General features: G+C 50.5%; 6 protein-coding genes across 11 annotated transcripts; 3 read left to right on the top strand and 3 right to left on the bottom strand.

Moving 5' to 3' along the window:
- The first annotated feature begins 1,335 nt into the window (after positions 1 to 1,335).
- Positions 1,336 to 7,125, top strand: PIGT (phosphatidylinositol glycan anchor biosynthesis class T). The gene is made up of 12 exons (XM_054081150.1): positions 1,336 to 1,555; positions 2,377 to 2,554; positions 3,360 to 3,487; positions 3,978 to 4,078; positions 4,229 to 4,315; positions 4,577 to 4,664; positions 4,741 to 4,838; positions 5,118 to 5,283; positions 5,381 to 5,581; positions 6,098 to 6,263; positions 6,399 to 6,482; positions 6,603 to 7,125. Exons 1-12 carry the CDS (start codon positions 1,381 to 1,383, stop codon positions 6,853 to 6,855), a joined length of 1,725 nt encoding a protein of 574 aa, XP_053937125.1. The 5' UTR covers positions 1,336 to 1,380; the 3' UTR covers positions 6,856 to 7,125.
- A 758-nt stretch (positions 7,126 to 7,883) lies between these two features.
- BLCAP (BLCAP apoptosis inducing factor) lies at positions 7,884 to 16,491 on the top strand. 2 transcript variants are annotated; one of them, XM_054081812.1, is made up of 2 exons: positions 7,884 to 8,044; positions 14,814 to 16,491. In XM_054081812.1, exons 1-2 carry the CDS (start codon positions 7,905 to 7,907, stop codon positions 15,172 to 15,174), a joined length of 501 nt encoding a protein of 166 aa, XP_053937787.1. In that variant the 5' UTR covers positions 7,884 to 7,904; the 3' UTR covers positions 15,175 to 16,491. The 2 variants fall into 2 exon arrangements, with proteins under 2 accessions (XP_053937787.1, XP_053937788.1); XM_054081813.1 differs by having other exon boundaries at positions 7,902 to 8,040.
- Positions 16,492 to 21,342: 4,851 nt separating this feature from the next.
- On the bottom strand, positions 21,343 to 53,312 carry SRC (SRC proto-oncogene, non-receptor tyrosine kinase). 3 transcript variants are annotated; one of them, XM_054081423.1, is made up of 15 exons: positions 53,134 to 53,312; positions 43,921 to 44,273; positions 37,782 to 37,856; positions 33,809 to 34,058; positions 33,455 to 33,554; positions 32,962 to 32,979; positions 29,396 to 29,494; positions 28,553 to 28,656; positions 26,777 to 26,926; positions 26,351 to 26,506; positions 26,015 to 26,194; positions 25,858 to 25,934; positions 25,329 to 25,482; positions 25,004 to 25,135; positions 21,343 to 24,579 (listed from the first exon to the last, which is right to left on the bottom strand). In XM_054081423.1, exons 4-15 carry the CDS (start codon positions 34,047 to 34,049, stop codon positions 24,371 to 24,373), a joined length of 1,620 nt encoding a protein of 539 aa, XP_053937398.1. In that variant the 5' UTR covers positions 34,050 to 34,058; positions 37,782 to 37,856; positions 43,921 to 44,273; positions 53,134 to 53,312; the 3' UTR covers positions 21,343 to 24,370. The 3 variants fall into 3 exon arrangements, with proteins under 3 accessions (XP_053937398.1, XP_053937397.1, XP_053937400.1); XM_054081422.1 differs by lacking the exon at positions 43,921 to 44,273; XM_054081425.1 differs by lacking the exons at positions 32,962 to 32,979; positions 43,921 to 44,273.
- Positions 53,313 to 61,504: 8,192 nt separating this feature from the next.
- MANBAL (mannosidase beta like) lies at positions 61,505 to 70,852 on the bottom strand. The gene is made up of 4 exons (XM_009558372.2): positions 70,779 to 70,852; positions 67,261 to 67,344; positions 66,718 to 66,915; positions 61,505 to 63,971 (listed from the first exon to the last, which is right to left on the bottom strand). Exons 3-4 carry the CDS (start codon positions 66,865 to 66,867, stop codon positions 63,864 to 63,866), a joined length of 258 nt encoding a protein of 85 aa, XP_009556667.2. The 5' UTR covers positions 66,868 to 66,915; positions 67,261 to 67,344; positions 70,779 to 70,852; the 3' UTR covers positions 61,505 to 63,863.
- A 7,394-nt stretch (positions 70,853 to 78,246) lies between these two features.
- Positions 78,247 to 85,656, top strand: GHRH (growth hormone releasing hormone). The gene is made up of 7 exons (XM_009558387.2): positions 78,247 to 78,381; positions 81,560 to 81,659; positions 82,480 to 82,563; positions 83,443 to 83,547; positions 84,130 to 84,267; positions 84,600 to 84,693; positions 85,569 to 85,656. The coding sequence occupies exons 2-6, from the start codon at positions 81,580 to 81,582 to the stop codon at positions 84,661 to 84,663; spliced, it is 471 nt and encodes a 156-aa protein (XP_009556682.2). The 5' UTR covers positions 78,247 to 78,381; positions 81,560 to 81,579; the 3' UTR covers positions 84,664 to 84,693; positions 85,569 to 85,656.
- Positions 85,657 to 89,097: 3,441 nt separating this feature from the next.
- RPN2 (ribophorin II) lies at positions 89,098 to 109,163 on the bottom strand. Of its 3 annotated transcripts, none has more exons than XM_054081758.1 (18): positions 108,990 to 109,163; positions 108,587 to 108,783; positions 106,801 to 106,896; positions 106,031 to 106,206; positions 105,093 to 105,168; positions 104,575 to 104,709; positions 102,383 to 102,559; positions 101,868 to 101,986; positions 101,364 to 101,469; positions 98,876 to 98,967; positions 97,880 to 97,994; positions 96,628 to 96,822; positions 96,016 to 96,102; positions 95,347 to 95,442; positions 93,986 to 94,061; positions 92,969 to 93,098; positions 91,065 to 91,150; positions 89,098 to 89,145 (listed from the first exon to the last, which is right to left on the bottom strand). In XM_054081758.1, exons 1-17 carry the CDS (start codon positions 109,000 to 109,002, stop codon positions 91,099 to 91,101), a joined length of 1,938 nt encoding a protein of 645 aa, XP_053937733.1. In that variant the 5' UTR covers positions 109,003 to 109,163; the 3' UTR covers positions 89,098 to 89,145; positions 91,065 to 91,098. The 3 variants fall into 3 exon arrangements, with proteins under 3 accessions (XP_053937733.1, XP_053937732.1, XP_053937734.1); XM_054081757.1 differs by having other exon boundaries at positions 108,960 to 109,043; XM_054081759.1 differs by lacking the exon at positions 91,065 to 91,150 and having other exon boundaries at positions 108,960 to 109,043.
- Between the last annotated feature and the right edge of the window lie 377 nt (positions 109,164 to 109,540).

The raw sequence follows: 109,540 nt of genomic DNA, 5'->3' as shown, positions 1-109,540 counted from the left end.
GATTCAGAGGACTGGAGGAACAGCCATCAAAATGAAGCTGTTTTGCAGCCCGCTGTCCTTGCTCCACACAGGAGAGGTCAAGAGAAGTCAGGCACAATGCCAGCCAGAGGCCCGCTGCCTCTATCAGTAGCTGCAGGCCAGGAAAGCCCTGTCCCTATTCTGGCTGCGTCAGCACAGCTGCGGTCACCCCACCAGGAAAGGAGCCAGGGAACACTCCATATCCCATCTGCTTCCTGGTGGTGTTCAGACCTTGCTGCACTCCCTCCTGTATCAGCCAGCCTTCATGAGACAGCTGGAGCACCCAGGTTATCCAGGAATCCCGTGTCAGCCAGCCCTTTGTGAGACCAGCCGGAGTGCCCAGGTTACCCAGGAACCCTGTGTCAGCCAGCCCTTTGAGACCAGCTGGAGTGCCCAGGTTATTTGGGAATGACAGGCCAGAGTAGGAGGTGTTGTGAGCTGTCAGGCTGGCACCCCCAAAATGCAGTGGCATTGCCTTCCTCCTGGGCACGTCCTAGGCTGGCCGGTGCTGGCAGCCGGCGGAAGCAGGGCACTTCTGAACTGCTCTGCGCCTGGAGATAGGAGACAACAGGGGGAAGAGCTGAGAAGAGGCAGACACTGTAGGGATGGGCAAAGTCATAAAATCATAGAATTATTTGGTTGGAAAAGACCTTTCAGATCATCGAGTCCAACTGTGGCTGTCCAATACTAAATCATATCCCTGAGCACCCCATCTACCCGTGTTTTAAATACCTCCAGGGACAGTGACTCCACGACTTCCTGGGCAGCCAGTTCCAGTGCCTGATAACCCTTTCGGTGAGGTCTAATCTGAACCTCCCCTGATGCAACTTGAGGCCATTTCCTCTCCATCTATCACTTGTTACTTGGGAAAAGAGACAGACCCCCACGTTGCTACAACCTCCTTTCATGCAGTTGCACACAGTGATAAGGTCTCTCCTCAGCCTCCTTCTGTCCAGGCTGAACAACCCCAGTTCCCTCAGCCGTCTCTCATAAGGCTTGTTCTCCAGCCTCTTCCCCGGCTCCACTGCCCTAGCAAATCTTTGTGAATCCTTCTGCTCAGTCAGGGCTCACAGCGACCCCCACGGAGCCTCCCGTGCAGCATCAGTTTTACAAGCCGGAGTCTTCGGGGAGCGCCACACAATGGACCCCCAAGGCCTGAGGCTGCTGAGGGCGCTCTCCCCCGGTGGGCGCAGATAGGGGCAGAAGTAGAGACAGGGGCTCGGGCTTTCCCCGTCCCAGGCCGCTGCCTCGCTGCCTGCAGCCTCATCTCTATGGCGAACCCGGATGTGGCTCCCTTGGCCTCGGGACCGGAAGTGGCCTCGGGACCGGAAGTGGCCTCGGGACAGGAAGCAGCACGGAGCGATGGCGGCGCCGCTGCTCGCGGCGATGTTGCTGGTGCTGCTGCTCGCGGCGCCGGGGCGGGCGCGGCGAGACGAGCTGCGGGAGGAGCTGCTGCTCAGCCCGCTTCCCGCCGGCGATGTGGCCGCCACGTTCCAGTTCCGCACGCGCTGGGACGCCGACCTGCCGAGCGGCGCCGGTACGGGCGGGATGGAGGGCTTAGGGAATGGCGTCAGAGGCGGGGATGCTGCGGGGAGCAGGACGGGGAGGCTCTGCAGAGGGACCTGGATCCATGGGCTGTCGTCAGCTGTATGAGATACAAGGGCAAGTGCCGGGTCCTGCACTTGGGTCACAACGAAACTGTGCAGCGCTCTGGGCTCGGGGAATAGCGGCTGGGAAGCTGCCCGGTGGGAAAGGACCTGGGGCTGTTGGTTGGCAGTGGCTGAACATGAGCTGGCAGTGGCCCAGGTGGGCAAGAAGGCTAACAGTGTCCTGGTTTGGATCAGCCATGGCATGAGCAGCAGCAGCAGGAAAGGGATTGTCCCCCAGCACTCGGTGCTGGTGAGGCCACACCTCAAATCCCATTTTTAGTTTTGGGCCCCTCGCTATAAAAAGACAACAAGCTGCTGGTCTCTTCTCCTAAGTTACAAGCTTTTGTCTGTGTCGACAAAAAGAAATGGCCTCAAGTTGTGCTGGGGAAGGTGTAAATTGGATTAAGGAAAAATTTCTCTACTGAAAGAGTGGTGAAACATTTGAACCAGATACCGAGGGAAGTGGAGTCACTATCCCTGTTCAAAAAGCTTGTAGCAGTGGGTTTTCCAATTCCAACCTTAATGATTCTGTGAGGCTGGAGGGGCTGAGGGTTGCGGTGATATCAGCATGAGGAGGCTTGGCACGGTGATGCAAGCAGGCTGCATATGAATATGGGAGAGGATAACATCATTTGTGGCCTGGCCCTGTGTGACGTCAGGGACTGGGAAGCAATGAGATGGCCAGTGCAGGGGCTAACACTGTCTGCAGTCTCTCACTACAGGCTCTTCCCAAAGGCACTGGGGCAGCTGGTAGCAGCGTTGGGCGTGCGGGAGCTCCACCTCGCCCTCACCCAGGGCTTCTGGCGCACCCGGACCTGGGGGCAGCCGCCCCTCCAGGCTCCTGCAGGCGCCGAGCTCTGGGTCTGGTTCCAGCCCAACGTCACCAAGTAGGTACCTCAGCTGTAGGTCTGTCCCTCTGGGTCCCCTGTGCAGCCACCACTCCTGGGAGTCATTGCCCTTCTCACATGAGGCAGCTGCAGTGTGTGCAGGGGTCTCCTGGGTTGGAAAATATCCACTGGAATAAACAATCTGCAGCCCCAGGAGCAATTCTAAGGAAAAGCAGAACATAGTCCCACTCAGTGCGCAGGCAGGATGTGGTGCTGAGGGCAAACCCTTGTTCACTAAGGGAACAAGTAATTCCCTTATGGCCTCTTGTGATGACAAACCCTCCGTGCTAATAAAACAGGGTTATATCTTTATCTCTCATCTGTGACTCTCTTCCTTTGACTCCTGTCCAATACCTGTTACCAACTTCGTCAGCACAGCCCCTGTTGGAGCCGCAGCTCCTCTGTGTGAACTCCCAAGTGGCCCATTCTGGGTCTCCTGGTCAGGTCAGCTTTCAGAGCTGTACCAAGGTGCTGCTTTAGGTCTCACAGCCCCTTCTCCACATACTGCATGTCAGCTCCCACGTGCTCCCTGCTCCCTCAGCCAGCTGCACCCACTGCTGCATCCTCAGCTGTGTGGAGCCCTGCCAGCCGTGGGGCTGCCCCTGTGGGGAGTTTCTGCTAGATCTCACATGTTAGAGTAAAGTACTAAGAGAGCTGGAGAGCAGCAGCCTCTGCCTGCCCACTCCTTGCAGCTCCAGAAAGCCAGTGGGGTCACCCCCATGTATTTATTGAATGGTACTGACTTAATACTTGTTGTCTGATGATTCAAGCTGCTGAGTAATCTCTGATATCTGTTCTCGCACAGTGTTGACAAAGCCTGGAAAGAACTCAGTAACATCCTCTCAGGAATATTCTGTGCTTCCCTCAACTTCATTGACTCGACCAACACAGTCACCCCAACGGCATCCTTCAAACCCCTTGGCTTAGCCAACGGTGAGCCCAGCCCAGCTCTGCCTTCTTTTGCATCCAGCTTTAGTTCTGCCCCTGTGCCACCACGGGGAGTCTGAGCACTGGTCTTGCAATGACTCTGGGTTTGGATGTGTATGACAGGGTCCATTAACGTCCTCCTGGAAGGATTTCCTCTCCCAACAAATGAGGCTTGGATTTGAGCAGAGGAAACCCACAAGCAGGACATGCAAGTGTTCGCAGACCCTTGTCTGTTTTTCAGAAATGTATTTTATGAAACAGCAAGGACTAGAGGATTTAATTCACTCATGAAAACAATCTGCTAGAATATGCCCTTACCTGTTCTTTCCAAATCACTCTGAACAGAGTGGGATCTAGTCCCAGTGGAGCTTCTGGCATCTCAGGGATATTGAGAGGGTAGGTGGGCTGTGGGGTATGCTGCAGGGTGGAACTGGTCTGCTTTTGCTCTCGTGCCCATAGAGGTACCAGCCTGCTGACCTTCCACCTCCCTGCCCAGGGACAGATCACAATCTCCTGCGATATGCTGTCCTGCCCCGGGAGGTCGTCTGCACAGAGAACCTCACACCTTGGAAGAAGCTGCTTCCATGTGGCTCAAAGGTAACAGCAGGTCCTGCTGCCTCACTGCACTGCTTCCGATGGAACTGGTTCCTGACAGCAATCCAGGAACACAGACGGGGAAATCTCAGTGGGGTTTTCTCTCTAGTAGAGAACAGACCTGGGGCTGAGTTTCTCCTTCTCTCCCTGCAGGCGGGGCTTGCTGTGCTGTTGAAGGCTGAGCGCCTGTTCCACAGCAGCTACCACTCGCAGGCAGTGCACATCCGTCCCATCTGCAGGGTAAGTGTGAAGCTTAGGGCTCCCTTATTTAACACTCCCAAGAGAAAATCCAAACCCTTCTTGCAACACTGCAGGGTGGCACACAAGCTTGCCCAGCTCCCCTGCGGTGAGTTCACTGTCTCTCACAGCTGTCATCCTGCTTCTCTGGTCTCACCTGCATCCCCATGGGTTTCTTGCAGTCCTGGTGGAGTTCCAGCTCCCTCCTGGTGTCCTGCCCATCCAGAAGGTTTGATCAGAGCTGTCTCTCTTCCTGTTGTCCAGGATGCCTCCTGCCTGGCCGTGTCTTGGGAGCTCAGACAGACCCTCTCCGTGGTCTTTGACACGTTTTCCAGTGGCCAAGGAAAGAAAGGTAAGCTCAGCAGCAATGCGCTGTGATCCTCAAGTGCCCATGGCACTTCACCTGCCACTAACTTTGCCTCCTGCAGACTGGTCCCTCTTTAAGATGTTCTCTCGCACACTAACTGACGCCTGTCCTCTGGCATCGGAGAGCAAAGTCTATGTTGACATCTCCCCTAAGAACAAGGTAACACTTACGGACAAAACAACACCCCCTGCTTCCTCAATTCAGGCACTTTATGTGGCAATGAAGCACCTTCAAGTCCCCCACCTGCATGGCCAGGCCCTCCAGGAGTTCTCTGGCTGATGAAGGGAGGTGGTTTCCTTCCTCTGAGCAGGGCTGCAGGGATGAGTGCTGAGCTGGCCTTTCGGTGGGAGAGCTCAGGGCCAGCCAGGGGCGCTTTGCCCAGCACTGCCAGTTACTTGAAGAGGCATTTTTCCTTTTATGTTTCATTTGCTTTCTCAGGAAAAGGAGTTGCTGGAAGTGACTCCTCCTCCAACATCTGTACATGAAGCTATTGTCCAGGGAGAGAAGAGAACCTATGCCGTCTATGACCTGCTGAGCGCCTCACTCTTCAACACATCTCGCAGCCTCAATGTACAGTTGAAGTGGAAGCGGCCTGAAGACAGCTGTGAGTGACCAGAACCTCATGCACCACTGGTCAGGGCTCCAGGCCTAAAATTCCCCTAGCACAGCCCCTCATTCCTGTGTCCTGTTCTCTTTTGCAGCAGAACTGCCCACCCCCGTGCTCCATGCTCACCGCTACGTGAGTGGATATGGGCTGCAGACCGGAGAGATCAGCACTCTCATCTACAACAGTCACCCGTACCGGGCTTTCCCCGTCATCCTGCTGGAGACGGTGCCGTGGTATCTGCGACTCTATGTGCACACTCTGACCATCATCACAAAGGGGAAGGAAAACAAGCCAAGTGAGTAAACCCTCCTGAGAGCACATGCCACCCAGTTCCCTTGGCATGAGGAGCTTATTCCAGAAATGGTTTAGTCTGTCTGTCAGGCCTCAGTGATCACTGGGAAACAAAACATCTTAGAAGTTTTTCCAAGCCTTCCACTCAGCACTCAGAGCAGAAGAGACTAAGTCTGTCTCATAAGAGGCATGTGGACAGTTTCATAATCCAACAAGGGTCTTAACCAAACTGAACTGATTTTTGTGGTACAGGAGGCTTGATTTAAAACTGATGGCCAGGTCTTATTTTTCATTTGTACCTTCCCTTATGAACACATGACTTTCATTGGTCTTTAGAGCTCTAAAGACCAGCCAGATTCAGATTTATCACATGCTTTTTGCTACCTCTGCATCTTCACTTCCCCAGAAAACCTCTGCCAGGACAGCAGAAACAAGAGCATCCACCCCAGAGGAGATGTCCAGGCAGTGTGGGATTGGACAAGGTCCTCCCAGTGCCACTGACACGTGTCTTTGGGGTTAGGTTACATCCATTACCAGCCCGCCCAGGACCGGAGACGACCACACCTCTTGGAAATGCTGATCCAGTTGCCAGCCAACTCTGTCACCAAGATCACAATCCAGTTTGAGAGGGCCTTACTGAAGTGGACAGAGTACCCGCCTGACCCCAATCATGGATTTTATGTCGGGTAACACAAACCTCAGCTCCTTTTCCTCTTCTGGACCTCATGTAGGACTTGCTGTTCAGGTCTCTGGAGAGGGGAAGAACTCTTGCTGTCTCTTTTCTGGCAGAACTGACACTAGTGTGTCCTTTGTCTCCTTAGTTCATCTGTGCTTAGTGCCCTGGTGCCCAGTGTCATTGCAATGAAGGACGTGGATGTGGAGCAGAGCCCTCTCTTCACCTCACTGTGAGTGTTCTTGTGCTGGGGAGTGGGGCTGTACCGCAGTGTCTGCTGTCATCCCGTCTGGTGAGCACAGAGCAGCAGTCCTGTGCAGGCTGACGCTCCCTTGCCTCTTCTGCTCTCCAGGTTTCCTTCCTCTGATGGCTCCAGCTATTTCGTACGCCTGTACACTGAGCCACTGCTTGTGAATTTGCCAACACCAGACTTCAGCATGCCTTACAATGTCATCTGCCTGACCTGCACCGTGGTGGCGGTGTGCTACGGCTCCTTCTACAACCTGCTGACCAGAACATTTCATGTAGAAGAGCCAAGCCGGGGCGGGCTGGCCAAGCGGCTGGCCAACATCATCCGCAAATTCAGGGGGGTGCCCCTTCTCTGACAGACCTAGGACAGCCAGCACTGGCCTCTCTCTGTGCGGAGACCCAGGGAGCACAGCGCTGCTGCCTGTTGCCTTTGCTGGTACCAGCCTGCTCCATTTTGCTGCCCGACTCTCTCTTTGGGATCCAACAAGCTGAGAGATCACTTCGGTTAAGATGGGAAATGGCTCTAAGCCCACTGACTACTGCACTGCTCTGGGACTGGGAAAGGTCTAAGACTTCTCTTTGGGAGGTGGGTAACTTATATGCCGGGAATGATGCTGAAAGTAAACTTGTACCATTTTGTACATTTGGGCTGCTCCTGGTTGGTTTTATTTTCTTCACCCCACAGTCTGACCCTGTAAAGATGTGAGCTGCTACCTCTCTAGCATGCTACTGAGACAGCTGGGAGGACGCAGATATGGGAAAGGGCTTCATCTGCTCTACTAGCTCACCTTCCACACTGCACCACATTTCAGCCAGTTTGCAAATTAATCTGGGGCCATACCAAGGGTTTCTTTTCTTAAGAAGATGTTTTCTTGATCCCAGCTTCTATTTGCAGCATTTCGAAACCCCACCACCCCCTCACCCCTCTGCTGCTGCACAACATCCTCATTTATCCACCTCTGCCTGACGGCTCCTCTGCACCCATGGTGCTCTGAGAGCTTCGAGGAGCCTCTGGGCTCAGCAGACCCCAGGTGCAGAGCTGTGGCTAAGCTGGGCTCTGCTCTCAGGGGTGCCACTCGACATGTCACACACGCACTGCCCGCTTGTAATGCGCACCCTCACCGCGTCCAGGCACAGTGACCACTCACTCTGCGCATGCGCACTGCCTCCCCGCGCAGTGCCACACCCCCCCGCTGCGCATGCGCAGCACCTCCCCGAGCAGCGCCCGCCGCGTGGAGCTGCCGCTCCTCCCTTCGCGAATGCGCACTGAGCCCCTCGCGCGGCGCCCGGCTCCTTCTGCGCACGCGCAGTACCGCCCCACGCACTGCCCTGTCAGGTCGTGCATGCGTAGTGCCCGCTCAGCACCCCACGCACCGCCACCCCCGCCGTGCCTGTCACGCCGCGCATGCGCAGTGCCCGCCGTGCGGGGCTGCCCGCGGCGCCGCCTGACGGAGCGGGTTTCCCCGGGCCTGGCCTCTCCCTTTTCCTCCTCGGGGCGCGGCGGCGGCCTTGGCCCCGCGATGGCGGCGTGAGGCGGCGCCGTGAGTACGGGCCGGGGCACCCGGGGCCGGGGGAGGCGGTCGGGAAGGAGCCAGGCCGCCGCTCGGGCCGGGCCGGTGCGGGAGTAGCGGCACCGCGTTCCCCCCTCGCAGCTTCCCACAGCGGAGCCCAGAGCAAGAGGAGGCTCGCAGAGGCTCCTCTACAGCCGGGACGCGGGCAGGCGGCCCGCCGGAGGCTCTACGAACGCTTGGAGGCGGCTGCAGAGAGAGCTTACATGAGGAGCAGATCTGCTCTCCCTGGCGAGCAGTGACAGGAGCCGAGGGATGGCAGAAGATGTGCCAGAGAGGGTTAGGTTGGACACTAGGGGGGCCTAGAGGAAAGCTGGGGAGAGACTGTTTACAAAGGCTTGTAAAGATAGGACGAGGGGCAATGGATATAAACTGGAAAGGGGCAGATTTAGACTGGGCATAAGGAAGAATTTCTTCACTATGAGGGTAGTGAGGCACTGGCACAGTTTGCCCAGGTAAGTTGTGGCTGCCCCATCCCTGGAGGTGTTCAAGGCCATGTTGGATGGGCCTTGGGCAGCCTGAGCTAGTGGGAGGTGTCCTTGCCCATGGCAGGCAGTTGGAACTGGATGATCTTTAAGGTCCCTTCCAACCCAAACTGTTGTATGATTCTGTGATTCTATGATTAGGAAAAAGTTCTTCACTCAGAGGGCGGTGGAGCACTGAGACAGGCTCCCCAGGGAAACAGTCACTGCACCAAGCCTGTCGATATTCAAAAAGTATTTGGACAACACACTTAGACACGGTGTAAATTTTGGAGTTGTCCTATGCAGGGATAAGAGTTGGACTCAATGATCCTTGTGGGTCTCTTCCAGCTCAGATCATTCTGTGAGTTCAGTGGGATACACATTGCTCCTCACGTTCCAGACACATAAGTCCAAGAGAAGACAAAGCCCAAAGCTCTTAAACACCATCTCACAACATACCGAGCTCTCCTACACTCCCTTACCACTGCACTGAGACATTACAGCTGATCTCACACACACTGTGCTACTGGAGGAACTTTGCCCAGCCAGCCTGTATGTCAGACTCCCCAGAACCCCTTGCCAACACTGCTGTTTTTCCTCTACCCAAGGCATAGAAACTAGCCTCCATCAGCCTGTATTCAGATTTCTGAAGGCTGTCAAAGGCATAAAAGGTAGAGAAGAGATCCAAATTAAGGCTAAAAATAATTGTGTTTCTCAGGGAGCTTGGAATGGGCCTGGAATTCACAGTCTTTGGCGATTAAAGGCAGGGGGGACCACTGAGAATAAATTAGTACAGATGAGAGTAACAATACTTCAGATGACAACTGTCAATATTGACATCTTTTCCCACCACAGAGCTGGCTGACTTAAGGTTCTGCTCCTGTGATTTATTGTGTGGAGAAACACAGATAGTGCTACTACCCTCCTGCTCCCAGGTGGAGGAGGTTTGTTGGTCCTGGTGCTGTGAGCACACTGCAGTCTAAATTGAGTGGGCACTCCACTACTCGATAGAAGCTAATCAATCCACCAATCAGTAATGAACCTCAGAGAGCAGCTATGGAAGCTGGGAAAAGAGGAGCTCAACAGCCTCTGCTTTTCGTGAAGTGAGCCGCTTTGCCTTATCTCTAGCTTTAGAAAACAGAACACTTCATAACCCTGAGGCTTGGTCAGTCAAGGATATGCAGCTCTTTTGGAGACTGTTTGCAATTATATTGCACCATTTCTGAGCCTACATCAAGTGCTCGAGGCATGAACTTATCAAGAACTGGAGTAAGGCCTTTGCCAAAAATTGAAGACTCGCTTTTTCTAGCTGAGTCACACTGGCAGATAAAGCTTTAAAAAAATAGAGAAAAAATAGCAGTAGGGCCACCCCCCCCCCCCCCAAGTTAAATCCCAGATACTGCAAATAGATCTTAGAGTTTAAAGAGCTGTGATTCTTGGATTTTTTTAAGAGAGAGAGGGTTGGCATCTAAAAAGCTTGTCTGCTGTTGCTTTTCTTAGCTGAACTCCTCAAACTTGTCACTTAATAGCTCTTTTGCCTCTTCCCCCTCCTCACCAATGCTTTGGATATTGTATATTATTAGTGCTACCTGATGTTTGAGAGTTGCTTGTTGAAGCTGGCAGCAAGCAGCAGTGGCTGCCCACATCAGTTCAAGTTATATGACTGTGAACAGATTTTTAATTTAAACAGTTTTTGGGGAACTGTACTACAGGTGAGCTGCGTAGTAAGCAACTCAGTGCTAGTCCCCAAGGCTCACTCTTAGTTGATGTGCATTGTTTAACTCGTGAGATTTTTATCTATTTTTATCCATGGCTTTTCATTCTGAAGCAGAACTTTGGCTTCTGGGACAGGGTAAGATTAGCATCATCACCCCCCAATAAAAGGGTTACTCAGTCCTTTATTGCAGAGCTCTCAGCTGCCAGCCTGGCTGACTGTTTCAGTAGTATATGCTGGGAAAGTTCTTTGTGGACGGTACTGGCTTAATAGCTGCCTTAATAAGGTCTGAACAAGCTTACCTATTAAGTGTTTAGTGAAAACCGGCTTTTTATTCTCCTCAACAGGGTAAATGGACTGCTAAGTAGTTAATACATTCTTTAGAAAGGTGCAGAGCTAGTGTTGATGCACTCATGCATAAAATGTACAATGTAGGAACACCTCTAGGCCTCTTAATTGCTGAATTGACTTGTAGAATATCAAGGAGCAGCTTGCTAGCTCCTCAGATGGATTTATTCTAAAATGTGACCAATCCACTGCAAAGCACTACAGATGTGGGCTGTGCTGCTCACTTTTGTCATAATTAATGTTTTGTTTCTGGCTGGGAAAGGTGTGTTGTTGCCTTTGCGCTGGAATTTGAAAATCCTCCTCACAAGTACATGCTGGTAGGACCTGCTGGTTTTAAATGGTTTTGAAAGGGAAGATGACAGAAGGAAGGGCTGTGAACACGATGGAAGCCAATTAACAAGCATGTGGAAAAGCATTGGTGTTTGCTTACTAATGAGATGCACAGGGAACCTCTCCAGGCTGCTCCTCTGCCTGCAGGAACTGCCGAGGAGGCAGCTCCAGCAGCACGTGGAGATCAGAGGGAGCCACTGAGTGTTGGCTGTGGGGAGATCAGCGGGAACATCGCTAGCTCTCTGCTGCCAAGGGCTTTGAAGCAAGTTCAGGTGGCTCCAAGAGCTGTGGAGGAGCAAGAGGAGGCAGGTGGTGCGATGAAAAGGAGCTGTCTGGTAAACAGGAGTGGCCACCAAGTCAGATGACTTGAGCAAGAACATGAAAGCAGTCTTGAGAATAGCAGGACACCAGGCTGGCTAAGGAAAGAGATGAGTCAGGCAGGAGAGAACTAGAGCAACTGGTTGAGGAAAAGCAGGACGGGGTTGTGAAAGAGACCTGGTAGAAATACTGTTGGGTGACAGGTTATTATTTGCTCTGGGACATGGTAATCTTTAGCTTGGATCATGAGGAGGGGACAAAGAAAACAAAGTAGGAATTTCTCATTTGCAAGTTTCACCTTGCTTGAGAACGTGGGCAAAACTGAATATTGTTTCAGCTTCAAGATGGGACTCCGGATCCTGAGCAGCAAGGAGAGTGATGGTTCCCTGCTAGATAAAGAGTTCATAGCAGGAGATGCTATTTCTCTTTGATCAATAGGGTGGCAAGAGAACTCGGTCTCATTGCCAGCTGTATAAAGGCATCTCCAATGAAGAGCTAGGAAGACTATGTATCTCACAACAATCTTGAGGAAGGCAGAACTGTGGAAGTCTCAAGTATCTTATCTAGGATCTGCTGTGGGAGATGGTGGACAAAAGGTTTTCAGCCTTTAACTGATGAAGAGCAAAGGGGCACATGAAAATATGAGCAAACTGACTACAGCTGCCAGACTAACTGTTCTAATATCTGTGTTTGTTACGGTCCAAGAGATTTGCAGATTGAAGACTTTGACATTGAAACCTCATAGTAAAAATACCACTATTAAATGGTTCCTCATTCTGCAAAGTAGATGCATCAATTGCTACAAGCAACTGGCTCTTCCAGGAAATACCAATATTTAAAAATGGGTGCTTTGGTTCCAAGATGGATTTGTGTTTGTAGGAAGTATTTAGGTAGTGCTTACAGTCTTAGAACCAAATCACTGTTTGGAGCCTTATTGCTGAAGTCTTTCCTGTGATGAGGAGGCCAGACTATGGGGTTAAACACAGCTGTATCACAAATTATAGTCTTAAACTGTAGTCAGTTGTAAAGTTTGGAGGCTAAAGGTTAGTAGTAGTAGTAGTGACATATGGTGACATGTGGCCTTATTAAAGCAGGGAGATTTATGGCATCATCCTTGAATGTTTTAGAGCTTTGTTCCAGCTTTGTGCTCTGCTGACAGGCATATCGTTACTTCAAAACTGCAGGAATGGTTGACCCAAGGACTGCCACACACATCCAGCTAGAGTCAAGCTGCTGTGATTTCAGGGCTGGATCTAGCGAAAGTATTGCATGATGTTTGTGCGGGAGTTGTACTGCTCAGTGCTCAGAGCCCCTGGGAGAGAGACTATAGGAAACGTCAAGGAATGCTTCAGGAGGATTAAGGTGGCAGCAGATCATTGATTAGGTACAACTTTGTTGTACTCAATACAATATGAACTAAAAAGTTGGCTGGCAGGGTTTATTTACCTTTCTGTTCAGGTATTTGTTAACTTCTTTCCAAGGAGAAGAATGGAGAGAAAAGATCTAATACTCTTGAAGTACTTTTACTCCAGAAGAACATAAGCTGTTTCCAAAGGCTTGTGGACAACATGTTTAGTTCTGAAATAAGCAATCCTTATCTCCAGGATAAGGAGATGGTGGAAACGGGGTGGGAACTAGACTTGCTCTTACAGAAATGAGTGAGTGACCTGCATAAGACAGGACTAACATTGGGAGTTTTATTCCTTTGATTTGACTTTATCCACATTGCAACCTATAACAACTCCTTCCTTATTCTTTGGCTGCCTAGCAGCGGCTTAGTTTTACTAATTGAACCCCAGCTGCCCTCTCTGCTGGAGAGCACTCTCTTCCAGGAGCACCAGCACAACATACTTTCCCCAGATACTCTTAATCCATTTGCCCTGGTGGAGATCTTGGCCTGCATTCTCCCTCACTAGCACTAAAATAGAATCCTGCTGCTAAGAACACAGTGGATGGCAGCATGCTGCTTGCTTCTGACAACAGAGCTGGTTGGTGCCTACAAGCTTAGAGAGCTGTAAGACAAGTCTGACCTCAGTATTTTTTTGGAAGAGAACCATGTGTGGTTTTCTCTTGGCTTTTCTGTGCAATCCCTCATTCTACCTCCCTTTGCCAGGAAATCCCTTCACCTGCCAACAGGAGCCAGCAGAATGTGCTGTTTGTTTACCTTCTGACTCCTTCATCCCACTAACCTTCCCACCCCTCAGTGGTAATCCTAACCGGCTCGGCTCAGCCTTTCTTCCTTCTGACAGAGTACTGCTCAGTTGGGTGTTTTCAGATGAAGGGATTGCTGCCAGGAGCTGGCTGGGCTCTGTGAGGTGAGGCTGGGGTTTCTCCTCTTGCCTGCCTTTCTGTGTGCCCTGGCTGGCAGCTGCTTCGTTCAGCCTTGCCATGTGTCATCATGATGTACTACAGGATAGCAGGAAAGAGCATGGTTCCCAAGCTCTTCCCTTTTCCAGCATTCCCCTGCACGGTTTTGCCTTCTTGAGGTAATAAGCTAGGAGTCTGTGTAATCGCTTCTCATGGTTTCCCTACTAAAGGAAATCTTCCAGTTATTCCCTTGTGACAATGTTGATATCTTCTCGCCTGACCTGCTGTTGCTACCCCAGATGCTAAACTCCTGTCCCCTTTCAACAGTTCTGGCCCTGTAAAAACCCCATAAGGCATTTATTATTTTTAAAGCTATCTGAATTTATTGGATGAAGATGATTGAGCTGCTTAGAAAGAAAAACACCCCACACACTCTGTTTAGTTCATGTGGTTGCTAAAGGTAGAAGCAGCATGTTTTCTGATTTGTAGTGTGCTGCCACCCCTGGTTAGCGAAGCTCTTAAATCTCACTGTTTCCACAGGGTTTTATAATAATCCAAGTGAGGAAATCATGTTTACAGCACTTACGAAAATTGCTGTTTTGAGACTGTCTCCTCTTTGATCTATTCACATACTTTGTCTTATCTGACTTCAGCTGATTGGCAAGGATTACAGATCCCTTAAGCACGGACTGTCGTTCCCTTTGTTTTGCAGCCTGGACACCATTGTGGCTCTCCTGGGTAGCTGTGTATATAGCTTGAATTTTATGCTGTCCCACTGGAAGGCTTTATAATGGGTCTTTGCCTGGGGAGAAAGCAGTTCTTGTGCTTAACACTTCCAGACACTTCTGCACTAACACTTCCTTAACACTTCTTTGTAGCACCTCAGCTGCATTTCTTTATACCATCACTCAGGTCTTTAGATAAATGTGTATGTAGGGAAGGTTTGTTTTCCTTTCTGTTCCCTTTCCCTTTCTGTTTCTGCACTATGCTAGAGAAGACTCTCACAGTTGTTAGGTTGGGTAAAAAGCTGAGAAACAGAGTGCACAAGGGATACACTTGTGCACCAGCAATAGGTGTCCCCAAGCCAAGTGGTTCAAAAGGCAGGAATTTTTCACCAGCTCCAAGATACATTAGAATTTAGTACTGGGAATTGAAGCATCAGCATACGGTGCTTGGGAGTAAATGAAGCTGTATGAGAAGAACGTCTGTTGATAGTTTTTTTACTGTGTTTCTCTGACAGTCTAATGTTTTACTTCTCCCTACAGAACACAGCCTGACCACCTGCCTGCCAGAGGAGTTGCTGAGACTGTTCTGGAGCACATCCGATTGCTGCTGCCACCAGGCCCCAGCCAACAAGCCACAATGTACTGCCTGCAGTGGCTGCTACCTGTCCTGCTCATACCCAAGCCCCTCAACCCAGCACTGTGGTTCAGTCACTCAATGTTCATGGGCTTCTACCTGCTCAGTTTCCTCCTGGAACGGAAGCCTTGCACAATTTGTGCCTTGGTCTTCCTGGCAGCTCTATTCCTCATCTGCTACAGCTGCTGGGGGAACTGCTTCTTGTATCACTGCACAGGATCCCAGTTGCCAGAATCAGCTCACGATCCCAGCATAGTGGGCACCTAGGAAACAATCTTCCAGGCTGCTGAGGGCTCATTTTGCTTTTAAAAGGGGGTGGGCTAGGGAGGAGGGAGGGGGTGTTAGGCATGTGCCTGGAGTAAAACAGCCGGTTTCCTCTATCTGCGTGTGGACTACAGTGGTAAATTCCTCCCACTCTGCCTGTGAAATTCGACTTGTTTACTGTGTGAACTCTGGCAGCACCACCTGCTGTTTTAGAAGCAGAAATCTTTTTCCTTCTCATATCACTGAGAAGGGACACCAGCCCTCCTGAGAACTGGTGGAGGACCGAGCTGCTGGCCTCTACCCATCTGCTGTGGAGCAGTGTTGCATGGCACTCACTTGTCTGCATTAGGCCACCGTGGTCTAACTCGGGGCGCTTGGCCCACTGATTCTACTCAAGTAGCTTCAAGATTCTCTTCACCTTCCTCTGTGGGGAGCCAGCCTTCCCACCTTGCTGATCAAGGGAAAGTGCTATAGCTCACAGATGCACTTGGCCAAAAGCTGCTGAAGCCAGAGGCAGTCGAGTCATCTCCTGCTCAGCCTGCCAAAGAGATGTGTGCACTGCCGAAGTGCTTTCTGAACAACTTGTGCTCCGAGATCATAGCCTGAAAGCCTCAGTTATGCTGCTGCTTTTATAAATTCTCACAGGTAGTGGAGACTGATTTTTTTCCCCCCTCCTCCTAGATTTCCAGGTTTTACCAAGGTGTTGGACTGTTGGAATAAAGAAATGGTATGCTGCAAGATACGGGGTTGTGAAAGCCACTGTGAACCTCACCCTATAAAACTCATGGTAGCCCAGAAGGCCAGGTGTGGGCAGAGCAGGAGAGGATCTTGAGGCAAAGGCATGGCCTGAAGCAGTAAATGCTTCAGCTGTGTTCAGTGGTGGTGTTTTCAGGCCAGAGGTGACAGAAGGTGCTAGTGCTACTGACTGGAGAATGGAGGAAGCAAGAGGAGTGCCTGGTGTCTCTGTCTCCCCTGGCAGAAGGATGTCAAGAAGTTGTGGTGGTAGATCAGGCCTACAGCCACAGCTGTGCAGAGCTCCATCCTGCATACATTATTCTGTGCAGCCATGGCTCTTGGGAAGCCCAGCCTAGGGCAGAAGTTTGTGGGAAACATTAACACAAAGTACTGTCTCTGAACTTTATAAAGTGTTTCCTGCCCTTTGACATCTGTTTGTCTTTACTTCAGTCTGGTGATGGAGAGCAGCAGAAGTGGCTGTTGCTGTCCCAAGGAAGTTCAAGTGATGAGGTTGTGAAACTTCCAGAGTATTGTTTGTTCATTGCACAGCTGTTCAAAACATTTAATAAAGCTTTATAAATTTGGTCTGTGGCCTCCTGCTGAGCATGATGCATTGGCTGCTCATTGCGGGTGCCTTAGCCCAGCAATTGTGTGTCTGTCTTGTTCTGTTCCCAGCTTGGTAACCCCAGAGTCTGCAACAAGAGGCAGAGCCTTTTTATCCTGTTGATCCCGGTACTGACTCTTCTCATTAGCTGTTTAACCCGAGAACCGTACTCGCAATTCCTAAACTGATCATGCACACAACACAGGAGGTCGCTTCTGGTTCTCTCTGCAGTTATTGTGACAGATTCCCCCCCTTTCCTTACCTCTTAAGGAAATTCAACCACAGAGCTACGTCCTGAAAGCTGCTAATCTCCGATGCCAGAAGTGTTAGCTGTCAGGCTCCTACACAGTGTCAGCCCATCCCACAACACTGGATCTTCCTGAGCTCTCCACCTGCTGTGGGCAGAGACTGGGCTGCCACCCAATTGCCATGAGCCATCCAGGGGGAGATTTGGTTGTGTTGGCCCTTCTCTGGCTTTGGCCATAACCCTGCATAGTACCAGGGGGAGAAGAGGGACACACTACAGCCAGAGATGGGATTATCAGATCCAACAGTACCCAGGAGCACCTTGGTTAAAAGGTGTACAAGCTGTGCAGCTGGAGCCGAAAACAGCTTCCTCTATGCTTGCTCCAAAGCCCTGAAGACGAAGTCCAAGTTGGAAGGGGTTCAGGGCCTATCAGTGTTTACATGGTGTGTGCCACGTCACCGAGAACAGATAGGGCAACTGCATCACTTGTCAGGCCAAGAGAAACCCCAGTAGCTGTCATCAGCTACAGCATAAATAACAAATTGAAAGGAGGGAAAGGCATCTCATTCATGAACCGTGCCAGAACTGTTGTCCAAGCTCTGAGCAACTTCTTAAGTCTAAATTTAAGCTGATGGTGTCAGTTCTTAAGAGTACTTTCAGTTGCTTGCTAGTAGCACTCTGCAGCAATTTAAATAAATCCTAGCCACAAACCCAGACAGCCTTTCAGATGAGAGCAAACCCCGGCTTTGTACATGGGGTTCAAGATAAGATGCGGCTCCAGGCTTTCCCTTCTGTGAGGCCTAACTTGGAGCTCAAAGGCACTTCAAAAGGAGGGTGCCAGTGTAGCGACAGGAGCCATCTTGGCAAACTGATGGGTAAGAAACCTACTTTCTGCAGCCCTCCCACCACAAACGTAGATAGAGAGCACTCTTTGATATGCCTGCGGCCCTCACCAGCACACTCTTACCCTCTTTCAGGCTCTGAGATACCATCTTCAATTTAAAAGACAGAAAATTAAAGCAACTTCATCGTGGTCAGACAGAAAGCCCCAGGCAGAATGAGGAACCCAACCAGGTCTCCCGTCCCATGCTAATGCCCTGCTTGTCCTTCTCTGTAAAGAGAATATGAAAAACCAGCCTGCAACTGCAGAACAGGCCAAACCCGATGGCTCTTGAAAGGCATCCCCACTGCTTCCCTGCTTGTGCACCACAAATTGGGCTGAGCCTGTACAGACGCAGCACCTGTGCTCTTGGACAGGTGTTTGGTGGCTACACAGAAGAAAGTTCGGAGGAGATGTTTTGCCCTGGTCTCTAGGTTCTTCTGTGCCAGAAGGGCAGCAGGGTATCTCCACTCGTGACACTGAAAGCAGTGGGGTCTAACACACAACCGCTGTGTTATGCCAGGTCCCGTCGAGCCTGGACACTGCCTGCAAGGGCTTTGGCACAGAGCGAGTCTCATCACCTTGCTATGTTATAAAGCATCCATCTGCCTGGTGCTCCCCCTAGAAACAGAACCAGACCCTTAAGCTGTTCCTTTGTCTTTCCATTTGAAGGAGAGGTAATTTTCTTTTCTAGGTCAGGTAACAGATCAGTGACACAGCAGGGTCAGGAAAAGGAATAAACAAGCCCAAACCCAGGCTTAGATCCCTAGAAACAGAGATGTAGCTTAGCTCAGGCAGACCTCAGGCTCTTACTGCAGCCTCAGGGTCCAGCAGCTTCTCGCTCCCCTTCTCACCATTCGTCAGTGAGAGGCAGCATCCCCAGGACAAGCAACTGGGACACCACAAGTCTTCCCACAAGAGAGGGTTTGGCCATGACTACCAGACTGGTATGGCTTTTTGAACCCCAGGCCTGCCAGACATCTGTGCTGTTGCATCTCATCTCGGGCTGATGGTTGGGGTTTGAGCTCCCCGATACCACTTGGGTGCAGGGAGGGAACCAGCAATCTGGGACCACCACTGCTACCACCCTGCTGTCCCAGTGTGTGCAAATCAGTCCCTGGATCTTGCTGGGTGATTAGTGCCTCCTACCTCTTGTCTGCCTCTTGCTCCTTGCTGCAAGATGAGAGGTAAGCCACAGGCAGGTAAGAACGTCAGCCCTTCCCTCCAGAGGCTGGAGATTAACTCTTGGTGAGAGGGTTTTGCTACTCCTCCAAGCAAAGGCGAATCCACTGGGAGCAAGGCAAGGGAGGATAGAGGGCTCAGGTGATGGGGGGATGAGATCCAAGTGGCAGAGTCCACAGCGGACAGAGACAGGCTTTGTTCTCTGAATCTACGTGTGCCAGCAGCCTCCCATTCACCCCTTGCTGCCAGCGAGCAGCAGGCATAGTAGGGGCTGCGGTGGCACAGCCAGCGAGAGCCAAGTGCCTGGCACTGGTGCACAGCCATGCCACGAGCCAAGCCCTTTAATGTACAATTTGCTCCCACCCCAGGAGCCCTTCTGCTGGATCTGGGCTGTGGGAGAGACCCCAGACCCACAGCACAGCCCAGGATTTGTGCTGGGGGATCCTCAGCACTTGAAGCAGTTCAAGGCTGCCCCTCACACACTCACAAGCATCCTCTGGGAGCCTGGATCAAGAACAAGGACTCAATGTGCTTTGGGGGGGAAGTGAAGATGTTTAGATCAAACAGCAGCTCACCCTTACCATTTATCTTAGAAACCTGCTGCCGGCACAAACTGCTCAGCACAGGACCCCCACCTCCCAGCCAGCCCTGCTGTGTTGGGCAGTCACAGCCCCTGCCCAAACACCCAAATCCTCTCTTGGACTTACAGGACAAAACACAAGCACAAAGTAAACAGCAAGATTAAGTCCACTAAAGGAGGCACGTGCTGTAATCCGCGGGCGCATCTGCCCAGCTCAGGCTGGGATGCTTTGCAGAGGCTCCCGCTGGTCTGAGCGGACCCAGGCGGCAATTCCCATCTCACACCTCCTGGCCCAGCAAGCCTCTGCCCTTCCAAGTTAAGGTCACCCCCTTCCCACCCAACAGAGGAGTCTGGAGTCAAGAGAGGTGTCACCAAGGGGAGGCGAGTCCATGGGAAAGCAGCCACCGAGCACAGCCAACGTGGGCTGCAAGTACTGCTGACTGCCCTGACCGTACTTTAAAGATGCCTCAGCTGCCATGGAGGCTGAGAACCGGACACTGAGAAAAGGGGACAGAAAGAGGAGAAAGCGATAGATGCCATAAGCAGAGATTGGAAGCACCCAATCCAGTCCCCTCGTGCCCTGGGCACCATCCACTACAGGCACTCACACTGCCCAGGGCTGGGCTGTCTTCCAGCCCCTGAGCTCCCACAGAACACCCCCTCCTCCTGCACACACCCTGCTCCTAAGCAGCGATGACAAAGTGGCAAAACCAAGAGCTAGAGGAGCTTAACCCCAGCTCCCCTCCAGAGGGGTGACCCCACTGACCCACCCCAGCCCACACAGCACACATGGACCAAGGGACTTGCCGACAAGGGATAATCCCTCAATCACTTAATTGCTTTAAAGAGAAGCAAAGCATAAAGTATTAAACATCTAAAGTGATAAGATTAAGTCACTTATCACCCTGAGGAGACGGGAGCAGCTGGAGCCAGGGGTTCTGGGCAGTAAAACCACCCCAGAGCACAGTGGGGAGAAAAAGCATCACCACCACCACCCTGCTTTCAGGGCCTGCCTTTCCTCAGCATTGTGCTATATATCAATAATTTAATCACTGAGTGAGGGATCCCAATCAGCACCCACTAATTATCCTAACAAAGCAGGCCTGCTCCTTGTAGCAGCTGACGAAGCAGACTCCACTAAGGGAGGGCTGTCCCCATCCATCCCCAAGCCGGTGGGGGTTGGCAGCCAGGTCTCCTGCCTGCTGAGCTTGGATCATTGCATTGGCCGGATCGATGTGCACATCAGGGTCACCGTGTCACTCACAGCCCCGCGGGCACCAGTACTCCCTGTGTGTGGGCAGGGACCCGGGTGTCCCCATGCACACAGAAGGATGGATACAACAGAAGAGCGCATGGGTCCCTCACAGCTAACTCTGTGTGCCAGTAGCACGTGCTCACAGTCCTCTGCTCGGCACCAGCGGCTGCAGCTGGGATCCCACCAGTGATCAGCTCAGCTTTAGTGGCTGCAGCTGGGATCCTACCAGCAATGCAGGCTGCATCCCAGCTCATCTCACCACCAGCAGCTGCAGCTGGGATCCCACTGGTGACGCTGGCTGCATCCCAGCTCAGCTTGGAGCACACTGGCCTAATCCCATGTCCACCACGCCAGTGCTCCCTTGTTGGAATGGTCCAGGCATGCAGAGCTCACCCACTGCTGTTGGCTGGTTGTCCCTGACCCTCAGATCAGGAGGGACAAGTTGTAAGAGGCTCCTCTTGCAGGAGCAGACACCAGGACCATACTGGACCATGAGCCCATGTGGGGAGACAGGAATGGCTCCAGCAGCACAAGTGGCACAGACGCATCAGCCAAAAAAAGCATCTGAAGCACCAGGACCCACAGACAGGCATTGCTTATACTCCAGGAACCACCAGCTCCTGTAACAGGGATGCTAAGAAATCCTCTCATAGACACAAGTGACACGGGTTTTTTTTTTTTTGTGAGGTCTGTTTGTATTTAATTATCAAATTGCAAAGTATTTACATCAACATTAGCGTTTCAAAGCATCTCCGCCCCCCACCACCCACAAAGCTGGACCTTTTCAGGTTTTTTTTTCCGAAGTTTTATTATTAAAAAAAAAAAAGGCTAAATATTTGACTTAGACACCGAAAAAGGCAGGTGAGGGGACAGGGGAGCTGGGGCGAGAGACACAGATCCACATGTTCTCTGCATAGTCAGTTGGAGATCTTACAAAACACTGTTTAAAAAAAAGATGAGAACAGCAGAGGAGAATAACTTGTAGGCGTTATTGATCCCAGGAAGCCAGGGAGCATCCTGAGGTGTGGGTTCCCCTCTGGAGTTCATTGGCTTAAAAAATAACTTGGCAGGTGACAATGGTGATGGAGGAAAGGCGCTCGGTCCCCAGGGTCTCCGAGTCGTGAGGGCTGCAGTGGCGAGGCTGGAGATGCTGGGTCCCACTGGAACCGCTTGCATGGATACACGGATGGACACATGGACACATAGACTGTCTATCTGTGTGCAGGGGGTCTTCTCCACAATTGCTTTACTGTCTTCTTTGTCAGAGCTTCCCAAAAGCCAGAGGAATTAAGCCAGCCCAGGATGTTCCTCCCACCGAGGGTGCATTCCTGCTTTGCCGCTTGTCAGGAAGAGCCAGAAGATGAAACCACTGGGTTAATCCCATTCCTGTCCCGCTGCGCAAGACCCTGTATGTGCTGCAGGTGCCCAAAGGTCACATCTTAACATGTGCTCTTGTCTTCTCTCTCCCCAGCTTTCAGATCAAATCTGGCTTCCACATGTGATGGTTTTAAGAGGTTTCTCCCAGGGATGGGGATCTTGTACAATCCGGCAGAGCTATGGCACAGGTCCCCCTTGGACCGGCGGCCACGGGACAGGGCTTCTCTGCTTCCTGTCAGGGATGCAGCAGCCGCTTACCCCAGGGATGCAAACATGGAAAGACCCAGAACATCGAGGTTTGGAGAGCACCTGTTCAAATGCAGGCACAACAAATCCGGTAGGAAAGAGAGAAGGAAAGGCTCCGAGTCCCAAAATGATCAAAAAAATCCATTAAACCAGTCACTGTTCTCCAAGCCAGCAAAGGCAGAACCTCTCCATTCACCGAAGAGCCCGTCCAAGCTGATTTTGAAGGTTTTAAACATTAAAAAGGAGCCACCAACCAACCAAGCAAGCACTCGGTTCATAAATAAGTGGCTGGGGAGCTGCAGAAGCAAGAAGGAGGCAGCAGAATGCCTGGACCCTGCTCTGCCAGGGGTTGGGGAGGGGGTTTTGGCCGCCCCTGTGCCCACATTCAGCTCCTGCCTGGCTTCCACGGGACACCAGCACCACAGTGGGGTGGCGAGAGGTGCTTTGGGTCTGCTACCTGCAAGGAGGCTGTGCCGGAGGGAAACCCCATCCCACGAGCCATGGGGAGGCAAGACCCCCCACTGTCTGAGGGCCCAGGGGTGGGTGAAGCTGCTGGTTCCCCTCACTGGGTCCAGCACCCCATATCATCCCCTCCAGCCCCCACCCCTGGTCTAGAAGAGGCCTCAAAGAGCTCCCGGGTCTTTCTAAGTGAGGGGCATCAAGGGTGACCAAGACATGAGAAAAGAGGGGATGAAGCCTCACGAGCCACCACAGCAAAGGTTTTCCAGCTGGGTACAGCTGCAAGAGGGTGGGTAAAAAACCAACACATGCAACGAAGTCAATGTTTCGGAGGGTGTGGGGGCTGCTCGAGGGCTATGTACAAGGGAGGGGCTGGGTGCTGCCCCACCAGCCTCGGGATTCAGCCCTGTATTTTGGGGGGGTGACACTAGGCGAGGGTAGCTGCCCACTGCCGAAACAGGGCTGAGGCCTCTGGGTGTGAGCAGTGGGGGAGATGAGGATGCAAACGTCTCGTGTGTGGCACAGCGCTTCCTGGGACTCTCCTCTGGAATGGTGGCCCATGGCTGGGGATGCCTCCGCTGCATGGGGACTGCATGGTGAGACACAAGGGATAGGGGGAAGGCAGCTAAAAAGGTACCGGGTGGACAAAAGGTGAATATCTCCTTCAAAACAGCTGCCCTCACCATGCACCCGAGCCCCATGGCAGCATCGGGGTTGGTGACAGGGCCAGCCTGACAGACTGTGCCGGTGGGAGAGCCGGCAGTGAGGATGGGGAGGGACCCGGGGGGGCTGTGCTGCACTGGAAGACCAGGAGTGTCGAGTGGAAGAAAGCCCAGGCAGGGTGGCAGGGCTGGCCGAGGGCAGGGCTCGGCACTGCTCCCAGGAGAGATGAGATGGGTCCCTTTGGGGGACAGATGCAGCTGGAAGACTTGAATGTGCACCTGGTTTGCTCCCAGGGGATAGTGACGGGAACCAGAGCCACACACACAGCTGTATTTCATGCTCCCAGTACCCGCTAGTGCAGCTCAGCCGCAGAGCCCTGCTGCAGCGAGGCTGGAGGGACGCCTGAGGAAGGGGGACTGCCAGCATCCCACTGCCACCACTGCCCCGGCACATCATCCCACCTGAACCAGCCAGGGCTTGTGCCTTCCCCGTGTGAAACGTCTCTGCCAGCACCCTCGGTAAAACCGGAGCCAAGGTGGGGATGGTGGGAAGGATGTAGGGGCAGGGAAATTTGTGCTGATTTAGGGTGTGCAGGAGGCCAGGGCTGCATGTCTGAGGTGGGGGGTGCTGCCTCCCAATTCCTCTGGGCTCACCCCAGAGCTGCTGGGGGTGAAAGATCTCCCAAAAGCCAAGTCTCTCGGCATGAGATGCTCCGCTTGACTTCCCAAGCTGGCTCCACCAATGCCCGCAGGCTCCTCTCGCCAGCGGAACGACACTGCTTCGTTAAACATGGGCCAGAAGTCTTAATGAGTGACGGGGGAGCCCAGCACCTCCCCTGGCCGCATCCGGAGGCGATGCCCCATCCCACTCCAGGGCTGCTCTGCCAAAACCGGCCCCGTGGCGGAGAGGCCAGACCTCAGTGCCCTGCAGCAAGGACAGCAGCGTCCCTGGTGCCCGGAGGAGCTCTGGGTCTATAGGTTCTCGCCGGGCTGGTACTGAGGCTCTGTCGAGGTGAAGTAGTCCTCCAGGAAAGCCTGCAGGTACTCGAAGGTGGGTCGCTCCTCCGGGTCCTTCCGCCAGCACTGGCACATGAGGTCGTGCAGGGACTCGGGGCACTCGGGTGGGCAGGGCATGCGGTACCCTCGCTCCACCTGGTCCAGCACCTCCCGGTTCACCATCCCTGTGTGCGGCCAGAGGAGATACAGTGTTGAGTGAGATCCTGGCCAGACCCTGCACCGCACCTTTCCCAGAGGGGATACTGAGGGCATTGGGTTGGGACGAGTCTTACAGGCAACTCCAGTGATTTGACCCAGGAAAAGAGGGACCCTCAGCCCAACAGCGCTCATCCCCATCAGCCTCGGAGACCAGAGCAGGATGGGGTGGCTGCGACCCTGCATCCCAGCGGGGCTCTGCTCGCTCTGCCCCAGCAGGGCAGGATCCAAATAGCACAGAGGCAGCTCACCCGCACCCCACCCTCCCTGCCTGAGTTGCCGGAGAAACTTTGCATCAGTTTGCTCCTCTGCAAAGATGGCTCTGGGGGCAATGGAATGCAGCTGGGCACCATGATGGGGATGGGGTTTCTGCCAGTGGGTGCCGGCCCTCACCTGGGTATGGTACTCTGCCCTTGGTGGTCAGCTCGGTCAAGAGGATGCCGAAGGACCAGACGTCTGACTTGATGGTGAACCTGCCGTACAGAGCAGCTTCAGGGGCCGTCCACTTGATGGGGAACTTCGCACCTGGATGGAGAAGCAGGGTGAGGGGCTGCTCCTGAGGGTGTACATGCTGCGAGGGCTTCCAGGACCCCTGTGCAGTCAGGGCCACGTGCTGGCTCGAGATGCAATGCACACCCTTGGGGACCAGGGACCACAGAGTGGCCATTTCTCCAGTGCCACCTGCGTGGGCACGGAGCCAGCAGCCCCTGGCACACACCTTGCCGAGCAGTGTACTCGTTGTCCTCGATGAGGCGCGCCAAGCCGAAGTCAGCTACTTTGCACACCAGGTTCTCCCCGACGAGGATGTTGGCCGCTCGGAGGTCCCTGTGAACGTAGTTCATCCTCTCCACATAGGCCATGCCAGACGCGATCTGCAGGGACCAGGACATAAGGGGATGCTGGATCCCGCTGGCCTGGCACCACCATGGGGAATGGTTCCACAGCAGGACCCAACCCAGGGTGCAGGAGCAGCCAGCTCCTCAAGTAAAGCCACACAGACACAGGTTTGTTGGCCAGGGAGAGCCTGCAGCCACGGGAATGGGCAAAATGATGGCCTCTGACCAAAACCCAGCTCTGGGCTGAGCACCCAGCAGGGATGGCAGCACCCAGCCCAAACCAAGCAAGGCTGTGGAGCACCCCACGACTCTGCCACCTGACAGGCCACAGCCACAAAAGCCCAACCACATGCTCGGGCAGCCTGTGCCCTCAAAGGGTGATGTGGGAAGCCTGGGGATGCACAAACCCACCTGAGCAGCCATATCCACGAGCTGGGGCAGCCGCAGGTACTTGCCCATCTCACCCTTCAGGAAGTCCAGGAGGCTTCCTGTGAGGAAGACCATGGTCACTGGAAATCCAGAGGAGCAGAGACCTTCGGCCACTGCCCCCCATCCCTCCTGTGCTCACCCTTGCTCATGTACTCAGTGACAATATAAATGGGCTCCTCCGAAACCACGGCGTAGAGCTGAACCAGCTTCTCGTGTCGGAGCTTCTTCATGACCTGGGCTTCTTGCAAGAAGGCCTCCGGGGACATGGTGCCGGGCTTCAACGTCTTGATTGCCACCCGGGTGGTGCCGTTCCAGGTCCCTGTGGCACAGGACATGTCCGCTCAGGACAGTGGCAAGGGGCTGTGTCCCTCGCCTGCTCCTCAACCCCAATGCAGGCTTTGAGCACCCGCATACGGCTGTGGAGAGGATGCAGGTGGTGACACAGTCGGGACAGCAGGGTGGGAGCAGTCCTTACCCATCCACACCTCTCCGAAGCAGCCCTGTCCCAGCTTGACCTCCAGCCGCAGTGATTCCCGGGGGATTTCCCAGGCATCCTTGGCAAGGCCTTGGGTCTGGGGCTTGGATGTAGGGCAGACGTTGGTGAGTCGGTGGCACAAGCCATCAGCGTGTTCTAACACAGGAGGGGACAACACCAGGGTGACACTCGGGCATTTAGATCCAACAATCTTTGCCCCACATCTTCCCTGCAAAACACCTCAGGGACCCGTCTCAAGACCCTCACTCTATTCCCTAAAACCCAAGCAACTTTTCACTAGGATCCCCCTGAACTTGGGGTCCCCCAGCCCCTCACTGGCTTCCCAGCAGCACCCGTCCTGCAGCGAGGGAGGGACAGCACCCAGGTTGTCCCCTGGAGCCCAAGATGACCCGAGTGGCTACCCACTGGAGTAATAGGCCACCAGCTGCTGCAGGCTGTTGAACTGGGTGCGGGAGGTGATGTAGAAGCCGCCACTGTCCAACTTGCGGATCTTGTAGTGCTTCACGTTGAGCCCCTTGGCGTTGTCGAAGTCAGAGACGGAGAGGCAGTAGGCACCTGCAGGCAGGACCGAGGGGTTGGGGGGGAAAACAGAGAATGGTTTAGGTTGGAAGGGACCCCAAAGCCCACCCAGTTCCAACCCCCTGCCATGGGCAGGGACACCTCCCACTGGATCAGGTTGCTCAAAGTCCCATCCAACCTGGCCTTGAACACCTCCAGGGATTGGGGCACCCATGACTTCTCTGGGCAAACTGGGCCAGGGCCTCATCACCCTCAAAGGAAAAAAATTCTTCCTAATAGCTAATCTAAACCTCCCCTCTTTCAGCTTAAAATGCACTGCAGATGGGTGCTTCCCATGGTACCCTTCTGGGAAACAGGACTGGGCAGCATCCCTGCGGGACTAGGGAAGTGTGAATAAAGGGCATCAATCCCTCCAGTGCTCCCAACCCTGAAGGGTCCTTCTTTCTGGCAACATGCAGCACTGCTGCCGCTTCCTCCACAATGAATGTTGCTCTGGGCTGGGACACGCAGGGGCCACTGCAGCTCACAGGAGCCGGTACCACACGGACAGACCATGTCCTCAGGCTGGCAGTGAGGAAGAGATCCTGCTGGGTTTGGGAGGGTGAGCAGCCCTCCAGGGCGAGGGATGAACTCAGTTCTGGTGGCAAAGAGGAGATGATGAAACAGGGGACAGGACCAGATAGGAGGCAGGCATAGGGGGAGCTCCTGACCCACAACCCCAACCTCTTGGCATCTCAGAGGGCAGTCGAGGGGCTGGTGGGCCCATCTCTCCACCCCACAAAACCCCACCATGGGTGTCGCTTCGAGTGCCCATCTCTGCTCTGCCCACACAAGAGCAACACCGCGCTGCTGGAGCCACAAATAAGGAAAGGGAAGATTCATGCTGCTGCTTGAATGAAATGTTTCCACCAGAATAAATAAAGAGTGGCAAGTTCAAGGCACAAAATCAGAATGGAACATCAAAGAGCTTTTCCCAAAGGTGCATTTGGAACCAAACTAAACCATCTTTCCAGGTAAGAAACAGCATCCTCAGGCAGCTGAACTGCGCAGATCACAACTCACACTTTTGGGAGGCACAAAATCAGTTTAGAGAGTTGTTAGACTTGGAAGAAAGACCTCACTGTCTCTGCCTGGTCACCCAGAAGCACAAGTTCAAGACTTTGCCAGTATATAGGGATAAAGAAAAAACCAAAAAAACATCTCCTTGGGAGTGTAAAAAAAAACAAACCAGGAAAAAAAGAGCATCGTGCCTGGTGGTTCTGCTGGAGCTGGTGGGGCACCTGACTCCCACCCGGCCATGAGCTGGACTATTGTTTTGAAGGGTGACTACTGGGCAGGCAGCACGGGAGAGAAGCGGCCACATCCCTCCACGATTCAGGAGGCTTGTGGTTTAACGGTGTGTTCAGCATAGAGGTGTTGGTGATTTAATGGTGTCAGCACCGGCTCCCTGGGGACTGGCACTGGCAGGGGAGACTGCAGGAGGCTGTGACTCCAGACATGGGCTCCTGTCTACAAGGTACAACTCTTTTCTCCTACCCTGTATGCCTAAGCTGGGGGAACCAGGACCATGTAGAGTGACCTACGGGACCAAGGTCCCCACATGGATGTTCCCCCACTTCTGGAGAGGGGCTCCCCCAGGCTGGCTCCTGCTGCCCCACTCACCTTTTGTAGTCTCACTCTCCCGGACCAGGAAGGTCCCTCGGGGGTTTTCGGGGTTGAGCAGCAGCCGCTCAGACTCCCGGCGAGTGATCTTCCCAAAATACCACCTGCACGAACGAGGCAGCGGCTCAGTGCCCGGCACTTGCCCAGCCTCTCCATCGCCCATCCAAGCTGCGGGCTCAGCCCCAGCCCCTCCTGCTGCAGGTTTTGGACACCATGGGCTGTGTCTCCAGGCTCGGGCAACCCAGGGTGAGCCGTGCCCCCATACACCCTGGGCTGGGCATCTCCTGAGGAGCAACCCTGCACCATGGATCATGAAACGCCTTCACTCCAAGAGCCTCCCCATATGAGGGGCTCTGGGGACCCATGAATCCCCCTGAGCTGTTGCTGAGGGGCAGTGCCACGCTGCTGGCTGGAGATGGGCTGTGGGGACGTGGCTGGCACCTTCTGCTCATGGACTTATGGCCAGCTTTGCCCCTGCCTGCTCTCCCTGTGTGACTGTCACTTCTGTGCTCAGCCTGATCCGCGCAGGCAGAGCCAGCAGCATCCTTACGCATGGCCGTGTATCCGTGCAGAAGAATAAAACCCAGACCAAAAGCATCAAGTCCACCACAGCCCCTGCCACGCCACCGCTCGTCCCTCCACCGTGCAAGCATGTCACACCTCCACACTTGACGGGTCGTAAAGAAAGGCTCAGAAACATTTACAGGGTTTGCAAATTCAAAGGGAAAAAATAACAAAAAAGGCAAACCCCAAGGCCTTGAAGGCTTTGCCCAGGAGAGGGGCAGGGGATCAGGGTGCATTTGCTATCACTCATTTTTAAACTGTCTAAAAGATGGCAATTACTCTTCAGCCTGGATGGAGTCTGAGGGCGCGACATAGTTACTGGGGATGTAGCCCGTCTGTCCTGTAGTGAGGGAATGAGCCAGCCACCAGTCACCTTCCCTGCAAGAGAACCAAAACACACTCAGTGTGAAGCCAGGAGCCCACCCAGCCCCTCTCCCGCCTGCAGGCGCTGGGATGGGGGGGCTGAGCCAGTGCAGAGCTCTGCAGGAAGGGGTGCAGCCCCCACAGCCCCCAGCCGGAGCCCAGCCAGCAGGGATCTTGCTGGCAAACCCTGTCCGTGGCTCTGTTTGGGCAAGTTCTCGGTATCGGAGCCACCCATCCGCATGTGGGATGCTTGAAACTTAAATCGGGCAGGGCAGGCAGTGAGGCACACCACCTTCTGAGCCACCTGAATGTGAAGAGGGGCTGGCTGGAGGGTGAAGGGCACTGGGGATCCAAGGCAGCAGGGAGCAACAGGCAAAGGGGAGGGAGGGGAAATGGGGGAAAGCAACAGAATGATGTCAGGGATTCAAAAAAGCACCAGGAAAACCCAAGAAATGGCATTTGTTAAACAGGGTGCAGAAAAGCAATAGGATGAGGCTGAGATTTGGCCAGGGGGTGCAAGAGCTGCTCTGTAGTGAAACCCAGCCTGGATGCAGCGGGGTCCATCCAGCCTGGGCACATCGCCTGCAGCCCCAGGACAGGCACCTTGCACAGCCACAGCCCCTGACCGTGAGCTTCCCTGTAGCCCCAGCAAGGGACGTGTCTGCACAATTGCTTGTTGGGAGCCACGCAGACCCACTGTGCTGGCCCCATGGCCCTGAGCATGGCTCTGCCTCCACACCGTCCCCAGAAACCCAGGGCTGACCCACCGTCCCTCCTGCCCTGGGCACAGTGGCCCCAAGCAGCGCCCCAGGAGCTGGCAGGGCGCAGGAGCCTTCTCACTGCTCTGTCCTCGTCCCTACAGGCTCCTATTCTGGATGGGGCAGGAAAGGATAATAAATAGAGAGAACAACAGGACAGCGTGAGGCAGCTTCCCCTTCCTTGCAGACAGCAGGGCTTCCTCCTACCACCTGCATCTTCTCGCCCATCAAAGACGGAGTCACCTAATTTATCCTGACCGCAAGGGAGATGAGGCTACGGGAAAACTGCAGATTCATGGGAACAGCACTGCAAGGATGCAAGAACTCGGCAGGATGACATCCACAAACACTTGACAGAAAAACCTTAATAACCTCAGTCACCACTAAAAGACCCATCAGACCACATCCAGACCCACCCCTGACCCCTGCAGATATGTAAACCTCCATCCTTGCTCCAGACACACCAGCAGCTTGTGACTTTTGCTTGTCCCAGCTAAACCAGAGGTGCTTTGAAGTGGCTGGGAGAAGCCGGACACGGCTGCCAGCTCCCTGCACTGGTGCCAGCAGAGCTGGGGAATGCAGGGACCCTCCAGGCTTCTCCTCCCAACCGCACAGCCAGGCTCTGCTGCCTGCCCAGAGCCCGCTCCAAGCCTTCAGCAGCTGCACGCAGCATTTTAGCTTCTCCTGGTCTCACAGTGCATCTCACAGTAGGTAACTTGGGTTCCTCAGGCAGAGCTGGTACCTTGGGCACCTTTACTGGGGTGATTCTGAAGGGCACAGGAGGCTGGCTGGGCTCCTTTCCCACGGGACCAAAGAAAACATCTGCTTGAGAAATGCCCAGCTTTTGATTTGTGGCTTTATTCCAGCTCGGGCTGCAAGACTGCAAGCTGGGAATTCAGCAAAAACAAACTATTCCAAAAATGTCTCAGTGGGAAAAATAATAATAATAATCATCATCATCATCAAAACAAAGCATTTCAACAATTCCCTGCACAGTCGTACTTAAAATACCCCACCACATCCTTGCTGACTGCCAGCAGGCTGGGAGGAGACCTCCTCCCGCTGGAAATGGTACCTGAGAATCTTTCTGCACTGGGGTGGATGGATTTGGCCTGGCTTGAAGGCTGAAGGTCACTGCAGGCAGCCTGGGCTTTGCCAGAACACAGGGGTAAGGAGGTGGGCGATGTGGAGGCTTCTTCTCTCACCCTGCGTGACCCCAGCGCTGTTGGAGCAGCCAAAACCCGCAGCCAGCCTGCAAAGCTGCTGGTGGCCGGTTGGCCCCATGGCTGTGGGCTCCTGCTGGCCCGAGGACCTGCCTGCCCTTCATAAGCTGATGCCAAGGACCTTCCGCACAGCCCCAGGGCACCAAGTGTGCCCTGCGAGGAAGCCCACAGGAAAAGGACATCGCATGCCTGCCTTTTACTGTCCCCAAAGCTTGGATATGGGCACCCCAGCAGGTGAGGGCACTCAGGAGAGATTCACCCACCTCCCAGACATGGCACAAACTGCACAGCCTTCTCTATCACTCCTCTCCCTGTGGACGCAGCCGCAGCAGACACTGGGAAGGTTGGGAGCCGGATCCTGCACCCTCCCTCCTGAAAAAGCGCTTTTCCCTCAAAAAAAAGCGCTTCTGCCCCCCTGGGTGCTGCAGAGCCCTTCATACCCTGACCCTTCCCTCCAACCCAGCCTTTGACAAACAGCAGGAGAGGGGAAAAAAAGTATGAAAACCCCCAAAGTGAAATAAGGCATAAGAACCACCCCCACATATATGGGCCCAATCTGGATACCCAGTGGGAAGAGCTCACTTTTAACAATCCAGACCAGAACCCGAGCCTGGGGCCAGTACACTGCTAATGCAAGAAGCAACAAGCCCCCCAAATTCAGGCTTTTCCTGTAGTATTGAAGCTCTGCACACACCGGACTTCATGGATGAAATGAATCACCATTAATAAACAGCTTTGGAACAAGGAGAACAACAATGAAATTGAAACCGTGTTTGTGCAACACTGCCTGACCATTGCAGGAGAAATAACAGCCCCAGGATATTCCCTCATTTTTCCACCCTTTGACTCTGCAAAGCTGCTTTGGGTGCCCAGAGGGGCCAGTGGGAGCTGTGGACCCCAGGGACCCCATGGCAGCACTGGGGACAGCAGCTCTGCCAGCCAGATCTCCAGGGGCACAGCTGAAGGATGCTGCAGGCCATGAACGTCAGGACAGACCATACATGGGTTTAATCCAGGATCATGTTTAGGAGCATCTTTCAGCTGGTCCTACAGCCCTGCTCTATGCACCAGGTGATGGGTGTGCTGCTACGACCGAGATGGAGAGCAAACAAACAGGATCCAGACCCCTAAGGAAGCGCTCAAGTCCCCTGAGCCACCCACAAAAAAACCCAAACTAATTTAAAAAATGCAAAAATAAATGCAAAAAAAGGCCATGAGGGAGCAGAGAGCCAACCAAAAAGGGACTGTGGAGGGATGCCTGGCGCAGACAAGGAAAGCAGGCTCCTGGGTACAGACGCAGCTCTGGATGAAACGGTTCCCCGGCACAGGAAGGGACTCCCCAGTTGCTCAGGGAGGACAAACCCAACTGACCACAAAGCCAGTGGGCAACCATCTCCTCTCAGTCCCATTTCACCCAGCCTCACCCTAACGTGGGCAGCAGACGGGCTTTTACCATTTAAGATTGTTAACAATAATAACAGTAATCATCTGCAATACACACCTGACGTCCACTTTTCTCCTAAACGGCAGCATGGCACAGAGGAGAGAAAAAAAAGAGTCAAGAGAGTAGCTGAGATCAGAGACACCGTGCAGGCACAGGGGAAAGCACCCGTGAAGCTGAGGAGATGCATCCAGGCAAGAGAGGGAACTGAGTGCTAATGGGGACAGGGGACCAGTGGGGATGTGGCCTGGGGTTGGAGGGCACAGACTGGCCCACAGGGAGAGGGGGTGGCTTGGGGACACAGAAGAGTGACCAGCAACAGGGCTGAGAACAGGCAGATGATTGCCTTTGGCACTGGTGTCCTCAGACAAGCCCCTGCGCATCTGGGCGGAGCGGCTCCACAAACGGCACCACTGGTGATCAGGCAGTGATCACTCAGAGCATCCCCCCTCAAGCACCCATCCCTGGGGAGAGCTGGGCTTGGGGCTCCGCAGGAGGGACAAAGGTGGCAGCTCACCCATCTGGGCTTGGCTGCAGGGACAGGGACACTCACGTGTTGTTGACGATTTGCAGGCGTTCTCCTTTCTTAAAGGACAAGTCTGTTTCAGTCCGGGACTCGTAGTCATAGAGGGCCACGAAGGTGGTGACTCCCCCTGTGAACAGAGACCACTCAGGACAGGTACGGACGCTGGTGCTGCCGCGGCACAGTGCTGGGTGACCCTCAGAGGGATCCTCCTTTTCCACCATGCTCCCACCACCCAATAAGACACAGACCTGCTCCCCCTCCAGCTGAAAGAACAGTCCCTCAAAAGCAGGAGACCCCATCACCACAAGAAGCAGCTGGAACCAAATCCACAAAGACCCAACCAAGACCTCCCTGCCCCGCCGAGCCCCAGCCCACACTGACCAGCCAGCGCCCCGGCACGCTGCGGCGAGGTGACAATGTCAGAGCTGTTGAAGCCTCCGAAGAGTTTGGACTCAGGAGCCATGGGCCCGAAGTTGCGGCTGGGGGTGCGATGGGCATCGGGAGCAGCCGCCTTGCTGGGTGTCTGTGAGGCTGGGTAGCCCCCGTGGTGGGCGTTGTCAGTGGGCTCAAGGCTGCGCCGGCGCTGGTTGGGGTCTTTGGGCTTGCTTTTGCTGCTCCCCATGGTCCCGGGCTGGAGGAGACAGACACAGGTGCATAGGGCTTCTATTATTATTATTATTATTATTATTATTATTATTATTATTATTATTACTATTATTATGGTGGTGGTGGTTGTGGTGATGGTTGCTCTTATTAAGCTGCTTCCCAGGGCTTGCATGACAGACGTCTGCCCACCAGGAAACGAAACAATCTCTGGAGTCCGTTCAAGCATCAGCTGCTGGGAAGTCTGGCCATCCTGCCCTTGCCTTGGGATAGCATTGCCCCTCATTAACACCGAGCCACCTCCCGCCTCGCCGCAGCAGCCAGCAAAACGCTGGCAGCAGAGCTGCCAGGGCATGCTTTGGGAGTGGAAGGAAGCACGCTCAGCCATGGGATTGCGGAGCGAGGCTGCTGAGTACAGAGCCTGGACTGGTGCTCAGGAGCGCGGCTGTAGCTGCCGCTGAGCCAGGTGCCTGCCCTGGGATGAAACTCAGCACTCCACAGAGTCATATTTCCTCCTACACGAGTGTTTCTACCAGGGCACAGACAGCAGAAGACAAGACCCAGACAAATAGTCAGGAGTTTGGATTACTTTGACAGCAGAGATTTGGAGAACACAGAGCTGCATCTCTCTCCATGCCCAGGATGGGGATCTGAATGCTGAGGATGTTCCTGTGAAGTCTAAAATGTGCAGTAAATGGGAGAAAAGTTCAAATCGGGAGTAGTTCCAGACAGTTAGAAGTAAAGACCAAGGGATCTCAGCTTTATATATAGTCACGCCTTCCTTTCCACTCAAGATCATGCTCTATAAATACCTTGAAGGTAATGATATAAATGAAGGAAGGGAATTATTCGTAGTCTCCAAAGATGGCAGGATATCCAGCAGTGTCCTGGAGCTATGGAAGGAAATATTTAGGCTAGATCATGCATGGCAGGAGAGAAAAGGGGGGTGGAGACAACCAGGGAGCAGAATATCTCTGCTAAGAAAAAACAAGCAGGAGGCAGCCACTGCCCACGGGGCGCAGACCTGGATGCAGCCACCTGCCAGGATTGGCCAAGGTCTCAGCCTCACCCAACAGATGTTTGTTTCTAACCCAGCTTTGCAGAGGAGCTCGGGCCGAGCTGCCACGAGTGGGTACAGAGCCACGGGGCAGCTACAGCAGCCTACACAGCCCTGGAATCAGTGGGGCAGAGCCCTCGGCTCCTGCCACAGGGGAGTTTAAGGGTGCCAGGCACAAGCTCTGCTCCCCTCGCAGCTCCTCCTCCCAGGGCGAGAGCTTTGTCTGACCACTGAAGCTTCTTTTTCAAAAGATCCAATTTCCATTCACTGATTTCCAGCTCCCAAACTGCACAGATGACCAGCAGCAGCCCCTGTCCTGCTCCCATGTAGGTTTGCTTCAGCTGTGACTGTGCTGGTGGGATCAGATCCTGACAGCGCTTGGGAATCGGAATAAATTGTTTTTTTGGGCTGGGGAAGGCTACAGCAGCAGCTCCAGCGGGGAGCAGAGCAGTCCATCCTCCTACGCGTGCAGCAACAAGGAGGGATCGGTGCCTCTCTGCCATGGGACTCAGCCCACGCATACCTGTGCCGGGCTTTGGGGGCCTCGCAGCAAAGGAAGGTCAGATATAAGCTTTCTGCTCGCAAATCATCACCACTGGCAATTCCCACAGTGAAGGGGAAGGGGTCTGTCCCATAAATAAATGCATTTTTAAAAGTTTGGTGCAGAAGATGCTAAAGCAGAACTGTGGGGGAAAGCAGGACCTTAGAAAGGCAAAAAAGCCCCCATCGCTAAGGAAAGTGAACCTCCCCATCTCCCGGTCAGCCCTTCGCTCACCTCTGCCCAGGGCTCCGGCACCCACTGTTGTTCCCAGGATGGCAGTGGCAGCACAGGCAGGAAAGAGGCACGGCAGGGCTGTGACCATGCGGCTTGTGACTACTCACACGACCGTGAGCAAGGGACACAGCCACTCAGAGCTTCCCCTGGCAGCAGCACTTCCCCAGGCAGGAAAACACCCAAGCCGGGGTGGTGAATTTAGTAGCACTTAGGACACAAGTGTCTCTGGAGAGCACCCTGTAGGGCTGCCAGCCTCAGTTGGCAACTTAATTATCAGCAATCAGAGTATAAAGTAGTCAATGTGCCTAGAGATTAGCCAGAACCAGAGCCAGAAAGGGAAGAGTTGATCCTCCAGGCACTTCCCCAATGTCCCCAGAGCAGGGGGGTGTCCACGCCTTCACACTCATAAGCATCTTCCAGGCACATCTCAGCCAGAGACGCTGCGGATTGTGAGCTGATCCCTCCCTGTGCAGTGGTTTTGGGGAAGGAGAGCTCTCTCCAACACACGTTGCAAGCTCCCAGCTTGTGCCTGGGTGTGAACCCTCCTCAGCAAGGGCTTTTCTGGGTCTGTGCTGGTCACCGGGGGGTGACCTGCTGCTCTGATGGGAGTGGAGGAAGAGGCAAGAGTCTGCGGTCCTCTGGGGATGGGGCTACAGAGCAGCAAGCCCCACTCCAAGCTCTCCTGTTGCAAACACCTTTGTACCTAAATGCCCACACACACTTGCTTTGATTTGGCTAGCGCGAAAGGTAGATGGCAACCCCAAAACGTGCCCAGAGGCACTGGTAGCCTCGCCCCATCACCACCCTGAGCCCCAGCTAACTCAGCCAAGGTGACCATGTGGCTTTAGCTCTGTGGCTGCCCTGGAGGGAGCATTCCCCTCCTGCACCCAGGGACACCAGGGGCCCCAAGAAATCCCCACATCGCTGCCTGGGCAGCCGGTGAGGAAAGGGTGCAGCTTCCCCAGAGAGGACGGAGGGGGTTGTGCAAGAGCCTGGCAGAGGAGTTATTAATGATGGCAGGAATGTGCTGTGCACTCGGGTCCCCAGGGGAAAGAGGGGCCGTGCACCAGCCCCATCGGCGGGAGAGACAGCCCTGCCGCCAGCAGAGCCAGCGATGAAACATCTCCGGAGCCAAGGGGCAGAGAAGGAACAGCCCAGCAGCATCACTGGGAGCTGTGGGGCAGCATCGCAGTGGCCAAGTTGCCAAAAAAAAACCCCATTGCCTCTAGCTATGCTGTATTTATGTCTAACCTATGGTATTTCTATGTGTAACAGGCAGCAGACATGCTCAGAGCCACCAACACCCAGCCAGGGCAGCTTGCCTGATGCCTGGCAGTGCATCCCCTACTCCCATGCTTTTTGCAGCCGACAGCACTGGGATGGGGGGCTCAGCATCGCTCCCCATCCTGGTCGGTGCCTCGGCTTTCAGCAGGGCTTCCCCTCCCAAGGTTTGCACGGCGGTGGCGGGCTGGAGCGTGGCCAGCATTCCCGGCGCTCACCTCCGACTGATGCGAGGCGGCGTATGGAATCAGCTTTCCTGCGGCGGGGATTAGCACCCCGGGCACGTCGCAGCCTGCAGGAACTCCTCTGCTTTCCGCTCTGGGGGTCAGCGCCAGCAGCTAATCGCAAACCACTGCGGTGCTGAGTTGTAAGGCCTCAGCTCTGCACCCACGGGCCGGCCGTGCCGCGGGGAGCACCCCGGGGTGCGAAGGACGAAGCAAGGGCTCTGCCTTCTGGTCTTGCACCCAGCACCCTGCCCACCCACGGATGCGCAAGCGCCAGATCCAACTGTTGCAGAGCACACGGTACCCAAGATTTGAGCCCCTCTAAGGGTGTCGGAAGGGTCTCCCTTTTCCTAGGTGGGTTTATCCAGCAAAGCAGCCTGGTCCCCCCTCCCCAAGCCCTCGGAGATGCCTTACCAGCGCTTTCAGCTACAGCCTTGCTGCAGGGTGGGGAGGGGCCGCCAGCGAAGTCAGCTCAGCTCCCGTCGCAGCCTGCGAAACAGAGGGGACGTCAGCACCCGCAGCAGCCGCTGCCGTCCCCGTGCCCGGCCACCCTCTCCCCCCCACGCCACGGTCCAACGCCCAGGGCTGCTGTTGTCTTCCTCCTCCTCCTCGCCATCCCTCCCGCTTGCTCTGATCTCTCATGTGTGAAGAGGGGACGATTCTCTGCTCCACTTCATCAAACCCACCCAGGGACGGGAGAGGAGGTGGCTGGAGCTGCCCCGAGTGATGCCCCAGGGTGAGAGGGGAGCACAGGCACCCCCAGCCCACCAAGAGACCTTTCAGGGGAGAAGCAGAACCAGTTCCTCTGCACACGCCAGCGTTTCCAGCCCTACTGCTCCATCAGTGCATGGACCAAGAGTGGGGAGAGTCAGCCACCAACCAGGGACCTTGTCCCCGGGGGAGCTGTCTTCTCCATCCCCAACAGTGCAGACAGTTGCCACAACATGAACCAGGCACAAGGTCTGGGAGTGCTTTGTGCCTCTCAGGCCCTGACTCAGCCAGAAACACACATTTTAGCCAAATTTTTTCAAAAAGGACAGTTTCCTGCTGCAAGTGTGTGACGGATGGACGCTTGTCAGCAGCAGTGGCTTGGGATAGAGCTTTGGGTTGAAAGCAGAGCAGGGCAGGGTCCTGCAGAGCTTGAATAGTCACTCGCGTGGCTCTGCCATCCCCTCCTGCACCCAAATTCTGCAAGAACTGCCCATTCTCTCCATTCTCCTTCTGAAAGCAAAACCCTTATCCAGCCAGTCCTGCTCACCCAGTGCCAGGCAGAGACTTCAGCTCCCCCCGCGGGGCTCCTACTTGCCCATCACGGAGGGGATTCAGCCCCAGCAGCACCCCAGTGGGCTCTGTCTTGCTTCAAGGCTGGAGCCCAGTTTTCACATCTCATCCAGGGGGAACATCATCCCACACGGACGGGGACAGGGCGGGCAGGTTTTTGCTGCGCTGTCATCTAACCCTGCTGGGAGAAAGCCTGGGAGGGAGACCAGCGGCAGCCTCCTGCCTTTATCCAGGAGCCCTCAGCAGCCAAGGTGTAGTGAGCGGGGAGAGCTCGTAGAGAGATGGCAGCAAAGGAGAAAGAGCTGCTGCCCTCCTCTGCCTCACCTACCCCGACCCACTCAGTGTGCGCATCACCAGGGTCACAGCACGCAGACCCACAGCACGGCACGCTGGGCTGGTTACATTGCAAACACCATGGCACAATGACGGAAAACACCGAGCAAACCTCCATGAGGTCCACGTAATGCCAGGCAGCCAGCCTGCACTCCTTTCGCTGGGTGGGTGCCTGTGGTAGCCGCTGCCACGCAGAGGATGTGCCACGCCGCAGGTTTATTTTGATGGCCTCCCCTTCCCCGGTTAATAAGTTTTGTCACTATTTTTAGTGCATTTGATTAGGATAATATGCAGCAGCTGATTGACAGCTCTTTAAGACTTTGAATGGTTTGTAATTTGTACTTGACTAATATTCACTGGCAATAATTGCACAGCGGGATGGAAGGTGGGGGAAGCTGCAGTCTCAACTCCAGGCTGCAGCACATACAAATAAGGCTGTGCCGCGTACGCACATGGTGCCTGCGTCCCCGCTGCCCGTGTGTGCTGTGCCACTTGGGCTCCTGGGCACGCACTGCGAGGCTGTGTTTAGACAAAACAGGGCCAAAAAAGCCAACAGAGAAACCTAAATGTGCCTCAGTGTGGGGTGAGTCGCGTGCCAGGGCAGCAAGGTTTAAGCTCCCCAAAGGGGAAGGGACAGGTTCCTACATGGCTGCAGGCAGATGGATGCACTTGCATCCCTCACATTCCCAGCTTTGGGTATTTGCTGGCTGCAAGTGGCTGCTCCAGTGGCAGCGCAGCACAGCCCTGCTCTCTGCTCCGTGGCATGACTGCGATCCCAGCCAGTGCAATTGGCACAGCCACGGCTGGGCTCAGGTACCCTCCTGCGCTGCCATCCCCATGTGCTGATGGGTTCTCTATTCCAGGGTCTTCCCGGCCCCCCAAGCCTCTCGTGAGCCACAGCTGGAGGGGAGGATGCCAGGGCTGAGCCCAGCTGCACACCCTGCCTGGGGCAGAGGCCACAGCAAGGAGAGATCTGCAGCAAGAGGCCATCCCCACCCTCTCCTCTCCAAAAGCAATTAAAAATGAAGCACACTCAGCTGCACAACTCAGCTCGGATCAGATCACAGCAAGCGAGACAGCGGCGTCCCCGTCCTCCCCCGCCGGCGCTGGAAATGCCGCCCGACCTGCCCAGCATCCCCGCTCCTCCGACACCCACGTGCCCGGGGATTCTTCCCCATCAAAATGAACTGGCGAGTTGGGATGCAGGAAAAGGCTCGATTCTCTGCCCTACCTCCTCAAGGCAGAGATGCTCTTGGAAAGACAACAGCGAGGGGAACCGGCTGCTCTCTGGCAAGTCTCGCTCTGGCTGTTTTTCGCTCAAGGATACAATGGCGGTGGCAACGCCAGGCTGATAGAGGGGCTGGCGGCACAGGGGAAAATGATCTTATCTTCTTTTCAAAGACACTAACAAAAGACACGGATTGGGAGCAGACAAAACACAGCAGTACGGCTTCTGCGAGGCAGAAGCAGAAACCTTGAGAAATGCCGTGACAGGCTGGGGCCCGACAGCAGACAGCGAGCCTTGGGGAGGGAGACATCTCCGGCAAAACAGGCTCTGTCCTTGGGCTGCTCCAGAGCTGGGTGGGTGCCGAGCAGCACCTCCAACAGCCGGGATGGGGTGGGTGCTGGGGGAGAGACGGGCAAGGAGCTGGGGGCACCAGCGCCCACCCGCTGCCAGAGCGAGCCGAGCCGCGTTCCCAGCTTGCAAAGCCCTGTTGAGATTAATAACAGCAACTGTCTCATGCCAGACTGAAAAATGAAGCGTGCGGGACGGCAGGCGAGACAAAGCAGCCTCGCGGCGCCCAGCCCGTGGCAGCAGGCACCGGGAAGGGGAAGGAGCAGAGAACGGTGATCTCAAATCCACCCTGATCTGCTCCATCCCTGCTTCGCACTCAGCTAACCCCTCCCAGCCCGGCTGCAGGATGAACAGAAGTCACCTACAAGGTGTGCCGTTCAAAAGGGAGAGCCCAGGCTGGAGCCAGGAGCTAAAGGGCAGGTTGCTGCTCCCCATGTCCCCCTGCACAGGCAGCACAAAAGGTGACAGAGCTGTTCCAATCACGGCACCCAGACAGCGGGGTCAGCATCCAGCACCGCAGGCAGGCTCCGTCCCACGGGCAATGAATTGCTGCTTGGTTGGTGCTGCCATAACCGCTGCGAGGGTGGCACCCAAATAGCACCCTGGCACCCTGTCCCCTTCCCTGCATCAGCCTCTGCTCCCTTCCTGTATTTTAGTGGGAGAAACAGACTCAGACACACTCACACAGTGATTTCCCCCTCTGAAATCTGAAGTTTTCCCTTTTCCCAGGGCTGGGGGGCAGTGAGTGGCAGCATTCCCCTGGGGTTCTGGGGACAGCCTTGCTGCCCGGCTCACCCAGCCACCCTCTCCTGTCACCTGAATACACCAGATCACTGTGTCCCGCACGAGGAAAGCAATTCCTGTCCTCTGCCCCATGCCATCAGGCTTTGCTCGTTACAAGGGGGGAACACAGAGGCACATCTCTGCCAGGCTGGAGCAGCTCTGCTGCAATGCCTCCCAGGTGCTGGTGGAAAGGGGGAGCTGCTCCCCCAGCCCCACAAAACAGGATTTAATGTTACAGATCCTCTCCCTGCTTGGCTGACATCACTTTGCACGCCTGGGTTGTGCCTCCAGCATTTCTCATCTGCAAGGACACTCCTTTCTCACCTGCACCGATTCCTAAAAGAAAGAGAGATGCGGAGATGCTCACTTCATCTCTTGGCTCCAATTTGGGAACCAGGGAAGCTGTAAGCAGGTGCCCCCGATGCCAAAGTCAGCTTCACCCAGTGACTGCATGTTGAAGACACCTGAGTTAAGGCACTTCAATCCTTCTCTGGCTCCCCTTGGCTGATGGAAAACTGTCCCAGATGAAAGGAATCATCGGTGGAGGAGAGGGGAGGGAAGCACGTCTGCTGCACTGGGGCCCATCTACACGCTCCCCACATACGTAAGTCCCAGCCCCTCCCATACAACCCTGTCAACTCCCGTTAAATTTAAAACCATCTTAATTAAAGCTCCACAGCCCAAGCAAGCAGGGGCCAGTGGGTCACGAAAGGGGAAAGGATAATTAAATCAACCATCCAAAATCACCCACCCAAGCATGGGGGAGAGTCACGGTCAGGAGTGATACAAAATGACTCTGAAAAGACATGTCAAAACAGGGAATTTAAAAGACCAAACTAAACCTTTGAGAAGCACAAAATCAGGTTCTGAATGTTTAACTGGATAAGAAACGAGGAAACACCAAATACATACTGGGAGGTGCACGAGGAGCTCAAGCTCTCCCCACCACACAGGGCTGGCCCCTCAACAGGTCTTTTTCAGTTTGTCAGGGTGATGGGCAGCGGCTCTGCCAGCTCCAGAGGCTGCACACAGCTGTGGTGCCCCCCGCTACCCCCAAAGCTGGGCGAAGGCAGAGGATGCCCAGTAGGGTTCCTCATAAGCACTGTCTTGCATAAGGCTGGCAAGAAAAAGCTGCAGCCTTATCTCCTTGAAATAATGCAAGCGGCTGCCTGGAGCGTGTGGCAAGTTGTGCTCACTGGTGCTGAGCCTCCGAGCACTGTGTTTTAAGCCATTTTCTTCCCCAAGAGATGGGAGAAGGGAAGGTGGCCATTGTCATGCCATGTCACATCCCATCACCACTCTGTATCAGACCTGGGCACCCACAGGGCCACATCTTCAGACGCCCCAGGGTGCGGATGCAGGCACCCTAGGCTCACCCACCACGATGCTCACCCACAGCCCTGCACAAGTCCCTGGGAGCCGGCCAGACTTTGCACACTCAACGCTTCCTCCAAGGCAGTGGGTTGTTAACGCACATTGATCGCTGAGTAGTGTGGAAAGCTCTGGAGGGAGCTGGCAGCCCTCTTTCCTGACCAGCACATCACTACGGAGCTCCTGGCACACCAGTCCGCAACATTACACACAGAGTTGTGCTGTGTGGTGGGTTCTGGGAGCTGCAGCCCCTTCCAAAGGGCTCCACGGGGAGCACCTGCTGCAAGAAGGGAGCGCAGGCAGAAAGCCGTGCCCCATCACCCCTCTTCACCTCTGAGCAGCAACGAAGGCATCCCAAAAATCAGTGCTCTTGCAGCTCCGCCAGCCCTGTGCCCTGGTCCAAAGGAAAACCACCAGATTCAGGAACTGTTTGGGGGCAGGGAGGAAATGAAAGTTGATTGAAGGCTACTGGAGGCCCCGCTGCTTCCCGTTATCCATGTATGAGTGTTTTGGGACAGGGAGAGAACGCGCACACAGGTCCTGCAAACCCAGCCCGAGTCTAGTGCTTGCACATACAGAGGAAAGGAGAGCCACGGGTGAGAGGGACCAGCTTGCTTCCCAGTTGGCACACATCCCCCATCCCTTTCTGCACTGCAAGGGCATCCTGGCTATTAAGAGATGGAAAAATAAGCTTTTTCACCACAAGGGTGGTCCAGCACAGGAACGGGAGCTGGAGAGGTGGTGGGATCTCCAGCAGGAGATGCTCAAAGCTGGGCAGGTGCTGGGCAGTCTGACCTCGCTGGCACTGCTCTGGGTCGGAGCAGGGATGCCTACCAGTGCCTCCCAGCCCAACTCAGCCTGTGCTTCCAACATCTCCACCAGGACACCAGCCAAATCCAGGAATTGCCCAACCAGCTCCAGCAAATGCTTTCCAAAGGCACACAAAGCCTTTGCCCTGTGTTAACCTGAAGCCGGCTGCTCCCAGACACGTGATGAGGGCAATGCCCTTCTCCTGCCAATTCTAGGAGAAGGAAACGGAAAGGAAAGGCTTCTAAGGGTAAGTGAGAGTGCCCATGACGCTGGGAAGTGCCAATCCAGGCTGGCACTAGGAGCTCCTGGCCACTGGGACTGCCTGAAGTCACGGGGTGATGCTTCCCCAAAAGAGCCCTGAAGCTCAGCGTTGGGGGTTCAGTGCTCCTCAAAATGTACCTTTTTAATATTAGCACCTGGGCATGTGGGCATCCATGGGCTCCCAGTGCCTGCCACCCAATTCTCCAGTGTCAGCCCCAGCACATCAACACTGCTCCTCTCCTCTTCCAGGTAAAGCACCAGGACAAGGGACTGGCTCTCCTGGAGGGCTGATGGAGAAGCAGTGACAGGAGCTGGTCTCTTGAGGAGGAGGGAGGATTTCTGTTCCCCATTTCAGCAGCGCCTCTCTCTTTGTGGCCAGTCTCGGACTTCAGGAAATAGAGTTTGCTTCTGCTTTCTGGAAGGAGACATCTGTCCGGTTGCTCCCCAGGGATGGCCATGGCACAGCACCCAGCCTGCTCCATGCTTGGTTCCTGGAAAACGGGTAGGTGGCAGCGAGAGGCTGCTGTGAGTCAAGAGCGGCCAAAATAGTGCTGCCATCAGTAGTGCCCCAGCTCAAGGGCTGTCACACCCATCAGCATGGCAGCAATTTCACCCCAGGGTGAGGATGGCAGCGCAGGCAGGTGGCATATCTCTGGGGCAGGGGGAGGAAGGGGGCAAGGAAGACACAGGAGGCAGAAAAGCTCTGAATCTGAGCAAGTTAAAACCACCCCTGGCCACGCTGGCGTCACTGCTAAAACATTTCCACTCTCAGAGAAACCAGCCCATCCAGTCCAGCGAGGAGAGGAGCTCCCGGGGCTCCAATGTCCCTCTGGCACCGGCTGCAGCCCTGCCAGTCCTCCAGAGAGGTCCTGCAGGACCTCCACGGCACGAAACCTGCCAGCAACCCTCTTGACACCCTCCAACACGCAACAAGAACTGAAACATCTGCTGCTAAAAAAGGGAAAACGCAGGGAAGGCATTTGTATCTTCAACACAAACCGCATGGCATCATCCCGCTCCCAGACGGCAGCACAGGGACTTGGGAGGACATGTGCTGGGGCTCACCGCAACAGGAGGGTATGAAGGAGAAGCCAAGCAGAGGCCAAGGATCATCCATCACTGATTTCCAACACTTCCCACTTTGCAGACCGCTGAACAGTTTCATACGAATAAGCACTATCCCCAGGAAGCAAATTTATGCTGATTATTGGCTTATTTTCCAAAGTTACTTTGGGACTCCGGGGCATCTGCCTGACAAACCATGTGCTCTAGGGAATCATGAGGCCACCAGCCCTAACGCACGCATGCAACAGGGGCAGGGGGTGGTTGAGCGTCAAGGCTGATGGGACTGTGAGGACAGGATCAGCCCCCAGGGATGCAAGCTCGACTCCTGCTTTCACCTCTTTGGGCATAGATGGGACTGGGAGCGGTTCCCACAGCCCAAGACCGTGGCTCTGGTCTCAGCATTGTCAGTCCCCGCACCAAGGCATGCCTGGAGAGTCCTGAGAGATGCTGTCTCCACGGCCACTTCCATCTGTACCACTAAAACAAAGCAACTCACTCAGGATGTGTCAGAAGCAGCAACCAGGGAGGGTCTTGAGGGGTAAACAGATCGCTCTGCTAGCCCTGGACAGCATTTCCATACCCAAAAAGCTGTGCGGGATTCCCCAGCTGCTCCTGGTGTGAGTGAGATGCTCAGCAGCTCTGCTGGAGCTGTGGGAAGAGAAAAGCTGGCCAGGAAGGTGCAGCTCAGACGGTGTTCACTACAAACAGCCCGAGCAGATGAAAAACAAAGAAAAACGCTGAGCTGGTGTCTTTTATCCCTGCTGCTTCTGGAGGGGAGAACCACGCTCCACACACCTCCTGTCCACGCACCGCTCGCTGCAGCGGTGGCGAGGAGTAGAGATGGGCTATGGATGAAGCGGATGTGACCTGCGCTGAGCTGCTGACACCAGCCAGAGGCGTGGAATGAGCTGCACGTGGACCTTGCACCCTCCTGTGACATCTCTCCTGCTCTTGCTTGTGAGGCTTTTCCTACTCAAAATGACCATTCCCCACCTTGGGCAGGGACTGCGGATGAAGGGATGAAGAGCATCCCTGGATCATAGCACCAGAGCCATCCGTATCCTCATCCCAAAGCAGCAAGAAGGGCTCAGATTAGCATTTGCACACACACACACGTGCATGCACATCCACTCCTGGGTGTGCACGCCTGCCGGCAGCCGGGGTGTGCAGGCAGATGGGGAGCAGGCAGCTCCCTGCAGCTGCCCCACGCGCTGCTCTCCTGGTCTGGTCACAGCAACACACACCAGACCCGGCACCGTGAGAATTTCCATCCCACACACTTCCAAGCTCAGCCATCCATGATACCGGACCATGAAACTCACCCCGGTCATAGCGACTTTTGCAGCTGCACACGCACCGTTCCTTCTCCCAGGTGTCACCACACCCTCCCTCCTCAGCCCTGCTGAGTCTTCCCAGTCCCTTTCCCGGCACAGTACGGCCCTGCCAACTCTCGCTCTATGGATAGGGGAAGGAAAGAGCCCAGCCGAGCAGGGAGTGACTCCAACAGCCTTTCTGTGTTTGTTTGTTTGCAGAAGTGAGCAAGCCTGCATTTCCGCCCTGGGAGCATCCAGAGTCCCTGAGAGCACTGGCTGCAGCCTGGCAGCACCGCGAAACCATCAAGCTGCGAGGGCTGGTTACATCTGGGGAAGTTGGTGCCCAGCAGTTTGGGGAAGGAAGCCCTCGAAAATACCACTTCAGAGGCTGTGGGTGAGGAAGATGGTGGTGGTTCATGAAGAATAGGTCATATTTGCCCCAGGTAAAGAAGGGCTTTGCTCATCGATTGTGCACAGCACAAGGCAGTGCAGCTGGGCTGGTGAAGGAGAAGTAGGAGAGGGGGAAACTGAGGCACGCGCTCGGTGTAAAGCCTCAACAACCTCCAAAAATGGCTTCCCAGTTGCTCCTGTAGGAACCTGAGGCACGCAAGGCTCCTTACCAACTGGGGAAGTAAGGAGGTGTAGTGAAACCCTGACACGGTGCTGCACCTCCAACCTCCTGTTCCAAGGTGGGACATTTTTAGCATTGCTTTAGCACAGACCCAAACCCCACTGTGCTGCCCCCAAACCAGAGCAGGGTGTGAGAAGGGGAACACTGCGTGAGAGGTGGGCATGTGGCTCGGGATGGTCTGGACTTGTTAGCCTCACCCACTGCAGAGGGGGCAATGCACCAGCGAGCTTTTACCCTCATTTCCCAGGTTTTTGGTGGCCAAGATTGCAAACACCATAGGGAAGGACGGGAGCAGCCATGCCAGGTGGAAGCTATTTTTGCAGCACGCGGTCAGGTTTTCCTCTGTCCACTCAACCCTAACACGGCGGGCTTGGGGCCAGCCGAAACCTCACAGTCACAGGAGCGAGACCACAACAGGTCAAGTGTGGGATGGAGCTGGGAAACTCAGGACCAGCCTCCGAGACTTGCAGTGCAGGGAAGGGAGCGCAGCGCAGCCCAAGTCATGGGTGTCCCCATGTCACGTATGGGCAGAGGCGCTGACCCAGCAAAGCCCCCTCGCCCTTCGCTATGGACACCAAAGCCTGCACGCCCCACTCAAACCCCTGCCACTATGCACGTGCCCCATTCAATATATTTTTGCCTTAAATGCCCAGGCAATGACAAAGCACTGGGACAGTTTGCCCAGAGAAGTTGTGGCTGCCCCATCCCTGGAGATGCTCAAGGCCAGGCTGGATGGGGCTTTGAGCAACCTGATCCAGTGGGAGGTGTCCCTGCCCATGGCAGGGGGTGGAACTGGATGGGCTTTGAGTTCTCTTCCAGCCCAAACCTTTCCATGATTCTCTAATTCCCTCCAGACGACCCTGCCGACCCCACACACCACCCAATAGGTATTTCAGCCGCTGCATCCCTGCTGAGACCACCTGGAGCCAAGGAGCTCAGGCACATTTCTTTAAGTTTTGAATCAAAATCCCCAACCAGCACCCACTTCACCCAGCAGTCGATGTCCCATGGCAGCCCTGGCAGCCCCCTGCCCTCCCAAACACCTCCCCATTCCACAGCGAGGGCAGCCAGGAGATCCGTAGCCTGAAGGGAAGTCAGTGCAAGACGCAGATTTACAGGTCTTGGTTCCTGGCCCAGGTTCAAACCACATTTGTTCCTGAAATCTGTTTCAGGGCTTTATTTTCAAAGCATGCATGTGCAGAGGCATGTGCAAAGCAGCACCAGTTCCTGCTGCAGCCAGCACCGAGGTCGCCTGTGCCAACACGAGGCCAAGTCAGCGACCTGGGTGCACCCAAGCACCGACTGCAGCCCACGCCAATGCTCAGCCAATTCATTATATTATATTTTTCCTTCCTAAGCACACAATATACTGGACTATCTCACAGCTTGCTGCTCATTTAAAAGATGAAGGACCAAAAGACCTATTTTTCTCTGAAATAGCCCCACAACACATCGCACATTGTTTGCTGATGGGTGGGAATTTCAGCATGACTCGAGCCCCAGGGGACTTAGTCCACACCACCCACAGCTACAGGGAGTCTAAAAGAGGAGTTTGGACTGGAAACAGCAACAATCCACGCTCTCATCTCAGGAAGAGCTGTGCAAGGATGGTTATTTCCATCCAGAGATCTGAGCTGTTCTTGGGGCATTGGATTAAAGAGATCTCTCCTGCACAGAGCACTGCAGGGACACGGCGTTTCTGCCGAGGCCGTTTCCCGCGGCCGATGGGATGCGTGCTGGACACATCTCGGGCTCCAGGGCGAGATGTGGAGTGCTGCGGAAGTGAGCTCAGATGGGAAATTGTTCCGAGAGATAAAAGAACAAGTTGGAAAGCGAGCTGCAAAATAGACAGTACAGGAAACAATAGTGCTTCAGATAGGCTTTCAAATTTCCCCCAGTGATGCCAAGAGCACAGCGCTTTTTCCCAGTGATACTCTGGGGTTGCCCCCCCTTGCCCACGCTGGGAGGAGGCACAGGCTGTTCGCTCACTCCTGCCTTTTCTCTTTCAAGATATTTTCTGGTCGTTAAAATGAGACATTACAGGCCATATCCTTCAGGTCTCATTAGATACCATTTTTAGCACTATAAATGATCCTGGCACCACCAGCAGGGAGAGGCAGGTGGGGTTTTGGAAGCTCAGGAGCCCCATGGTCCATCCCCTCCTCGCCTTGGTGAGCCCGGCAAAATGCTGCTGCTTCCCAGGAGCTGCACGCGCTGCTATCAATTCTACTGAGGTCCCCTCCATGCCACCAAGGCTGCAAAAGAGACTCTTGTCTCAGCAGCAGAGCCTCCGTGTTGGTCAGTCACCACGAACCATGCTCTTTTCCTTGTCTCATCCCTCCGCTCCCTGGCTGGGGGTTCGGATGGCCCCTTCCGCCTCGCCGCTACCTCCATGATTTTCCATCGCTCCAGCACAAAGTCATTAAAGGGCAGAGCTATCGTTAGGGCATCTCTATCACACAGAGATCACAGCAAGGCCACTAACGATCGAGACAGGGAACATTGGACTTCCCTTAGCTGCTGCTGCGCCAGCCCATAAATAAAAAAGGAAAAATAAAAAGAAATCCTCGGGCTGCGTTTTGGCAGAGCCGCGCGAAGGTGAGGTGTTCAGAGGAGCCTCTGCCCTGCCTTCTTGGGTCAAAGCTTGGAACTGGGAACCGACCCTCGATCTTTCAAGCAAAGGTGCCTTCCTGTGACAAACGAGCACCAACTGGCTAATGATTACAGAGCCGCGGCTTCTCCGGGGAGCCAGCACAGGAGCCTCAGCTCAGAGACACCGAACGGCCAAGGTTTTGGTAGGGATTGGCTCCTGAGCCAGCAGCAAGTGGTGCAGAACGGCTGGCGGAGCACCAGGCAGCCCAGGATCAGCCTCTCTGGCTGCAAAGGTGCCAGGAGCAGCCCCACAGTGGAAATACCCACAAGGATATTGCTTTAAAGTGCAAGATTGATGATGTCCCTCTGCGCATCCTCATGCCTCCCCAGAGAGCTCTGCCAGTCCCCCCGCCCTGGTCTGACCAACATGTGCTGTACAGCGGGGCTGGGAGCACGCTGAGCATCGGATGCTGAAGGGGGTTATCACTGAGCCTGACAGGGATGAACGGCTTCCCACCACCACCAGCTGGACCTTGGGAGACGTTGTCATGACTGGGTTCTCCCACCCACACACTGGAGTCTGCTGGCAGTGGGTATCTCCTCGGCTGAGAGGAGAGCGACAAAGCTCTCCAGCTCCCTCCTTGCCATACATCTCCTCCTCCCGGGAGCACCAGTCTGGCACGAGGAAGAAAATTCAAGTCTTTTGTTGCCACCTTCCCGCAGCATGGTTTGCATACAGCACTGCTGAGTACATGCTGTGCTGCCCTGTCCCTGTCTCCACTGCGTGGGCAGTGCTGGTTCCAGACAAGAGCTCACCCCAGAAACCCTCCAGGCTCGGCACCCTCCACTGCCCCCAGCTCCTAACGCCACGGGGCAGTGGGACCTGCCTTGGGTCTCCTGCACCGAGCAGCCACATCGTACCCTTTCCTTTGCATCGCTCCAGGGGAGCCATGAGGACAGCAAACCAGCAGCACACGCAGGGAAACACAACCCACTCCCTTCCACCTATGACCTTTACTGACCGGCTGCTCGACAGCATTGGCACCAGAAGCAGGACCACAGTCACCCCCCCAACCCCAAATCTGGGCGACCGAGCCCCGGCACATCACAGCAGCGGGGAAGGGCCAGGGGAGGCATGCACCACACGGGGCCAACAAAATACGAGGAGATGTAGCAGAAACCTTCTCATTTCCAGCGGGTCTTGCAGGAGGCTGCGCAGCATCTCAAGACAATGCTCAGCACCAGAGAGGAACATACCAGGGTCAGTGCTGCAAGATGCCACCCCTCCTCCAGCCCAGCAGGCACACGGTCCTGCGTGATGGGTCACAACCCCACACATATCCCATCCCAAGCCCATCCCAGCCCCATCCCAAACGGCATCGGCACGCAGCAGTGCTGGTAACACGGTCCCCAAGCAGCAAGCAGGGAGAGAAGTCCATCCCAGCCCTAGTGTGGCGCAAGGCAAAACACATGATGCTCTTCCGTGACAGGGACAGCGGGGACACGCCGGTGCCACTGCTCGCAGCCACGTGTGGAGGCTGGATCGCTCAGGCTGCAGTGGGGGAACTTCCCGGATGGATAAATCCTTTAATCAGGCAAGGTGGGGCTCTGCAGCCCCCCAGCAGGCTGGAGCCCCAGCCCCAGCGAGGAGCCTGGCTGGACACAGCCCAGCAGGGCTGGACATGAGCTCCAGAATTACCGGTGAGCAAACACGACAAGGGAAGCGGAACAGGAGACATCAAAGCAGGGGGGCGATGAATATTTCATGTCCTGGCCTACATACCGCCCGGTTCTCCCCGCCCCGCGCTCCCGGGGGTCCCCACAGCCCCTGATCACAACAAAGGGGAGTTGCAGACAGGCGGTGCCGCTCACCAGACCCCACAGCCGCACTGCTGGACCCTCAGCATCCCCACCTGGGCCCATATCTGCCCCACTGAACAGTGGCATCCCCGGCCAGACCCACAGCCGACCCACCACACTATGTGTGTCCACTGCTGGACCCACAGCCGCCCCACTGAAACCCATAGCCAGACCACGAGCATCCCTGCCGGGACCCATAGTCAGCTCACTGGACTGCAGGCATCCCCCGCTGCTGGACCTATAGCTGTCCCACCGGAGCCCGAGGCATCCTTGGCTGGACTCACTGCTGCCTTACCAAGCTGCCAGCACCCCTGGCCAGACCACAACCACCTCACCTGACTGTGGGCGTCCCCCCAGTGCTCCACTGGACCCCACGGGTGGGCACCAGCCATCCCCAGCAGACTCAGGGGTGGACACCAGGCATTCCCCACCGGCCCCATGGGCACACCCTGGGCAACTCCTGCTGGCCCTTCAACCGGACCCCATGGACAGACCCCACACATCCCCTGCCAGCCCCACAGTTGGGCCTTACGTCTGGACCCTGAGCATCCCCCACCAGCCCCACGGCCGGACCCCGAGCATCCCTCATGAGCCCCACATCCAGACTTCACAGCCAGACCCCAGGCATCCCCCGACAGACCAGGTCCCATGGCCAGACCCCCAGCATCCCTCACCAGTCCCACAGCCGGAGCCATGGCTGAACTCCAGGCATCCCCTGGCAGCCCTATAGCCGGACCTCACGCATCCAGACCCCATGACCAGACACCGGGCATCCTCTGCCAGCCCCACAACTGGAATCCACGGCTGAACCTCAGGTATCCACCACAGGCAGACCCCGAGCATCCTCCATGAGCCCCACGGCTGAATCCCACAGCTGGACCCTGCGCATCCCCCTTGAGCCCCACAGCCAGACCCTGAGCATCCCCCACGAGCCCCACGGCTGAAATCCGCACATCCCCACGAGCCCTAAGGCTGGACCCCACGGGCAGATCCCGTGAATCCCCCGCCAGACCCCCAACCGGACCCCATGGTGGAACCCTGAGCATCCCTCTGGAACCCCACAACCGGATCCTGAGCATCCCCCGCCAGCTCCACGCCTGAACCCCACGGGCAGACCTCGTGCATCCCCAACAAACCCCACGGCTGCAACTCGCGCACCCGTCTTCAGCCCCACAACCAGACCCCGCGCACCCCCCACGAGCCCCACACTTGAACCCCATGGCTGAACCCCGCGCATCCCCCAGGAAGCCCACGGCTGAACTCTGCGCATCCCTCACAAGCCCCAAAACCAGACCCCGCGCGTTCCCCATGACTGAAACCCGCGCATCCCCCATGAGCCCCACAACCGGACCCCCCCGGCTGAAACCCGCGCACCCACCAGGAGCCCCACAACCAGACCCCGCGCATCTCCCACGAGCCCCACAACTGGACCCCGAGCACCCCCCTTGAGCCCCTAAATCGAACCTTGCGCATCCCCCACAAGCCGCACAGTCAGACCCTGCGCACCCCTCACGAGCCCCATCAACCAGACCCCGCGTATCCCCCTTTGAGCCCCAAAACCGGACCCTGCGCACCCCCCCACGAGCCCCACGGCTGAAACTCGCGCATCCCCCTTGAGTCTCACAACCAGACTCCGAGCATCCCCCATAAGCCCCAAAACCGGACCCCGCGCACCCCCCCACGAGCCCCACGGCTGAAACTCGCGCATCCCCCTTGAGTCTCACAACCACACTCCGAGCATCCCCCATAAGCCCCAAAACCGGACCCTGCGCATCCCCCACGAGCCCCACAACTGGTCCCTCCGGCTGAACCCCGCGCATCCCCCACGAGCCCCGAAACCGGACCCCGCGCATCCCCCTCGAGCCCCGCGCAGCCCCGGCCGCCGTTTACCTCCCGCGGGTGCGCAGCGGGGCCGTTCCCCGCCGCTCGCCTCCAGCGCTCGCTGCCGGCTTTGTCTCGGTGCCGGGGGCGCGGCCGCCGCCCCCCGGAGCCGCTCGGAGCCGCGCCGGGCGCTCAGGGCTGCGCCCGCAGCACCGCGCAGCGCCCGCCCCCGCGCAGCCCCGGCCGAGGGGGAGGGGGGGGAATCCGCGGGGAGGGGAAAAAAAAAGAGGAATATGGCATATGGCAGCAAACCGGAAACGGCGGCTGGGGAAAAAAAAAAGCTGCGGCCCCTCCTCTCCGGGGTTTTGGGGCTTTTTTTTAAGGGAGAAGGCTCCGGGAGGGACACGCGTGGGAGAGGGAGCCCCGTGCCCTCACTGCCCGGGGTGCTGGGGGGATCCCAGCCGAGCCCCAACATCCCGGGGGGGCTGGGGTGACCTGGGAGCCCGAGCCGGTAACAAAAAAAAAGTGATTTTCAGAGGGTTAAAACCCGACTGGTTTAGGGTTTGCTTTATTAAACTGCTCTAATGCACAGGGAATGGGAGGGAGAAGTGATGTTTTGTCGGATTCTGGGAGGGAGAACCCTTGTTTTGCTGGATTCTAGCAGGGAGAGCCCTTGTTTTGTTGAATTCTGGCAGGGAGAACCCTTGTTTTGTTGGATGCTAGCAGGGAGAACCCTTGTTTTACTGGATTCTAGCAGGGAGAACCCTTGTTTTGTCAGCTGCTAGTAGAGACAACCCCTGTTTTGTTGGATTCCAGCAGGCAGAACCACAGTTTTGTCGGATTCTAGCAGGGAGAACCACTGCTTTGTCTGACTCTGCACCTGGATCTGTGCATCTCCACCCCCGTGAGGAACACCTGCCCACATCACAGGGGGCTGCGATCCTCATTCCCCCATCTCTGAAGTCAGAAGGAGGCAAAACGTCAGCTTCGAGGAAAAGCAGGGAAAGATAAACCATATCCTGGGCCTTCCTGGGGCATCCCAAGTACCTGTGAGGTCCTTTGGATGCAGCGCTGGTGGGGGGCCGTGGCTGTGCCCCGCTGGGGATTCTGCCCCGTCTTTGGGTTAGTGGATCCCCAGGTTCCCCCGGCATCCAGTGCACCCTCCAAAATGAGCAAAGGGAGCTGTGGGTGTTTCTGGGGTGCCCAGTCCCTGGCCGGCAGCATCATCCTGTGCAGGACCAGGTGAGATGGGAGTCCCCCGAGTCCCGCTCAGACTGGTGGGCACATGGGGATGTTTCCATCCATCCCTCCTCTCACTCCTGAGCACCTTTCCTTTCCAGTGCTGGCAGGAGGTGGGAAATGCCCGGTTTTCTCCCAGCACAGAGCAGCGCTGGGGTGCACATGTGGGCTCAGGGCTCGGCCAGGCACCCCGACGCCTGCACCGAGCCCGTCAGGGCTGCCAGACCAGCTCAGCGGCGCTTCCAGCCCTCCCACCTCCCCAATTAGCAATCCACTAAGGTATTCCCTGTCACGTTATCCTCCAGGAAGAAATGGGGTGAAGCAGTCCGCTCCTTCAGCCTCCATTCAGCTGGTTTATGAGGTGCACTTGGCTGCTGGCCGGCTCCGATGACCCGTGGGCTGCATTTCCACAGCCAGCAGCGCCTCTGTCACCCCCTGCCCGTCCCTCAACCAACCCCTGCAGCCTCTCAGCAGTGGTTTCTGAAAACCCCATTAACCCTGAGCAAGACCTGACACTTCAGAAACAATTTGGGAAGTTAACAAGTTGCAGAGAAATATGTGGCAGAGTTTTTCTTTCTATTTCTCACCCCCCTACCCCCGCCTTCTTCTTTTGAGTTATTAAAAAAATATTTCCCATGACACTGGCGAAGGCCAGCGAATCCATGAGTCACCAGGAACAAGGAGTCACGCACACACCGATCCATCACCCCTGGCCAGCACATCACGCAGGGGCCCTTCCCTGGGAGGAGCTGCTTGCTGATAAGGTCCCCACAGCCGGACTGAGCCAGGCAAGGCTGACGCTTTCCCTCTTGGATTCCTCCCAGGGCTGGGAGACAGTGGCTGGTGATGGAGAGTTGCTGGTTTGGGGGTAGCAGCCCTGCTTGCTCCTTGCTGGAGGATCGAACCGCAGCCCAGTTTGACCTGAGGCTTTTTTGGGGTGTTAAATCATAGTCACCCACTCCACTGTCTGGTTGGCGTGGGGTTGTTTAGGGAGTGGGATTAAGGGATTAACCACACCGGGCAGCCCCAGGGTACCGCTCTGCTGGCTCATACGTTGATACTTTAGTCATACCATAGGGTGATGAGGGGAGCCTAGGGTCCCCCATGCCTTCTCCCCACCACCCCTGCGCAAGCACATGGCGATGTTTCCCTCTCCCTCCTGATCCCTGGAGCACTCATTCCGCAGTCCCGGAGCAGGCGTCAGGAGCTGCTGCTGGCGGGGAGAGCACCCTGGGGGAGCGGGGACCCAGCCCCAGCCCTGGGTGAGCTGGTTAGGATGACTCAGCCTCTACAGGATCCAGACCCAAATCTAAGATGCAATTACGACTTATAAATATTTGAATTTTGTTTTCCTCTTTTGCAATCGACTACTTTTTTTTACAGCCTGTCCTACGAGCTCAGTTTTCATCTCCCGCGGTGCCAGGCTGGTGCTGGAAGGCAAACAGCAAAGGCACTGTGCTTTTAGCATGCCAGACCAAGTCCACTTCATAATCTCTTCTTCGAAGAAGGTGCCAACATGCAAATTCAAAATGGCAAATAGATTCTCTAAACCCAGCCTCTTATCTTTTGGGCTCAGATTCAGGAATGTGCCCTCACAGGACTCTGACATTAAACATGCAGTGCTGGCGAGAATGCGAATTAAGACCATTTAAGTTTAAGCAACCCAGCACACCTCAGTGCGTCCCTGACTCAGCTGTGAGGTCCTGAGCCTGCCAACACCCCCAGCCACCTGCTTTCCCTTCCCTCCTGCCCAACTCCAAGTTCTTACCTTTAAACAGTCTAATCCATGATAATTTTTTTTTACCCTACTAGGGATGTTGGTCTCTTCCCTGAAACTTCTGTTCTTGCAAAGATTCTCTCTTCACTTTTAAACAGCGCTGAGAAAATCCACTCCAGGGAGGGGTGAGGGTTACAGAAACTGAAAACCAGGTGTTCAGATTTAAAAATGGTAGCACTGAATACTTTTGGTGGCTCAGTTATTACAACATATCTTGATTTCTTGATAGAATATCATTTCAAGATGTGCCCAGGTATTCCTGTGCTTTCTTGCTGACCTTTATGCAAGTTTCATCAGGAAAAAAGAGAGTTGCTGCCGGCATGAGTAAGTAAGTACGTGGCTCCTTCCCCCTCCAGGTGTGCAAACTTCTCCATGGGGCTCCTGAAATCTTCCTGTGAACTAAGAAGGTGCTTTTGGGGTCCAGTAACTGATCTGAGTCCCAACCTCTCCAACGTAACTCTGGATTTACAACAAAACATCTATTCATCACCAGCCAGATTTATTTTTAAGCATCCCCTTGGCAAGCATGAATAAGTTTTGCCTAATGCATTCTGTTCCCCAGGCTGGCTGCGTTGTGTTCACTGCGAGTTCCAAATGTATTTGCACGAGTTATTACTATTAATAATGTAATGGTTGTGTTTGAGATGCTGGACAGACGCTGAAGCTGAAGCAGCCACGGCTTTTGCCCTGAGATTTGACGGTCATTGAACTTTACAGCCCTGCGAACAGTGAGTGTGCGATGGCAAACGATCAGCACCACCAGTCCCATTAGGGAAGCTGCTGCTATGAGCTGATTTACTAGGGGGCATTGACCAAATAATTCCCACAGCACGAGCCGTTTGGCAATATTTCATGGTAGAAATGCTAATTCTGGCCATTCTCTCCCACACTGAGCATCAGGGCTGTAGGAGGTGAGCAGCAAACGCCAGGATCCTGCAGGCTGCAGGGATGAGAAGGGGCAGCTGAGAAGAAATCACCAGGACGGCTCAGGACCCATCGTGTCCCTCAGCGCAGTGACAATCTGCTGTGTAAAAGGGACTTTCACCCCCAGCACCGCAGTGGCCCAGCCAGGAAGTGTCATTGCAAAGTTCCCTGGGAGAAAAGACCAACTGCGGACTTTGGGTGACGTGCAAATGTTTGACAAGGAGGCACTGAGTCTAACAGCTGTGAGAGGAAATTATCTGCTTGTTCAATAGAGGCACAACATTTCCAGTCAGGTTTCTGACTGACAAAGTATGATGTTTTGATACAAACTGAATTAGGTATCTTGGAATAGCTTATTCCGGGAAAAATATGACACTTTCTGCTTCTTGCCTTGGCTCAGCAGACAAGCCACATGCAAAATGTTAGCATTTCCCAGTGGTGGAAATTCTGCTTTTTGGCCAGTCTTAGCATCAGCAGAAAAGAGCAGTTCAGAAAACCCCACGGAAACTCATCCAGAGGAGATTTATAGCTCTGGTTCTGACTTGCTTTGCTCAGAGAGCAGCAGAGGGGTGGCTGGCTAGTGCAAAGCTCTGGTAGCCACATCCAGGCAACCCTGCCCTGGGGTCCATGGCATTCCCTCATCACCAGAGGAATTCTAGCAGCCTCCCAGGCAGCACCCAGCTGTAGCCTGCGCCAAGTGGAGCCAGAGCAGACACAAGGGTGTTTCCCCTTAATCATCCAGCCCTGGTCCTTCGAGCGAGGGATGGGCTAAGGAGGCCAGAGTCTGAATCTGAAAAATTTAAACCATATGATGTTTGGATCTGTACTGAGTTTAAAGCGATCTAAATAAGGGGGGTGGTACGGAGCAGAAATGTTTGCAGCTTCTCCCCTTCTCTCCAAACCTGCTCCCCCTGTGATTCCTTTCACCGAAGAGCCCTGACACTCAGGATATCTGCTTCAGACGCCCAAGGGAGCCACGGCAGCATCAGAAGTAGCCGCTTCACAGAGACCACAGCCGCAAGGACCCCTGCCCGTGCAGACCCCGGCAGCCACAGCCCAACTATTCCACTACAGCGTGGGCCCACCCAGCGCGTGACCATGTGCAAAAGCTGCCCTCAGGGAGCTGGAGGGACGCGATCCCCCAAGCCCCACGCTGGCAGCAAGGCTCCGGCATGGCTCCTGCCTGCGCTGCCGGAGCAGAGGTGCAAATAACAGCAGAAAGCCTCTGAAGTGGTTCCCTGAGTGGAGAGAGCGGCTTTGCCTTGTGAGAGTTCGCGGGTCGTGCTCTGGGCTTTGGCTTTTGGTGGGGTGAATTTGCAAGTTTGGGATGGCTTTTGTAGAAGCAGCAGTCAAAAGGAAGGCAGAAGGAACTGCCTGTGAGATGTCTCAGGCCAGTGGCGATGCTTCCCATGGTTCCAGTTCACGAACCAGCACAGGCTGAACCCGAGGCTTGGAAGGGGCCACACATTAGAGGCTCGGACAGCCTTCTGTCAAAAACAAGGGGATGGTCCAGAGGCAGGTTTCACAGATAAGGAATGCTGCATTTAGCGTGTAAATAGACTTTCAGTAGAGCATAGTACTGGGGACACAGCCTAGAGCAGAGGATAGGAAGAAGTAAGAACGCTTCAATGCCCTCCACCCACAACATCCCCCAGTTGGGAGCTGAGCTCTTCAAGTGTGGCAAGAGACATCAACTAGGGGACAGATGTTTTTAAAAAGCAAAGCAGATGTGATCCACAGCAGCTTTACCTCGTACCTACCAGCCAAGAAACCTGGACTCAAGCCATGGAGGAACCTGTCAGCCTCCCTGCTCCAACCACCCGCTCTGCGTTGCTGTGGTCCTTGGTGGGACTGTGGTTTGCTGGTGCACGGCTCCTCACGCCTCCAGCAAAGCAGGGTGCAAGGAGCATCAAAGCTACACTTGGGCCTCTAGGCGCTAAATGAAACCAGGGAAGCTGGAAGGAGGGAAGAGAGCACTGTGAGAGGTTTGAAATTGCACAAGAGAAATCTGCTGGCGAGGAGCAGGATCTGAACAGGTGGTGCGAAGCATGCACAGTACCTTAGCACTCACTTATTGCTAGAACTTGAAGTGTAATATTTAATGGTTTTAACTCCTCATGGCTCAGGGGTAGGCTGATGCGCATGGCACAGCTTCCCGGGGATACTTGGGGGTCCCAAGATGGAGAGCTGTCCTTCCCCAGCACTTATATCTGCTGGTTGAAGTAATCATCATGGAACAGAAACATGCTGACAGGGCTGATTACAAGGGGACACCTTTCTCCGTCCTGGATGCTTCTTCACGTGTTTTTTCTTTGTATCAGTCCTTGTCACAGCAAATGATGCCAATTGTCTCTCACTGGCAGGAAAATTTGGTTGCAAGGGCAGAAGAACTGCAGTGGACGCAAGTCTACAGGGTGGAAGGAACAAGAGAGGGTGTGGGGGTGATTAACAGCCACAGAAAAGCCACAGATTGGGAAGAATCAACACCAATTGGGAAAATCAGCTGAATTTCAAGAGAGAGGCAGGAAGCTGATTTCATTGCCCTGCAATTGCCTGTCCCGAGCACAAGACATTTTGACCAGCTGCTGCACACTGGCCTGGGTACCAAAAGCCAGCAAGCACCCCCAAAACCAACCGCTCAAAAAGCCACAGACTCCCGAAGGAGAAGAGCGGAATCTCAGACCTGCAGAAACTGCCAATTTAAGAAGAAATGCAAACCTTGATTACAGCCCACGTCTCTTGCCAGAGAGAAAGGGAATGCTCCCCAACCAAACCATCCCTTCTGGTTGGATGAGGAAGAGGAGGATGGTCAGACCCCTTCCCAGTGTCAAAGCTGGTAATCAAGCTAATCACCAAACAAGCAGCCATGCTCTGTACTCCAGCGCTCTCCATTCATCATCCCATTTTCTCGCTGCAGTCAGTCTCTGATGCCTCATGAGATTAACAAACAAACAACTAAATCAATACAGTCATCTCGATCCCTGCAGGCCACAGGCTGTGAACCACATAACTTCTGCCTGAACGGAGTATGAGCACATGAGAGAGGCTCCCAAGAGAGAAGTCCAGCACTGTAGTTCTCAGCTGCCCAAAAATGAACACATGCAGACAGGGGAACAGGTCCACAGTGCCCTGGGAAAGAGATCCTGAGCAGGTCCCCCCTCTCCTACAGCTTCCTTCTTTTCTCTTTAAGCATTGTCAGATCCAGCCTTGACCCTCCCTGAAATCCAGGCACTGAAGGAATATTTTCACATTCCTCATGACAGGCTGGGAGATAATCTTATCTTATTGACTCGACAAGGGGTCTGCTCTACAAACATCAGCCCTCTTCAAAGATGGCCTCGGGCTCTTCGGTTCCTGTCAGTGGGGAACCTCGCCACAATCTCTCTGAAGCAGAGAGAAGCGTGTGTATGAGAATGAAAGTAAATGAGGTCTGAACAAGATTAACAGGGATTTAATTGAACTATGTGAACTGGAACTCGAGTCACGAGCTAGTTATTAGCCCATCTCAGGGGATTGTGCTGCTTTCACTGGAAGGGCACAAGGATGCATTGTGAGTGTGGGACAGCTCACGGGAACCGTGATGGCCACAGCTCTAGAGTTATGTCCAGAGAGGCAGAGCTACTTGAGCATGATCAAAAACGAAGCAAGGAATTCTCAACTCCCAGTCATATTTCTTCAGAACTGAGGCTTGGCCTGTTGAGGGAAAGGAACTTTTTAACAAATACAAGCAGAGGAAACTCAGCTCTGGGCCCAGCTCCTGGGCTTGGGGTGGCAGAGCAAGGTGCTGCCTGCTGGCTGGTATCTGGAGGCAGACCTTGGAAAACCTCCCCTACAATAAAAGTGACTTAATGAAGTCTTCAGCTGCCTTTGGGATGTTAATTACAAAACAGCCTGGAGAAAATTGCATGGGAATTAAAGGAGTCACCACACTAGTCCTTCTCTTGTTTTGGTTTTCTGGAGAGGGAACCAAGCTTGCCAGAGCTTGGCTACCACGCCGATCTTACCAAAATCACGAAGAGACACCAGAGAGCTCCACGCTCCAGCCACGTAAAACACAGCTACCATCACACACCGAAAGTCCACTGAAAATCCCCAGTATCAGTCTACAGAATCCTCATCTCATCTCATCCCCTGCTTGTATTATGAACACATGATGCCTTTATTATTGTTGTCTTCATGGAGCCAAAATCCCTCATGAGAGGCAAGTTAATTTAGTCATCACACTGTTTCCTCCTTCCTCCAGGAAGATGAAGCTGTACGAGGAGACAGTTTCCTACTTCCAAGTCAGATACAGATACACACATGCCTGACAGTATTAACTAACCAATTTCTCACAGATTGAAGGATCTGAAAGGCTTTTCCTTAATGTATCATTTTTATGAAGAGGTTATTTCTGTCCCTGTGTTTCTACAGTCTGGGAGTTCCGGCAGCTTTCTCAACGAACACATGGAAAGAGGCAGCACAAGTTGAAAAAGAGATTCTTTTTAAACAGTTTCTAACTGCTTTTATTAGACTTCAGGAGAAACTAAAACACATGGGATATCAGTAATCTCTAAAAGCATACTTTAAGTCCAGGTAACAAGAGCTTTCAAATAGATACAAAGCTGCTAGGAACAGACTGGGAAATTTATCTTAATCTTTCTTTTCCTTCAACAAAGCCCAATATCCACAACGTCTGCTTAGCAATGAGTAAGCCAGCCTGCAAAATCTCCAGGTGTAGATGTTGATGTGGCAGCCTGCTTTTCCAGGTGACAACCACACAGTGCCCACTACCAACTGGTTCTCAGCTGTAGAAGCACTGCTGTATTTTGGGTAACAGGGGTGCTACTATTTCAATAGCTGCAATTCCGTTAAAGCATTAAACCCCTCCTTTAGGTAACTTGCAGAAAGATGGAGTTGTTAAACTACTACCATCCTCATTCATTAGAATGTAAGAAGTGATCTGCTGTACCTACCCAGGGCAGTAGCAACGCTTTTCTTTCCCTTGCAGATCAGAGACAGGAGCACAGGTCCGTAATGGAAACTCACAGCACAATGTTGTTCTTTGCTGTTTGTGTGGGAGATTTTTCTAATGTTTCTTTGTATGGAGAACTCAAAGCGACTTCAGAGTGCTCCTGTCTCCCGTGCTTTGTTCTGTCCTCCTACTATTGCCTTTATATAGCTCAAAAGAAAAAAAGAGAGGAATGAGAAAATGCTGAATTAGAGCAGAACTCTAAGCTTGATTTTAAGTGGCGCAACTTGGTCTCAGCATTCTGGTTAAGAGAAGCAGAGAGCCCAGAGCAGGGAAGCAATGAGCGGTTAGAATCAAACTGGTACTGGGATCCACCTCTCTCACTCACTAAAAGCAAGAGTGAGCAGAGAACGTGGCCGTTCTCAGCACTGATGGTTCCTGTAAACGTGCTGCTCAGCTCCTGTTAGAGAAGCCACAGCACAACACCGCTGCCGTATCTGGGCTCATAGGGCATTCGTGAATTGAGGAATTGTAGTCTATGTATGCAAAAAGGATCTCAGACTTGCAGTCCTGCCAGAGAATCCTTTCCTTCAAAGCTGCTCTGAACCCTGGGTGCGCCTAAAAGAGCAGGTTCTCCTCCCATTGACTCATTCGTGATCAAACAAACCAAGATGTGAGCTGGCATCAGGAAGCTTGAGCTGCCCTACAGAGACTCTGTGGCTACGTCACCACCTATCTCTTCCCAGTCCTGTCTAGCCGTATTTAAATCTAATACCAGATTGTCCCTGGGCCTGGAGAGCCAGAGCCTGAAGGAACACAGTGGGTATGTCTCTTGCCATATAGTCATGCTACACAGCCAGCCTGCCACCCCTTGGATCTTAAAATACCACATTTCCTCAGGCTGAGATCTTATTTCCCTTCAGGAAGAATTCAGCAGGAGGAGATGCAGCAGACAACAGCAGGTAAGGATAGGAGGGAGTTTGCAAATGCCACTAACCCCAGCTGTGTTGAAACGGAGCACTCCAGACTCAGCTTGCTGGCAGGAGGGTTCATCAAAGGTACAGCGAGGCAGTGCTGTTCAATACATGACCAATGCAGCACTCAGACTCCTGCCTCAGAGCAGCTTTTCTCCAATATGCAGTACCTGGTGTTCCCGAGAACACTCCATTAGCACAGGTATTGAGTTCTGCACCTCCCACAATGAAATTGTTCCCTGATCTTTGCAGTCCCCACCACAGCCTCAACTTCCTGAAATGGACCAGCTTTCAAGGGTGGGAACAGAAAGGAAAAGTGTATGGGTGGGGAGTACGGAAAAGGTAGCTATGCTAGGGAAATGAAAGCTTTCATCTACAGCAGTCTGGAATCTGATGAGTTATTACCTAAAGAATTAAAGAATATGACAAAGACATTATTATTAAGCCATAAAATGCAGCTATGTATTTCAGACTAGATGACAACAGAGATGAATACAAAGCTGTGTAGTGTGGTATCCTTGATCCATTTGATCCCTCTGCCTTCAAAAAATACAACACAAACCGGTATCCAAAATAACAAACCCATGCTCCACCCTCCACAGGGACTTTACTACAAATCCTAGCCAGCGTGGACAACAAGGAGCAAGGACAACAGCTCTCTCTACCCATCAGAAATGACAGAAGTCACTTCAGTGGTAACTGACACATTAATCATGTCAAATAAAGTCCTGAACATGGGAAGTCCTTGTTGCTTGTAAGAAATCTATGGCAGAATCCTGCCCCTTCTGCTCTTCTCCTTCTCCTTTGTCCCCAAAAGGTAAAGCATGGCAATGCCAGAAAACCACTTCATACAGTTAGTTGATTTTGATGTAGTCTCCGAGAAAGCATGATTATAGTTGATTATTTTGTCTTTTGACGCTCATCGTTCATGGCTTTATCGTTTCTTTTTTGTTTCCTTCTTGGGTTTCTTGCTTATCTGTGGAGCAGTTGCCTTTGGCTTCTTCACTGTCTCTGAATTCTTAGGCTCAAAACTGTCCGAGTCCTACAAGAATCAATTAAGAAACAGTCAGTAAAATTTTTTTATTACAATTTGCTGACAGCTCACTTTGGGAATTTGAGTATAAGCCAAAGGAAGCAAATGCTGGGTATCTCTGTTGGAACACATCTATAATCAAACTGAGTCCACATTTAATGAGACTTGAGCAGCACCATCTCTGCTTCTTCTGCATGTGCTTTTTGATGAGTGTGAGTTTATGCACAGAAACAGCTTGTTACCAGAGAAGCTGCTAAAAGCTTAAGTGTTTAAAACAGGCTTTGGAGAAGAAAAACAAAACCAACTTTAAAGACAAGAAGAAAATCAAAACTAAATGAGAACTATTCAAATCAGGAAAAGGAGAAGATATCATGTAATCACCAGCATGTGTGGAAACATTCAGCAGATACTGCCAAGAATTAATCCTTATCATGTGTTATATCATGTTATCTGTAACACTGGAACAGGTTGCCCAGAGAAGCTGTGGATGCCCCATCCTTGGAGGTGCTCAAGGTCAGGTTGGATGAGACTTTGAGCAGCCTGATCCAGTGGGAGGTGTCTGTGCCCGTGGCAGGGGCGTTGAAACTGGGTGATCTTTAATATCCCTTCAACCCAAACCATTCCATGATTCTATGATTGTACAGGTAAGACACAAAAAAATATACCCCAAAACAGCACTAAGAATGTAAAGTTCAGAGCCTCTAAACCAAGCTGAAAATCCCAGGGGGGAATCGCAAGCAAAGCTGTCTTCACCTGGACTAACAAGGAATGTTTAGATACCCTGCCTGTTTCCTTCAGGGGAGATGACAGATAATATTTCAGCCATGGGAAATAAAGTCTAGTTGTCTTGTAAAAACACAAGGGAACAGAGCCAGTCTCATCTGAGAAAGCACACACATGCAGATTGCCTCCTTTCATTAAATGCATTTGAGTATAAATATTGCTTTCGCATCTTGGTTTCTATCAGTCAGAGTGTGCCAACTGGAAAAGGACACACAAAAAATGGCTGAGCAAGACGAGCTAGATTCAAGCTTCCAAGACAGTGCTGCAGATAATGGTGGGGGAGGCGAGCATCTGACAGAATCCTTTTAATCAAGGAGCTTGGTTCAAACGTCTCCCAAGTTACTGGGCTATTACGGTTCACATCTGTGTGGCTTTCCAAAGAAGGAGACTTGGCTAGCTTTCCAAAGGCTGTAATGGGCGCATGGGGAGCTGGCAGGCTCTGGAGAAATGGTGCACTGTGCAGTTATTACTCAGGGAATGCAGCGTGCTGCTGCTGTAACCTGAACACTGCTGCCTTCTAATGTTCAAACCAAGGTAGACTTCAAAGCCTGAAACCTCCAAGACAGAAGAGCTCCTCAATATCCTACCCAGACTCAAGCATCATTCCCAAGATCTGGAGGGGTAGCCTCTGGTGTTTACGGTCCTGTAAATTAGTCATATGGACAGTAAATCAAGAGGACAGTAAACATATGGAGAAAATAAAATGCAGGGCACAGCAAGATCAAAGCATGCTTGCAAACTTTAACAATAACAGGTTCTTGAGCTTTATAATTTTAATTGTGGGCTTGGTCTTCAGTTTCCCACTTCAAACTAAAGCTCTCACTTTTTTCAGCTTTGAAGAACCAGGCTACTTAGTAGTTCTGAAAAATTTACGAGGAGAATCTGTGGACTCTGACAGATGGGGCTGCAGAATAACGGTGCAAGCCTTGCAATGGCTCTGCATTATGAGCAGCAGCCACCCGCCCCATCTCCCTGCTAAGAGATGCAGCTCCGACAGCAGGACTAGCAGGAGGGAGCACACGCCCATGCCAGGGCAGCCGCACTAACCCAGTGCATCCCATCCACCAGCAGCTAAAACTGCCAGTGGTGAGGCGGGACACCAACTGTATCCTTCACACCATACCTCACCCTTATACATTCCCTTCTCCAGACAGACTGATTATTTCCATGCTTCCCCTGCACTAGAGGGCACAAACACAGCAATGAAGACAGCCTGAAAACAAATCTTCCCATGCTGAGCTGCTACTGAAAATACACCATAACCATACACGTTTAGATAAAATCTGTATCAAACCAGCATGCTCACAGCCTGATCATCAGCACTGTAATATCTGTCCCCAGCACCGCAGGCATGACCAAGCACATGGAGCTCTGCTATCAGGAAAACTAGGCGGATGCAGTCAACCTCTGCGGCCTGGCCTGGAGGAATTGGGAGTCCTGCAGCTCACCTCAGCCTTTCACTTCAGCTTTCTCCTGTAGTAACCACATCAAAGTAACCTCCCTTACCTGGCACAGGGCCGGGTATCAGTACTGAAAATGGCATTCCTCACATTAGAATATACTAGAAATTTCACCCGTAACTTGTTTCCAAAAGCTGGAAACAAGCTAGAGCCCAAATTCATTTCCCGTGCAATGGGGCCACCCTGCCTGGCACATAAGCAGGAGGATGACGATATGGGGTCAGGAACAGCAGGTACATTTAGCACAACTCGACAGTACTTCAAGTCACATTTTTCACTGATTACTTAGATATCCCAGCTCAGGTATTTGTTCCTGACTTTCTAGTCTGGGGGTAAATCACAAGACAAAAGGTGGAGATGGGAAAGCAAGAAGGAAGGAAAGAAAATGAACAGTGGAACTGTTACCAGTCCCAGGGACAGACCACCATGTCGCCATTAGCTACTCAGAGTTCCCTCCCATGCTATTTTCTCCAACTCTGCCCATCTGTATCAATATTAAGAGTGCTGCTTACTGTCTTATGGGACTTGGAAACTGGCAGGATTATGGCTAGCACACAGATAAGCTGGAAAATGGCTCCAAAGAACAGTCCGTAGCGTAGCACGTTCTCCATGAACGTGGGCTCAGGGATTTCAGGTGGGGAGAAATCGAGCTCTGAAGCCATTATGAGTGCTTCCTTCTTCTCCTCTAATGCTCTCAAGAAGACTGGTTACTAAAAGGAGGGGAAAAAGAGCAATTATTTGCATCATGCTTTCTGGTATTCACTTTCCATTACCAAAAAACGACAGACTACCACACGTGGGACTTTGCAGGTATCCTTGATCTACCGAACCAATAACAGGGAGAAATGAAAGTTGCCTTTTATTTGGATCCTTATCTTTTACCATCTGCCTACAAAACCCACCCTCAAATGCCACTATTAGTCCATTTGCAGGTGAGGAGAAGGCAATGAAATATGAACAATAGTCATGAAACAATAAGGGAAAGGCTTAATAAGCAAGAATACTCCTTGAAGTTGATTGTGCGTGCAAGATGATAACTATTCATTTTCACTTACATTGTATCTGTGGCCACAGCCTTGTTGTTTGGGATGGTGTAACAAATCCAGCTGCTGCCGAAACAAACCACACAGCAGGCAGATCTGTTGAAGACAGAGGAGTGAGTTATGTGTTTAAAGCTGAGCATGGCTTTAGTGGCCATTTACACCCCACACACCTTGTGATGGTCACACAGGTAGTTTGTGGCAGAGTTAAATATTGATCTACTAGGTCCCAAGCCAGTTCCTCAGCCATCAGCTCATCCTTTCTTCCTTCCTTTATCGTTTGCTAATGGAGTTGTCAATTCATTCTATGAATGACTAATGGCTTTCTACAATAACGCAGAACTCTCCTGCCAGAATTGCTGGAGCACGCCACAGATAGTCCCAAAAGGGAAATCCAATTAGTCTGAGATGCCATCAGAACTCAGCTGTGATTACCGTCTCACTCAACTTTCCTGACCTGCGTGGTCCTGGTGTGCACTTATTGAATCGGCACGGCTTATCGATACCTACAGCTCCCTCCAGTGCCGAAGCCTGGGGGTGAGACTGTGCTGCATGCATGTCTCAGCTGAACGGCAGCAATCTCCCTCCTAGAAATGATCCCCAAAGCAGGCTCTGCAGGAGATTTCAGGCCAGGAAGAGACTTCTACAATCTGCAGACGTGACCACTTCAGAAAGATGGAAAACAGAGTATAATTTGAGTAAAGTTATAGCTGGTAAATTTGAGAATGAATCAACAGCTCAGTGAGCTCTTGAGTGAGAGGCAGATCTCATTTGGGGACATGCTAAGAGGCATGATATACAAAATACAAGAAGTAGTTATTTTGTCTTGATTCAGCTGAAGTATGGGTTCTTATTTTGAGTTTTAAAGACAGGAAAAGATTCCCAGCTGTGCAGACTGCCAGCCATTGGAATACAGAGAGAAATCCCTGTTACTGGTGACTCAGAAGAGCAGATCAGACAAGCATTTGGCTGGGATGGGGTGTGGGTGTACTTAATCCAACCTTTGAATCAGGAGTTAAGAATAAGTGACCTCGTGTGGTCTTTTTCTGGCCTGTACTTCAGTGAAAGAATTTTTTTCAAATTCTTATTAAAATTCAATGAGCAACAGCTACCATGGGCCCTGCAAACAATGCTGGAATAGACGCTGGGCCACTCAGGCTCAGCAAATCCCAATGGAGACCCAAAGGCTGCACCAGACACACAAAGGTGTCAACAAAACACGCAAGAAAGTGCCTCCTTCCTAACTAACTTCAACTTTAAAAATGCCCCCTCCCCCCATCCACTAAGGCTCCTAAGGAAGAAGGAGAATCATGGGACACTTCACCCCTGAGCAGCGTTTTATCTCAACTAGGATATCTCTTGAAAACCTTATCCTTGCCCTACCCCTTCCTCAAACAGAGCAGGAAGGGATGTTGGTTCATTCCCATCCCAGAGTTTTCTCAGGACAAACTCCTACTGATAATTCTGATTCATACCCCTGAGGCACAACATACAAAAATAAACCAGAAAAGGAAACTGAAACAATGAAAACAAAACCCCTCCATCCTCATGTTCTCCCCTCCTCACCCCTTTCCATTTCACCTCCCTTGACGGCATTCTGTATTTTCTAACACATCTCAGGTGGCACAACCAGCATCAAGAGCTCTCACGCAGGCTGGCAGCAGCTGCCACTACCGTTTAATCACTATCCCATGAAATATGCTCAGAGAAGACCTGACATTGTGCTCCAACTAGTCATGGCAGCATGTCCTCACTTACACAGCAGGCAAACCAAGTTTGGACTGTTTGTTTTCCTGCTATCAGTGGACCTGAACAAATATTAGCAAAACCCTTCCCTCTTTTAAAACACGCCTGTGATTAACAAAAGGCTGAAACCCACACAGGCAAGGAGGAAAACCCTTACACAAAAGAGTAGGTTAAAGCAGAACAGTGGGGAAGGAGGGCTCGGACCCAAACCCAGGAATCACAAAATGAGTTTTCTCACTGAGAGAACAAACTCCTTACACACCACCTTGCAGTTAATTCAACAGGTCCCTGGATGATAATGAAGCCTTTTTCCCTGTTCCTGAGAAGCTAACAGTTTCATCACCTCTTCCTGTGCTAACACCTCTTTTCCTCCACAGGTATCAAACACCTTTTTCCTCAATCCTTCACCTATTAATGCGGCTACACTTGAAGTAATTCTTAAATTGCATTTGAAGACCGGTGCTATTTCAGACTGTGAGAGTAAGCTTCTCCCCATCCCTCCAGCTTACTCATCTGGTCTAACAGCAGCTACTGCCTGTCCCCACAGGCCTGGCCACCTCACTGGAACCTAACAGCACAAGTAAGTCACAAACAGTTGTGCTGCACTACAGGAATTGATTTTAACTCTCTGTTTAAAAATATTCAGTCTTGCCTCTATTGTGGTTCTACAGCCAGCTGGCTCCTCCAGAGAAAGGATCTGATCCTGTAGCAAAGCCAGAGCTGCAGCACAGACCCAGCGAGAGGCCACTCAGGCTCTCTGGTCACTGACACCACAAGAAGCTCATGTGGCTGTGCCCCTGGTGCAAGATCAGGCCCTGTGATAAACAACCATGTGTTTTCAGGACAAGGGCCATAAGCCAGCCAGCCCAGCAGAGCCAGGACAGACTCAAACCTTTCATCTTGTTGTCCTGTGGTTCCCAGCTGGCATCCTCAAGACTGAGCACTATGGAAGTAATTAGGGTAGGACAGAACACTTCAATAAATACATATGAGCTTGTTCTTGCAGTGGAAATAAAGAGCAACAGTATTGGTGCAGAACATGAAAGCTTCTGTCAAAGGATGAGGCACAGGAAAGACATGGACCTGTTAGAGCGAGTCCAGAGGAGGCCATGAAGATGAACAGATGGCTGGAGCAAATTCCATATGAGAACAGGCTCAGAGAGTTGGGGTTGTTCAGCCTGGAGAAGAGAAAGCTCCGGGGACATCTTATAGCAGCCTCCCAGTACTGGGCTATAGGAAAGCTGGGGAGGGGGTCTTTATCAGGAAGTGCAGGAACAGGACGAGGGAGACAGGTCTGAAGCTGAAAGAGGGTGAGATTGAGATAAGATACTAGGAAGAAGTGTTCTCCCATGAGGGTGGGGAGGCCCTGGCCCAGGTTGCCCAGAGCTGTGATGGCTGCCCCATCCCTGGAGGTGTTCAAGGCCAGGTTGGATGGGGCTTGGAGTGACTGGATCCAGTGGGAGGTGTCCCTGCCCGTGGCAGGGGGTGGAACTGGATGGGCTTTGAGGTCCCTTCACACCCAAACCATTCTACGATTCTATAAAAACCTCACGCTGGATTTCTGAGGTACCCGAGGAGGTGCTGGGATGCGAACTGGCCAATTCCTACCGCCCCAAGGGGCACCCGGCCGCCGAAAGCGCCCGCGGGCGAGCCCTCAGGGGCGGCGACACCCGCGACGCTGCTGCCGCTGCCGCTGCCGCCCCCGCGCCCGGGCCCGCGCGCCCCTCCCGCCACGAAGCCGGAGAAGGCGAAGCCAAAACCACCCCCGCTCCCGCGGCCCCGCTCACCGCCCTGCTCCGCCAGGCCCCGCCGTGCCGGAAGTGCTCCCCGCACGGCCGGAAGTGCTCCCATCCCGCCCCTAGCAACCGTCCGCGTTGCGCGTTGCTAAGGGCGGCCTGCGGCCCCTTCCCCCCGAAAGGCCTCTCGGCCTCAACACGAGGGTGGAACCTCTGGCACCGAGGAGCGCCCCGAGCAGTGCGAGAGTCCGGGCCCCGCAGCAGCAGTGCGGGCTTTCCGTCCTGGCAGGGTCTTCTTTATCTTCTTCCAAGGAGCGAGCGGAAGGAGGAGAGGAGATGGCCTCAAGCCGAGCCAGGGCAGGTTTAGAGTGGGTGTTAGGGAAAAAAAAAGGAAATAGTAGGAAATAGTAGGAAAAAATAGTGAACATTAGGAAAAAGTAGGAAAAGTTAGGAAAAAATAGGGAACATTAGGAAAAAATGGGAAAAAAATAGGAAAAAATAAGGAAAAATAGGAAAATTAGGAAATAATAGGAAAATTAGGAAAAAATAGGAAAAAAGGAAAAGTAAAAAATAGGGGAAAAAAGGGAAAATAAAAAAATTAGGAAAAATTAGGAAAAATCAGGGAAAAATAGGGAAAAATAGAAAAAATAGGAAAAAGGTAGGGGAAAAACAGGAAAAAGTAGGAAAAATTAGGAAAAAATAGGGAAAAATAGGAAAATGTAGGAAAAAACAGGAAAATAGGAAGAATTAGGAAAAAGAGGGGAAATAGGAAAAAAAAAGAAAATTTAGGAAAAATTAGGGAAAAATGAGGGAAAAAAGATAGCAGTGGAGTCTCCACCCCTGGAGGGGTTCAAAAAGTGTGTGGATGTGGCACCGTAGAAGACGGTTCAGCAGGCACGGTGGCGTTGGGCTGACAGTTGGAGCTCAGAGGTCCTTTCCAACCTCAGCGATTTCACGCTTCGGTGCTGTGCGAGGTTTTCATTTGCTCCTTTGAAGCGCTCTGGCGGCAACAGTAAATTTGTGCTCCTGGCTTTGCTCTTGTTGGGGGTTTATTTTTATTTCTAATGTCCCAATTGACTATCCAGCTCTGAAACGGAGATGTCTCAATGAGATAACCTGCAAAGGGAAAAATAGCTTGTGCTCTGGTTTGCTCGTTTGTGGTATTTAAAGAATCTGATTTGTTTTGCCCTTTTCCTAACCCTAAAATATCAGCAGTACCAGGTTAGTTTTGCTGTGGAGCTTTGTTATCAGAGACCTTAAATACTTTGGGTAAAACCCAATTGGTTACTTATCAATTGAGAGAGTAAGGGATGGCATTTGTAATAAAAGGATTTTCTAGTGTGCTACCGAGCATTTGAATTAAATGGGTATTAATGAAAACAATTTCAAAGTTTTTGAGCAATTGGATTAAAAACCTTTCATCTTTTATAGTGCAGAAGACTTTGCAGAACACTGGAAAACGTGCATGGCTGTGAATTGGAGACACTTGAACAAAGACGTTCTTCTAGCATAAAAATCCCAAGGAAAACGTTTCTCTTCAATAATGAGCAGAGCTTTCACTGCCCGTGGTGAGTGGCTGCACTGGCTCAGGGAGAAACCCAGTGCTCAGGAAGGCAGTGAAGACTGCCTTTCCAACTCCCAAACACTAATTATTTAGGACAAAAACACTGAGGAGGTCAAGTAATTTTGTGAAAGTGAATGCCAGGAGAGATTCCACCAGTGTGGATTAAATTCTTCCAAGCGGTACCAGTATGCTGGATTTGGTGCTGCTGCTGTCCACACGCACCTTCCCACAGTCTGAAGTTTGCAGGTGAAAATACAGGCATAAATCACAACCAGTCCTATCTGCTTTCTTCCTTTCTCCTCCTCTCCCCAGCAGAATCGGCACCGCTTGTTCTCAGCAGAAACAGGCAGGTGGGACCACTGGTCCCCAGAGGCTGCCCAGTGCTTCCACAGCAAAGCCAGGTGCTGTCCGGAACAGGCACTCAGCCTTGGAACGGTGATCAGGCTGCCTGTCTCTTGCCAGTCCCACACCCACCCACTGCTTTTGTCTTATGGTGAAACTATAAAAAGGAAGCTATTTCTAAAAAAAAAAAAAAAGGGAACATTTTTCCAAAGCCTGCGAGATGTGAGTGGGTTTCAAAGCTAAAATTGGTTCAACAAGCGGAAATGGCTATTTTGTCAGCACCAGATTCTAAGTAGTAACAGAGGCATGAATTCTGTCTCCAAATTCAAATCACCCGTAGCTTTTTTAGCTCTTTCTACATTCCTGCCATGGTTTGCATTACAGTGCTTCCTGCGTGCCGCAGCGGTGAGACCTGTTTGCTACCATTCCATGGGCATGTGCCATGTCCTTGTACACCAAGATCTCATTCTCAGGTTGCAGATTCTTATTCAACCAGGAAAAATTAGTAATAACTGCTTTTGTTTATCAGCCCTTAGTGGACCATGGCCTTCCTCACTCCCTTTCCATGTGTGGTAACACAGCTCACTCCGATTCTGTTTGTTATCAGAACTTTCAAAGCACTTTCCCAAGGCAAGCAGTAATGGCAGTGTTTGGATTGTGATGGGAAACCAAGCCACAAGAAATACATCAACCCACACTCAGCCTGCCCTGTGGGGATGAGGTGGTGTTGGGGGAGTTACTAGAGCCCTTTGAACAGAGGGTCGGTGTCTGCAGACCCTCTCCTAACACTGCCTCTCCATCTCAGAGCATAAAGGTCTCAGTGCTTCCAAAAACCAGGAGCAGGACCTTTGTGAGCCTGGTTACCACGAGTCAGCAGTGTTGGGACTGAAGCCTTGTTCTTTGAGCTGGCTGTAACTGCCATGTAACCTCCTAGCCAAGGCTCCTTTCCAAGATGAAATGAGAGTGGTGAGACCAAAGATGAACTTCTCAATTACTGAGATTCACTGCTGGCACTCAAGAAGTGTCTGCTGGGGTTGGAAGAGGAAGGAGACGGTATTTAGAGAGCCAGAAATTCACGAACCAGTAACTCTTAAAGCCTACAGCTGAGTGGAACATGCTGACATCTGGCTGAAACTCTTGGCAGTTCACTTGGGGGATGCTGAAGTGCTCCAGCAGCTCCACATGGAAACAAACAGAGCCAGACAGGTACGGGATCTATAAATGGATCTCACCCGCAGCACTCCTCAGGCCTCCTGACACATAAACATCTTGCAGGCTGCTGCCATTTGTTCCATTGTTGTCTCAGCAATACGTTAATATTTGAAGATTAAGTAGGCTTTTCTAGCAGGCTTTTAACTCTATGAGACAGTTCTTTCTGATAGTGCTTCCTTGCACATTTTAAATTACTGATATATTTTGTCTATTTTTAATCTGATCTCCTGCTTCAGAATCATTCTCACAGTGCAAACTGTGCTCTTGTCCAGAGGGACTCTTTCTTTGAAATTATTTTGATAAATATTTGTATTCAGCTTCCTCCCAATCTGAATCCCTCAAGGGAAAACTCTTCCCAGGAAATCTATTGATGTTCAAATGATTGAGTCTGGAGGATCTGAAGACCCAAATCCCAGCACTTTATCCATCCAAGGTGGGGAGACCAAATCTCTTATAGTTTTCTAATGTCAAATCTCCCCACACCTGCTGGGTTCAAGTTTTGAGTCCTCAGAAGAAGCTGGCAACATGAGCCAAAACTTGGCTTTCTCATCTCATTTTGTTTGCTTGCGTTTCACAGAAAGGATTGCATTTTTGGAGAGAACTCAGAAGTGAAAGTTACTGTGTATTCACCAGCAATGGACAAAGTAATTAAATGAATTAATTAAACTTGTTTATAATGTACCTTAGTTCTGTCACCTGCGATAAGACATCTGTACCAGAATGTGTCCCATCCTACCTCTAAGATGGCAAACCTAGGCAAAAAATATAACTTCTAATCTCAGGCAATTCTGTTTAGTTTACCATTAGGGCATTTGTGATCGGGTAGTCACCACCACATCTCACAAGTGAAAGCAAACCAGAGGAAACCATTGTGATGTGCTCTCTCAGGAGTGATGGGTTCTGAAGAAGCTGAGGACCAACAGCCGTTGTCTGTTCCTTTGGAGAAGTGGAGAAAAGCTTTTGATGACAAAACAAACATCCTGTATTCTCGGCTATTTGATGAATTACTTCTTACTGCCATTAGATTCAACCTCACAAGGTGAGCAGGACCGTTTCACATGCTGCTCGGCTTATCTGAAGCTACGTGTTGTGCAGCTGGAACAGACAGGGACAATTTTTTAAAGTATGGCATGGAGACCAGAGGAGGTAAAGCTAAGAGGAAGTCAGCATCTGGAAAAGAGCTGCGGGATCCTATCAATCCGTCCTTTGTCAGCGAAGGATTGGCACTGAAATAAAACTAGCTGGCATGTATTTCACCAAGGACCTTAGTTAGGGAGGTTAGGTCTGCATGGATGTGACTCCAAAATCCAGCAGTTCCAGCTGCAGAAGGTACCTGTGGCAGCTTGTACCTGGCTGTAGATTTTGTTGGGCTGCACTGGTGCAGGCTCTGGTTTTGGAGGCAAATTGACAGTCACCTACTGTGCACTGTTAACCTGCAGTGCTGATCTGTGGGAGGCAATTTGAGGACTACACGTCATTTTTGGGAGCCAGCAGATGCTGACCACACTAGCTGCAGTAGGGAGGAGAGGTGGGGAGAAAGAGGCAAGGTCACAGGGACAAATAAAGAGATATTCTAAAAAGAAAAAGCTGCTCAGTTTGTGAAGCAAGTTTCTCATTTATTGTGCCAAATTATTATTGATACTACTCCTAAAATGAAGTTCCTGTGAGAATTGCTGTCAAACAAACAGTACCTTTAGACTTTGAATGCCACTGATCCGCATGGAGCAGCTCTCAGGCTGCGAGAAGTGGAGAACAACAGCGAAAGTCACCTCCTGCGTGTGCAGATACCAGGTCTACCTGTGTGACCTCCCTCCTGAAGAACTGGCCAGGAGAACACAGACCATACTTGCCAGCTTAAATATACACTGCAACACAGATGGGTACAAAACTGGCTCTGAACAACATTGGATCCTATCACAGTTGGTAGCATCTTTGTCCAGAAACATTAGCAGCCAGAGCACTCATCATGGGACTCAAGCTGAGGCTGAACTGCTGGCAGCAGTGGGGATCACAGCCATTCCTGCTACAGGGGAAGTAGTCTCAGTAGCCAGAGGGGGAGCTCAAAAAGCCTGCTGGAGGAACTCCACAAATGACCCTTCTGGGTCCTGGGAAGATACAAAGGTTTTGACTAAAGCTGAGACAGGAAATCGCGGGGACAGAAAAGCTTTTCTATTTACGCTATTGCAGAGTTCCTAAGCTGTATACACCCTACAGACCCTGGAGGGGGTATAGAAATTTCTGCTGCCTCCTGCAATTAATCTGCAGTCATAAAGAGAGATTGGTGTTGTGTGAGTCTTGCTGGGTCCAGCTGTGCATGACAGGAACCCACCCTGGGCAGAGCAAGGAAACCCCTAGGACGAAGGAGCTTTACACAACCTTCTTTGAAAGCCACTCAGTAGAGATACAAATGCAGATCACAGCCCTCATAATCCAGGGTGGGCAGCAGGCAACTATAAACAAGTCAATTATAGGCTGATTCCCCTTGATCTGAGAGACATTTCCCAGTATCTTCCAGCAGCTCTGTGTAAGGCAGTGGGGCGGCTGGATAGAGAATGAGCTCAAAACCACACTATCAGATAATACGTTGATAGAGAGCTGGCTCTCGACTGGTTTAACAACACGGTCTGATTCATCGGTTAAGCCAGCGTAGCACCAAGACAGTGGAAGAAACATAAGTCATGCTGAAACATTGGTGCAACTGGCCTCACACATGAGAGAACACGAACAGATTGTTTCAAAAAAGCAAACAAAAATCCCTTGCCAATTTGCAGAGATGGTGTTTTCCAAAATGGAAAATCTGCTCTGCACTACCCATAAATCCCCTTCTCCAGTGTTTACGAGTAGATGATACACATGATATAACTCCCCGATTTGCAGGGCAGCGTCTCTCCTCGGTAACAGGCTGATGCCATTTCTTTGTACCACTGGAGGAGGGGAGTAGTTTTTGCTTCTCTTCACGTTATTGTTCTGTTTCTGGATCACACCACAAGGCCCCTGGTCAGCTGCTCAGTTCAGGGTCAGCTCAAGCTCTGGCTTTAGCCCATTCAATCCTTTTTCATGATTGATCTGTGAAGTGGTCTGGTCCTGATTTGATAGGAATGGGAGCGTGAGCCCTTGGAGCCCTCCAAGCAGGGAAAGCCCAAAGGCATCGGTGCACATCTGTCTAGGCATAAAGCCACTGTTAGTTAACTCCACAGAGCCATTTGTTGTGCTGAGCTCACTCAAGTCTTTCTGACTGCTTGGCTACTGCCTACAGAGGGCCCACAGTTTGGAAGGAGAATATTGCTTCACTAAGAGAGCCATAATCACAGCAGTGATTTCTTACCTTGGCAAGAAACAAAGGGACAAAGGCAGAGTCAGACCAGGGCTGAATGCTTTTGATTCACCGCACACAGAAGCAGCACCTCGATGTACACCAGATGCACTGTCCTTCCCTGCAATCCATCTCTGGCATCAATAGCTGCGATGAGTGCTCTGGTGCAAGGCGAAGGTATTCTGCAGCAGGCAGACATGAGTCATCTCACCTGCTGAAACTTCTTCCCACCATCGTGTCACACAAGCCCCAAGACAGGAAGGTCTGCGTCTCCATCAATTCTGGGCATTATGAAGTCAATATGAAAAAGTCTGGCAGGTGGAACTCATGCTGTCGCCTCCCTTTTAACTCCTCTGAACTGTCCCAGCCTTCTTGGCACCAAGGCTATATGTTCCTGTTAATGGGGCTTTCATAAACCTTGTTCCAGAATGAAAACAGCTGCCAGCGCACGCAGCACCCCAGGGAAGACCCTTGCCTTTTCCAGGGCACATGAACAGAGCAGGGCTCTCCAGCTGCTCCGTGTGCTTGATGTGAAGCTATGATATTTGCAAGGGACTGAAGCATGAACTACCCCGCTAACGCTAGCAGGCGTGAGTAACAAAGGAGAAGGGGGAAAAGTCTGATAATCAAAGAAAACAGCAAAAAGATAAACCTTTCTGAGCAGGCAGTGTGAGAAAATATTCATGGTAAACTGTCTCTCATTGTGGAGTAGGAGGAAAAAACGCAGTCGCAAAAGGAAAGACAAGTTTACCTTTCAAAGCAAATTTATCATTCACTCAGCCAGGTTACTGTTATTATTTGCTCTTCACTCTTTGAACAATAAAGAGAAAGCATGCAAATGAGCCTCAACTACAGCGGTAATCCTCTCCCCACAACCTCCCTGCCTTCGTCCTTGCACACACAAAAAAAGAGGATGCTAAACACAGCCTTTGAAATTCAGGAGGATAATTGATTCTCTGACGGTAGAAGCCCACAGGACTCCTGAGGGAGCACAGGTATAAAAAGAGATGCACCTCCCTGGCAGCCAGAGGACAGCTGGCCGGAGATCCGAGAGTGTCCTCCCTGCTCAGCACACGTCCCAGGTCCTACCCAGGCTCTGCACGGAGGGGAACAATCCAGCAGGGCTCACAGAGCAGCTCCAGAGAAGAAGTTGCATTTGCAGCAGGGGAAGGAAACACCTGAGCAGGAGCCGATCTAGGAAGCACCTGTTTTCTGAGGGAACGGTAAGTGTGAGTCTCTGCATGTGCATTTTACAAGATAACGTCTAGTTAGAAATTGGAGACAAAGTAAACTGAAATGCAATCGAAGCTGGCATCAGTAATTGGCTTTGCCAGGTGCAATATCCTTTCTATCATACGAGACTTTTTGTACCAAGTTACAGAATAAAACCATAATTGAACTATAGGATAAATGCAAATTGATAGAATAATACTATAACTGAACCTTGTAAAAATATGCTGGACATTTACCAGCTATAGCACGGTTTTCCTCTTTTGCTCTGCTGCTGCGAGTTCCTTTCACCCTGGAAAATGAACGCTGTTTTACTCACCCATCAATAAAACTGTGTTTGAGCCAAACCAAAGTGTGAGGAGAAAAGCAACAGTGTGTTATGGATAACGCGAAGCCTGCTACAGCCCGGCAGAAAAAGGCACTTAAAAGGATTTCTACTTTTCTGACGTAGCATTTCATAGTATAAAATCTGAACTTTATAACAATCCGGCACAGTAAAAGCTTTTTTTTTCCTCTACAGAGTGGTATTTTTAAGGCTGATCAGGTTAAGGTTTCAGAAACAGTAATAGTTCTCATCTCTCCAACATCCCTGTCACAATGCTGCTGTTAGCGCCGCACAGGATGGAACGAAGCTATTGCGCTTTATCTGTTGGAATGGCGCTAAAAGCTCTTCATCTTAAGGGGAATTTATTTATTAATCATTTTCTCACATGCTGCTAGGATGGAAAGTAAGGTGTCCTTCACCTCAGGAGAATTTCGAAAGGGACAAGGTTTTGAAGAGCTGTCGAGCTGCCTGTACATAGCGTACAATTCAATTCCCCGGCTTCTCCCCTGAAATAGCAGACACTTCAGGGAAGGGGTGGATAACTTTCATTTTAGGCTCCTTCCCGAGGGAGAAAAGCAAACAGAAATGCTCGAGAAGCAGACTGTAGAGAAGGGAGAGAAGACAAAGCAAGAATAAGGAAGCAAAGCAAAACCAGAAACTGAAACAAAAATTATTGCAAAGGAAGTAATAGCAGAGAAGAGGGAAAAAAAAATCTCCAGGGGACAAAAAGTGGTTCTGGAGGAAAACCCATCATTCAAAGAAGAGAAACCAGATACAGAAAGAAAGTGATGATCAGGGCTGTATCCTAGGAAGAAAAAGAGGGAAGCAGACAACATTGGGCTAGGGTTTCTTTTAATTTACATTGATATTTCACTTCTCAGCTCACACAGCAGCTCCTGGCACTGATTAAATCTCCTGGTTGGCACTTTCTATAGATGCTGGTGCCACAGTCTCCTGATACCCCCTGGGCAGATGCTTTGCATCACCTCTATATAGAAAAAGATCTGATTTGGGATATGTCTTGGAGATATTGAGGGGGGCGAGGCACAAGAGAGGCAGGCTTTTTCAAACGCAAATGAAAAAGAAGAAAACAAAGAACCATGCAGGAAATTTGTCCTAAAACCATGAGCCCTGTAAGTCTCTTAGAATCAGTTTTTTGCTCCTCTGATTACTCTTTGTGTCTCTGCAGGGCCAGAGTGGTGCTGTAAGAGACCAGATCTCAGGGGCAGGGGATGCCACCTTTGTGTCTGCAAGAAGCTCTTGCTGGAGCCTGGAGCACCAGCGCTGCTCCCAGCGGAGCAGACGGGGAAGCTGCTGGTCCCTTGGCTGGGAGCACAAGCAGCTGGAAGCAGGGACAGGGCTGAGAATGAGCTTGTGATAAAAAACCCCATTTTTTTTTAGTGCTCCACCTTGTCCACATGTGTCCATGCACTTCTGTTACTACCACTAATTCCATGGTATCAAGACTGGACCCACTCACATGAACACTAGTCCTTAATCAGACTTTCCCTCTCAGGAGAGCAGACAGCTATGGCCAAGCTCACTGCTGCTGTTTCCCATCAGAATGGTCCCCCCTTCCACCATCGTCATCAGTAAAACCCACTGCTTGGAAAGTTCGCTTGGGAAATTAGAAGGTGAACCAAACCCTTCCCATTTGGAAACTGCTCTTTTTTGCAAGACAGTATTGTTATACATTTGAAAGGTTTTGGGGAAAAAAAAAAAAGTGATTTCTTTTTTTCTCTTTTGGAGATCAAACATCTTTGTGCTCTTTTCTTGTGTAAAATAAGACAGGGAACAGAGAAACTTGATATTGTAAAGATTTCTATCCACATTCTTAAAGAATCTTTTTTGAGCAAAAAATCAATCGCTTTAAATCAAAACTCAGAAAGAGATGATGCTGAAATACCTTCCTCTGTCCCTCTCTTCCAATGACAAAAGCATCGTGCTCAGCTCCGGAGGGTGTTTGACCTCAGAGGGCTCTGTCTTGAGTCACTCGCAGCACTCCAGCCAACCCCGAGGATGCTGAGCACTGCAGCCGCGTTGCAGGGCAGACACACACGGCTCAAATCCACCTTGCCTCCCACTGAAGCGGGTGGGAGCGTGGGCACCTCGCTGAGCACTCGGGAGGCTCTTTCCACACAGTTCTGCTCTCCTAAAGGCCCCCCATACCCAAACACGATGACTAAAGGAGCAGCCGGTGTTTTGTTCAGGCTAATCAAGCTCAGCACTGTTGTCTCCAGTGAGTGGGTTTGCCAGGGTTACCTCTTGGCTTTTGGATTTCTCTGTTTTTCCCTGATCCCTGGCCAGCCAGCAAGGCAGCCCAGTTGGCTGTCACACACTGACCCGTGCCGTACAGCCACGTGAGCAGACACACATCTCTAGGAGAGATCCCAGGGCTGGTCACGGACAGTCCTATTGCTTTTGACAGCCTCTGCTAACTGCTGCCTGCCTGCTTCCAGCTGCTCCTACATTGGTGTTCACAGCCTTGTGGTGGTCCCCACCACAGCCTGAGAGCTCTCTTGCAACCACAGTGCAGGGACAGGTCAATAAGGGGGTCCCACAGCATGAAACACAGCTGATCAGCCTTCTCAAACCAAGGGAGGCACCGGCTCCCCGAGGGGTCACACAGCCACTGCCTTCGGCAATAGCATGCCCTAGCAAAGGCTTTGCCACATTAAGGCATCTCTGCATCGAGAAACAGCATAACCACAGACAAGGAGGCACATTTCCAGTCCCTTTGCACCTGTAAGTGAGCAGTGGGGCTGAGAACACAAAAGTGCCACTTGGCTTCCCTCCCTGGCACTGAGCACCTCACTGGCGCTGACTCAGATCGCTCTGCATTTCAGGTGACCCCAAAGGGTGGAAGATGCTGGATAAAGCCACCCTGCTCCTCTTTCTGCATTTAGTCGCATGCTCCATCTCCTCTCCTCTCTACCCAGCTCTCAGGTAAGCTCCTGAGTGTTTCATCCATGCTGTTACTCCCTGCCTCATCCCTGACCTTGAGCAAAATAAGCACGTGCCAAATTAAGGCTGCCATCACTTCTGAAATCAGATGAACTGTATGCACATTGGTAAACCTACTTCTTTACCTTGGCTTAATTTTTGGGAACACTGCTAGCATAGAGGTGTTTTCCAAAGAAGGCAGGTACCTGACATGGAATATTTCAGCCCAAGTAGTTGGTTTTATAATTGAATGCTGTGTCTTATAAAGGGAAATCTGGCAACCTCCAGCCAACCAGCATCTCCATCTCTACCACTGATTAAAATTTGTGCCAGCAGGCCACCTGCATTGAAATCAGAACTGCAGATATTCTACTACAGGAACTTAAGAGCCACCTATTAATATTTCAAGTATTTCCTTGTCGACTGTTAGAAGTTGTAACATTACTTCCTACCACTACAAATCAATGGAAGCACAAAATTGGGTTCTATCATGTGGATTTACAATGTCTCATAGAAAATGCTTTAGTCTTGGGCCAAAGCCATAACAATACCAGAACCACTGGAATTTTGCTTGAGGATGCTGGGAGCTCAGCGAGGGGGAAAGCGTGTTCGGGGCAGCTCTATCAACCATCTTCTCACTGCTGAAATAGCTTCAGGGCAGTTTCTAGCTGGGAAGAGTGACAGACAACAGTTATGATGTTACTGATGAGATGAGGATGGGAAAAGGAGAAAGAGCAGGAGAATAGGGAGTAGTGGTCAAAGACACTGATCCCCAACTGGCAACTGAGCACATCTTGCAGTACACCTTGGGTTTGTCTTGCAGGTACAGCCCAGGGCCAATGAGCCACAACCCCTCAGCAGAGGAACAGGATGAAGAGGGTTTGTTAACAGACCCCTCTGAGAAAAGGTTTGTACCTCACCTCTCAGCCCACTGTAGCTGGTTACAATCTTCCCCCAGCCCGGGAACAGGTCACTTAGTCCCACCAGCACCACAAAGTCCAGGCTCCAGGGGTAGAACCCAGCTGTGCCCTGAAACTAGAGCAGAAGCCTGGGACTTCACCATCACCCATGTCCAGCGCCAAGTCCTGCTGTCACCCAGCAGCAGGGATGTGCTGACAGGGGCAGGGGCACAGGCCCAGTGCTCCTGCAGGGAACGTAATTTTCCACCGAGCTCTGGGAATCCATCTGTATGGTTGTTAGAGCCTCTCCTTTCCATCCCTGCCAGGAGATGGAGGATGGTTATTGCTGCCTGAAGCACACAGGACTAACCTTCACAACAGTGGGGATCAGCCAAGCAGCTTGTGCTTCCCTTACCTGTGGATTTTAGAGAGCCTGGCTCTGACCACAGGCTAGAGACCTGCTAGAGGTCCCTGCCACCCTGTCTCGGACACAGCCCTCCCAGGAGGTGACAGCGCTGCTGCAGAGCACAGGAATATCCCAGCCCCAGCTCTGCAGACCTCTTCCAGCCTGTGGCTCTCCTCCTCCTTTCCTCTGGTTCTCTGACCTCACCTGCGGTTTGCAGGTTTCTCCTTGCTTGTTTTAGCATGGATACCGATTGATAGATGTTGTATTTCGCCTGCTGCCTGTCAGGGCTGAGCTCCCTCCCATCCTTTTACCCTCCAACACTAACGCAATCCAATACCAAGAGGCATTTGCTGCAGCCACCTGCCCCTGCTCTCAGGAGTCCTACACCTGGTATATTCTGACATCTGAAACACCTATTTCTCACCAGGGAGGTTCGTTGCTAGCTCAGAAAGCACACCTTCTGCTTGTCTTTCACCCCTAGGATACAGCGCCATGCTGATGCCATTTTCACTGACAACTACCGAAAATTCCTGGGGCAGATTTCCGCCCGCAAATTCTTACAGACCATCATTGGCAAGCGGCTTGGGTAAGCCACAGCGTTTTGCTGTCCTAGGGCTAATGTTTTGCTTATTATACTCAGCAGTTTCTTTCATGCACGTAGCAGAAATAGCTGCCTTTCACTGCAACAGAAGCAATCTCTCCTGCTGTTCCACATCCCAAAGGGCATCTTGCATCTCTGCGTCACGGATCCCCCTAATCACAACTATCATTAAAGAGCTTAATTAATCCTTTCCTCTGAGGCTGTGTCAGATCAGTTGAGAGCTCTACCATAATATCAACAAGCAATAATATTTGCAAATATTAGCTGCAATGATCCTTTGCTGGTAGGAAACAGTCATCTCTGGCCTTTTCACTACCACTCAGGCAGCTTTGGCTACATAGATCAGCCACTGCCACTAAATAAGACCAACTAGTCAGATGTGAGCCAGCTCCAATCCCTCTCCTAACATGGCAGCAAGTACAGCTGACCAGTTTCTTCCTGAAATTAAGCAGAATGGCCCCAGACTGAGTCCCAGCACCTGCTGTGCTGCTCAGCCTGAGCCAAACTTTGAGTGACAGAGTGAAAAGCACCTCTGAATCAAAGATGTTTCTCATCTTTGCATAACAGAGGAGGTGAGAGCAGACCAGGAGAACGGGTGCACGGGTTTCTGACAAGGCGCCAGTCTGACAGCATCCTGATGGACAGCCGCTACCACCAACAAATGGAACTGAGGGACTTCCTGGGAGCCATTCTGCAGAATCAGAGGTAGGTGGGAATCAGTTCATTATCTGCTCACCACGGGAATAAGACAAGTTCCTTATTGCTGTCTGGCTTCCAGATATGGAGGTAGATATGAAGCTACTGGATTAAGTATTGTGTTTCAAGTACACCGAGAGAAAGAATAAATCTCCTACCTGACCCCACAATCCAGCCCTTCCCTTACGTGGGCAAGTAGAGTGCAGATAAGGAACAGCCCATCCTAAGTCAGGCTGCACACGCTGGCACATCACTCCTCATTCAGTAAAACAGCAACAGAATAAAGAATTTCTGTCTCAATCATGATTATGCCATCACTGGTCTGTTCTCTCCTTCCACAGGCCCCAGGACATCAACAGCAGCCGGTTAGAAGGCCTTCCCAGCACCCTGACTAAGCTCATGTAAATACCTCTCCCATTTTCATCTCATGCTCTGGTGAGTACCATTCGCTGCTCAGTTCTGTACCCATCATACTGCTGCTGCACCGCTCAAACAGGTTGAAGGTTCTCCATCAGCAAAGCCAAATCTCACTGCTGTCCATGAAAAAGGATGCTTGCTGCAATTTAAGAGGAATAAAACTCCAAATCAATTTTGTTAAGTACTTAAAGTCCTATTAGCCTGAACAGATAGACCATGAGTGTTGTGAAGCTGCATGTGGATGTCCGGGAACAGGCTTGCAGCAGGCAAAAGCTGCCTTGTAAAGCTATCTGAGACTGTGTGCCCCAGTGTCTAAGCTAGACTGAAGGCAGAGGAAAGCCTCTCCTCAGGAGCAGAACCCGCCTCTAGATCCCTGGGACATTTCAGGTTTTCCCTGCACTGAATAGAGAAGAATTCTTACTGTTTTCTGTACCCCTCACCCTTGAAAGTGGTCACTTGGAACTTGAATTACGCTCTAAATCGTGCCAGCCCTGGAGTGTGAGAGCAAGCAGACAGTTCATCCTTGGCAATACTTTTGCTCATACCAACGTCAGTTGTACTGTTTGAAGCAGCTTCCTCTTACTCCCCTGTCCCACAGTAATGAACCCTGCCCAACCCTGACCAGCACAATATAACGAGGTGCGGAGAGACCTGTGTGCATGCTAAACAAAAACAGGGCTGGGGAGAGGGAGAAGATCAGAACTTAGATAAATCGTGCCTACGGATTCAACTGGGAGAACATGGCGTTTCAGCATTTCTTGCCATGCTTGACTTGGTTACCTTTCCACAAATAAGGTCAGCCAGGAAAGGTCCACAAAGAATGAAAAAACCCCAATACTCTGTGTCCTCACAGTTTTCTTGTAATTCTCTTTTTTCCTGCGGCTGCCGTGAAGAATTCAGAGCTCCTGGATCTCACTGTACAGTAGGCCCTTCACAGCAATGAAGACATTCTTGGATGTGACCAGCTGGAAACTGATGCATACACTCCTCAGACCCATCTAAAGGAATGCGGTACTGATGTGCTACTTCATTTACCTCAGTCTTTGCAATTTAACACCACTCTCTAAATTCTGCTCTGTGTACTGAATCAGAATGAAAATAACCCCATGGTTTAATCTCAGGCTGCTTTCCATACAAAGACTAAACCAACCAGTACACTTGTAATCCTGGGGACATATTGGCTCCAAATTAAGGCTTTCAAATCACAAAGCATAACAAAATTTCTGCCAAGTCATCACTGTTAGAAGACCTGATCAATAAATATGAGGCCACCAAAAGGTACCTTTAGGCAACTTAGTAAATCGATTACAGCCTCCTCTAAGTAGATGCTGAGGGCACAACCACACAGGCAGCTCAGATCAGGGCGAGGTAAGACAGGAATCCACATATCTACCACCTGATAGAAATGCTGCTGTGGGCTGCTGCTGCCTCTCTCCTTGATAGAGAGCCCCGGCAGCAAACCTGAACTCTAAAAACCTCAGCTACAGTTAGTGCTCAGCCTTGAGGTGTCCAAGCCTACAGCTCTGCAAAAGTTAAAGGAGATCCCTGTGCATCAGATTGGGCTGTCACTATATTTTAATACAACTTACCATCCCGCGGTTCTGAACTCCATCGTAGCTTCGATTTCAGCTGTAAATGTTTTCAATAAAGTTAACCCAGTGATCTCACACAGCAACTTCCTTCCCTGTCACCCCAGTTCTCCTACTGTTTATGTAACAATGATATCTTCAGAAATGTAAATAGCATCAGATGGGGTCTGCTTTCCCATTATTAGCAGGAAATAAAAGTTGTTTTAAATAAACCTGTCCAACAGCAGGTCAAGATGGCTTTTTGTCTGTTGAGACGTTAAGTATCTTGATTCCGGGCCCAGAATGGAAAATGTCACTCAAAGACAGCAGCCAAGTGGACTGAGGATGACTTGGAGCTGTGCTCATTAAGGCACCAGCTCCAGCACCAGTGACTCAAGACCAGACTGGAAACACAGTGCCCCCCAGATATATTATGGCCTCCGAAATCAGCCCTCCTTGTACCTTGACAGTTTCTTAATAGCCTGCAGTAAATACCATGTCATTTTTCCTCAGGTAACCATGTTTTAACACAGCAGGCTCCAGCATGCATGGAAATGAGTTCCTAGTTGCACCAAATCCTTACAGATTACATTCCCTCTGTTCAGGTTTTACAATTCTAGCACTAGGAAGAAATATTAACTGCCCATCAAGATAGGAAGCAATGAAAGGGTGTGGAGAGGCATCAGTGAAGCTGTGACAGCAGTGAATGCCCTAATGGGCAGTCTGTAACCCTCCTGCAGGCAGGCAGCTGTCACAGTGAGATGTGAGCCACCTTCTGCTTCACAGCACAGCCAGAGAACCCACCAGAGAGAAAACACCTCAGTAGACCTGGTTCAAAATGGGTTTGTAAACCTGTGCTGTAATAATTAACACATCTGAAGCCTTTAGGACTTATTTGCTCCAAGGACAGGAATTATAAAAGGAACCAGCTTCCTAAAGTAGTGAGTACATGGTGGCAAAAAAAATTACAGTTGAGTGAAGTGGCATAAAAGCTACATGCAAACACGAAGATGGATACTCCAAACAAAAGCAAAAGACCTATCAAAAACACTTTAGAAAGACCTAAGTCTGTATGATTAAACAGCTGGGTGAGTGTAGCTATTTAGAATAAAAGGGGCTCCTCTGAAAGGTCCGTTTGCATCAAGATGATGAACAAAATGGGAGATTCAATACAGAAACAAATAAAGCCAACCCGAAAATACCTGAAGAATAAGAGGCCAAAAGAATAAAAGCAGCCCTTCCTAACATATAGCCAAGGAGGTAGAAAATCAACAGCAACATGCACAGCTTAGAGATGATATATCACCATAGCGCTCCATCGTTTTGTTTTGGCATGTGTGCTCTCCTTGCATAACATGCCAGAGCTCTACAGGGAAAGTACTGGAGGATCTGTCCTAGTATGAAGCATCAGTAGAAAAAATAGGTTGTAAACCAAAGCTGATGAGTGAGCAGTAACAATATATGAGGCTCAAAAAGAACTCACCAGGGTAAAATACTGTGGATAGCAGCTTAACTATTTCTTGCTCAAAATTCCTTTAGTCCCAGAGGACTCCACTGCAGCCTGAGATCTGTATTTTGACGGAATGCAGAGGAGGTTGAAGGAGTTCATTAAACCTCTATGGCATCCAGTATAACGTTAACAATCAACAAACAGGTAGGAACCATTACAAAGGACAGAAACAGTGAGCTAAGTGTGAACTGCAGCAGGGAAGAGCAAGATGGCTTTCATAAAGTGGAGTCATGTCTCTCACATGTGAAGTTCTTTTGAGGATTTGGCCCCCACATGCTTGCTAGTTGATATAATTTTCTTGGATCTCCAAAAGACACTTCATAAAGCTCCTCTGCCAAAAGTCCTTTATAGAAACTAGTCTGACAGAGGACACGCAGGGGCCAACACATACATGCACAGGAGGGAACAACCGTTAGGTTTCCCATGTAGAAGTTGCTCATCAGGAGGAGATTTTTGCCTTTGGTTATTACTATCAGTATGTCCTTCAATAAAGCTCCAGTCTGCTGCCTCAATGCTGCTTAGCAGTCTTGAAGGCAGTAATTAACCGAGAAGTGGAGCTCGAGTGACTCAAAGATGGCCACATGGAAATCAGCAGACTCGTGGCATTCAGTTTCATAGAACAGAGGCAATAACCTCAAGCAAATGCGTATTTGGAGTGAAAAGGTTACTTTCAGAGGCTGGAAAGAAAGCGAGCCTACTCGAGGGACCCACCAAACCTGCCAGGATCAGATGCAGCCAGGCCCGCCAGCACCGCAGCTGGCTCCCACCAAGGGCCCATGGCAGCTCAGCACAGCCCAGTCTGACGCCGTCTTGAAGTCAGAGAGAGCAGTTGTTAGCAGAGAAATGCAAACCACAGCATCACACAAGGGACAGGCAGGAGTGAGAAATGCTCCCCATCAAGAAAAAGGTGTCTCTGGGAAAGGACATGAAAGAATAGGAAGCATCACTCAGCAATGACCCAACATAAAAAGCTCTTTTCATTCTCATGTGAGCCCAGCTTCCAAGCAGAGCCAAAAAAATAAATTCAGGACCACTCTTTCCTCTTTATTCACAAATTGTTTACGATGAGGAGAGGACACTTGGGGAAAGGCAGAACTGTATTTTCTTTCTCCTCCTTTCTAAAGAAAATTCAAATGTCCTGGGAGAAAAAGAGGGAAGCATGGAGGGAAGAAAGGATTTTCTGGATTCATATGAAACACTCAGGTAGCATGAACACAATGATGAAAATCAGGATTTTTACAAAAGTATAACTGGTACCCTTTTGACTTAATATTAAAAAAAGTCTGCTTCTGCCTTCCTTCTTCTGGTCTTTCAGTTATTTATTCATTTCTGTTCTGAAGGCAGTTATTTTTTTTTCCCCCACTTCTTCCATTCTTCTGGTACTAGTGTGTCCTGGAAAGAAAAATAAAAAAAATTAACTCTTCCAGGCAACAAAGCACTCCTTGCACAGTAAAAGCATCCCCAGTCCCCTCAATTTTCTCTCAAATGAAGCTTAAGAGCGATAAAACCAGTACTGCAATGGAACAGAGAACTGAATTCAAGGAGGATGGAAATAGTCAGATAAAATGAGGGTTAATTTCTGGTGCAAAAAGGACAAATGAGCCTTGTAGATTATGGAACTGAACAAAAAAGCAAAGCTGAATGCAAAGTCTTCAGGTGCCTTAACTGCTCTTCTACTTTAAACAGGTCAAATCCATCCACTTGGAATCAGTTTGTCCATGCAAACACAAAGAAAAGTTCTTCGTGTCCCCAAGATGAAGTAAGCTAATGTGGGCACAGCAAACTCATTTTTTGGGGGTTTTTTTCCCTTCCGGTGCCAGACACAGGCCTAGCTATGGATGCTGAGCACTTGACAGTCCAGCCCTAAAGACTCTGTTGTCACCAGCTTCAACTGACATTTGGAAGACCCAGCAATAAGGAAAAATGCTTCTGACTGCACACGGCAGCACAACTTAACTTACAGCTTGTGGATAAGAAGTTATTTGCAAGATCTTCCACTATTACTCACAGCCCATAGGGCATTAAGGAGTGGAAAACATGCTTGTGAGGCATTTAGTAACAGGCCAAGAAGAAGCCTGACAACCTGTGGCCCAAAGCTGTGGTAAAAAGAAGTGTTCAGAGACCAGAACAGCTCCAGCAAACATGGCCAGAGTGTAGTCAGCATTCATCTATTAGAACAAGCAACAGCCATCTCCAGTTACTTGTCAGAGGTTGTTCTGTGGTCAAACACCTCAAAACACTCCAGGGAGAGAAGGTAACAGAGTGCTTTTTATGGGACATGATATCAGATTCTCCAGAGGTGATTTCTACCAGCCCACAACCTGATCTGCAGACAGGAGCTCATACCACAGCGCATCATTTCTGTGACTCAGCCACCTAGGCTGGGTTTGTTTTGCATCACAAACCTGAGCTCTGTTCAGCACAATGTGTACGTGCTGGGAGCACTACGAACATGAGAGAAAGCAGACGCTTCTGAGATGTACCAAGGCAGCACGCTGCACAGTGATTTCAGCCTCATCACAGGACTTGTCCCAGATGTTCTTTTCCTCCCCCAAAATATAACAGTGCACTGAATGAGAAGTGAAGCCACACACGCATTCAGAACTGGGCAGCATGCAGAGCAGCAGGTAGTCCTGCCTCCAACACCACTGTGGATGTAGCAAACCGGGGCCTTACCTGTTCAGTAGGAAAGAAAACCAAGGGCTTTGCAGTGATAAAAGATAATGGAGACCTATCTGCTAATTACATTGAATGAGGGGGGCTGACTGAGCCATCGTGATCAGCCCAGAGTGAACCCTGGCCTAGGTCGTGCTTTCAGCTGAATGAGGTCGTGCTGACCTGGAGCTCTCAACACTCCAAGTAAGGATATAATTCAGCAGTCAGAGTGCCTGGCAGCTGAATAACTCAAATAATGTGGATGAGGAGAGGGAATACCAACACCAGAATAGGAACAGCCCAGGTATCGGCCATTTGCACCATATTCTCTTCCAGCCATTATTTACAGAACAATACTTTTTAAACTGGGTTTATTTCATCACCTGAGAGCTGCTTGGTGCCCAAGACACAACATTCACATGTGCACACATTACCATATAGCCTTCAGATGATCAAGGAAATCACACAAAAGCAATCTTGTCTCGCAGGACACATACTGCTAATATGCAAACCAGCCACGGACACTCAAGGACTGATTTAAAGCCCAGCAGGAAGGAAGCAGCTTCAGCTCAGGTATCTTTTTATACGAGTCAGTGATGAAGTGAAATGAAGCAGGCAGCATGCCTAGGAAAGGCAAATTCCAAAAAGGCCCTTACTTCTAGAAGAGCTGGTCACTAGCAACACCCCCTTTTACCGCAGCGTTCTATACTTTGCCAACCTACTGCTCTGCTCTGCAGCGATCCTGCCAAAAGGAGAGAGGAAGAAAGGTTCAGAGAAGATAGGAAGGAGGAAGGCAGCCCTGCTCCAGGAACCAGAGCCAGTGACAGAAATGCAGAAAGCAAAACCAGGCCTTCTGGTAACTTCTGTAAAAAGATGGTTTATACAGTCCCCTTCCCACACCCACCAGAGGTCTCCATAGTGGAAGAGCAGCTCTCCTTCAAAGTGCAATCTAGTTAATTATCGCTGCACTTCAACATCTGAGACAGGCTAGCAGCACGTTAACAAAAAGATGTCTTTTTGAACTTTAAAATCATGTACAAAGGGTTTAACTTTAGCCTAAGGTAGAAGTTTTACTTTCATTTTGCCATTGTAGTCACAGCTTCATGTCATTTAGAGTGAAAAAGCACACAGAAACCCCTGCAGTGTTTTGAATTAGGAACCAACCACCTGCATTTATGTGCTAACAGAAGCCCTGGTTAAGCGAAGACATTTAGAAGTAAGCTTCATTGTATTTTTCCCCCAAATCTGTATCCTAGGCGATTTGTAATTAATAATAATTTTACCATTACTCTTTAAATTTAAAGGGAAACATTATTAAATGACATAACATAGCCCCACTGGCAACAAGATCCCAGCAGGATTTTGCTAACAAGTGCCACAGTGGAGAGGTCTGGACATCCAAGGGAGCAAGGCTGAGAAAGCTTAAAAGATGATATGGAAAAGGCTGATTACAGTAATCGTCCTCCTGGCTATAGCCGTGCAAGCAGAGATGTGTTAAAGACAACAAATCAATGCAGAATCCCAGAAAACTATATAATTGCCTGAAAACTATATTATTGTGGGTTTTTTACTGTTCTTGTCCTGGTTTTAATACAGTGTAATGAAAGTGAGAAGCCAGGGATACCTAAGCAAACAGGTATGTAAGGATAAACAACTCCTAGCGACTCAGAAAGGGGAAAGTAAGAAAAACATAGGTTTGACAGCAAAGCAGTTCAATAAAATCATCTTCAAAGCCAAGCTCTACCTTAGTACAAAAGGGCTAAAACTAAGTTTCATATGGAAACCCCCTGCGGCAGAAGTGAAGGAGAGGGAACTGTTTGACCTCTAATTAATGCACTGTATTGGAAGCTTGAGTCAAACTGCCTGCAGGCTGCCTAAGCCACAGCACACTCAGGAGACACTGTGTGGCAGAAGACAAGTGCAAAGCATCAATCCAATGCCAGTACAGAAATTGACGTCGTACCTCTAACATCTACCAGAATTTTCCCTGGCTTTGCTTGTGTGTGTTGCCCCTTGTCTTGCCGCACACCTCTGACATGCACCTACTTCCCTTTTCTCTACAATCTCTTGTTAGGTAGGAGAAGATGGCAGTAAGACACCCTACCTTACCTTCCTCCTCCTAAGAGCTGGGCTTCTTTGGTTATTTATACTGACTTTCGTTATCAAACCACATTCTAAGAGCTTGATATATCACGTAGTAAAACAAATTCGTCAGTGAAGGAGTCTTGGCTAATGTGGGTTTCCCCATGTCAAAGTGCATCTAACATCCTTTCTCCGTGTGCCTGATGGCTTCAGCAAGTGGCTACATGGACCATTCTCTCTGAAGGAGCAGTCAGCTGTATCTCAGTGACTGTACCACATCGCCCTGGGCAGTTCCAGCCCTTATTCTGAAAGCAGGCACAAAAAGTGGGACTGAGTAGCCCATACCCACACACAAGATCCAAGAGCCAAAAGCAGCGCTCATCACTGTATCAGTTACTGACACACAATAGCATCAATGTAGTCTCCTCTCCAGGGATTTCAAAAGCAGCTCCCACCAACGCATCCGCCCCTGGCTTACCGTTTGACTGCTTTCTGAGCCAGCATCCTGTTGCCTGCTAGGAATGTGACGCCACCCAAAATGGCCAAGTACTTCAGAGTCTGGAACATGTTGAGCTGAGTCCAGTAGACATACATGAGTCCCAGCATCGCTGTGGAAAAAAAAAGACGGAACCCATGGCTGAAACTGCAGTTCAAAGATGAATGATTCGTTATCCTCAGAACAATTATTACATTCCACTGCCAGGCCTAAACATTTGGTTTCTACCAAGCCTCTGAAGTGGCAGATGAAAAGGCTACAAGTTATTGTCAGGGGAAAAAGGTGTTGGGCCTCCATAACGTTGAAAAATGTGACCCTGATGGCTTGCAACCCACCCTCTTGTGGCAGAATTATGGACGTATTGTAGACATTAAGGAGGAGGATACCCTGGATTTCAATAGAGGATATTAACCTTCGCACGTTTATAAGAGCTTACAGCTTTATAAAGCTTTCAAGGAAACTGGCTTGGATTAAGCAACACAGTCGCTTGGGAAACAGCATATCCAATGTTCTCCCAGCCTGCGATGTTTTTGAAATTCTACCAAGACAGTGAATAACCGTGCAACCAAGGGCACAATAAGATTGATGGAAACAATTGGTCCGGCTGAAGAACAAAAGCAGCTTTCACAGGAAGAGCTTTAAAGAACAGATGTAGACTGCAGTCCCACAGGCTTCTGTCCCCAGTGAAACTCCCTGCTTACAAAAGGATACACATGCAATAAAGAAAGTGTGACCTCAGGAAACAAGTTCTATTAAGTACAGATAAATGGTGCGTGAGAGGAGCCTGGATAATGACCGCTGTTATAACCTGATGGCCAAAACAGGTTTATCACCGTATTAACAATCATGAAAAGCAGGAAGGCAGATGAAAACAAGAGAACAAATGTTATGCTATTATGTCATTATAGTTAATAGACCACAAGCCCATTAAGCACTTGGGGCTCTCATCCATAACTCAGGTGAGAAGGTCAAACAAAGCAGAAAGCCTCTGACACTTACCAGCATGACCCATGTGAAAAACAATGGTGCTGGGAGCAAAGCTGAAGTTGGAGATGTTGGCTCCGATCTTTATCCACTAAAAGGAAAAGAAACAAAATGCGAGTTACAACAGCCTTGTAAACATAAGCTTTTATTTTAAAGCTCAGTATATTTCAAGACTGTTTGCTTTAAGTTCTTCAATGAATACAGTGTACGCTCCACAGAAGCACTTGTTTCCTACTACAAGAAGACAGAGTAGTAATTTTGGTAAAGACAGTGCAGTTGAGCTCCTTTAGTGAAATTTTCTCCTGCTGCTTCTGACTGCCCAAAAAAGCAGTTCCCGAATTTTCTTTCTTAATCTGATCAGAGGGTATTGCTCCAAATCTACATTTTCCAGAAAAATAAACATTGCTATTTCTATTCAGCTGAATTAATTTCAATTAAAAAGACACAAAAAGTAAGGTTATAGTTTTGGACTCAGCAAAAGAATAGCTATAGATACGACATATTTGCTCATAAAAACAATTTCAGGTTTTAGAGTACAAAAGAGTAAATCACAAAGGATAGAAAACGGGAGCAGCAGCAATGATATTTTTCACAGCATCATAGTATCATAGAATGGTTTGGATTGGAAGGGACCATAAATGTTATTTCATCCAACCCCCCTGCAGTGAGCAGGGACATCTTCAACTACATCAGGTTGCTTGGAGTCCCATCCAACCTCACCTTGAAACCCCATCAACATGTACGTTGTGAACTCCAGAGACCAGTGGGCACCATTAACTTGAATGCCAGCTTTCAGCGAGACTAGTTAGTGGGAAATCGCTGCCGAGCAAGTAAGGAATCATTTCATCCTCCAATTAAGGACTAATTTAACTTGACTAGATGAGATGTTGTATTGCATTAAGTTCAGAACACTGGTCTGATGATACTGAGTAGTAGTAGGTTTTACAACTATAGACATACAAATATCAATTATGTCCATGAATAGGAATCAGTCTGATAGGATTAAGTATTACAGATTTTGTGATGGATATGTTAAGTGTGAGGCAGAATCACTGCTTTTTCCCCATGGAAGTCTAATGTTAGTTATAACTTAATCTGCTCATTGTTATTCAGCATCCCTCCCACAAGCACACTGGAGCAACTCACCCCACCTACTTCTACTTGGCAGCAGTATTTTTCTGTTTTGACTATAAGTTCAAAAAAAAACAGTTTAGGGAAAAGACAAAACCAGACCAATGCTTCACACTGACATTTGCTGGCTATGAATCCTGCAGTGCTATGCTAGTCATGATCAACTAAAGAGCTTTAACACAAGCTAAGTGACTTTGGACTGGAAGGGAAAAGCGTTTTTTTTTATTGTGGCCCACTTGACTCACCAGAATGAGCAGCAGAAGCAGTGGAGAGAGCACCAATGCTGTGAAAGTATTAGATACCACAGTGGGAGGCCTCTTCTCAGGTTCCCTGAAGAGGTGCTGCAAACAAACAAAACCAGCTCCTAAGTAGGAGTATTCCAACAGAACAGCTTCTCAGCTCCCCAGAGGACCACCTGCAGCCCTGGTGCTGTTCCCAGAAATTCCTCTGGATGATAAGTATCCCTCTTAAGGCAAAGACTGACTCTTTAAGGTAGCGTCTATTCCGGTCTCTGTGCATTCGATTGCCTGCACAGTTAAGTTCTCCTTGTGCTCACAGATGCACTTGTTTGCTTGTCATCAGCACAGATGGCTGGAACGAAGCAAAAGGAATCTTCAGAAGCAGAAAGCTTTCTGTGGCACTCACCAAGTCCAATTTACATCTGAATCTTCTCAGTAACACCAGTTGCTCTCTCACAGGTAGGAGACAACTTATTTATTTGTAATCCAGAGGACTGCAATAAATTTCTTTCCGTTAAGCAGTAACTCTGGCCTTCCTCTAATTACATTACTTACACAGTATTAATTTTTTTAATAAGCAATCACTTTTCAAAAATATTTTTATGCCACAGTAAGAACAAATAATCCTAGTAGGACTAGCCTCCCATCTCCACATATTTTTTGGTTTGACTGTACCTGGATTTCAGGTTTGGGAACAAAGAGATTCTTGGACTGGACTGTGGATGGCGCATCCTCTTCTGGAAATTTGATCACAACATCAGCCTGAAAGGAAATCACGCAGCTTCATGAAGCTTCATCTTAGTGTATTATAAGTTTTATAAAACCTATTCCAGTACTGTAGCCCCTTTCCTCATTTGTCCATCTACAATTGACACGATTTTTACAGGAAACTAAGAAAAAGCCACCAGTTTTTTTAAACAGCAATTTATCTTAAGCAGAGGTAGGAATGCGATTCACCCATCACCAAGAGCTGGATGCACTTCCAGCACAGCAAGCACAGAAAGGCTATACCTTGAAGTTTTTATCTGTGAAATTACAATCAAATGCATAAACATTCTGAAGTTTATGTTCTACCACATGATGAAATCAATGTTCACTTCAGCCTTTCTTTGATGCTTACTTAAAAATTTAAAAAGAAAAACAAACCTAAGAATCCATAAATGGCCAAAAGGAGTCTGCTTCACCACAAAGACATTTGCACTCTTATCTTCTGAGCCTGTACCATGCTCTCCTGTTATAGACTGCCCATAATCTCAAAGCCACGTTGCCACACTTCCAGCTACGTACCACATTCCACAGGATTGGATTCTCCACAGTGGCATCTCCAATTATCAAGTAGAGAGTGTAGGTACCAGAGGCAGAGTCAAACTCGGCCTTTCTTTCAGAGGTATCCAGTTCAAACTTGTATACGTTCTTGCTGTCTGGTTCCGCAACAAACACTACCTCCTGGCCAGTCTTTTGGTTGTGAAGTCGGACAAAAGTCTGAAAAGAAAGATTGCAACTTTTCCAGACTATCTCATAGTAAGTTTACAAATACCAGCAAAACAAGATATTTACCCCCACATCAAAAAGCACCATATGAACATAAGTTGGGAGTATAAAGCAGAAGTCCAGGTGCCTAGATCCCTGCGAACCAGCCAAGCTCAACGTCTTTTCGAGCTTTAATGCAGGACCAAGACTGTCCAGTAGCCTACTCAGGTACAGGGCAATATATCAAATGTTACTTGAGAGAGCGTGCAACAGCACACAGAAACATTGTGGGTATGTATGAGTTTTAGGGTTTTTTGCCTATTTTATAGAATCATAGAATGGTTTGGGTTGGAAGAGACCTTAAGTCCATCCAGTTCCACACATCCCACAGGACCAGGCTGCTCATGGCCCCATCCAGCCTGGCCTTGAACACCTCCAGGGAGGGGGCAGCCACAACTTCCCTGGGCAACCTGTGCCAGGGCCTCACTACCCTCACTGTGAAGAAATTCTTCGCAATGCCTAATCTAAATCTTCCCCCTTCTGATTTAAAGCCATTCCCTCATCCTATCACTACCTGCCCTTGTAAAAAGTCCCTCCCTAGCTTTCCTGTAGGCCCCCTGCAGGTGCTGGAAGGTTGCTATAAGGTCTTCCCGCAGCCTTCTCTTCTCCAGGCTCAACAGCTCCAACTCTCTGTCTGTCCTCACAGCAGAGGTGCTCCAGCTCCTTTATACAGAAAAAGAAGCAAGTCTACATACAAGGAGTTTTTTCAGCGAACAATCTATATTAAAAAAATCAGAAGTGTGATTTTACAGCTCAGGCTACCTGCTCTCATTTTACTAAGTTAAATAAGACACAGTACCAGTGCCAGAAGAGGCTTCACTTAACATACTCCTAAAACAAATGACCTGAATCCACTTCCAATCTACCAAGATCAGTGATCTTTCACAGTCCATGTCAGAAACACAAGGCTTCTCAAAATCTATCAAATCTCTTCAAGAGCAACTGTCACCTTGGATGCTTCAAGATGAAACATCCCTGTGACTCAGTAATGACACAAATTTGTCCTAACCTGGTGAGGGATGAGTTCAGCTCCACTGTTCACGTCTATCAGCTGGAAGGATAAAGCAAAATTCTGATGGCTGTCGGCAGTGAACGAGCCCTTGGCTTTGGCTGGGTAGGCAATCCTAGGAGGAAAAAAACAATCAAAACTGAGGAGAACTTTCAAGAGAAGGCCTGGCATTCAAAGGAATCAAGGCATGCAAGCTTGTCTAGCACTACTGCAGGCTACTCAGCATAGACGAACTATTTGATCAAAAAGTCAGGTGAACTAACATGCTTTTCTCTCCACTATAAATATAATGAAAATAAATTAATTGAATTTAGCAGGATTTTTGAGCTACATATGTTGCCCATTTTCAAGTAAAATGGTTGGTTGTCGCATGGTTCAAATGAAGACCAGAGGAAGGTTTTGCTAACACCACACCCCACTTTCCTTTTAGCCAAGGCTATGCTACAACCAAAGGTGTGATGGCAGCAGAAAGAAAACAGACACTCAAACTCCAGCACAGGAAGGCTGCATGAGCACACACAGAGGGGCCCTAGAGTACTTGTGCAACCTGAATTACATTCCATGCATTACATTTTAACTGATGTCAGTTAAAAAAACAACGGCATTAAGTTCAACCTAGCAATGGTACAGCCACATCCCCCAAGCACAATGTATGCGTTGCTTTAGAGTATCTCTAGTGAAGCCCAAGAATACCAGAAACATGAATGCAATCCCATAAGTTGCTTTCGCTATGGTGAGATGCCAAAAAAGAAACAGAATACTCTGGTTGCCTGACTTCTGTTAGTACTTATTTCAGCATTAAGGAAAACCACCTATAAAAATAATCGGTATCCTCCCAATGAACTCACAGGTTCAAGAGAAACAGCACAGCTATAACTCTGTAGTTATTCCAATACAAGATTCCTCTTGTTTAGCTGAGGCTAGTAAAGTTCAGAAAACCTCCAGTCTAGAGCCAGAGTTGCCCCTCAAACAATCAGACACATTGAGCTAGTTTACCTGGTTGTTTTTGGTGCAATGCTCTGATCTTTATCCACGGTAGCAAGATCTACATTAGTAATTCCAACTTCTGTGGAAACTTTCACTTTCAGCTGCAACGAAACACAATAGAAAATCACTCAGAGCACTCCACATATATTAATTATGTCATATTCACTGTAGAAATTTCAGCTCTTCTGTCCCCTTCCCCAGAAAGGGCCATCACTAAGCCAAAACCAGAATCTAACCTCAGCAGAAGGATCTATAATTGCAATATTTTCTGGCAAATTTCCTGCTTCAGTCACTAACCCTAAACAATTCCCTTCATCCGCTGCACATCATCCAGCTCAGAAGACACCAGCTCCTCAGTCACTGAGTTAGCTGCTCGTTGTAGAACTGTCTTTAATGAAACGGTCCAACCATCCAGATCCAACTAGTTTTCCTTTTAAACTAGCAGAAACTAGCTAGTAAAGATTACATCATACATGATACAACTTAAAGCTGCATGTGCACATGTACTTCTGCTTATTGGATAGCCATATGAGAGGGGAGAGGTCTCCAGACAGCAACCAGCTATGCCTTCGTTGGCTCCCAATGCCTAACAGGTTTCTGCTGATTTTATTACTAGCAGGCAAAAACCAAAGGATTCCTGCAAACCTGCACTTTGTTCAGCAAGCCTTCCTTCGGAATCGCAGCATTTATCACCTAGCGCAGGGGAGCCAACAAGGCCCAGCCATTTATCACTCTCCTTTGTGCTGTGCTGTATAAACCCAGAGCAGAGGAATGATTTCCTGCCCTCTCCTCATCCCAAACCGCAGACCATCCAGGCACTGAATCTTGTCGGGTTTGACTGATTTCAGTCCTTCTCTCAAACATAAGCAGTTACTGCAGTCTGTAGCTTTTAATTAGCACATTTGTTCTCACAGCTTACAAATGCTCGCCTGGAGAAATAAAGTTTCATTGCCAAGATATTTTTCATGATATGCTACAATTTGTTATTACAGGTTTGCTCATGTGAACCCACCCCACACCCTCACCCTGAAAAATAAATCACAGGGAACTGGTGGGAAAATTATGTAAAAACATAAATCAAACTATTCAGGTCAGACTTCAAATACAAGAATCTTGGCAGTTCATTTACAATAAAAAGTGTAATTTAACATAGAGGTTAATCCTGAAAATGGATCCATTAACATGTAGACTATTCAGGCTAACTTTAGTAAAACCTTAGTTTGTTCCAAGCTGGAAGCAAAGAAAGATGGAGTAATGAGATAATAATTTTAAAGAGTTAGGTGAAGGTAACTCAGAGCTGCTGCACACAGACCCTCCAGCTGAACAGTACACAAACATCTCTCAAATATTTTAATGCCAGGAAATGTAGTCCCTGCCTGGAGTAATAACCCACTGCTTTAGCTCATTACTGTCAAAACGATGGTGCATTAAGGACAATTAATGCTAATAACAGTAAGGAAAAAAAAAGCGGTTCCCCCAGCAGTCCTCCCCCATAACAATGTGTCTTATTAGAAGCAGCTCACACAAAGCCACCCCAGCGTTAATGCATTCCCACCGGTACCTCTGTGTGCCAGCAACCAGCTTAAGCAGGACCAATCAGTCCTCTTTTGACACTCCTAAGTGCCATTACTACTACAATGGCAACATCAATTTGATACACAGAGTAAAGGTCAGCAGTTGTAAATAAGTGTCTTCCTCCACTCCAAGTTAACTATGTTGGAAGACTTTTCAAGTTCATCTCTTCCTTAAACAGGTGATTAAGGGCAAAAACTAACCCTGGGAATAGGCATCACTGGAGAAGAGCACTCTCAGCTGTTGCCACTGGGGCAATCGTATGAATAGTCACAGGTTGCTTCTCACTGCAACAAACTTGAGGAACATAAAACTCTGAGTATTTGTATAAAACTCTTCTTCAGAAAAGTGTGGTATAAGTTTTTGCCACCATGAAAGGGGTATGCACACAAGAAATGAAGACTTCATTTGCCTTTGCTTTGGTTACTTGTTTCCCCATTACAAAAGAATCACCATATACAGTTACAAAATGCCTAAAGATGCCCTTGACTCCTTTCTAGGGCTCTAGAGCTCATATTAACACACAAGACTTAGCTTCCATACATCAGGCAATCATCAGGCAAATGCTAGCCAGGCCTTCAGATTTACAGACTCTAATGTTGAATGCTCTGAAGAACTAATATTCTTAGTAATCGTTCTTGCATAGCTATTTTGGGCTGCTATATAAACCCTTCCACTGTTAGCCTTTGGTTACATGCTGTCAGATCAGTACCTAAGTGATAAGTCACTTTTGAGATTTACACAAATCTCTTTTGATCATATATTAATCTGGTTAGTAGTCATGATCTGGAGTTGAAATCCAAGGCATTACAGAAAAGCATGTGATAAAAGTGCCACACAATCACAATATCTTTAAGAGATAGCAATAAAAAGCTGTCTCGGTGAAAAGGCACAGAATTAAAATGCCATCAAAAAGTGTACTCACCTCAATTTTGTTTGCAATAAATCGCTTATCTCCGTCAACGCTGATAGAGAAATCATAATATCCACTGGCAGGTTTCACACTCATGAAGTTCAGCTCAAAAACATCTCTGTTTAAAAAAAAAAGGCAAGATGTATCCTTTAGGACAGCAGACTGCAAATAGGTACCACCTTGCTACCCAGAAGTCTCCAGATATGCTAGATGAAGCAGGCAAACAGACAAATGCAGAATTAACCTAACATGGCTAAGTGCAACGGGGAAAGAATTCTTCAGTGTCCCGAAGTCAGAAGAATATTGCAATTCCCCACTCCCAATCCAAACAAAAAGCAACAGTAATTCACCATGGCTACTGAACACACTTATTCAGCCAATACAACTACAGCATTTTGAGTTCTCCATCATACAATTGTTTCTCTGGTGGAAGAACACATAAGGAAAATAAGTCCGACACTGTTTAAATAACACCCGTTTGCCTTATCAATGGTAAAAATAAGATTATATTCTTACCCTGACAGAGCAAATGCTGTCTGTTGAAGGACAGTAGCTTTGCTAGATGCAGACTTGGCATAGTCAAGCTTTACAGAAGCTTGAGTCAGTGGCTGGGACATAACATCCGTCACTTGTAGCTACAAAAGGAAAACAAGAATTTCTGTGAAATCTATTGTCCCAGATGGAATGCGGGAGCACAGATGACTCACTGCCCCTCTTCATTATACACCCGAAGTTCTACCCTGTCCAGCATCCCAGATTCACCTAGTTCTTTCTAACATAACCATGAAAGCTGAAGTCTGTATGTAATCAGCAGAACTGACTTCCACACAGTGCCTTCTCAAAGCAGTGTCTGGTAAGCCCTGGGTAAGCAGAGGTTCCTAAGAACCCCTTCGTAAATGTAGTAAAGCTCCAGATACACTGGAACTTGAGCCCTAGAGCTAAAAATGAAAGACGTCACCTTACAGTCAGTCAGCCCAGACCCACAGCACTAAAGATTGAGCCAGGAGTTAAGATTTGCTGCTAAATCTTACCCTGAGCACAGGCTGATGGTGAGACACGGCTGCTGGCCCATCAGGGACAATAATGACAGGGAGGTGGTAGCGGTTCCGGGATAAAGAACCCGCTGCACAAGCAACACTGAAGGCCTCTGAGAGCGTTTCGAAGTTTTTCTTGCTAAAAATTGCGTTCATCAACTGGATAATTTGATCCTGAAAGAGGAAAAGCAAATCACATGTAAGCACCAGCAGCTTACCACAACACTGCAAACTGTCTCAGTGCAGAGTTATTAATAACAACATCATTCATAAAGACTATTTTAATTTTGCTTTAAAAATGAGAACTCAAGTTATGAGGTTACCTCAAATTAGCTACTTCTGAATGCCATATTAGCATTCTTGTTCTTGGCTGGGAAGTTCCCACCACAATTGCTTAATTTGTGCTGAAAACTTGCAAACCCAGAATTTGGATCTAGCTCTTCAAACTATGTATTTCAGAATGGAAGATGCCATCAGCTCAGCTATCCAGACCGCATGCAGCTGCAAAAGACAGTTTGGCTTCAGCAGGTGTGCAACTGCAGGCATACAGCAGAGAAGGACTAGGCTAGATGTTCTGGCTATCTGCCAAGGAAGGCCACAGAGAGGTGATGCAAAGCATCCTAATGGCTCTGGAAGGAGCCTGTCTAGGCCCACACAGGCTTATCCCCTTAGGCTCAGCAGTGTCCTCAAGCTAAGAGGATTAGCTTTAAAGCAGTACCACCAGGAGCACAGAGCCAGCTCTGGCTCTGGGAAGTGCCAAAGCTAATTTGTGCTCTCCAAAGGAGGGTTGGGACTGCATCCCCCAGCTGGTTTTGCAGCCTGACTTTGTGAAGTTAGTGTATGTGCACCACACTTCACAGGGTATGCCATATTATTCAGATTCTTCCATTACTCCCTGCTAGTCTGGAAAGAAGACGGTTTGGTTACCTGTACACTTTGACCCAAGCAAAGAATTGTGGGATAAAATGAGAACAATCCCAAATAAAGCAATAGGCATACAACTTAGTAACTTACAAAGAATGGTTTTAAATGGAATCCAGTGCATCTCAAATTTTCACTCTCCTGCTTGTACTAATGAGCTCCAACAAACATCACTCAACTAGAAAAAGCATTCAGATAGATCTATGAAACTCCCACATAGTGCAAATCCTGCAGTTTTTCATTTCTATGGAGTGCATGACATAGCTCCAGACCTTAACCAGCAACTGACACACTCATTTAAATTAGAAGGGGGGAAGAGGGAGAGCTATTTTTCAAGAGACATGTTCATTTTTAAAGAGAGATTTGTGTCATTCTGGCAGCACCCTCACCATTCACACGAGAGAAAGCTTTAAGCCCCAACAATAGCTCTCCTGACAGCACAATTCTGAAACAACACTAAACAATTTTCCTTAATTGGTTTTTTTTTTAAGCATCATTTGGACCCTGACAGTTTGAATTGTGTGTAGCAGAATCACCACCTCAAACATGACATCAAAATTACTTTGCATTAGTCTGTTTGGCAGCAGCATGGAAGAGAGCCAGGAACAAACTCAGATGTCTTACACTGGCTTCTGTCTCAACCCTGCCACTTTGGCTTGTGCTTTAGGGAGCTGCCATTCTCAATCAGAAGCACATCTACCTCAATTAACTTGCTGTGGGAAAAAAAAATTACTAAGTGGATAGCTTGTAGTAATGATTTCTAGCTTAATCAAGCTCAAAAGCAATTTCCAACAGTCTTTCATTGTAGACAACAAGTTTTTGCATCTGAATTCCTGTAGGTGTACTGTACTGATGTCACCCTTCTGAGCACCCCAAACTAGGGCGCCTGCATTTCCTCACAGGTAAATCACATTGGCAAAACACTTAGAAATGCTGAAAAGTGCTAGGCAAGTGCTGAATACGAGAACAAACTCTGGAACAGCTCTATCAACAGCTTTTCTCAATAAACAAAGGAAAATCAGGCCTCACTTGCCATTTCCTTCTGTACCTTTAGAAAAGTTAAAACCAACCCAAATTCAGCCTGTTATCTTGAAGGTGGAATTTCCTCCTGCATTCTGTTACTTAGCATTCCCTCCAATGTGCATACTCGCTATATTTTCCAGTAGAAACTCTACCCAGTTATACCAGTCTCTTGAACTGTGCAACAAGGAAATCAGATCCTTTTTGTGGGCTACAGCATGCAAGGGGGGAAAAAGGCAGATACAGACCTCTTTCATTGCTGGCTCTGTACCCACATGGTCTGACAGCTTATACGCAGCAGCAACAAACAGTGCAGTAGTCTCAATTCCTTCTTCAAACTGCAGATAAACTCCACCCAAGTCATCCAGGCGAGCAACAAGATCCTGACAGAAAGAGTTATTAAAATTTAAATTGCATTCTAGTAGATCCACAGAAGTTAATTCTGTCAGGTTTGTAATCAAGACTATCTGTATGGGATCACTGAAGTATTTTGTAATAGTCATTTAGAAACGCGAAGAAAAAGAAACCTTCACCCTTTACTGGGTTTAATTGTATTTAGAAGTCTTGGCTTCCTGTCTCAGTCCACTATGAAAGAGTTAAAATCCAGAAGAAATATCTGCTTGAAAGAAAGAACCAAGCCAACCCACATAATGCAGGCAAGGAATTAGTCAAGTTGGTATTTCATCTTGCGTTTCAAATTAATACATTTAGTACTACAGAGGTCTAACAAATTCCTGAATAATTAGAGAGCATAGTGTGTTCCTACCTCTATCTCCTCAACAATGCCGCTTAGATCTGCCTGCTGGGACAAGTAAGATGCCGTCTCCAAAGCCTGGATGGTTCTTAAGTAAGAACAAACAAAATCAAAGAATTGTATAATTTTCCTTCCTTGAAAGCCAAACATCATTTGAATCAAAGCAGCTACAGTTCCTATTATGAATGAAGCGTAAACCAGCTGTTACTGCATTCAGTCAACTCAAGCAATGAATCTAAAATGATTTAGTGGAAACATAGAATTCAGTAGGTTACACCACTTTATTTGCATTGGTGCTGTGATAAACTCGCAGATTCAAAGGCAGAGAAGAAATCAAACTTTGAACCCTGCACAGCACAGATCCCCAGATTTGCTACTGAGCCTTCCAGGAATCCATTTTTTTTGGCCAAAAAAGCAAATTCTAAAGGCTCCTTTTCTTCCCCAGCTTTTAAAGAAATCTTTTCTCTCCTTTTACAGTAAAGTCACTTAGTTCTTTGGTGATGAATACCAAGATCCCTTCTGCTTACTGGCACATTTTTCCCCACCTCACAGTACAGGCATCCCAACCTACAAAGAAGAGGGCCAAGTGGGAGCATCCACACTACTGAAACTGTAAATTACACAGAACCATGGCTGAGTTAAGTAAAAAATTTGTCATGAATCTTTTAAACCAGAAGGCTTCTTTGGGATGTGTCCTCTTTACAGACTATTATTCTTGAACTAAAGAGAATGCACAAGTGCATTTGCAAAGTCTCACAGAAAAGAGCCCCAAATAGTACTTTTCATTCCCCCAGTGGGAAAATAATGAACTGGACAAATACAAATGAAAACTACCTACTCTACTACATCTACATTACAAAAACTAAGTATTAAAATACTCTTTACTCCAAAATCCAACTGCCTAGAGGATGAACATGCATCAGTGAATCACTTCCATCTGAAAGACTTACGCCAGCACATTTTCTTCTTTGCTAAGACGAGCAGTGAGAGCACTAAGAGCTTCCTGAGAAGCTAAAGGAAGGCCAAAGCTACTCAGGGCCCCAACGGCGTGGAAGATCTGGGTGATTGAGGAATCCTCGCTGACAGCTGCAAGCAGCAGCTCCCTGGTCTCATTCGAAATGGTAACCTGAAAGAACAGAGGGAACACATTGATTCAACACACTTGACTGGTGAGCTACTACAAGCCCTTTATTATTCTTTACCTTTTAGCTTAATTAATTAAATTCCTACATTTTGCCATCAACTATTAATTAAGATAATCCACGATTCAGATTGATCTCAGTAAATGGATTCTGCTTTTTACCTAGCATCACATCATTGCGTGGCAGCTGGTGGTACTGGTGAGAAATGGGGCTTTGATATGTCACCCACAGTTCAGATTTGTATCATTGGAGTGTTTCAACATAGGGTTTACATACAACAAGTTTATCATCTGCCCAAAGAGCTTTTAATTGACACAGCTGTTGTGAACTCTTAAAAGCTGCTGGCTCCTGTTTTATTAGTCACTGATCAGAATTACTGCAGTCAAATATTTGCTTTATATCTTTGTATAAAGTACTCCCAGACACGTCATAACTTATTTACTCAAGACACAACAGAGAGTACAATCCACTAAAAGAAAGTAAAAGAAGAAGCTATGCATAAAATAAAACCAGGGAAAGATGAAGATAAATATTTCCTTGGTAACACCTATTGTCAGAGCTCGGGGCTTCACACTCACCTCACAGCCCGACAGGACCCGGATGGACTGTGCAGCGTAGAAGAGGGAATCGACACTGCTGGAGTCCACATGAGATTTGATGAAATTGCATGCAGCCTGTAAAGAAAAAGAAGTTAAGCGAAGCCTTTTACCATAAGTTAAGGCACTAAGAGGAGATTTAAATGATACTTTAAGACAATTTCATGTATGCTGTTCTGCATTTTTATACTGAAAACAAGCAAACAAAATCCCTAGTAGTATTTCCAATGCAGTAAAGCCTGGAATTCCCCAGATCCTACTCTGCCAAGTGCTGCACAGAAACAAAGGTGGTGCCTGCTAAAATAAATAAGTCATTTTCACAAACCGCAACCAGATTTCAAATTTAAATTGAAGATAATTATAAAACCTATCAAAACAGAAGTCCTATGGCTATATTAAGTATGGAAAGTCTCCCAGGATAAAGAACAGAGGAGCAGAAACTCTGTGGGCAAGCTTCCTTCACAACTGTATATGACACACATCATTAATGGATCCAGAATACAGAATTTCAAAGCATACAGTAAGAAAAGTCAGATAAGCTGCTACAGTATGAAGGCAAGCAATGTGACCACTCAGAATCTGCAGCCAGTTTATTATTAACTGATAAATCATTAATATTCCATTTTAACCAGAAAACAACCAATAATTTAACTGCTCATACTCAAAGACCGCTGATTAATGTATGTGGAGAACAAGCCTTTACAAGTACAATGGGATTTTAATGCTACGATTAATTAGGAATAGTGATACCTGTTCAAGTGTTCTGTCTGGCTATTATTTTTACAACTACCTTTTGTCAGCCTCACCCCACAAACACATACACTGTCTAGAAAAAAATTCTTGTTGAAAACTTCAAGGAACAAATAAATAAACACTGTCTACCTGCAGAAGCAAAGCCTGTATTATCAGTGCCAAAACTTGGAACTATTAAACCCCCCATAAATGAGAGCAGCAATTCTCAGCCTGTCTTGTAGCTGACCAGTCACTGTGGAGCACGGTGAACCACAACTCCAGAAGCCTCCCAGTCAAGCATTTGTGGTGCAAAACATTCAAAGAGAAACTACATGGAAACGGTTTAGAACCACTGAGCCAGCTAATTAATGAGGAAAGTACTAACTCAGGTTTACTGCGCAGGTGAGCATGCACATATGTCCTCGTCAAGGACAACCTGTAATGTTTAAATAAGAAATGCTTAAAGATATGAAAGAGCAGGGAGCATCAGGCTCATTCCAGAGCCTTCATTTCTAGTCTGCACACAAGGAAACAGTTATACAAAAATAGAGATCAAGTGACTTTGCCGAATTCAGCACTGGAACCAAAATGAAATAATGAGGCCTCTAGTTAACAGGTCAAAGAAGCAAACGTGCCACAGGCAGAAATCTTCACAAAATGGTGAAGCAAATTGCTGCTACAGTAATACCACAATGGGCCATGCAGAAGTGAGCCCCAAACCCACCATTTAGAAGCACTAAGTACAAGACAGCCCGTGGCTACCAGGACAAAGATGCAATTTATTCAAGTAGAGCACCTGAAAGATTGTAATTAGCAACGCTTTGCTGCTGTACTTGCTAAGAACACAATGTATGTAAGCTTGATGTGTTCCTCACAGTCCTGTCAAAGCACAGCTTAATGGATAAATACGTTGTGCCTCATGTCTAGCTCCTGAGCTGCATCTGTGGCCCCTCAGCATGCACAGCCCCGGGGGGAACAGGACAGCACAGCCAGGGCTGGCTGCGGAAGCAGCAGCGCCAGGACCTCCAGCACTCACCTTCTCATCCGCCACCCGCACCCCAAGGCTGTCCAGTCCCACGATGGAGTAGAAGGCAGCCTGCACGTCAGTGAAGGGCCGCTCCAGCGCTGCCCTCAGCCGGGCCAGGTCGCGGGCGGTAAGGTGGTGGCTGGGGGCCAGGGCTTGGGCACCCCCAAGGAGGAGGCTGAAGGCCGCCGCCAGACGCAGCCATAGGCCTGCGAAGAGACAAGGAGGTTACCCCGCGGCCTCTCCCTACCCTCGCGGCCTCCCCACCAGCCCCCGGTCCCGGCGCCTTCCTTACCGAACTGCCCTACCCCGACCCCCGCAGCCTCCCCAATACCCCCGGCTCCGCCCCTGGCCCCGCTGCGCCGCCATGCCCATCCCCCGGCACCTCCAGCCCGTGCCCGTCCCCTCGACTGACCCGGTGCCGCCATGATGCCTCGCGCCCCTCAGGCCGCGGCGCCGCTTCCGTCCCGGCGCGCACCACCGCGCCAGCCCCATGGGGGAGCCGGGGGCACACCGCGCGTGTGGCGAGGGGCAGCAGTCCCGCAGGCGCTCACAGAGAACGCCGAGAAGCTGGGAGAAAGACCGGACAGCGAGGACCGGGCAGCGGGTAGGAGGGAGACGGGCGGCGGAGGGACCGGCTGTGGGGAGGGGGAGGCGGCGACTCCCCTGCCCCTGCGGGAGTGGAACCGTCCGGAGGGGGCGGGGCCTGGCGAGGATGTGGGCGGCGATGATTGGCCGAGCCGCTCGCGGCGGCCACGCGCCACGGAGTCTTAAAGGGGACGCGGAGGGAAGCTGTGCCCGTAGCCATGTCGTGGGGTAGCGTTTTGCATCACGCTATATACTGCCACCCCACCCCACGGCATGTTGTGTCACACCATATCACCTCGTGGGATGCCGTGATGGTGTGAAATGTGACATCCTGCCGTGCCCTCTGTGCAGTACCTGCTGTGCCATTCCATGCCATGG

The sequence above is a fragment of the Cuculus canorus genome, chromosome 16 (genome assembly GCF_017976375.1).
Source record: "Cuculus canorus isolate bCucCan1 chromosome 16, bCucCan1.pri, whole genome shotgun sequence".
Taxonomy (NCBI): Eukaryota; Metazoa; Chordata; class Aves; order Cuculiformes; family Cuculidae; genus Cuculus; species Cuculus canorus.
This window is presented reverse-complemented; position numbering and strand designations above follow the sequence as displayed.

Excerpts from the sequence above, each read along its gene's own strand:
- PIGT (XM_054081150.1), top strand. The coding sequence starts at position 1,381 with ATGGCGGCGCCGCTGCTCGCGGCGATGTTGCTGGTGCTGCTGCTCGCG. Across the intron at positions 4,316-4,576 it reads ACATCCGTCCCATCTGCAGG|GATGCCTCCTGCCTGGCCGT; the intron begins GTAAGTGTGAAG and ends CCTGTTGTCCAG. Across the intron at positions 5,284-5,380 it reads GAAGCGGCCTGAAGACAGCT|CAGAACTGCCCACCCCCGTG; the intron begins GTGAGTGACCAG and ends TCTCTTTTGCAG.
- BLCAP (XM_054081812.1), top strand. The coding sequence starts at position 7,905 with ATGCGCAGTGCCCGCCGTGCGGGGCTGCCCGCGGCGCCGCCTGACGGA. Across the intron at positions 8,045-14,813 it reads GGCGTGAGGCGGCGCCGTGA|AACACAGCCTGACCACCTGC; the intron begins GTACGGGCCGGG and ends TTCTCCCTACAG.
- SRC (XM_054081423.1), bottom strand. The coding sequence starts at position 34,049 with ATGGGGAGCAGCAAAAGCAAGCCCAAAGACCCCAACCAGCGCCGGCGC. Across the intron at positions 28,657-29,395 it reads GACTCCATCCAGGCTGAAGA|GTGGTATTTTGGGAAGATCA; the intron begins GTAATTGCCATC and ends TCGTTCGTGCAG. Across the intron at positions 25,136-25,328 it reads CGAGTACACTGCTCGGCAAG|GTGCGAAGTTCCCCATCAAG; the intron begins GTGTGTGCCAGG and ends TTCTCCATCCAG.
- MANBAL (XM_009558372.2), bottom strand. The coding sequence starts at position 66,867 with ATGGCTTCAGAGCTCGATTTCTCCCCACCTGAAATCCCTGAGCCCACG. Across the intron at positions 63,972-66,717 it reads TTTCCAAGTCCCATAAGACA|GACTCGGACAGTTTTGAGCC; the intron begins GTAAGCAGCACT and ends TGATTCTTGTAG.
- GHRH (XM_009558387.2), top strand. The coding sequence starts at position 81,580 with ATGCTGGATAAAGCCACCCTGCTCCTCTTTCTGCATTTAGTCGCATGC. Across the intron at positions 81,660-82,479 it reads CCTCTCTACCCAGCTCTCAG|GTACAGCCCAGGGCCAATGA; the intron begins GTAAGCTCCTGA and ends TTTGTCTTGCAG. Across the intron at positions 82,564-83,442 it reads ACAGACCCCTCTGAGAAAAG|GATACAGCGCCATGCTGATG; the intron begins GTTTGTACCTCA and ends TTTCACCCCTAG.
- RPN2 (XM_054081757.1), bottom strand. The coding sequence starts at position 109,002 with ATGGCGGCACCGGGTCAGTCGAGGGGACGGGCACGGGCTGGAG. Across the intron at positions 106,897-108,586 it reads TGCGGGTGGCGGATGAGAAG|GCTGCATGCAATTTCATCAA; the intron begins GTGAGTGCTGGA and ends TTTTCTTTACAG. Across the intron at positions 91,151-92,968 it reads GCTCAGAAAGCAGTCAAACG|GATCGCTGCAGAGCAGAGCA; the intron begins GTAAGCCAGGGG and ends TCCTTTTGGCAG.